The 112,760-nt window shown below is 41.1% G+C and overlaps 2 protein-coding genes across 24 annotated transcripts; both read left to right on the top strand.

The window, feature by feature from the left end:
* The first annotated feature begins 513 nt into the window (after positions 1-513).
* PPIP5K2 (diphosphoinositol pentakisphosphate kinase 2) lies at positions 514-62,031 on the top strand. 22 transcript variants are annotated; one of them, XM_081880333.1, is made up of 34 exons: positions 514-732; positions 6,881-7,002; positions 12,742-13,141; positions 17,890-18,085; positions 19,608-19,698; positions 20,415-20,500; positions 20,695-20,849; positions 21,763-21,864; positions 23,114-23,275; positions 24,597-24,718; positions 25,571-25,672; positions 25,931-26,017; positions 27,157-27,232; positions 27,319-27,428; positions 28,660-28,745; positions 29,833-29,958; positions 30,071-30,192; positions 31,462-31,644; positions 32,924-33,065; positions 33,759-33,982; positions 34,933-35,060; positions 35,787-35,901; positions 36,909-37,016; positions 37,097-37,213; positions 38,457-38,630; positions 48,015-48,188; positions 49,268-49,291; positions 49,583-49,652; positions 51,809-51,928; positions 52,733-52,795; positions 54,784-54,843; positions 56,762-56,911; positions 58,719-58,838; positions 59,359-59,424. In XM_081880333.1, the coding sequence occupies exons 3-34, from the start codon at positions 13,001-13,003 to the stop codon at positions 59,385-59,387; spliced, it is 3,765 nt and encodes a 1,254-aa protein (XP_081736459.1). In that variant the 5' UTR covers positions 514-732; positions 6,881-7,002; positions 12,742-13,000; the 3' UTR covers positions 59,388-59,424. The 22 variants fall into 22 exon arrangements, 18 of the variants coding, with proteins under 18 accessions (XP_081736459.1, XP_081736449.1, XP_081736457.1 ...); XR_014161102.1 differs by lacking the exons at positions 514-732; positions 6,881-7,002; positions 12,742-13,141 and having other exon boundaries at positions 17,852-18,085; positions 56,762-56,835; positions 59,359-62,031; XM_081880323.1 differs by lacking the exons at positions 514-732; positions 6,881-7,002; positions 12,742-13,141 and having other exon boundaries at positions 17,853-18,085; positions 59,359-62,031.
* Positions 62,032-69,407: 7,376 nt separating this feature from the next.
* MACIR (macrophage immunometabolism regulator) lies at positions 69,408-83,915 on the top strand. Of its 2 annotated transcripts, none has more exons than XM_081880863.1 (2): positions 69,408-69,498; positions 81,650-83,915. In XM_081880863.1, exon 2 carries the CDS (start codon positions 81,671-81,673, stop codon positions 82,295-82,297), a length of 627 nt encoding a protein of 208 aa, XP_081736989.1. In that variant the 5' UTR covers positions 69,408-69,498; positions 81,650-81,670; the 3' UTR covers positions 82,298-83,915. The 2 variants fall into 2 exon arrangements, with proteins under 2 accessions (XP_081736989.1, XP_081736990.1); XM_081880864.1 differs by having other exon boundaries at positions 69,416-69,494.
* The last annotated feature ends 28,845 nt before the right edge of the window (positions 83,916-112,760 follow it).

Raw genomic sequence — 112,760 nt, 5'->3', positions numbered from 1 at the left:
GAGCACCCTTAGAAGGGAGCAAGCCCCGTTGGAAACCCTGGGACTAACTTCCAAGCAAATGTCTATGCTATAGGATTAGCGAGCGAGTCACGTTCGCTTTTTAACTGCGATGTAAAGAGTAATTATAGTGACCTATATAATCCACACTCCTTTCTCAATTGACAGCGCAGTGCAAAGACCTGGCTGGCGACTCTGCTGGGCTTTCGTCAGCAGCTCTCTCCCAACCACATCCTCTTCAGCTTGCAGCACGGGAATAAAAATGTAAGTTGCATTTGTCATTTGCAACACGTTGCTTTTGTTCAAGAGCATTAAGGAGCGTGGTTTAAAGGGGTGGGCTTCCTCTCTTGCTTCTGCAGGGAAGGGGTGGGCGGGGAGAGAGAGAGAGAGACGATGCTCTGCTACCCAATCATAGCTGCGCTGAAAGCCCTGGATGTATCACGTTTGCCCCGCAGCGGGGGTGGGAAAGGAAAAGAGCATCCAAGGAAACCCGGAAGTTCTTTCTCTAGACAATGAAATTCCCTGTCTAGCCCTTTATCTCTCTACGGAGCCTACAATAGGTGTACTGTGAGGCAAAGCAGCGTAGGCGGGGAAGAGGCTTGAGGGGGTCAAGGGTGGCGGAGGGGGCGTGGCCGCGGCTGCAGCGCCCCCTGCTCCTTTCTCAATGGGAAGGAAGTAAAGCAATAACAGCGGCGGAGGAGGCGGAGGCAGCAGAAGCAGCGGCGGCTGGCTCAGGTGAGGACATCGGGGTGGCGGCGGGAGGGATATTCCAAACAACCCCCCCGCCAAACCGCGTCACATCGCACAGCCCCCAAACTGCTAGTCTGTCTCCAAGGCTGCCCCGAAGGGCACCAATGGAAAAAGGGGGGCGGGCCCAGAATGGAAAGAGCGTGTTGCTGAGGGTGGACGGCACGCGGGGGCCAGTTTCTCTGTGTGTGTGTTGCGCGCGCGCGTGCCTCCGTTAGTTCCCCTCCCCTCCCCCTCCCTCAAGCCCAACTGCCGTTTTTCTCCTCACGCCGCCTTCGCCTTCCCTGAGTTGCCCACGCGGAGGCGCGAGGGGAAGGGGAAGGGAGCCCTGGCGTCCTCCGTCCCCCCGCGTCCCGGTTCTGTATGCAGGGCTCCCTCAAGTAAATAATAATAAATGCATATAAATAAATAATAAATGCAGGGCTCCCTCAAATAATAATAAATAAAAAAATTAAAAAGGAGCGGGGGAAAAAAGAGAAGGCGCTTTGTTCTCTCCTCCGGGTTCTTTCGCGTTATTTGCTCAGGTAGAAGAAACTCCGCCTCAGGCCACCTCGACGAACCTATTTTCGCGCGGCTTCACAGACGACGCCTGTCTTCTCTTTAATTCAGCCCGTGTTTTTTAAAAAAATTAACATGGTCTATCTATCTATGTCTTCTCCTGAATTCATATGTGGACCATGTTTATTTTTTTTAAACACGGGCTGAGTTAAAGAGAAGACAGGCATATATATATGCGCAGCCGCCCAGAGTGGTTGGAGCAACCCAGTCAAATAATGAAATAATGGTCGACGTTGTGCTCATTAACATAGAAGCCGGGGGAGGTTTTTTTATGCCGCGCATCGCACAAGTCCATGTGGCTCCTGCTGCGTAACTGGTCCCAGCGGGCGATGGAACTTTTCCCCTCAGCCCCGCTTGGGCTGCTATGCTGCAGCCAGCGCCGACGAGGCTCTGGGAGCCAAGGTCGTCAGGCTCCGCATTTCCCGCCTCCTCCTCCTCCAGTCCTTGGCGGGCGCTTCTTTCTCTCGCCTCTGCAGCAGCGGGGGCGTCGGCACGTGGAGGCGCAGTGCAGCTGACCTTCGCCTTGCTTTTTTCCTGGCAAAATATGTACCAGGGCAGGACAGTTGGGGGACTTTTCTTCTTTTTTTAATCTGGTGCTGAAGTGACTCCAAAGCAATCCCTTACAATCTATTGCAGCCTAACAGGATGGCCCATCTGGAATTTGTCACAGGGGCACTCACATGCACACAAACACACAAAGTTGTACATCTGCCTGCGCTTGGGTACCCAGAGTTTAAATGCATGCCCTTTCGCGCACCCTTTCAAACGCATGCATTTGGAGAGGACCCCTAACTTGGCAGAGAGGAGCTGGACCTGGAGTACATGACAAGACTGAGTCAATACAGGACATATCGTTTGACATTGAAATGCAGGGCAATCCTGTATTAAAAAGGACAGGTGGCAACCCTAGGGTTGGGGGGACGGTGGGATGGTGGGGTGTGTCTCTCCGCCACCCGCTACAAGCACATAAGTATGTATTTGCAGCATAAATTAACGTTGCCACAATAGCTGGGGCAAGCTGCCTTGGGAGTCTGTCTGTTGCACATACAGACCATTGGCTTGATGTTATCCACTCAATTCTTAACTTGCTGCACATTCATTGATGTCTGATACACAGTGTTATTCTTCTAGGGGTGGGTGGGAAAGGTGTCAGTGCTCAGCAGGAAGTTTTCACAGTAAACGGCGCATTTTTACAGGCAGCCCTGTATCTAGAGGTTTTTAATGTTTGACATTTTATTATGTTTTTATATCTGCTGGAAGCCACCCGGAGTGGCATGAGGTAACAACAATGAAATTATTATTATTATTATTATTATTATTATTATTATTATTATTATTATTATATTTTACTAGCCCTTTTCATCTAGAAAAAAGTGACTTTAACTGTGTACCCAGAATAAAATGATACATAGAATTATAAAAGTGTAGAGTTGGAAGGGACTCTGAGGATCACCTAGTCAAACCCCCTCAAATGCAGGAATCTTTTGTCCAATGTGGGGCTCAATTTCACGACTCCGAGATTAAGAGTCTCATGCTCTACCAACTGAAGGGGGTGGGGAAGCAACACTGCTGATATGTGTCTTTCTGCAGTCCACTATAAGCTGCTTTCTAACTGTTATGGCAAGGACATTTTAGAGACATCAAGTGACATGGAGAGGGTACCTGGTATACTTGAGCATTAAAGTAAATAAATTTTACTAGAACTCATTAATGGCATTGAAGTGTAATAAGTCTGAGAGAGCCGTTGACTCAGGTATATTTAGGCTGGTTGTTAAGAGATGATGAAGGAAGGCTGTTCGCACAACAAATGGAGATCAAATTAACAGCCTGATAAGTTACAGAGTTAGGTGACCCTAAGCTATTTTAAATAGATGTGAGTTTAAGCACACCTAATTCTGCATTGGATCAAGCTATAAAAGGGAGGTATTGCAGTTTCATCCCTACTATGTTGGCTTAAAAGTAAGCCCCGTCTTTTTCAGGATTTACTGGCAAGTTAAAGGTGCAAAACTTAAACCCACTTACCTGGGAGAAAGCCACAAGGAATTCAATAGAATTTGCTTCTGAATGGAGATGATTAGGGTTGTACCATAAATATATTTAGGATTGTAACCATAGGTAGCAGAAATATTAGACCATATGATGACTAGTCTAGAAGCAAAGGATAAACATGAAAGTATGACAGTGACAAAAAGAATGCAATAGATGTGAAACCTTGTTTCTACTTGGATTATGTAGAAATTCTTTGGGAATAGTGTTACAGAGTTACTTCTCATGCTTCCGAGTTTCAAATAGATTAAGTCCTTGTTGCCATCTGTCTTCTTCTAAAGTCTATCCAGTGTTAGCCCTACTCAAAGCAGACTCACTGAAACTCATGGATGTGACATATTTAGCTCCATACTTTCCATGAGTCCCTTCTGGGTATAATTTAGTTTTATGCAATGTGTGTTTATGTTCCAAGAAAACTCCTTGTGAAACAAACTTACATAGCCATTTTAAAAATTGAAACATGTAGCAAAGAAATAGTTACATAAAAACAGGTACAAATAACATCTTTAAAAACAATGGGATTAACATATTTTAAAAAATGAAGATTTCTGCTGCATATCTAGAGTTCAGATAACTATTGCATGTGCTCCTCCTGCAAGCTTCCTTAAACAGAACCAAATGACCTTGAGCAGGCTGCATTTCAGACTTAAGTTTTTTGTAAAGTGTGCAAACCATGAAAATAGTTTCGATACTTACTAACAATGCCTTTTGAGCTATTAACAAAGCCAGCAGGATTACTCTGTTTCTTCTTTATTATAATAACATTCATTTAGATTTGCTCTTGAAGTAACTAAAGGTTTATGTTCTTTTTATATTAAATTGCCTAATTCTGCAAAAAGGAGAACAAATGTATCTACAGTTGCAGTTTCGTTGTGGTGTCAAGGTAATGTGAAACTAGAATGATACAAGTTTGTTTTACAAATAAAGTCATATAGATCACTGCAACATGTTATGCATGAAGACAGTTCAGAAACTTCTGCTGGTGCAGAATTTTAGTGGCTAGGTTGCTCACCACAGCAAGACGGTTTGAGCATATTACACTGATCCTGGCTCGACTGCACTGGCTGCCAATTTAGGTTTCCAGGACCAATTCAAAGTGCTGGTTTTGACCTATAAAGCCTTAAACTGCTCAGGACCGCAATACCTCAAGGACCGCCTCACTCCATCTGAACCTAACCAGACCTTGCAAACTTCATCTGAACCCCTTCTTCGTGTATCTCCTCCATGAGAAGTCTGGAGGGTGGCAACACAAGAACAGGCCTTTTCTGCAATGCCCCCTGTTTGTGGAATGCTGACCCCTGGGAGGCTCACCTGGTACCTTTATTACATATATTTAGGCTCCAGGCAAAAAAGTTTCTCTCTAAGCAGTTCTTTGGCTGATTAGCATTCTGTGGCCTGTCAAATACGTTTGTAGAAGGGGTAAAGGTAAAGGGACCCCTGACCATTAGGTCCAGTCGTGACCGACTCTGGGGTTGCGGCGCTCATCTCGCTTTATTGGCCGAGGGAGCCGGCGTACAGCATCCGGGTCATGTGGCCAGCATGACTAAGCCACTTCTGGCGAACCAGAGCAGCGCACGAAAACACCGTTTACCTTCCCGCCAGAGCAGTTCCTATTTATCTACTTGCACTTTGACGTGCTTTCGAACTGCTAGGTTGGCAGGAGCAGGGACCGAGCAATGGGAGCTCACCCCGTTGTGGGGATTTGAACTGCTGACCTTCTGATTGGCAAGTGCTAGGCTCTGTGGTTTAACCCACAGCATGTGTGGTTAACCCACAGTGTAGAAGGGGTACTATTGGTTTATTTTTGTTTTATTGCATACTTTGTGTTCTGTTTTTGTTTTATTATGTATTTTGCATTCTCATTTTGTATTTTTATGTTGTGAACAGTCCTGTGATCTTCGGACGAAGGGTGGTATACAATATATGCTGCTAATCCAATTAAAGAGGTTCGTTAGGTTTGAGCGAGAGTAGAATAAATAAAACATGGTAATTTCATCAGACCTAATTAATCCAAAATATGTTTAGGATCTCATTAAAGCTAAAAGAGAAAATAATTGAAGGGTGGCAGGCATGTAACAATTTTGCTCCCCAGCACCACCTGCTTTTGTTACCATGTCTGGGACTAGACGAGTAATAAACAGCAACCACCCAGTGTGGAAGTCCTGGCCTGGCTGGAACTAACATCTAGAGGCTTAAGCAGTCAGTTCTAGGCCAGTAGATTCAGCTGCAGAAATACATATTATTATTATTTTGGAAAGTTGGAGAACAAGAAGAGGGACTTAAATATACCTTTGTCTTCCTGTGGTGACTATTGTAGCAACGTCTATTTTATTATGTTTTAAATATACTGTAAGCCACCTCAAGAACTTTGGTTAGAATGTTGGGTATAAATACTTCTAAATAATAAATTGTTTGTTTGTTTATCTGAAGATGTGAAGGGTTTTTAAATTTTAAAAGAAAACAAAAAAAAATAGTTGAATTTACTATCATGTCAACAAACAGAAAGAAGGGGGATGCAGTTCTCATGGAGCAAGGGCAGATTATTTTTAAAAAAACTGGAGTTGACAAATGGCAATATTATTTACTTTGTGTTTATGGTAGCCTTAACAGCTTTTGTGTTTGGCCGTTCAGGTGCAAATATTTATTATTTAGTTATATTCTTGGTTCTGGCATTTTGATATGTGATCTGAGAGTGAGGCGGCAGATATTTGTAAGGAACCATTTCTGGGAAATTATTTTCCAGCATTAACCACATGTATAGCTGAATTGTATGCACTTGACAGTAAATCTCATTCAATTTAGTGGAATTTATCAGAAAACATGCTTCAATTGGGTTGGAGCAGAGCAGTGGAATTTGTGGCAGAAGAATGGAAAAATCCAGAGCGGTGGCTGCAGGACTGGTGTATATTTCCATTGTTGTGGAAATGGACAACTACAGGGCTTGCTTGGTTTACCCTCTATTGTGTAAGAGATGGTTTCAGGTGTTCCTGTGGCTGCAATGAAGAGGTCTCCAGGATGGACCTCATTCTCTACCAGCAGAGAGAGAGGCCACAATATCCTAAGACCCCTTGGATGCCTTGCAGATACCTTATTTTTATCCTGTTTAAGATAGAATGCATTGAAAAGCAATAAACATACAATGCTTTGTAAGACATGACCTTTAGTTCTGTGCATGTAGTATGTCACTATAAATAATAAATCCTTCTTTGGACGTGTTTATATAGACCTTGAAATTAATATGTTTTCCAGCTTTGATTCATATTCAGTCTCCAGCTTCAGTTTCAAACTCCAATTAATGTTTCTTCCTTACAAGCCAATCACATGTACGATTACTCAGAACAATATTACTAAGGGTACTTATCTGAGACTTAGTCCTGAGTAATTGTGTGTAGGATTAAGCTGCTTTTTTAAAAAATCGCTACTGTATCTTACAATATTGTATCTTCCCATAATCTACTTTTGCATATATGTGCTGTCTTGTCCTTGATCACAACAGAAACCTATTCATGTCTGAATCTTTCTTTTATCCTAGGAGGTGAACTGATGATGAGCACTGTCCAGTGCTAGAACTAACTGAAGAGGGAACTCTTTAGCAAATATGCTGTTTTGTGGTTTTTGGTTTCTACATAGTTCAGCTTTCCACTTTAACTCTCGGTAAGAGAATAACATGTTCTGGGCAATTGTATAATATAAATTTCTGAAGTTGTAAAATTTTCTGCATCATTTGTTTTGGTGGGATTATTTAAACGAATATTGTTTTGAAATGTTTGTTAAGTAGTGATCCTTCTAACTAGCAGTGCTTCTCATCTGTGGCAGTATCAACACTATCAGAACAATAAAGGTCCCTTACATGGACATCTGTGGAGAGGAAGAGCTACAATCTCTTGATTCCCAGCTTTCATTTTTTAAAAAGTAAATTTCTAGCATTTGTGGGACCAAACAAGCAGCCACTATTCTCATTGGTTTTGTGAGAAACAAACCTGCTCCTACCATTCACTGTTTTTAGACGATGAAGTCATAGTCATTACTTACATTTAGGAAAGCATATCTAACTAATAAGGAGAAAAAAGGCTAGAATGAAACACCCATTGTCTAAAATCAAGAAACATAACTCCTTGGTCCATTTTAAAGTCTTTTATGCTGGTCTTCTCTTGTGAAGTGTTGGAGCCTCATAGAAAACTAAAATTCAAGGTTTTAATATAGCTGAGATTGGGGATTTGTGGCTTAAAGTCAAAACAATAGATAGTAGCAAAGACAAGCTTTCACTGCTCTTATCTCATACCAAAATGTGATTTTTCAGAGTTTGTAAACATTTTAAAAATAATTAATACCAGTTCAGATAAGTCACATCATTATTGCATTCATTTTGCAGAGGGTAAGAAAACCTTGTGTTACACCAGATCTTCAACGCGGGGTTGATAATACTATTTTTGTTGGGGAGAGGGGGTTAAAGTAGTGTGTGAAAACAGTGAATCGTCGTCCAGTGTTGTTGTTGGGACTTTCTTGTTGATTTATTTAGTACTTTACAGTGAAAAGAGGGCTGTGAAGTTGATTGTAGCAGAAGTACAATTAAAGTTTGGAGGAGGTGAAGGTAGTCAGGGAAAGAACGGAGATTCAGCACTGCATGTAAAGCCATTGTAGGGAAGTGGTGTCCAGTCTATCCATAGATGCACAGCAGGTCTTTTCCACTGAAAGGAAGTTCTGATATTTCAAACCTAGATTCTTATGAGGTTGGTTTTAATTATGGTTGGCACCCAGAGAATGATTTGTGTGAACAGAAGGCAGTTCTCCATGAATACAGCTTCCCATCTGATTTCTGCCAATTTTACCCTACTACAACTAACTGTGCCAGATCATTTAATGTTCCAGAATGTCCCCCAAACCTCTGGAGAAACCTTTGTGGGGAGGGGTTGCAAGGAGTTGCGAGAGGAAGGTCAAAGCAGTGCACGTGAAGTTCTACTTGTATATCTCATCACTTTGGTTTAAAAGGAAGAGTTTTCCTTACCATGATGGACTGAGTGCATTTTAGCTACTCACCCCATTTTCCTTGTCTCAGAGGTCCTTAGTGGGAGCTGTTGCTGCCAACTACAAGAAAGGAAAAGTATGCCTCCATCATCGCCCAATGCCTCAGAGGTCATCAGTTTACTCTGTTGCGTAATAGGTAGAGGCTGAAAGTTGATGCTGGGGCAGGGGGAAGGAAGAGAGGAAAAAATGCCATATGAATAATTCTGATGTCATAGGAACACGATGTTATTTTTATACCTGATCTCAGGCTTGAATGTGATTTTTATTCTGAGAATCTTTTGTTTTCTGGTTTGAGGGCTATAAAGTGGGCTGAAGTACGTTTTCGAGCACAATTCAAAGTGTTGGTGCTGACCTTTAAAGCCCTAAACGGTATACCTGAAGGAGCATCTCCACCCCCATTGTTCTGCCCAGACACTGAGGTCCAGCACCAAGGGCCTTCTGGTGGTTCCTTCGCTGCAAGAAGCCAAGTTACAGGGAACCAGGCAGAGGGCCTTCTCGGTAGTGGCATCCGCCCTGTGGAACACGCTCCCACCAGATGTCAAAGAGAAAAACAACTACCAGACTTTTAGAAGACATCTGGGGGCAGCCCTGTTTAGGGAAGCTTTTAATGTTTGACAGACTATTGTATTTTAATATTTTGTTGGAAGCCGCCCAGAGTAGCTGGGGAAAGCCATCCAGATGGGTGGGGTATAAATAATATAGTAGTAGTAGTATAGTAGTAGTAGGAGTAGTAGTAGTAGAAGAAGAAGAAGAAGAAGTTGTTATTTCAAATCATTGACTGATCTATAATACATTTTTATTAAATAGGATGTTTACTTTAAAAATATTGCAAAAGTGCCAATTTTAGTGAGTTGGTCAGAAAAATACAGATTTTCTCCCCCCAACTCCAGTTCCTTAATTTACATCCCTCGTCACTGATAATGCCTAACACTACTAGAAAATGTTAAAAGGTAAGAAGAAGAAGAAGAAGAGGAGGAGTTACTACCTTGGGCACTTGCATTAATTGACAGTATTTGGACCCTAGATATTTAATTATTCCTTCCTTCAATCCATATCAATATCAGATTTTATTGTCTGTTTTATTATATTTCTTTTAATTACTCCTACATAAATCCTTTCTTGTAGTGTTTCCCTCTGTTGGTTAGGCATTATCAGTGACCTAATAAATATTGTCCTTGGAGCTTTATTGACCTCATCCTTTATGCTGCTAAACTATGTATCTACACTCAGTAAAATTCCTTGGCACCAGTTGTCCAATGATGGACTTAAAAGGCGGTAGGGGAAAAAAAAACATTGTACTGTTGTACTACTAGAAGCAAATAAATATAGTACATAACTTTTGAACTGTACAAGTAGCTGGATTTCAAATACCGAAATAATAGATTCTGATAAATAACACTGAAAGCATTTCTAACCACATGTTTTTGTTTCCTTTGCCATCACGTTTCAGACCAAGCTGTGGATCTGTTATGTATTTGTTGCCCCAATCTACAGATATTTTCCCATGCCATGGAATATTTAGAAATTGGAAAGAAGCATAACATCTTACAGAAATAACTTAGTTCAGATATCATGTTTCTGATCCTACAAGCCATAACTGGAAGATTGGGAGCATCCTGTGGCCCTCCCTCTTCTCTTCTTGCATTCTTCAATTCCTTCATTTCCCCCCTAGTTTGAGTGAGTTTGGCATTATGTTACATATGCATGAGTTCCTTCCCCTATATTCCGTTGGCTTAGTTTCTGAATATCCCAGAGTATTTTATGAACATTCTTAAGTGCAGAGGAGGAAAAGGCAGTTGTGGAATGTTGACGAGCAGTTCATGATGTTTTGTGAAAGAGGTGGGAGATAGCTTTGGCTGGAAGAAAAACATTTTTCATGGCTCAACAAGGGCAGTTCCATGGACTGTAAATACAAGTCTGTCATATTTCCTTAGGAAAAGGTGAGGAAACTAAGGGCAGTATGAAGTGTGGGCAGCAAATCCCTTATGTGATCCTGTTGCACACAACTTAAATCAGTGTGACCTATTTTTCAGTAAATATTCATAATAATTGTAACATGATCATGTGTGTGTGTGTGTTGAAATAGGTGCTCTTCAAATGTTTCCAGAAATTTTGGGTTGGACCATGTTAGCCTGTCAAAATACTACTTTATACCCTACTGAAACTGGTACAAGATTTGGTTGTCATCAGAAACTATACCACTGCTTTCTGTCGTGTTAAGAACAAGCGATGAAACATATGAAGTTCTGGTTTAAAAAACATGCAAGGTTTATGCATGTGAGGAAATGCATGGACATTGGCCCCTAGAAAAAACTTTATCCTCACCAGGCTATAAATAACTCAACAGAAGAGCTGTCAGAGCCAGTTGTTCTGTAGTGATGCATTCATTTATGACTGGGATGTTCTATTTTCTTGGATTATAAAATCCTTTTACCTTTTGGAAAATGATGTTTATTCAAGATTTCAAAAAAAATACAAGAAAAAACAAAAATACAAAGATACAACAGCAGAACAAAAAAAAAAAAACAGAAAAAGAGTAACAAAGAAAAATACAAATCCAAATTACATCCTTTCATTAACTTATTTCTTGGACCTCCTCACACCTCCCTTTTTGCATTCTAACTTCATTCATTATTTCAGCAAATTCTTCCCATACTTCTCAATTTTTATTTAAATAATTTATCTTTACAATCAGTCTCAATTTACCGTTAATTTCTTTAACTTTATCTTACCTTCAAAACAATAAAATTTCAAAATTTAAACCATGTTTATACTTAACTCCTTCAAACCTTTCTGCTAAAGCCAATTAATTCCTTTCCAGCACATTTTAGTATTTCATTAGTATTACACTAATTCCAAAAATAAAAAGATATATAAAAAGAAATTCTCATTCTAGTTTTATCCAACGTCCCTTCTTCCTGGTTTCGGGTAATGTCAGTCCTTTCACCATTATATCCTGTCCATCAATCTGGTGTTCTAATGTCTGAGGCTCTCAGGTCCCTTCTATGCCCCCTCTGCAGGTTTTCTTGTTCCTGTTTGTACTTGCACACATCCTTGTCCCTTGTTGGGTTCTTTCGTAGTTTCTTCCCTTTCTCCTTGGGGAGTGAGTCTCCGGGGAATTCCATACAGTAGTCTTCTCCATTTTCTTTCATCAGGTTGTCCCATTCCCCGCTAACCCACTCCCCTATGTTTATTTTATAATCCAAAAGGTAGTTGTTCCAGAAATAATCCTCAACTTGTTTCTCAGTCCCACCAGAGCTAAGAACTTCCTTAACTCCAGAGTCTTGCAGACACTCTCCAAATTCAATCTTCCAATGTTGCAGCTTTTGGTCGTGCGGGATTTTGAGTCTCTATCTTTTGAGGTGCATTCGCGACCTCCTATAAAATCCTTTTACCTTTTGAAGGATATTAAATCCCTTCTCATTAAATTCACGTTACACTTTATTGCCTTCTCCCAGCTGCATTGGACTGAGTCATGCATGGAAACCATAGGGCTGTTAGTCTCCTCCCTGCTTGAGCTGGAAATTGACTGCAATTTAGTTTTATTTCCTTTGCTTTTCTCCCTGCACCCCACTTTGAATCATTTTTTATTGCCTTGGATGTTGTAGGTTCCCTAAGTCCTGAGAATTTGTTTAGCAACTTGGTAACATTTTGGAGCATATCTTCAGGCTCCTAGCCACAGTGCATTTTCCTTCAGAGGAACTATGAAGCTACAATCCATATTCCATTTGCTAGATCCCCAGTGGATTAAGCTTGTTGTATCATGTAAGGGATTCAGTTGGTGGATATAGCTATAGCAACATGGGGAGTAGTAAGAGCAGAACTGTGCCTTATCTCAGAGACTACTTCTAGTTAGTCAGCCATGACGCTTCTAGATATGCAAATGTTGTGACTTTAAATTTGTTAAACTTTTAGCCCCTAGTTTTACTGTTGCATAGTGTTTGTATTTGTTGGAGTACAAGGGGGAAAGCCTAGCGCACAAATGACTCAATTTGCAATTTAGGTTTACTCACAAATGCTGTTACCACTTTGTTACTGAACATAGTAAAATACGACATTATGTTTCTACATTGCTTTTTCTCTTTGTCTACCATTCCCAGATGACTCTTGTTTTTCTACTTCCATAGTTCTCAGGAGCAATAAGTGGATATGATTCAGCCTGTTAAATGACACTTCCACTTTGTTTACATGTTTATCTTTCAGTATAAATTTTATTTTTGGTGCTTTGTATTGCTTGGCTATTGTGAATAATAGCTTTAAATTTTGCAGTAAGTTAAGTATTTCTGGGTAGGTTATCTTGAATATCTCTCAGTAACTCATTACAGTAAGGAATATTTTCAATCTTTTTACTTTTCTCTCTTTTACCAGGGTAGAAATTTGCCAAAGTATCTCAGGGAAGCGGTAACCTGCATGCTTCTTCTTCACGAATGTAACAACACGAAACAATGGACAGATGATATCAATTAAACTGCACTTGGCAGCTGACTTTATCAGAGTAACAAGCAACTGCGTAAGCAGTGCCAGACGGCAAGGATTTTTATTACCCTAGCCACTGGGAATTATGTACAGTGTCTCAGTTCTCAGAGTGACTGCCGTTTCTACGTAGATCTTTTTAGGATTTGTAATCATGTCTGTTACTGCAACAGAAGGCGAAATTCCTAGATTTTTTGTGGGTGGTGAAGATCCAGATGAGTTTTTGAATCCATCCAGGTCTGCAGAATTTGAAGCCTTTTATGATCATGAAGATGAAGACGATGAGTATGATTCTGTATGTACTTTGTTTCATTGTTTGGGGGCAAGTAATTGTTTGAGTTGATAAGATACTAAAGCGTTGTTAACAGAGAAGATAGGAAATGAGCATAAAAAGCAATAAGCACTATGGCCCCATTTCAGCAAAGTGTTTAAATATTTAGTTAGGTATAGTTGTAAGGAAACACATTGACATTTGCTAAATTAAAACCAAATTGATCAAGACCAGTTTCAGCAGTTTATACAATATGTAGAAATCAAAATTGATAGCTTTTAGAAGAGTACCAAAGTTTCATAATTGCAATATTAAGAAACAGGTTCAAAGTATTTAGAAGAGCCCCAAAGTTTCATAATTGCAATATTAAGAAACAGTTATGGTTAAACTAACATCTTAGATTCTAAAATTTGGAAAGATTTATGGAACAAACTATTTATTTATTAAAAATAGCTTTTAGTTAAGGTTGTTGAATGGTCATTTTGAAGAAGGACGGTTAAAGTAAAAATCATATAGTACTAATATCCTAGTTTCATTCTAGTTTCACTCTTGTTGACTAAAATTTCATTTGTTGGATCGAAAGTTAAGTCTCTCACCTGTTTAAATAATAAATATAGAATGTATTTATTTCTTTTTCTAGCTGTGAAATGTTTTGTTGCTTCAAGTATCATCACAGTCACGTACTATTGTAGACACATTCCAACACACTGTTGTCATACAGCTTCTTACCACAGCTTCATGGGGATCCTTCACAAGTGACATTGAAATTAATGGGGTTTCTGAAGCTGTTGCTTTGTAAATTTATTCCAGTCAGAAGAATATTTTTAAATGCAAGTGGTACTCTTAGATTTACATGGTTAAGTTTGTTGGAAGGTTGTAGATGGGACATAGCTAATGCCTTTGTGAACAATTTCACATTTAAGAAAACTTTCAGCATGGGCTTACTATGTTTTATGTTTTATATATTATCATTGTTTCTGCAGCCCTGCTTGTCAAGACTGTATTCTTCACAAAGCGTATAAAGGCATATTGTTTCCTTCATAAATATGAAGAATTTTTTACTGCATATTGCTTAGAGAATGAAACTCTGATATCAGGTTACATTCCCTGCCCCTTAAGCATAATAAATGTTTGTGAAATGAGCCTGTTGTTTAATACTTAGTAAGAATATTGCATGGTCATTGTTCAGTTAGCATATGGTGAAAAGCTTTGAAACCCAAATTTATGTTACTGACCTTTTTAAAATTATTATTACTAGCCACCAGAAAGACAGATCATGGTTGGAATATGTTCTATGGCAAAGAAATCAAAATCAAAACCAATGAATGAAATCCTTGAACGCCTTTCCATGTTTAAATATAATAATAAATAGAGAGGTGGAATGGAACATTAAAAAACTAAGGCAAAAAAATTTTGAATTTGCGAATAAATCAGGCAAATGGCTTGCCTGGCAAATCAAAAAAAGGAAGGAGCAAGGTGTAATTAATAAAATAACAGTGGAGGGAGTAGAAAGAACCGACCCCAAAGGAATTAAGAGCAAATTCCTCAGCTATTATAGGAATTTGTATAAAGATCAAGAGAAAGTTGGTTTAAGGAGGATAGAGAGATTCTTGAAGGATAAAAGGGTGCAAAAAATCTCAATAGAAGAAAAGCAACGTTTGAATACACCAATTGGAAATGAGGAAATAGAGGAGGCAATTAAAGATTTAAAGAGGGGTAAGGCACCAGGCCCTGACGGATTTACAGCCGGCTACTACAAAGAAATGAAATCTATTTTGGTGGGACCTCTAAAAACGATTATGAACAATATCTTAAAGAAAGGAGAAACCCCAGAGACCTGGAAAGAGGCATATATTACGTTTATCCCCAAACAGGATGCAGATCCAACCCAGGTTAAAAATTACAGACCAATTTCACTCCTAAACACAGATTATAAGATATTTGCAGGAATTCTGGCAAGAAGGCTGAAGATTTTGCTATCAGAAATTATTCACAGGGACCAGGCGGGATTCCTGCCAGGTCAGCAGATGAGAGACAACACAAGAAATATAATTAATATGCTAGAATACCTGTCTGTTAGGATTGACAAACAAGCTATAATGGTGTTTGTAGATGCCGAGAAGGCATTTGATAACGTGATATGGAACTTTATGTTGAAGAACTTAGAACACATGGATGTGGGTAACGATTTCTTTAATGGGGTAAAAGCAATATACACAGAGCAGAAGGCCAAATTGATCATAAACAATATGGTGACGGAGGAGATAAGGATACAGAAGGGAACAAGACAAGGATGTCCGCTTTCTCCATTACTATTTATAACTGTGTTAGAGGTCCTTATGAACTCAATAAGACAAAACGAGAATATAAAAGGAGTATCAGTAGGACAGAATGTTTATAAGACCAAAGCCTTTGCCGACGACTTAGTAATAATGACAGAAGAACCAGCAACGGCAATAGGGGAAATATTAAAGGAAATAGAACAATTTGGAGAAGTGGCAGGCTTCAAATTAAACAAGACAAAAACGAAAATGATAGGAAAAAACGTGGACCCAAAGATAATTGAAACAATCCAACAACAATCGCAGATAGAGATGGTCAAAAAAGTCAAATATCTCGGCATCTGGTTAACACCCAAAAACATAGACTTATTCAAAAATAATTATGAGCCGATGTGGAAGGAAATAAAGAAAGATTTAGAGAAATGGGGAGGGCTAAAATTGTCATTCTGGGGAAGGATTAATGTAATCAAGATGAATGTCTTATCAAGGTTGATGTTTCTATTCCAGACCATCCCTATAATCAAAGGGAGTCAAATCTTTAAGGAATGGCAAAGGATAGTCTCAAGATTTATATGGCAGGGCAAAAAAACCAGAATTCAGTTCAAATTACTGACAGACGTAAAGGAAAGAGGGGGCTTTGCCCTGCCGGATCTGAAACTGTACTATGAGGCATCATGCTTATGTTGGATAAAAGAATGGGTAAAATTGGTGAATACGGAGCTGCTCGACTTAGAGGGCTTCAATAATAGATTCGGGTGGCACGCGTATTTATGGAAGAACAAAAGGAAAGTACACAAGGGGTTTGCAAATCACATTTTTAGAGGGCCGCTAATCGAAGTTTTGGAAAGATATCAAAATCTGTTAGAGCCGAAAACACCACATTGGCTTTCACCTCTCGAAGTAATGAGTATAAAAACCACTAATATGAGAAGCAATTGGGCAACTTATGATCAGCTACTAACTAAGGTTGAAGGGAAATGGAAGCTAAAACCATATGAGCAAACAAAGGAACATGTTTACGATTGGCTACATCACCATCAGGTGAATCAGATGTTTAGTAAAGATATCAAAGAAAGAGGTTATGCAGATAAAGACTCAAAATTCCAGACAGAAATAATAAATAATAAAGTGAAAATTATATCTAAGATATATAGGATGCTGTTGGACTGGAATTTAGGCGACGAGGAAGTCAAATCGGTGATGATCCATTGGTCAAGGGATATAGGTCATAGTATACAGTTTGAGGATTGGGAGAAACTTTGGAAGGAGGGGGTAAACTTTACGGCGTGTACTTCGATAAGGGAAAACATTATGAAGATGTTTTATAGGTGGTACTTGACACCCATGAAATTATCAAAAATGTATAAGGTGGATAATAAGTGCTGGAGATGTAAATAAAGATATAGAGGGCTCCTTCTACCATATGTGGTGGGAGTGCAGAAGGGTGAAACAATTTTGGGAGAAAGTACACACTGAATTGAAGAAGATATTAAAGTACACGTTCATAAAGAAACCAGAAATCTTTCTTCTAGGGATATTAGGACAAGAGATAAAAAAGGAAGATCGCAGATTGGTATACTATGCGGTTATGGCAGCAAGGGTAGTATTAGCCCAGAAGTGGAAACTACGGGAAACCCCAACGGTGGAGGAGTGGAGATCTAAGTTGTCGGACTACGCAGAGTTGGATAGATTAACAGGAAAAGTTAGATACATAAGAGACCAAGTGTTCACCAAAGATTGGGAAAAGTATGTAGATTATCTGGAATGTATTAGTGAAGGGCAAATAACGCTAAAGGGATTTAGAGACGCACTGTGAAAGACTAAGAGTTATTGTGCAAAGCAAACAGGAATTAGGAATCGGTATAATGACAATATAAGTAATGAAACGTGTAATTTTATTTATTGCTTCGAATGATTTACGGACAGGCTGAAGGAAGTCCCATAAGAGACGACTATGTTATATGGATGATATGGAAATGATAATTGCTGTTTATTATTTTTAATTTTTCTTTTCTGTGTATTTTCTTTGTATTTGTGTGTTACCTTGTGTGGTTTTTTGGAAATAACTAATAAAAAAGAATAAGAGGAAAAAAGTTTGTTGGAAGGTTGTAGATGGGACATAGCTAATGCCTTTGTGAACAATTTCACATTTAAGAAAACTTTCAGCATGGGCTTACTATGTTTCATGTTTTATATATTATCATTGTTTCTGCAGCCCTGCTTGTCAAGACTGTATTCTTCACAAAGCGTATAAAGGCATATTGTTTCCTTCATAAATATGAAGAATTTTTTACTGCATATTGCTTAGAGAATGAAACTCTGATATCAGGTTACATTCCCTGCCCCTTAAGCATAATAAATGTTTGTGAAATGAGCCTGTTGTTTAATACTTAGTAAGAATATTGCATGGTCATTGTTCAGTTAGCATATGGTGAAAAGCTTTGAAACCCAAATTTATGTTACTGACCTTTTTAAAATTATTATTACTAGCCACCAGAAAGACAGATCATGGTTGGAATATGTTCTATGGCAAAGAAATCAAAATCAAAACCAATGAATGAAATCCTTGAACGCCTTTCCATGTTTAAATATATCACAGTAGTAATATTTGAAGAAGATGTGATTTTGAATGAACCTGTGGAAAACTGGCCTTTATGTGACTGTCTCATTTCTTTTCATTCTAAAGGTAATTACTCTCTTGTTTATTATTTATTTGTTTGTTTGTTTGTTTATTTATTTAATATCCTTCCCTTCCTTCCAAAAGAAGTCAGGGTGGCAAATATATCAATAATAAAACACATGAATAATCACAATAATGTAAAATGTCTTCATATTGCATGTATTAAGTTTGAATCTTTTTGCCTTTTTGGAAAAAAATGTAATTTTAATATTAGAAAATAAATTGCCTTAAGCAACACTACTTTAAAATGTATATATGTGTGCATATATTAATTCAGTAGTTTGTTGTAATAGAAGAGACATAATGTTTCAATTAACTTGATATTTCACTGTGGTCTAAACCACTGAGTCTCTTGGGCTTGCCGATCGGAAGGTCGGTGGTTCAAATACACACAACCGTGGTGAGCTGCCATTGCTCTGTCCCAGCTTCTGTCAGCCTAGCAGTTCAAAAGCATACCAATGCAAGTATATAAATAGGTACAGCTACAGTGTGAAGGTAAACAGTATTTCTGTGTGCTCTGGCACTCGTCACGGTCCTCCGTGTGCCAGTAGCAGTTTAGTCATGCTGGCCACATGACCCAGAAAGCTGTCTGTGGACAAAAGCTGGCTCCCTCAGCCTGAAAAACGAGAGGAGCGCCATACCCCATAATCAACTTTGATTGGAGTTAACCGTCCAGGGGTCCTTTACCTTTACCTTACCTATATGCTACAAAGCAGTGTCAATCTGTTTCACACTGCAATAAAAAAAACACTTCCTTGGAAGAAAATCCCTTTATTTATATGGAATTTACTTGGGCATTGGCATGTTAAGAATATTACACTCGGGGTAAAGTACATATAATGGAAACCCCTATTTATATTTTAAATGCAATGTCTATTCAGGGGGAGGAGAATTTAGAGCTTTTACCCCCCTTGGGCTTCCCTGCTCAAAACTAGGATTTCCAGCTCTAGTTTGCAAAGGGTTCATGCTTTCTGTGATGGTAACAGAAAGTGGGTGTACTATTTATTTATTTTTTTAAACCAATCGGTCAGCCACTTACTGTTTTGTCAGCAGGCAATAATAACCTTGGGCTAGTACCCTTTTTGGAGCAAGGGCAAAAACTACATACGATATACATCCACATTCCTTAACTCACTTGTTAGTGAGCAAGTCTCACTGAAATAAAAAATATATATTTCTAAGCAAACATGCTGATAATTGTACTGCAATTGGTGCATCAATGCCTTCTTTTAAAAGCAATGCCACTTTGGGATGGGAGAAGTCCAATGTAGTGAAGTAATGGGAACTTATCCTTTCTTAGCTGACTAAAACAAGGAATAAAAACTAAGGAAAATTTCTAAGCCAGTTGGATCAATATGAATATGACTCACTTGAAACCAGATACTATTCACAGTTGAAGGGATTACAGATCATTTACACAGCCTCTTCACATAGGTCAATTTGGAAAGTAAGAATTCCAATCCATCACCAAGATTTATACAAATTTATACAAGTTGTGAACTAATATTCTGTAATATTTTTTATTTAGGATTTCCATTAGACAAAGCAGTTGCCTATTCAAAGCTGAGGAATCCTTTTGTTATTAATGACTTGAATATGCAATATCACATACAAGACAGGTAAGTAAATAGCCATAAATAAATATCCCACACTCTAGTTGTTGAAGAACAAGTGCTTAGTACGATATTTAAAAGGCCTCAATGAAATGCTGTCTCATCAGGTTGATTATTATGGAGGTAAAGTAGTTAACATAAAGAAAAGAAAGCTAGTAAAAAGCTGTAATGTAACTAAAATGGAATAATATTCAGCTGAGAAATGTATATAGAGTGTTCACCTTAAAACAGTAAATAATATTAAGTTTATGAAAGGTACAGTAAACAGAACAGGATACAGTTTAGTGTCTGTTCCAATTATGTGTTCCTGCGCAGATTATAATCATAAATTATAGTCATGAAAGCAATAGAATGTAAAAAAGAATATGCCCCATGGGTAAATTGTGCATATTCGTCAAAGCTAGACACTCAACAGATACAAGAAATGCTCTAGGCTATACTTCCATTCCCAATTAATGAATGAATGTGTCCTCCTTATCTTCCTTGAGGAGAGGTAGTGTACACTTCTGTTCTCCTTGTCTGGGCAGATTTAAGCTACTTCCCTGAAGAGTGGTATGTTCACGTGTACCCACTTTATACCAGAACCAGGGTAGTGGAAGTAAAATCCAGATCTTACTACTTTGATACCATCCTTATATTGTAATTATGTAACTTTTTAGAGAAATGTTTTGAATGCATAATTCATTGATAATATTCATTTTGTGAAAAAAATATTCTTTTAGGAGAGAGGTTTATGGCATTCTCGAAGCTGAAGGTATTTTACTCCCTCGTTACGCAGTTCTAATCCGTGATCCAAACAATCCACAAGGTAATGGCTATTATAATGGAATTTTCAAAGGGCTCTGTTCTAAACATTTTTTTTTTCTGATTAGTAATCTTGCTTGCTTGATGCAGTGCTATATTAGAGGTTCAAGCCATTCTCCTCCTCCTCCAGGTTTGATGAAATTTTGATCTTTTAATTGTATCTCCAGCCTAAAGTCTGCACTTCATGTTGTTTTCCAGAATGCAATTTGATTGAAGGCGAAGATCATGTGGAGGTGAATGGAGAAGTTTTCCAAAAACCATTTGTGGAGAAGCCTGTCAGTGCTGAGGACCACAATGTTTATATTTACTATCCAACATCTGCTGGTGGTGGAAGTCAGAGGCTCTTTCGAAAAGTGAGAATATGTTAAACTGAAGAATAGTAAAAAAATGGTTTTTTTAGCACTGAAATGTATTTATAGGATGGAAAGAACTAGCTTACTCAGTTCTTAGGAGAATGTTGGAAATAGCATTAGCTGGAAGCCATAAGGAAGAGTGAAAAGGGAATGGGGAAGAGAATATCTCCATTAATAGAAATGGTTATCCACTGAATAACATGACAGAGGATGGCTCTGTAATATGGAAATGTATAATGAGCAAATGATGTAGTTTTCATTCAGTTAGTCTTTCATTTGTGTGTCACCTTTCCACAAAAAATTGTGTTCAAAATAGCTCACAACTTGTCTTACACCCAGTTTATCTCCCCATCTCTCATTTGGAGCAATCTCACACACTGTGTATCATCACCACCAGAAGTTTTCTGAGAGTTTATTTTGTGTCAGTCCATTAGTCCACCTCAGTAGCTCTCCAGGGCTTCTAACAAGGCTTTCCCAGCCCTACCAGAAATGCCAGGGATTAAACCACTGGATCTTTAACATGCAAAGTTTATGCGTTACAGAGGCAAGGTTGGACTGAGTGATAGTGTTTTGGAATGGGCAGAGTAGCGTGGGTGTGGAGAATGTTTGCCCCTTTCTATTTCCATGCTCTGTGAACTTAAGAGACCTCAGGTTACCTGCCTAGAGAATCTTCTGGGTCTGCTTATGTCATGGGAGAGTCAGCCTATCTAGGTTTTTCTCTTTCCTCCTTACACATTTCTGCCCTTTTTACACCACACTAAACTTTTATAACATAAGGTTTTTGGTTTTACTTTTGAAGTGCTTGGGGAAAAATAGGCTAGGGAGGGATGACAAAAGAAGTACAGGGTTTTATGGATCTGAGAAGGCTTTGTCTTTGTATGAAATAATATTTATGGGAAGGTTTGTGTTTCAGATCGGTAGCAGAAGCAGTGTTTATTCCCCTGAAAGCAATGTGCGGAAAACTGGTTCATATATCTACGAGGAGTTCATGCCTACAGATGGCACTGATGTGAAGGTATGACAACTGCATATTCTGGTTTATATTTAGAACAATCAAGTACTTAATGAACTCAGCAACTTTAGATGTGAGGCATTTATCTCTGCCTGAAGCACTGCTATTATTAAACTTAAAATAGTTTACATATGTTTTGTTTTCTCCAAGTAAAAGGAACACTTCATGTTTTAGTTTGTCTCTCTCTTTAGATACTCTTGTGATTACAGTTTACCATTCAAAAAGAACATAAACGTGCTGCCATACTGTTTTCTGAATGTGTATTCAGACAAATACACTTGTCCTGAAATGAAATTATTCTAACATTTCATTCCTAAGCATACTTTCTTGAAAATAAAGTACATTGTGTTAGACCAAAATTCCAAGAAAGTGTATAGGAATGGACCTGCATTCCTAAATCATAAAACTATGCTTCAAATACTGAGATGCTTTTGACTGATCTGTACAGTCTGGAAACAGTTGTCTTCAGCAATCATGGAGCATTTCTGTGAGCAGTTGATGTAGCTCTTGGGGGTCTGCAAAGCTGCCTAAACATTCATTATCAGTTAATCATACAGCAGCTGGATTTTCTTGTATTTTTTTTTTATTTGTCAAAATTCTTTGAAAACTAAGACAAAATATTTCTACATAGGAAAATTACAACTTGTAGCTACAGATTGGCATGAGGCTCTTCAAAATTAAGTGTTTGGAAGTTTGATAATTATAGATATAATATAATCCTAACAAATCAATTGTGCCTACTTTAATTCTTTGTTGGTTCATCCTGTACAAAGGGTTGGATTCAGAGAGCTATTTTAGGCAAGACGAGGGAAATCTCTTACTTTTTTATTTGAAGAAACATACCACTGCTTTTGAAACTCCCATAGTACATTATCTGGCTGCCATGTGATGTGGGCAGGGAGCAGTTTAAAGAAAAACAAATCTAAATCCCTTTGGGTATGCAGAGCTGATTGCACATTCTTTGAATCCTGGCCAAAGATTGTAAGCTATCTGATTAGGAGTCATGTTAAATAAATTGGTAGTAGCAGAAGCTGTAATATGAAACTTTCAGCAAGATTAGGTTGCCAGTTGGGACATGGATACAGTATAGCATTGGAACTTGTAGCGCTTTTCAGTTAGTCACTAATCTCCCCATGATGTGAAAGTAATGAGTATGACTCTAGAGGCCCAGGAGCTGACTATGAAATAAAAAAGTAATGAACCAAAAAAAAAAGTTTTTTATTCTGTTGTAATTTTTTATTTCCAAATAAAGGTATACACAGTAGGACCAGATTATGCACATGCAGAAGCTCGTAAATCCCCTGCACTGGATGGAAAAGTGGAGCGGGACAGTGAAGGGAAAGAAGTACGGTATCCAGTCATCCTTAATGCAAGGGAGAAGCTTATAGCTTGGAAAGTATGCCTAGCTTTTAAGGTAAAATGAATGAAGGCTGGAGAAAGTGGTCTTTGTTTATACCCCAGAGGGCATCTCCTTAGCTTTGAGTTGTTATAGAATTGTTATCTGCAAGCCCAAGCACAGTGAGGCAGTGGTGGAGCACACAAGGATGAAACAGGAGACAGGTGTTGGATTCAAGTTAGACCACATCTTTATTGATTATGGATGCAACAGGTTTGGCATAGGCATCAGGCATGGCATTACAAGGCTCCAGCAGCCTGCTTGCTGGTTGATGAAGCATTGGGGTTGACCAAAATTCAGGGAGGGGGGTAGCACAGATGAGGAACCCCCAATGATCAGCAGCAGGGGGTGTTTTGGCATCTGGATAAAAAGTGCAGCCCTCCAAAATCCTTTAAGGAGATCCTCCTATGGGACAACTTGAGAGGGGTCTCTCCCTCTGCCCATCCTCAGTAGTGATCCAGCCTAATGGCTTTTCTACCGTAAAGTTGTGATGATGGCTCTGAAGTAGGCGAAACCTGCAGACCTGGCCAAACAGTGTGATAAAATGATCCATAGACTGTCACTCTCCAGCAGATAACCCATAAACCAGTGTATTAAAGGGAGGATGGGAGGGCAATCCTGATGCCCACTGTGGTGACTCCACTCTCCACAGCTCACCTTAAGTACTCCCAGAGTGATTCTGGATGAGTGAAGTCTTCACCCAGGTCTGCCCTGGGAGCCCCACTTCCCACTCTCCTAGCCTCCCATGTGGGTGAGAAGAGCAGAAATACTACATTGCCAGCCACACCAAGGTTGGCAGCCAGCTATGCACTCCCTTGCCACTGTGCCTAGGCAACAAATGCTGTTCCCTGTTAGGCAGCAGAGGAGGAACAAGACCTTCTTTCTCTTCTTCTGACTAGGAGAGAAAGTATGGTAAGACAAATATGTAAATAAAACCTACATTACACAAACTTGGGAGCCCGATAAAATGTGTGTGCTTTTTGCATCATTTGTGACTGACCTATATTTTTGGCTGTTTGAACTGAGTCCTTTGCTAATATTTATGCTACTTTATAAGATTGAAATACATTTACATGGTACTATGTATTGTAAATTATTTTATTAATATATCTCACTGCTTGAAGGGATAAGATAAGGGTTAGACTTTGGAAGGGCGTAAAATCCAAAGCTTTTTAAAAATGCAGTAGTGAGACCTTCTGTGAGGAGAAGCTATTCATTAAATACATTTGAAGTTGAACCTGATCCTTGAAGAAGAGGATTTTGTGCATTTATTTTTTACTGTAGATAATTATCTGAAGTTTTATAAATTTATAAACCTTGAGATTTCTTGTCTTGACAGCAAACAGTTTGTGGCTTTGATCTGTTGCGTGCAAATGGACAATCTTACGTCTGTGATGTCAATGGCTTTAGTTTCGTGAAGAATTCTATGAAATATTATGATGATTGTGCTAAAATCCTTGGGTAAGATTTTATGCTATTTGTCAGACCATTTCCTTTCCATAATTTATTTAAAGTAAATAGAATGTCCGTGGTGCTAATCCTATTCACAGTAGACCCATTGAAGTTAATGGACCTGACTAATTCAGGTTCATTAATTTCAGTAGGTCTCTTCTGAGTAGGACTTAGCTGAATACTGTCCTCTGTGTGGTTGACCTGTTGGAAACTGTATCTTGCAAAATAGAGCTTTTAGATAACACAATTAATTCAGATAAAATAACAGCTATTTAGGATGCCCATAATGAGCATGCATATCCAGTATAGTTTCTGTGCAACTTTGGGGAAAGGCAAAATGTGCAGTACTTAATAAAACACAAGGAGACAAACCATCCCTGGTTGTTCTCCTCCCCATTCCCAAGCTTACCATGCAGCAGCATGAGTCCTTTCTCCTTTTAAAAAGGGATTTTTTTTTTTTCATGGGTGTTAGGCATGCTGGAAAGCGAAGAATTCCTCAGAGGCATTCTAAGGAAAGGAAGAGGGCAGACAGCTAGAAGCCATGGCTTCACTAGCACAGCCGGCTGCTCAAAGTAAAACACTGGCATACCCACACACAAAGGCAGAGGGCCTCCACTAGCATAAAGGAAGTGTTCGGGGCACTGAGATCCACTTTAGGAACTTCAGGATTAGGGAAAAATATTTTAGAAGCAGCATGATTGGTTATTAAAGAATGGCACGTTATTTATGGAACATAACATACGTGGGTATGGTTCATTAAGGGGTTAATGCATTTTCAACTTGTTTTTATTAGACAAATTATTAATTGTTATTAATGTAGACTTATTAATTTCAGCAAACACTTATTTCTATTCCATTTAGAAATATCGTAATGCGAGAACTTGCTCCACAGTTTCAGATCCCATGGTCCATACCTTTAGAAGCAGAGGATATTCCTATTGTGCCAACTACATCTGGAACAATGTAAGAGAATGTTTTTTTTCTCTGTCTAAATTATGCGACTTGACTATGTAACATTTCCTATTTTTCTTATCTCTCAGTATTCGCTCACTTTCAGTTTAGAATAATTCTTTGTTTAGAATAATTCAACAACATCTTTTTTGAAATGTTTTGTTAATGTTTATATGAGAAATCATATTTACATGTCCTCTTTTTCATATTTTTGTTGTTGCTGTTATTGACAATCAAACGTTGTGCTTTTAAATCTTTGTATGCTTGCAGGATGGAACTTAGATGTGTTATTGCTGTTATACGGCATGGAGATCGAACACCAAAACAAAAAATGAAAATGGAAGTTAAACATCAGAAGTAAGTAATTGGCTGGGGAGATGTAATGAACAAATTTGATATTTTCCCCATTACATGTAGTAAGATAATTTAAACCGAGGGGGGCATAGATGTGCATCTGTGTTGCGTTTATTGACATTTAATTTGATTTTTTTCATCTGTATTTATGTTTTAAGAGGCTGTAGCATCAAATGTTTTGTTTTCTTTGCTTTTAAAGTTTAATTTTACTTCTGTATTTTGTAAACTGCCCTGGAAGTTCCACTGAAGTAATTACAGTATATATAATTTTTAAAACAAATAAAACAGAACTCTTTGGGGCAGTCCTATGGCAAGATTCACTGGTATGAGCCATTTAGGATGCAGTGGATCTCCAGTTCAGCTTGCTGATTTCTGGCTCAGATGGCTCAGCCAAAGATACACTGGTATTATAACTTGCTCAGATGGCTGAGGAGAAGCTGGCTGAGTCAAGGCTGGTGTAAATCCCAGAAAAGGGTTTTCAGCTTGGTCTTGTAACCTTGCAATCCAGTGCGGAACACTATTTTAAGGGCTTGTTTTCTGGCGCCAAGGCTTAGGCAAAGCAGCAACCCTGGTTGAACTTTACAGCAGCTTAACTTTGACTTGCTCGCTTTACACCAGCTTCATTACTTTCTAAGTGTGTATTATTAGTTATTTCAAAACTGGCTTGAGAATGGCTTATAAACATTAGCCTTGGGAGCAAAAGCCACAGAATGGTGACTTGAGATACTATTCCGTAGAGACTGCATATGCAACGTGGTGCAAAGTCTTTTCAACACCATCAGTTAATATATGGAAAGTTCATAACTGAATACATTGTTTTGCGTTAACATCCACATATTTCCCAAACAGTCATTTGCTAGATGTGAAGACATGAATAATCTGGTTTGGGGTTGATAATAATAATAATAATAGTAATAATTTATATCCCGCCCATCTGGCTGGGCTTCCCCAGCCACTCTGGGTGGCTTCCAACAAAATAATAAAATACAGTAATCCATCAAACATTAAAAGCTTCCCTGAACAATGAGCAATTCTTTTCCCTATTATAAAAATCTAAAACCAGAAAACAATACTAGTTTGGCCTAGTGACTTCTAGCAAAGTAATTCACTGCCTTTCTAATCATTCCTTGCTTATTTTAAAGGTTTTTTGATCTTTTTGAAAAATGCAATGGATACAAGTCTGGGAAGCTAAAATTAAAAAAGCCGAAGCAATTGCAGGCAAGTTGGGTTTTTTAAAAAATCTTTTCTTTTTTACACTCACACCTTTCTTCATAAACTGCTAATACAATTTGCCACTCTTTTAGGAAGTACTTGACATTGCAAGACACCTCTTAATAGAGCTAGGACAAAATAATGACTCTGAGATTGAAGAAAACAAATCTAAACTTGAACAGCTGAAAACTGTGTTAGAGATGTAAGTATTTAATTTGGAGATCTTACTGCTGACATGGGTATCCTTCTCATGTATTTATATATATATATAGATTTCTTTAAGGAACAAAGAGAGTTCAACCACATTGTTAATCTGAAATATGGGAACTAATCCGTGTTATTAGTCGGTTTCTGACTCTTTCACACTATTACTGCATCTTCAGAATTTTAGGTAGCATGAAATCTATTTCTAATGAACCACTGAATGCCATTTTGTGCATGTATATTCCTTGCAGAGACATATAAATGATAAATAAGGCCTGCAGGAGAATGGCAGAGGGAATTTTGGGGAGAGTGCCTTTTATCCTGCTTCTGCTGATCTTTTAACTCTGGTTTAAGACAAGAGTTGCCAATGAGCCTTTCCCAGTGTCCATAGGCACTGGCGAAGGAAGAGGGGTGCAGGGGGAGCACACCACCCCTGGCAGCACAATCCTAGTGGGGTGCCATCGCAGGTGCCCCCCCACCCGTGCTGAGTGCCATGCCCCCGCCTGCTCTCTGCCACTGTCCACAGGGCCATCCTTCCCATTGAATTAGGCTTGAAAGAAGCATTCTACTGCAGCCAATAGAATAGGTTGTAGCATGTGCTTGGTTTAAATGTGTGTGGTGTCCATGACAGTTTTTTTCTGCTTTGCAAATATGCCCACAGACTGCTGCTTTAAGAGATTGAGAAACCTATAACTATACTTACGTCTATAACCCTGTCAGCACCAGCCAGCATGTTCTAATGGTAATAGTTGATGGGAATTGTAGTCCAAGATATCTGGAGGACACCCAAGTTTGGGAAGACTGGCCTACACTAACTTGCTGTGTGAATTTCTGCTTTGTTAAGCTGTTCAAGGGTTACTATCAGAGAATCAAGTGATAGAGCTTTTCCTGCACACTACTTCAGACTGTAGGTGGAAGTTGGGTGCTTGAATGCTCTACTATGAAAACAAACACCCTTTACAGTGAAAATTGCCAGTTAAGTAAGAATGTTAAGTAAATTCATTTTGCCTAACATGCTAGCTGTGTATATGCAGGAAGTACTGAAACCTGCAGGATGAAGTGGTACAGTAGAGGAAAGGCATTCTTCATCATGACAGCAATGCAATAGTTACACACACACACACACACACACACACACACACACACACTTACAAGGCTGCATGATATATATCAAGTTCCTTTTTAATGTGTGCTCCTTGCCTCCCCCATTCTCCATTTGTTGTTCTTAGGTATGGACATTTTTCTGGCATAAACCGCAAAGTTCAGCTGACGTATCTTCCTCATGGTTGTCCCAAAACATCTAGTGAAGAAGAAGGTATGGATGCTAATTAATTCTAGAAGTTGGTCCCTCTCTTAGCTCAGTGTAACTGAATTTTGCTTTTTAACACTTTTATTGTCAAAAAAGCTGAAGTTGGAAACATGTAAGGTTTTTTAAAGTTTATTAATTACATTTTGTTCCTCGCTCACTCTGGCCATCAGCAAAATATCAACTTTTAAGGCTTATGTGCATCCTAAACACACTTGCTATGCAGTAAGTGCACAGTACACAGTGATACTTATGAATAAACATGAATAGGGTTGTGCTGTAAGTACAATGTTTGACTTCTTAATTGAACATCAAACCCTCTCCTTCCAGTGCTTTATTGCAAGCAGCTTTTGATATTCCCCTGAATTGCAGAAGCAATTTGCCATACAGCATGAGCAGCTGCTGTTTCAGAATCTACAAATCCAATCCGAAACTCATCCCTGGTGCTCTGAATACTATCACTGTTCTTTGGATCCTCACATTTTTATATATTAGAAAAAGTAATATTTCTTTAACTTAGCCAGTCTTGGTCCCTGACAGGAATGTGCTTGATTAGCCCACCATTCATCATATTAAAACGTTTATTCAACTGAATAATGTCTATTCTCTCTTCCATTTTTTCAGTGTTGCAAACATACTGTATTTGAATCAGACAAATACTGTTGGAAGTGGGTGAGCAAACTGTGACTTTCTTACCGCTTCATTTCAAGCAGCCTTTCCAAGGGCCCTGGGCTCTGTTGAATAGTGTGGACTGTGGTGTAGGGGGTTGAGAGAGAAGAGGGGATCACCAAAAAATAGGGAGATGTACTTTCCCCCTACCCAGGTGCCATAGCCTACCCCATTCAGCAGGGTTTCCACACTTTTAGGAGAGGCTGCTGGGATGAGGAGTGGACAAGAAAGTTATATTCCACCCACTCATTTCTGTTGCTGCTTCTTTAGATCCACCCCTCTGTTTTTCAAGTTCCTTCAGCTCAGAAATGGAAAATGATCTGCTAAAAAATTGTTCTAGCATATGAAACTTGATGTAAATTAGTTGTTCTTCCTCAGTTTTTATTTACCTATTATTTTGCATTGTGGTATTTTTGTATGCATTTAGATAGCCACAAACGTGAGCCATCTCTACTCTTAGTTCTAAAATGGGGAGGAGAATTAACACCTGCAGGCAGAGTTCAGGCAGAGGAACTAGGAAGAGCTTTCCGATGCATGTACCCAGGTGGACAAGGTAACTCATTTCATTTATTGGTGGCAAAGGAAACCATTTCTTTAGACCGAGAACTTGGGGGGGTGGGGAGAGAAACAGAAGCAAGATTATAAGGTGGTTTTTCTTTTGGTAGGTGACTATGCTGGATTTCCAGGATGTGGTTTACTTAGACTGCATAGTACCTATCGGCATGATCTGAAAATTTATGCTTCGGATGAAGGCAGAGTTCAAATGACTGCGGCAGCTTTTGCAAAGGTACTATGAAAATTATAATTTCAACTGAAAGATGGGAAAGGAATACAGGCTGTTTATAAGAAAATTTTGGAGATTGTACAATGAACTTCTTTTTTAAAAAAATGTTTTAAATATTAAAGACATGCAAAATTTGCTACTTGGCCTACTTTTATATCATACATGCTTTCCTCTCACTTATGATTAGTAGTTCAATGCTCAGGTGCCAGGTATGGCGCGTGCATCCTGCAGCCGGGGCGGGGCACGCTGCGTTGAGCCTCTCCACTGCCTCCCCCTCAGTTGTAGGGCGGCTGAGGGAGAGGCAGAGGGCAGATGTAAGTCACACGCCGTTTCAGGCAGCGTGGAGCCTGCAGGCACCCAAGCCACCATGTTACTCCCAGGAGTGACAGCCCCCGCAGTGTGGTGCCCAGTGCCAGCTGCATTTGTTGACTGAACGAAAATGTTTCATGAGCCCAATTTTTTTATTTTTTATTTTTAAAACTCATATTTCCTCCCCCCTTAAAACTCATATTTTGGTCATTTTGTCACCCCTCTCAGTGATGACGCCCGGGGTGGACCGCACCCCTTTCCTCCGCTACTGCTTGGCACATGAGCGCTCATGTGGGGGTGGGGGGTGGCAGTCATCTCAATATTGGGGAGGGCTCAGCCTCCTTCCCACCACTAGTGAGGGAGCCAAAGCCCCTTCTGCCCCCTATAGTTGGGGCCCTTGCACCAGTCATTCTGTGTGTGAAATTTATAAATTGCTTCTTTCTTGATGTGGTAAAACAGGATGGATGGAGACTAACTTTTCTTTCAATTGAAAGCTCAAAGTCTGGGGCCTCTACTCAAGGGCACCACTGAAAGACTTCATGGGTGCCATGGTGCCTGTGGGCACTGGGTTGATGACCCCTGTTCCAAGCCATATGCTCTAATCAGAAGTGGACACCACAATCATAGTTTTTCTTGTATTACCTGCCTGCGCGTAAACCATAGTGTAATAAACACTAAAAAGCAATAACTATTAACAACAGGTAGAAAGTTACTAGCATATATGCATGATAGGTATACAGTTATTTGCTTAAGCATGAATTGAACTGGTGAGGGGATACACCAGGTGTACCTTCTTGAAAGTTTGACTTCCTGCCAGTGGAGAGGTGAGTGGTGACAACCCACACATGACCCCCTTTCTCCCTACAGAAAAGGAACTTATCCCGTTAAGTACCAATGTTCACTTTTGTGCTTTAGACTATTTGCCACATTTCCCCTCATCACTCAGTTATTTTGTTTACCCAGGGACTCCTGGCATTGGAGGGAGAGCTTACTCCTATACTTGTCCAGATGGTCAAAAGTGCTAATATGAATGGGCTACTCGACAGTGACAGTGACTCTCTTAGCAGCTGCCAACATCGTGCGAAGGCACGCCTTAATGAAATACTCCAAAGAGACAGAGACTTTACTGATGAAGACTATGAAAAGGTTAGAAGATAACAAAGTACTATACTGTGCTCTAAATACTGAATGTGGGAAAATGTTGAAAATCAGTGGATTCTCTTCTAGCCATCTTCTGAAACTCTCCTGAATGGAGCACAAGGAGAATTGGGGGGGGAAACACACACATTATAACTGGAAAAGTGTTTTGATGATAATTGAAAGATCAATTAAAATAACAAAAGCAGTAATAAACTGACACTTAATATAATTGTTATAATGAATGTGTACTGAGCAGTGATATGGTTATTTTTCTGGTATGTTGCTGTCCATGTCAAAGCCCCACTCTTTAAAAGGCAGGAGAGTAGTACTAAAGGCATCTAAAACTGGAAATAGCCCTATGCTTCCTGTCCTTCCTTAAAAGGTTGGTCTTTCAAGACCACAGGGAAAATATTGCATGAGAATGGTTGGATGATGGCATCATGTGGATGCCTTGGAGAAAGTAGGTGAGTGAAGCATGGCAAATCCACACTAAATGTCTAGTGCAGAGGCACTTTGGTTTTAACAGTCTTAGATGTATTAAGTGGTATTCAACTAAGTTTTATTAAAATAGACCTATTGAAATTAATGGGCGAAACTTAGTCATCTTGATTTATTTCAATGGATCAGCTCAGAGTAAAACTTGGTTGAATACCACCCACTGGGTAAAAAGTAATTTTGGTGCGTTAAAGAAGGGTTTACGGGGCTGGGTAATAATCATGAGCTATGACAAAGGCAAGAGAGCAGAACTGCGGAAAATGGAGTGATTCTCCCCAATTTTTTCTCGAGCCTTGGCGAAAGCAGTTCAGCTTTCCTGGCTCTCTCTATTCCTTGTCAGTTAAGTGTTTTTACTTCTTATTCTTTCACTATTGTCCTTCTGTTGTCACTGTGTGTTTTTTCCACCACGCTGTGTTTTTTCCACCACGCTGTGTTTTTTCCACTACGCTGTGTTTTTTCCTCCACTTCCCACAATTCTGCTGTCCTACCTTCATCATAGCTCATGATGAACGCTTCCTAACCCACCAAATCTGTGCTTCAGATAAGACCAAACATCTCTTTTAGTGCCACTAGCACCATTTATGTCATTGGGACTTAATTTCTTTGTTTTATAACATTTATACACCACTTGATTGTAAAAAACAAACAAAAACCCTGAAAGCGATCATTAATTGAAAATCAAATTATGATTCTTAAGATTACCTGTTTTGAGGTTATAGTATCCTATTATCCTTCAGCCAAAAATAAAAATGAATAGAGCTAATGAATTTCCTTTTTATTTGATATTCAGCTCACACCATCCGGCAGTGTTTCTTTGATAAAATCAATGCAAGTCATTAAAAACCCTGTTAAGACGTGTGATAAGGTATATTCCTTGATCCAGAGTTTGACATCTCAGATCAGAAGACGTATGGAAGATCCTAAGTCTGCAGGTAAGCAATGATTTTAAGCAGACTGTAATGTTAATGCTAGCCATGAAGGCTTAGGCAGTTTTAAGAATTTTGAGTAGACAGTATTTCTGTCAGTGAAATTTAGCTACTAAAATATATACTAATAGTGAGTTATTAGTGAAGAAAAGATAGGGTGCCAAGAGATTTATGGTGACCCAAAAGAAGAGTGGGCGGTGTGGCATGCAGTGGTAAAAAGGGCCAGTTGAGAAATGTGGGTGCAAAGAGAAGAGAGTATGCTATGAGACGAAGACAAAAAAGGAGGGGCAGAGTTAACTAGATTGGAGAAAACCCATGGTGCAGAGAGAGTTTGCACTGAGGTGCAGGGGGAGGAAATGATTTTAACAAAAATAGTTTGAGAAGAAAACAACTAAAATTGAAAAAAAAATGTTCTTTCTGTGGCCAATGTAACAATCTATCCCTCTTTAGTTAATAACCTACCCATCAGAACAATATGAACTGTGCAGTCCTTTACTAGAGCTTGTTTAGGTCATGACTTTTGTCATGTAAGTGGGTTGCATTCTTTAATCTGGAAAAGGATATATTTGATGTGAAAGCAAATATACATGAGATAATTCTAACTAGAATATACTAGATCATAAATTTTCTTAATGTTTCATTTGATTTTACTTCATGTTACCTGATTTGATTATTCTTCACTAATAATTGTCCACCTAGATATTCAGCTTTACCACAGTGAAACGCTGGAGCTAATGTTGCGTAGGTGGTCCAAGCTTGAAAAAGACTTTAAAACAAAGAATGGAAGATATGACATCAGTAAAATTCCAGATATCTATGACTGTATTAAGTATGATGTCCAGCATAATGTCTCTTTAAAACTAGAAAACACAATGGAACTATATAGACTGTCAAAGGCGTTAGCTGACATTGTTATACCACAGGTATGTACTCTACAATAGTATTCTGCAACAACTAGATGTTTCATACTGGTTATGCTTGCTAATCAATATGACAATCTATAACTATTTCCAAACGATTTGTGGTCCACTAACCAGTTTTTATAAATAGTATATATTGAAAAAAATATTGTTTGCTTCTGTTCCTTATTAAATTAAATAAGGAAAAATCTAGAGGATATGTAATCTAATAATTACATAGACGTATCTTTTCTATATATTGGCTAAATCCAGTGCAATCCTGTACATGTCTACTCACAAGTAAGTGCCATTGAGTACAATGAGACTTACTCCCTGGTTAAGCAGGCAGAAGATTACAGCCTAAGTTACTTTTACTTTGGTCCTAGTAAAATAAATGGGGCAGGTTAGTCATTGCTTAGCTCCTATTGAAATTAGTAGGACCTAATCAGTGAATAACTTACACCATTTATTTTAATGGAGCCAAAGTGCAACAAACTCCCAAGCCATAATAAGCGAGTGACAAGTAGGTTCCTGCAACCAGTCAATGCAAGACATTAAAAACCTATTGTGACACATGATCTAGATTTTGACATCAGATCATGAGGAATGGAAGTTTGCAAGCAAACAGAGTTGCGACCACTGTATTCCATTCCCCTCCCATCTTGGTTTTACCCCCTCCCTTTCAACAGTCAGTATTGTGTGGGCACTTGATATACTCAGTCCTCCGCGGGTTCTTTTGAGTGTCTCCCCACCCCTTAGGATTTTTCCAAGTGATGTTTTTTGCTTCTGCAAACCTCAGGATTACCCTGACTGCACATGAATGGTGCATATTTAGCTGCATAAGTGATTGCGCTCAGAGAATTGAATCTGAAATAGAAAGAATAAATGGGGTCCTATAGCAAAATACTGTAGCATGCCATGCATATATTCAGTGCACATTGTAGCTTATTTTTAATTATGCTCTTCTCATCCAGGAATATGGTATTACTGCAGCTGAGAAAATAGAAATAGCTAAAGGGTACTGCAATCCACTACTGAGGAAAATCCGGTCCGATCTTCAAAGAACTCAAGATGATGATACAGTTAACAAGCTCCACCCTTTGTAAGTTCCTTTTTGCTTGGAAAACTTGGTAGTGGTACTTTCTTGTTACTTTTATAGTGACATGAATTTAGCCATTTGTTGAGTAAAAGTATGATAACCAAATCCTGCTTGCTGCCTCCTCGCCCCCAAGGCTGCTTGCCTGCCAGGGCTGATCCCCACCAACCGTCCTGTTCTGCTGCTGCTGCTTTCTCATCAGCCTCCAATGCTGCTGAGGCCAAAACAGAAGCAGCAGCAGAACAAGACTGCTGCTGGGGAACTGCCCTTTTCCCCATCCTCACGGTTCCTTCATAGCACGTCTTGGCCAGCCACCACCCGTGCTGCTTGCCTGCCTGCCTGCTGTTCTGTCATTAAACTGCAGTAACCACCACCATATTCTTGTAAGATAAAGAGTCTTCATAATACTCCCAGCCACGCCAACTGCAGCATGACTACATTTTGCTTTTAAAAAAGACTATTATAGTAAGAAATACAAGATATATATTTTTCCGGGGGGGGGTTTGATCTTATGAAACAAAAGGGGGGAAATGTGAAATTTGTTCACCACATGGTCATTACACAGGTACTCTTTCACCAATTTAAGAGAGTTTGGGAAATTATTCTGGATTTTTTTTTATCTTTAGAAATTTTGATGATGGGGAGATGCACTTTAAGCTCTCTTGCTTTCTCTACAGGTATTCACGAGCCTGTATAATACTTGTTTACTGTCTCAGATTATTTTGCTCTTAGGTATTCCAGTGGGGTTATGTCTCCTGAACGTCATGTCCGAACTAGGCTATACTTCACCAGTGAGAGCCATGTCCATTCCTTACTATCAACTCTTCGCTTCGGTTCTTTATGTGATGTAAGTGATATCCTCTTCTGGTTGTTTTAGTTGAGTTGTGTATGCTCATCACTTTTGGAAATGTGCAGCATACTTTATTATTATTATTTAGGTAGAAGTATTATGTGGCAACTCAAAATGCCACTCCCATGGGAATAAACTTTGCATTACAGAAAATCTACTGGGAGAGCTCTGGGTGGATTTGGAGAGCCATGTCCTAAAAACATTTTGAATAATGCAAACTTTATACTACTATGTGTAGTTGGGGGTTTTCCCCATAGGCAGAAATAGTTCTGTTACCTTTCATTGACTTTCCTTTGTTCTGAAACGTGTGGAAAAGGCTACTGTGAGTTATTTTATCTGTTCCATGTTTTGAAATATCTGCCACTTGACCTTTTAAAATCTATATGATATTCTCAGACACAGTCTAGCACATTTCTCTGACTGATGTTCTGTAAATTGATCATTATGAAGAGAGGTGCAAGCTATTTGTAGAAGGGGTTGCTGCTAAATTGCTATAGAAATGACAGAATTTCAGTTGTGGGCATGCTGGTAAACCTAAACTCTGTAATCCTTCTTCTTGCCTGTAACCACATGCACAGCATGTGTACTGCACTTTTCCATCATCACCACTTGTTATCTTCCCCTTCCCCAACCCATTGTTATCATTTTTAAATGATATGCTCCTTGAAGTATTTTTGCCTGTACAGTTATGAAAATGCTTTGTATTTCAGTTTTGCTTTGCAAATAATAATAATAATATTTAAATTATGATAGGTTTTGGGAAAGGATGTAAAAGTGATGTAACATTGGCCTGTATAAGAATGCATTTTATTATAGTGCCATGCAATCCTGTGTAGGCTTGCTTAGAAGTAATCAGTTGTGCTTAATGTTTTGTCCTTGGTGTTTCAAATTGCAGCCCTTGAGTTAGAAGCTAACAATTAGAAGTTAAGAGAATGTAGAGATTAGAAAGAAATTGTCACCCATATGCTTGCAGTACTAAACCTGTGAATTTCTTTTGATCTAAGCCATCAAAAGACGAACAGTGGAAACGAGCTATGGATTATCTAAATGCTGTCAGTGAACTCAATTACATGACTCAGATTGTGATCATGCTGTATGAGGATCCAAACAAGGTAAAGAAATGCTAAGCACATAGGCAAACCAGTATTATATACTTGGAAACATTTTTTAACTCCTTGTCCATTTTCTTTAGGAGCTTTCATCAGAGGAGCGTTTCCATGTGGAATTGCACTTCAGTCCAGGAGCTAAAGGCTGTGAAGAAGATAAAAATTTACCGTCAGGCTTCGGATACAGACCTGCTTCACGGGAGGTAAACACTCTTTAAAATGTTTCTTACGTACATGAAATTTGAGCAGGACTTTTCACAGTAGCTGAATGCTTAATATTGTACCATGATATAACACAGCTTGTGTTGTTGTACCTTTCCCACTTATTTGTAGAAAATAGCACATTTTGAATTTTGAGGAAAAGCTGTGGCCATCAGTCACAACATGGCTGCCATGGGGATGTGGCATGTCACAAAATTAGAGGGTATACTGTCATTGCTGCTACCCTGGACAACATTATGTTGTGGAGGTTACACCATGTCACCTGCACAAAACAATGCTGTCGCTGTCTTAACAAGAAGCATTCCCCAGTACCAGGAAAAATGTACAAGGTGGCCATATCGCACTCTTTCCCCCCTCTCCCTCACATTGCATATGCCACACACATGCAGACCAAGGACACACTTGTATTTCTCTCGCAGACACGTCACGTGCACACAGTCACACACACAAATGCCTCCATTTAACTCTCACTATCGTGCACGTGTGCGCACACCATACATACCTACATCTTTCTTTCTCTGCCCAAGTACATTTCTCTCAATCACACACAGAGCATACTTGAGCACCCCACCTCACACCCAGACCCACACATGTTCAGAAAAGCCCTTACATGGGTGAAGGAAGTGTTGGGAATAAGGTCTTCTTCCACCCAGCCAAGAACAGCTCCACTGGCCTCTGCCTGCGACAGAGCCCCCAGTTTCACCCAACAAAAGGCCTTCCCATCAGCAGTTGTCTGCAAAAAAGCACCAAAACAGGGTGCTGCTTGGAGGGACTTGGCCAGCCTGTGATCTGCTGAATCCCTAGCTGGTTCCACTTGGTGGCATTGGGCTCAATCTGGGTCTGGTCATGATGCCAGCTCCAGACTGAGGTAGGCAAGAGCAGACTTTTGCCTGTCCACTGTCCTCTGCCCCAGATGGTGTGAACAGCTCCCTTGTTGGGGCATGGATTGCCCCCCCAGATACTAAGAAAATTTTGTTTTCTTTAAAGTAACATTCATAATGGACAAATCATTGTCTTCAGAATTGGAGACAGTTGCTAGGGTCTGACCGAATGTGCTTTCATGTACATTTCCATAGCTCCATAGGAAGTTGCTTTATCCAAACGCATGTGGTACGTGGTTTGTTGCTATTGGTATCCAAGGGCCATAATCCTTAATATTTGAAGGAATTATGTTTTCCACCTGCCAAATGTTTTGTGTCACATGAAACATCCATTTTCTTCCAGAATGATGGCTCAAGGAAAAACTCCCCGAAAAATGAAAGTGATGAGGAATCACATGCTTGTAGAAGGGATGAAACAGATCGATCTGTAATGATCTTCAAGCCATTGGTGTCAGATCCAATTCATATACACAGAAAGTCGCCTCTTCCAAGACCCAGGAAAATTGGTTCATCAGAAGTAAGTTTGCTGTTCCCATGCTTAACTACTGTAGAAACAGGCTCCTGTTTTAGAGAGATTTTCACATTTCTTTTTCTCTTTTTTAATGCATGGCAAATACATAGCTGTAGTTCTCTTAGGACTTTAACATTGCTTCAGACACTTCCATAAATTAATAACCAAAAGATACCACTATTCAGAGGAGTTTGGATCACTTAACAAGGTCTAAGTTAGTCTTCAGGCTGACTAATCTACATTGCTTGCATATACAATCTTACAAAATGTATTATTCTACAATAAAGAATTAAAGACATTTTTTGCCCTTTGCAAGAATGTTAGGGTTCATCCCAATATATATATTTCCTAATATAACTGTCAGAGTCACCCGTGGTCCCAGCTCACAAGAGACCAAAGTCCAGTCCGGCTTATGTACAAAAGCTTTTATTGAAGAACATTCTTAGCTTCGCATCCGAGCTCCGTGACTCTACGTCTGTTACGCTTAGACCGCTGAAGTCCCCTCTGAGTCAGTCCCGCCTCTACACCAGTTTAAGAGGCTTGTACTGGTCCACCTCTTCCTCTCTTTCCTTTTCCGCAGGGTCTTTCTGCCCCCCTGTGTTCTCTCCCTTCGGGACTCCCCAGAGGCTGAATCCTCTGGCGCCTCCTCCCCCCTCCTTCGGGCTTTGGGACCAGGCTCCTCCCCAGGACTCTCTTCACTTCCGCGCGCCTCCCATTTTGAACTTGGCACGCGTACGTTGCTCCTGACCTTCCCTTCGACAGTTACACTGCTCTCGATACTACTTTCCTCCCCTTCCGGCAGGACGTCTTGCCCTGATCTCCTTCCCCTCTCTGCTTCCTGTTCTGCTCCTCCTGACACACTGGTCACTCCACCCCCTTCACTCCGTTCCGGCGGAGCAGCCGGTCCCGATCTCCAACTCCCCCTGGGGGTTCCCCCTTCGTTTCCCTGCTCCTGACTGCTTCCCCCTCTAGCTCCCCTTGGCTTGACCAGAGGGGCTCCCTTTTGGGAGTCCTCCGATTCACTGGACGGACTCATGGACAATCTTGGGTCATTGTCGTCCTCTTCCTCGTCACCCTGGAATCCTTCCCCCTCGCTCTCTGTCTCCTCCCTCATCTGCGCCTCTCTCCCTGAACCCCTGACATCCATCCCCCCCTCGAAGCCCCCCCTTCCCCCCTCCCGGCCATCGGAGGCAGGTCGTGGGAGCCGCAGCTCCTCGGAGGTAGATGCAGGATACAGTTCGTTTGCTTCAATGTCCTCTGCTAGCAGCTCGGTGTATGTGTGTTCGAATTCGGGTTCTTCACCCAAGGTGTTCTCGGCTCCCTCTTCCATTGCTACTTCGTCTGGTGCTGCCTGCCAAGGCCCTGTCAGCCATTTCTTGCGCCAGTCTTCCTCTGGTTGCTCGTCCCACCAATAAGAGGGTTCTGTGTCTACCCCCGAACACGATCCCCTGGGCGGACTAGAGTCTGGCGTTCTCTCCTCGGCGGAAGAAAAGCCCCTGAAAGTACTGTCTGAAAGTGTGGGCGTAAAGAGCCAGTCATCAAAGTACTCGGCTGGCATGGGTCTATGCGGGAAAAGTGCATGGAACTCGTCTTTCAGAAGAGGTTCGTCTAAAGCGTAGTCCGGCACCCAAATATTGGCACTGGCCGGGGTACCCTCTCTGGCTAGAAAGTATTCTACTCCCTCTTCCCCCCATCTCGAGTCCAGGATCTCAGTGACCTCGTTGAGTGGTTCGGCCCTGGGCGCCCCCTCCCTCTCGGGTGACTTTGTGCGTGGGTGCGGTACTGTTTCAGACTCCTGAAACCTGTGCGGGGTCTTGTAGGGAGTGAGCACCGACCTATGAAAGACCGGGTGCACTCTGGAACCTTCGGGGAGGGCCAGTCGAAAAGCTACAGGGTTGATCCTAGCCTCCACCTGGTATGGCCCTAGCTGCCTGTGTCCCAGCTTCTTCTTAGCCAACGACCTGGCTGGCATCGCTTGGGCCGCTAACCATACCCAGTCCCCCACCTGGATGTCCTCTCCCACTCTCCTGTTTTTGTCTGCCTGCACCTTATATGCTTGTTTGGCTAGCTCCAAATGTCTCCGCAGCTCCTCGTGCACCTCTTGCAGTTCTGCTGCGAACTGGTCGGCCTCTTGCGTCACCCCCTCTCCCGGTGTTACGAACCCCGGGAAGGTTCTGGGATGACGACCATTGTTCGCGAAGAACGGCGTCACCCCCGTCGACGCGTGCTTCGTGTTGTTGTAGGCAAACTCCGCCATCGGCAGGTAGTCCACCCACGCCGCCGGGCGCTGATTGGCGTAACATCTCAGGTACTGCTGCATGATCGCGTTGACTCTCTCTGCTTGGCCGTTGGTCTGCGGATGCCTTGCCGACGTTAGGTTGATCTTGACGTGCAGGATACCTAGAAGCTTCCGCCAAAAAGTAGAAACAAATTGGCGCCCCCTGTCGGACAGGATGGATTGTGGCAGCCCATGCACCTTGAACACGTGATCGACGAAGAGTTTGGCGGTCTGTTCCGCCGTCGCCACCTTCGCGCAAGGAATGAAGTGCGCCATCTTGGTGAACAGGTCCACCACCACCAGCACCGCTGTCTTGCCTCTGGAGCTGGGCAGGTCAGTGACGAAGTCCAGCGCCACCCTCTCCCACGGTTGCTGTGGCGTCTCCAGCGGTTCCAGTAACCCCGCTGGCTTCTGGTGCACTGGCTTGGACCTCTGACAAGTGTCACACCTGGCGACGTAATCCGCTATCTCTCCCCGCATCTGGGGCCACCAAAAGTCCCTGGCCACCAGTTCTATTGTCTTCTCCTTGCCGAAGTGGCCCGCACTGGGGGCGTCGTGCAACTGCTGCAGAACCCTTGCGCGGAGCTCTTCGCCCGGTACGTAGAGGGCACCTTTGCGAGTTAACAGCCCGTCGCGTAATTGGAACTCATCGTCTCTCTGCGAATCCCTGCACAGCGCCTCCATCTTGGATTGTGCAAATCGATCCACTTGCAACGCACGTCGCACCGCGTCCAGGTCGACTGCGATGGTAGCGCACGTCCACGCCTGCGGTGCGAAAATGTGCTTGGCTGCCACTGGCGCTGCTTCCTCGAGATATTGCAGTTTCCTGGAGAGCGCGTCGGCTATAACGTTGGAATCTCCCGGGATGTATTCTATCCTGAAGTCGAAATCCGCGAAGAATTCAGCCCAACGCATGTGTCTCTGGCTCTGGAGCTTCGCCGTGCGCCAATACTCTAAATTCTTGTGATCCGTACGGACCTGCACCGTGTGCTTGGCTCCTATGAGGAAGTGTCGCCACGCTTTGAAGGCAGCGTGAATGGCCAACAGCTCCCTGTTCCATATGGTGTAGTTTTGCTCCGCCTTGCTGAGCTTTCGGGAGTAAAAGGCACCGGGTCTCAAATTTCCTTGCGAATCTTCTTGCAGGAGCACGGCTCCCACCGCTCTGTCTGAGGCGTCGGTCTCTACTCGCATGGGTCTGCCCGGATTCACGTGCAGCAGCTGCTCCTCGGAAGCGAAGAGGCTTTTAAGCTTCCTAAAAGAGCGTTCTGCCTGTTCCGTCCAAGCGAACTTCTTCTTCTTGGAACTGAGAGTGTCCGTGATTGCTGCCGTCTCCTTTGCAAAACCCCTGATGAATTTGCGGTAGAAATTGGCGAACCCGACAAATCTCTGGACCTCCTTCCGATTGCGTGGGCTCTTCCAGTCCAACACCGCGCGGACCTTGACGCTGTCCATGGCCAGCCCCTTGTCAGACAGCTTGTAGCCGAGGAAATCCACCTCCGTCACATCAAACTGGCATTTCTCTAACTTGGCGTAGAGCCTGTGTTCTCGTAGTCTCTGCAAGACCTCCTTCACGTCTCTTTCATGAGCTTCCTGCGATTCCGAAAAGATCAGGATGTCGTCGAGGAAACACACACACTTCTTGTAGAGGAGCCCCGCCAGCACGTGATGCATAAAGGCTTGGAAGACGTGAGATCCATTTTGGAGACCAAACGGCATAACTCTGTATTCATACGTGCCCAGAGGTGTGAACATGGCCGTCTTCCACTCATCGCCCTCCCGGATACGGATGAGGTTATACGCTCCACGCAGATCCAACTTGGTGAAGATCTTCCCCTTCCGCACGGTCACTAGGAGGTCATCAATCTTGGGCATGGGGAAGGCCTTGGGCTTGGTCATGGAATTGACGGCCCGGTAATCCACAATGAGTCTCTTCTGGGGCGTGTCCTTCTTCTTTACAAAAAACACAGGACTGCCCCCCACTGCTTTGGACTCCCGGATGAATCCACGCTTCAAATTATGCTCTATGAACTCCCTGAGTTCTTGCATCTCGTCCTCAGACATGGAATACAGCTTCGCAGTCGGCAGCTGCGCCCCCGGCAACAGGTCGATCGCGCAATCGTAAGGTCTGTGGGGCGGCAACTGGTCAGCTTCCTTCTCGCAGAAAACCTCCAGGAAACTCTCGTACTTGCGAGGAACTGCCTGCACCATGCCAAGTTGCAGCTGCTGCTCCGCCCCCTCCTCCTGGCTGGACTGGATGCAATGTTGAGCACAGTACGATGAGCAAAAGGTGATCTGCCGTTGGTACCACGCTATCGCAGGACTGTGCCTCTCCAGCCAACTCATGCCTAGTACTATAGGCGTGTCCGACAGGCGGGTGACATTGAAGCTAATGACTTCTCTATGATGTCCAATCCGCATCTCCATGGGAGGCGTCTGTTGCACAACTTGTCCTCCCAGCAATTTCCTGCCATCAACCGTGACTACGTTTAGAGGCGTTGTCGCGGGCAGAAGCGCTATGCGATGCTGCTTGACGAAATGCACCCCCACAAAGTCCGCGTTGCTCCCAGAATCGATCGTGATGGGGACTTCCAGGGTGGTTCCGTTCGGCAACTGGAGTGTTGCAGTGAGCTGCACCGTTGGCTTGGGTGGTAAAGGGTCTGTACGTTGCAAAGGCACTGGGAACTGCTCTACAGATTCGCCTGGCTGAGCCCCAGCAGCTCTGCTTCCAGCCAGGCACTGTCATTTCCCTGAGGTTGCTCTTCTTGCATCACTTCTGCTGCCACTGTTGCTAAGGCTGCAGTGTGCTTCTGGGGCCTCTGGGGGCACTCTTTCGCCATGTGCTGTGCACTGTCACAGATGTAACATTTCCTGTTCCCTCTAGGAGGCTTCGCCTTTACTGCACTGGATGCTGGGACTCTGGCTGTTGCTTGAGCCTTAGCACCACCAATTTCCATCGGTTCCTCCCCCTGCCGCGCCAGAGGCGAGGGATGTGCCTGGCTGAAGTCTCTGGGGAGAAAAGGAGGCGTCCTTGCCGGTGCACGCGCCTGGCGTCCCTCCTCATTGTGCCAAGGACGTTCTTCGTGCCGTACCCCTATCGCAAGAGCCCTCTGCACGACGTCCTCCAGGGTCTGAGGTCTGTCTCCCCTGGCAAGTTCATCTTTTATGGGGCCGCTGAGACCCTCCCAGAACAAATCTCTCACTGGTTTGCAGTCCTTCTCCCAGCCTAATACAGTCAGTAACGCGAAAAATTGTGAATGATACTGACGCACAGTGGCTCTGCCTTGCCACAGCCCGTGCATTTCCCTGCGCGCAAGATCAAGATCCACGGTTGACTGGAAACAAGCATCCATCGCTTTAATAAATTCATCAGAATCGCGGCGGGCAGGGCCGTCTTCGCGCCACAAATTGCGCAACCAAGCTCTTGCCTCCCCATGCAAATGAGACACAATAAACCCCACTTTCTCCTCTTCATCTTTAAAGTCATTACGAAGCAAATGCAGTGCATACAAGACGTCTGCTCTGAAACTTGGGTAGTGCTTCAGGTTCCCATCGAAGTGGGTGACTAGACTGCCCCCCTGCCTTCCAAGTCCAATTCCCTCCGATCTGGACCCTGGGAACCCTTCCCTGGCTGCACGCTCCCACCTTGTTTGCAGGTCCTGGCAGCGCTTCTCCGCTTCATCACTCTTCTTCTGAGATGCAATGACTGCAGCGGTGAGGTCTGTAACTGCGTTTCGCAGCGTCGTCAGCTGCTCCTCCGCACTCATGGCCGCTACCGTTCGTGAGCTTTGCAAAAAAAAAATTTGCGTTCTTTGAGAGGGGACTTACTGTCAGAGTCACCCGTGGTCCCAGCTCACAAGAGACCAAAGTCCAGTCCGGCTTATGTACAAAAGCTTTTATTGAAGAACATTCTTAGCTTCGCATCCGAGCTCCGTGACTCTACGTCTGTTACGCTTAGACCGCTGAAGTCCCCTCTGAGTCAGTCCCGCCTCTACACCAGTTTAAGAGGCTTGTACTGGTCCACCTCTTCCTCTCTTTCCTTTTCCGCAGGGTCTTTCTGCCCCCCTGTGTTCTCTCCCTTCGGGACTCCCCAGAGGCTGAATCCTCTGGCGCCTCCTCCCCCCTCCTTCGGGCTTTGGGACCAGGCTCCTCCCCAGGACTCTCTTCACTTCCGCGCGCCTCCCATTTTGAACTTGGCGCGCGTACGTTGCTCCTGACCTTCCCTTCGACAGTTACACTGCTCTCGATACTACTTTCCTCCCCTTCCGGCAGGACGTCTTGCCCTGATCTCCTTCCCCTCTCTGCTTCCTGTTCTGCTCCTCCTGACACACTGGTCACTCCACCCCCTTCACTCCGTTCCGGCGGAGCAGCCGGTCCCGATCTCCAACTCCCACTGGGGGTTCCCCCTTCGTTTCCCTGCTCCTGACTGCTTCCCCCTCTAGCTCCCCTTGGCTTGACCAGAGGGGCTCCCTTTTGGGAGTCCTCCGATTCACTGGACGGACTCATGGACAATCTTGGGTCATTGTCGTCCTCTTCCTCGTCACCCTGGAATCCTTCCCCCTCGCTCTCTGTCTCCTCCCTCATCTGTGCCTCTCTCCCTGAACCCCTGACAATAACTGATTGTTGTAGTGTACCCTGAAAGTAAGACATTATCTTATCAATATGAAAGATATGTCTTCTGTCCCAAAATCTTAAATATTCTGAATCAAGGTTGATGCGGAGGTTTGTCATATTTACAAGGGCTACTTCAGAATAGTGAAGTAGGTGAGGAGAGAGTTTCTCTTTTTACCAGTCATTTTTCAGTAACAGAATAAAATTGCAAGAAACAGTATGGCCCAGTTCACACAACACAGTAAACTGTAACTGATGGTTTACCATGAATGCAGAGATCACTCCACTTTTGCTTTTCTTGTACAGCCAGCAGGAGCAATAAACCACAATCCCTGGTTTAGTGTTGCATCTGAACCTAGGAATCATGGTTTGTTCTATTCCAAACAAATCATGACATTAAGCCAAAAACAAACCATATTCCTAGTTTGGATGGAATGCTAAGCCAGGGAGTGTGGTTTGCTGCTATCACTAGCTAGAGGTAAGGAGCGTTCTGCACATTCATGATAAACCATCAATTGCTATATACTGTGATATGTGAATGTTGTATATGTTACAATTTATTTCTGGCATCATGCGTGCACTAGTTTGTGTAACAGCCCTTGTCCCTTGACAAGTCAGGAGCAAAGACTTATGGGGAGTGAGTTGTACTATCTCCAGACTTACATGCTACAAAATGAATAATTCCAAATAATTTGGCCATTTGATATTATTGATTGAATTCTATACTATTATTTGGCTGTCTTGAGCTGTGATAAATATGAAGGCTAAAAAAACTCATTTTGTATCCAAGATCTTGTATATATCCTATGGGATTTTTATTTTTATTTTATTTTATTTTATTTTATTTACCTTTTTCCTCTGAAGCAAAGATCCCATGTTGTATCTCAGTTTTTCAAAAACTCCTCTCCGTTTCATAAGTGCCATGTGTTGTTCAGGACCCAACATCTAAAATTTCAAGTACTGAGCCTCTGTGTGTGTGCAGAATTATTTATGCTGTTATTTGAATCTTAACCTAATTGTACTAAGAGATGCCTTCACAAATTGTGCATCAGCTCACTACCAGTCACTGGCATCATACCTGTACTCTGGTAGGTGGTTGCTCAAGGCTACAGATGATCCTGCCACCTTTTGACCATCCCACTTTTCAGCAGGCAGCCTGGACTCTTCTAACAGCAGGCAGGTCACTTGACTTCTTAGTTCTACCCTTGTGTTTCCAATTCATCAAACCTGTAGTGAATAAAGTTTATAACCTATTTAAACCAAGTTCTTTTCCCTCCTCACCCCTCCCATCCAGCCCACTCTCTCCCCCAATGTGGGCACATGTGTTTGTTACTGATCATGACAGTCTTTATCAGAGAGAAATTATATATATTTCTTAGGGATCCAAAAATATTTTAATTATTATGATGTTCCAGGTTTTTTATGTGATGATACAGGAATATCCCAATAAATGCTGTGGGTTTTTCCAGCAGGCAAACATTAATGTTGAGCAGTATTCTACCTATCCTTTGTAATTTTTCACACGTAGTTGTAAATTCTGCTTTTCCTTTCAATAAACACTGTTTTTATTTTGCTGACTATCCTGAAACTTTAATATAGAAAGATTTGGAAATCATGGCTTCATTTTTACATTATATTTTTCTTTCTTCTTGGGACATTCTGTGTTATTCATTGATAGGAACATGGAGAGATTCTTTTTAGCTGAATTTAGAATTCTTTCCCACTTCAATAAAATACCATTTTAAAAAGATTAATTTGTAAATGGTGTGTAAAGCAACGTGAAGCTGATTCTCTTCTATTTGGAGAAAGTGAACAAAAATCAAATAACTTAACCTTGAAGATCAAGGCTCCCTAAATATATATTGAACATAAATGTGCCTGTTATGTTCTTTCAGTGTGGTCCTGACTCTGTTTCTTGTGAATGTCTTGATCGAGACCTAAATTATTGTTGGTGTGCCAGCCTGTCACTGGTGTTTGGTTTAGTTCTTAGAGTTGGTCCTGGAGCTTAGGCAGGATGTATAATGCTTATGCAGAGGATAGATGTGGCATGTGGATACAGAATGAAGATTAAATTTTACTGGCGTGTTTTGTTAGGGGGAAAACCGAGACACTGAAATTAAGAAAATGTTGTTAGTGTCATCAGAGGTCAGTTACATGTTTTTGTGAAATATGTGCTTTATTAATAGTGAACGCAGCACAGACAGAGAATTTGCTATGCTTAGCGAGAGGAACACAATTAACGGTGACAGTTTTTAAATATGTACATATTGAGTTTCCTTGTCACTAGTACTGTTTAAGTGTCTTTAATGAAAATAGTAGCTGAGTAATTCCAGTTGTTTGTATTGTGTGATTTTATTATAGGAAACACGGCTCATTACTGTATAATGCTGTTAAAGTTATTTAGAAAAGGGTGCAGACAAAACTGTATTTCATTTTCTTATCATTTGGCTATGAATCTAACGTTGCATGCTTTGCTGTTTTTTTGCCCCCTTTCTCACTTCCAGGAAGAGAGCCCCCTGAGTGTGTCTAGCCCAGAGTGTATTGGTACCTGGCTGCATTACACCAGTGGTGTGGGTACTGGGCGTCGAAGACGCAGATCAGGGGAACAAATCACTTCTTCCCCTGTCTCCCCTAAATCATTGGCTTTCACATCCAGTATTTTTGGCTCATGGCAACAGGTTTTTAAACTTTACTTCATTAAACATTACTATGCATTCCAAGCAGAAAACAGCTGTCTTTAAGGACATCTAATCCCTTGTTCTGGATTTTATTCAAAGAAAATTATTTCACCTGTCATTAAAATGTGATTAAAAAAACACTAGTTACTTTCAAGAATGCTCGGGGGGGAAAAAAGCAAGTGCATGGTTTTTTTTTTCCCTACACAAGTTTCACTGAATGTAGTTGATTGTTTGGTTTTCAGTTGGTTTCTTTTCAGCACTGTAGAGATGGAAATAGTTAGTTCCTCATGAAATAGACATCAGCTTTGGCTTAGTTGTCCTTTAAGACTTTTTTTTTTTTTACTTACAAAGCAAAACAAAAACAGCATTGAGTAATTTGGTGGCAGGTGCATTAAAATGATTAGCTAATAAATGAAACAAAATGTGATTTGAAGTAATTGGATTGGGGTCCAATATTGGTATTCCACAGTTGGGATTAGCATAGATTATCTTTTCAATGGCCTATTAACTGTTCAAGAAAAAAATTGTTAGTACTAATCATTATTTTCTCTACTTGTGAATTGGAGGTGTCCTTTCTCTCTCTCTTTGTTTTGAGGACAGTTCTTCATCCATTGTAATGTATAACATTGTGAAATTTGACATATTGTGGGAATTAAGTAAAATAGTACATGTACTGAACAGTAAAATAGAATAGTGTACCGCTTTTATCCAACTCTGATATACCCAAAGTAGACCCATTGAAATTAATGAAACCAAATTAGTCATATCTGTTCATTTCAGTGGGTCTGTTCTGAGTAGGACTAATGTTGGATATAAAACAAAATACTTACAAATGGTTGTACTAAACAATGGATGGTGCCCTGTTACCGGAACCCCCCCCCCCCTCAAAAGAATGCTATTTTGATGTCCTATTGAAACTAAAAATTGCTTGGATATAGAAAAAAAGAGTTTTAGGTTAAAGGTTGTGAACATCAGACGTTTACCCTGATAAGAGCCTGTGCATGGATCAGTGACTGTAAGGTGACCTCATCAGCCTGTCTGTGTTTCCTTTTTCCCCCTGCCTCTCCCTTCCAATACAGGCGCAGTTTAGGAGTGTTCATTTGGTAAACTAAAATAACACAGTTGTCTGTGTTTTCATATCTTTCTTGGTGTCTGTCCTGTTTTTGTCATCATGAATGCCTGCTTGCACCACTTCATTGCAAGGATCTCATGAGTGAACTGGATTCCCTTCAGCAATATTGCATGACCTTTCATATTGTTTTGGTATCTCTACTAATGCATCATATGGCTTATTAATACTTGTCTGTCATGAACAGGCTGCTGTTTCAAGCTTAATGGATTCTACAATCCCACTAGTCTGTTTTTGTTCTTACTTATCCATTTCCCATGTCTAGGTCCCAACAGAAACCAACAGTTATTTCCGACCACCAAGAACTATTGTGGAGCAAAAGGCAAGCGGTATAGGTACGTATATATTTCCTAAAGTCCTGCTCCTTTAAAGTAGACCTACTCAGTTTTCAGTATTCAAGCTTGTAGATATTTTAAAAGTTAACTCCGTTGTTTGGATAATGTATCTTGAATATTTTAATACAAATAAGTCATTTGGTCATTGAATATAGAATATCAGTTGTCATTGTTGGCATGAATTTTTCACTTGAACCCAAACCATATTGTTGTTTTGACAAGTTAATAGAGACCATTTTAAGAGGATTCATCTCTAGGCTTTTGAGGGCTTGCTCCTTAGTCAGATGGGAACAGTTGAAGAGATTCTCCTGGTAATCAAAAACTTTTATTTTTCTCATTTTTTGTTTTCCATATACATTTAAGAACAACACAAGAGTAATGTTCTTTGCACTACCCCAAATTCCATCAACTACAGCTTTCAGAATACAGGCTTGGCTATTGTAACTGTTTTATTACAGCAAGCATCAGATTTATATTTCAGCAGCATTTTAGTACTGCAGAATGAATACTATTTTCATTCTGTAGTGTATTATACTACATTTGGTAGTGTATACTACCGGTACTTTTTTGCTCTGCAAATGTTTTAATATTATGGGTAACACTTTCATAGCATGTCAAACAAAACAAACACAGCATTAAATGCAGTCTAAGATAAAAATTTCTCCAGTTGTCTACTTAACTCTATATTCTTTCTATATGCACAATCTTTTTTTGTTTCTTCGTGTTTCAAAATTTTACCTAGCAAAATGCATACATCAGATGCTCTTGATTACTGGAGTTTAATTTTTCTAATGTTCTTCAATCATTGCACAATCTTGTTCTCTGTGATATTCCACATAAATATACCGTGTTGGCCCGAATATAAGCTGCACCCAAATATAAGCCACACCTTTAAAATTGGAGAGGGAAAAGAGGAAAAAAAATCTGAATATAAGCCGCTCCATTCCTTGCTGCTCCGTTGCTAGCCACCTTTCCCCTTCCTCGCTCTCTCCCTTCCCGGCCTTGCGGGAGAGGATGAGGGACTATGCATAGGACGGACGCGGCTTTGCCACACTCCTGCCTGCATATCATAAGGTCGCGAATATGAGCCACACTTTAACTTCTCACAGTCAGAATTTGGGCAAAAAGTGAGACTTATATTCATGCCAATACAGTACATGTTGATGAAAACTGATCTAAATGCAGGTATTTCTTAAGTTCCAAAGCTTCTCCACAGATTAGACATTTATATTGATATGTTTCATCAGATGTGCTGCTAATGCTTTCCTCACCGTTTGGTTGTCAGTGGTAATAACAGAAATTTTGAATCAGTGGTTCATGATTAGAAAGCAAATAGATCAGGTTTCAAAGGGCAAGGATAGGAGAAACCTCTCCTGAGCAAGTGCCATTGAGATGAATTTTATATTGGTAAGGTATTGTCCAAAATACATTACACCCAAAGTAGCCCTTTTCTTAGGTTTTTAAATGTAAAGTAAAATATTATTATGAGAGGATACCAATTTTGTAATATGTAGAGAATTATTCTTTATAAACAAGGTTTTTAATATCAGACAGCAAAACTCAGTACACCAGGGTTTGTTTGTTTTTAGATCAGCCATTAACTTTTAAAAATACATTGAGAAACTCAACACATTTAATGGGATATGTCTGCACAAGCCACAAGTGGAACGTGTGCAAGAAAACTTGATCACATCCCATGAATTTAAGTGGAATTTCCACATGAAAACATGCTGATCTCTGTGTTTTGCAGAGTTCAGTGCTCATTTTAACAGATTCAGTTATAAACTGCAAATATTCAATCTTGTGTTTCTTCCTCAACCATCCCTTTTTATTTTACATTGACCTATCAGGCAGTGTTTTTTTTTTCTTTATCAAGTCTAGCAACAGGAAACAAAAGGAAGTTCCCTTCATTAGAGTTCAGCCTTCTCTTTGTATATAATTAGTAAGGGGATTGTGATAAATAGAAGCACAGTAATTTGTGGTAGTTACATCCTGAAAGTACCACTGACTTTATAAGCATATTGTGAACCTGTTCAAGGCAATGCCAGAGGCAGCCTCTTGTGTGGTAAGAGCGATATGCTTGCATGCTGCATGCATCCCCGATGTGAACAGAAGAACACCTGGTTGCTGTATGTATTTTCTCTAACTCCCATCAGGGTCTCACTGTGCGAGCCTGTTTAGCACTTCGGTGCTCGGGGGTTCTTCAAGTGCACCTAACCTACAGGATTATGCTCGTATTCATCGTAAAAAGCTGACTTCTTCTGGCTGCATAGATGGTATGTGCACACCTTCGCACATGCACTTACACCCACCCACTCATATGCACATATTAAACCTTGAAAGAAAGTCCTAGGCCTGTTTACAGAGTAGAAGCCTATAATACCGATCACTAATATTAATTTGTAGAGCTTTGTAGTGTCCCTTTATTTCTCAGAGATTAATTGTGTTTAACGGCACACCGATGGAAGGAGGGCTTTTTCCCTTCCATAACAAACCAACTTAAAAAAAGTTTATGTTCAACCTATGTTTAAAACCATTTAATTTGGTATTTTTTTCCTGAAATGGAACAAAAAGCCATTTATTGAGAACTAGAGAAATCAAAGGAGATTCATTAATATTTGTAAAGTCCTAAAAAGAGGTACGTTTGTTAAATTATTTTTAAAATTAACCTGAAAGTGTTTGGCTTGGGGCTTCAGAGTAACAAGCAGAATAGATATGTCAGCACCAGATTTCCACCATTTTACAATGTTTGTTAACTTTCTTGAGGGTAAGAAACATTCAGCTTTCTCCTACTGTCACATCCATTATATTCAATTCTAACCATGTATGTCTGTATGCCAAAATCACAAGCTCACCCGTATTTGTCTTCCATACACTCCATTAAACCTCTAGTAGTAACAACCAGCAAAGTTTTACCTGCTTTTAAACCTGTTTTGGCCTTTGCACCTCTCCCAATCCCTTCTGCATGCCACTCAGTTCTAACCTCCTCTTCATTGTTTTCCCCTCTTCTGTCCTTTCTTGAATTATCCCTCTTTTGGTAGCTGTTTTGAATTTCAGGTACCTGTTTTTCTCTTTCTCAGACACCACACGTGGTTCTGCTGTTAAAAGGTTTTCTATCTCATTTGCTCGACACCCAACCAATGGTATGTTTTGCTTTTATTTAAAAAAAAAAGTATTCCCTTGCTTCATCCCTTCCAAACTTTAGGGTGTATAGTACTGTCCACCATCATCCTCCCTGATTCCAGCTGATCACATGGCCATATTGTCAATTATTAGAAATTCTGATAATTTAAATCCCTTTCCCCTTTTTAATTCCATAATCTAGTCTTTTAAAATTCACACATTCAAAATCCTTTTTGGGATGGGGTGGGGAATTAAATGAATTCCATGTCTATTTTTACGCAGTCTTCTTAATGACACCAATTAGTACACATAGTGTATGGTTTAAAAGCTTTCTGATCCTAAACAGCTCCTATTCCTTTCCCCTTCATATTCTTTGGCATCCTGCTGTGTTGGATATCTCTGTTCTGAACTTTTGGAACTCAGCGTAAGAACTGCCTTACTAAACCAAACCAAAAGGTCCACTTTCTCTAGCCCACTATTTCCAACAGCAACCACCAGATGGCACTGGGAAACTCATTAAGTTGGGCATGAAAGTGGTGGTCTGTCCTCTATTTGTCCCCCAGTGACTGGGATTCAGAGGTATTCAGCCTTTGAACATGAAGATTCTGATTATCTAGCATAGCTAACAACCACTGCTAAGCCTATTCTCTGTGAACTCAGGATTTCATTATAAATAACAACTGGAACTTGCTATCATCTTCTTGAAATCACATTAGACAAAATAAAAGTTAACTGAAAACAAAGTTCCCTACATTTCTGTCAGTAACCAAATGATTTGCTTCACCTTCCTTTCATACAGACAGCTTAAGTGCTTTCTGTAATGAGTTACTTGCTGCTATGTTTTCCTCCTGAGGTCTAAACGGCCTCAGTCCAGTATACCTGTATCTCCATCCCCATCGTTCTTCCCGGACACTGAGGTCCAGTGCCGAGGGCCTTCTGGCCATTCCCTCGCTGCGAAAAGCCAAGTTACAGGGGACCAGGCAGAGGGCCTTCTCGGTAGTGGCACCCGCCCTGTGGAACACCCTCCCACCAGATGTCAAAGAGAAAAACAACTACCAGACTTTTAGAAGACATCTGAAGGCAGCCCTGCTTAGGGAAGCTTTTAATGTTTAACAGACTATTATAGTTTAATATTTTGTTGGAAGCCGCCCCCATCCTGCCTCAACATATAACACATTTTGCAAAGCTTTGCCACTGAATTGGTCCTTTCATCACAGAAATTCAGCTGGCCACTCCTCCACCATAGATCAAACAGTAGCTCTCAGTTTCTTTATCCTTATTCAAAAGTTTCCAAAGCTGTTTATTAACTGAGTTCAGTGGTAAGGTAATATAATGTCTTCATGAAGCTGTAGTTTTGTGTCTATTCCCAAATCATCATAATAAAATGATAGGTTTGCTTCAGTAGCAAATAATCTTTACTAATATTACTACAGTATTTCATACCTACACATGGAATTAGTTGTGAAAATGAAAAAAAAAGTGCACATAGACTCTAAAATTAAGTCATCTAAAGAGAGATATGCTCAACTTAGTATGCAAAACAGCTGAAAGTTGAGGTATGAGAGCTAAAAAATAAAATTTACAAATAAAGGGGGGAAATATATCATGAATAGCTGGCAGAGCACATTTTATCCAAATAGTATGTGCTTAAAATTTGTATATTTTTATCACAGCTGTGTTGATACAGATTGCTGTGATCTGATTAATATGTATCCTCACAACTTTCACAATTTACTGCATGGTTATATGTATTACTCAGAAGCCGAAATGTACTTCCTCAGGTAACTTGGGATCACTCCAGCTGCTTTGAAAATGAGGCGTGGCATACTGTTTGTTCTTAACCTTTCATTGAGGGCCTCCTCTTTTCTTTGACTTCCATAACTTTAAGATAACAATGCAACTTCTAAACCATTTCAGTCTTCCCCTTCCTTTCATCTTGAGTTCAAGATACATGGTGAAACAAGTATCTACTGACAGTGCTTTACTTATTTTCTGGGCCTCTGTGCAGAACATCCAGACCTCTTTAGGTGCTGGTCGGTTTCTTCTGAGGAATTTCTAGGCGCCAGTGGTATGTCTTTATAGCTTTCGAATGTAAGACAGCAGGGTGGCTTTCTAAGTTGCTGCGCTAACCCTTTCATTGTCTTTCATTTTGATGAAAACTGGTATGTTAAGAGGTCAGCTCACGTTAGCAGATCAGACATTTGAAGGCATACTGTCCAATACGTAGGTGTCTTTTTAAAAATAAAAGAACACAAATGAATAGGTTTTTACCATTTTCAATTTCAATCCAGTGGAAATGGCCTCTCGGCACATATCTCAGGGTATTTCTCCAATGCTTGATAATCCAGTAATGAAGCTGCTAAAAGATGGGTGTGTGCACAAGTGAATAGTTGGTTTTTATTGCCTAGGTAAATAAAGCTAAAAGAAGTATGCAGAAATATAAATGACACTATTGAGCTTCAGATTTAACTGTTTCAAAGGATATTTATTGGACATGAGGTAATTATAAGCACCAAAATAGACATGAGCACTTAAAGAAAATAGCCTGCCATAGTCCCATGAAATTGTTCCTTACATAGATACTCATACACATTTGTGGATTTTCTCCAGTCAGGGAAAGCTGCAGTTCTCGTGGAATTTACTGTAATGCAAAGAAAGGGTTCGCGCTTGCCTGCATGCGTAGTGTTGTATTCTTAGAAGAATTATTATGCATTAAACACAATTAACTTGAAGCACACATAGAGGCTTAACTGCTACAATTCAATAAGATACCAAAATGTTCATTTGCAAAGTTTCCTTCTCTAGAAATTTAAGGAGAGAAAAGTGATTTCAGATAACAAGAATTTGAATTCTTTAGTTTTGGAGTTCACTATAGTTTACTTCATATTACATTTAAATGTACCTTGCACTAAAAACATGAATACTTTTTCATTAGCAAACCCATGTCATTGAAAAAAAAGGTCTTGAGAGAAATTTAGCAACTTAAGTAAAATTACAGTTTTTGTTTTCGGAATTATAATAGTGAAACTTTATACGGACAATTTTTTTGTGGGGAGCTGTCTGAATCAGTTCACAAGTGCTTTTTAAAGCTTATGTACGCATATGGAGTTTTAAATTAACATTAGTTCAGGTATGCATGGTTGATTATGTTTTTACTTATGATGCCTAACCCTGGATTTCAGATTTATTTGTGGCTTGACAGTAACTGTTATAAAAGTAATGAAGCTGGATGTAAATAATATTAAGGAAACTTGTCATAATCCTGGAAGAGGGTTGTCCTTGCTTTCTTCTCAGAAAACAGTACTTTCAGACTTAGATGACCAGGAGTTTTGACTTGAAGAGCCAGCTCTGATGCCTATGGAAGTAACATAGGGACATGCTGAGCCTTTACTTGATTTCTTAAGTCTGTTTTATATAGAAATTTATGAATTGAATGAAAACCTAGATTAGAGTTATTGGAGAGTACAATGGATAAGTAGGTCTACATCTGTGTAAGTGGTGGTTAAATTGCTGCCTTAGACTTATTTAAATAAAAATGTTTTTATATTATGTATATGCAGAACCATGAGCTTCATATATAAGAAATTCTGACACCCTTTAGTCCAGCTCCATATTGTTTCAGTATCTGAAGTGTTACTGTATGATTGCATGTGTTTGGATGGAACCAGAATCATGTTTGAGGCTTTTTGGTTCCATCTTTCTCACTGCAGGCCTGCATGTGCCATGTGTCTACCTGAGAAAACTCCCTTCAGAAAGTCCAGCGATCATTCTGGAGCTGCTTCTGATGCAGTGCAAAAGGAGCAGAAATCTGGAGAGTTGCACTGGGTTCAGAAGTGCTTTGGTGCACATGGCATGCACGGGTCTCTTTGTATTCTGGCCTGTTAAGCATACTTCTGCAGAACATACCTTTGCCATTATAATTGCTCAGTTGCTTCCTTTTATGTTGGAAATATGTGGTGTGTGTGTGTCTGTGTTTTCTTTTTCAGGCTTTGAATTGTATTCCATGGTGCCTTCAATCTGCCCTCTAGAAACCCTCCATAACTCCTTGTCATTAAAGCAGGTGGATGAATTTCTTGCTTCCATTGCTGCCTCTCCTTTGTACGACAGATTTCAAGCCGCATCCACATTTTCTCTGCGTAATTACCTTTTATGTCTTTTATTTCGCAAACTGCAAAACGCTGCTGGCCATAGGCAATCCATTGAATACTAGGATTTAGTGTTTCCTGGTGTGGGACTGATAAACTGTTTCAGATTTAATCAAATAAGTATTTCCTCATTTTCCCCATGAATTGGCATATAACCACACCACCCACACTGCAGCTGTCTTCTTGGCTGTCCTTGGAAGTGTAAGAGAATGCAATTTTACTCAAATTAGTCACACAATATGACTGTAACACATACCCTGCATGTATGCTGTGCAAAATTTCTGTATAATGACAACACTTATTTGTGCAATTAAAAACTGCTAAGCTCCAAAGAAGTGGGGCTTCCATTCTACCCCTCCACTCCACACATATGTCCCATAGCTAAGCTAGAAACTTTGTTTCAAAAACTTAGACAACTTCAGATAGAGTTGCTGAGGTGGGGGAAATGAAGATCCTGCTTGGCACATACAGTGGTACCTCGGGTTACATACGCTTCAGGTTACAGACTCTGCTAACCCAGAAATAGTGCTTCAGGTTAAGAACTTTGCTTCAGGATAAGAACAGAAATTGGGCTCTGGCGGCGCGGCGGCAGCGGGAGGCCCCATTAGCTAAAGTGGTGCTTCAGGTTAAGAACAGTTTCAGATTAAGTACGGACCTCCGGAACGAATTAAGTACTTAACCCGAGGTACCACTGTACCTCTCTGTATACTTGAAGTAGCTTATTGGACCCTGAACACTATGATGCCTATAGCACATTATTCTCTTTCCGCTGGAACACTGCCATGCAGATTTCTTGATATTTTTGTAACTAACTGTAAATGATAAATTCCCAAATTCCATAGTAGGGCAATACCTTTATTAGGGCATCCAAACTCGTACAAAATAGTGAGAAAGCTTTTGAGCTGTCCAGAATTCTTTGTCAGGCTAGGTTTTAAGCAGAGCGAGAAGTGAGGGGATCAAAAAATGGGCCTAGTGTTGAAACCATGAAGCCTGCATTGTGCTTGGTCTCAAGATGGAGCATGGGAAGAGGTAACAGACTTAATATATTTCACATTCCAAGGTGCAATGCGGGTTTCAAGTTACACCTGCTAGGATGAAGGAACACAAAATGTCTGATTTTGTAAATTTAAAATTCTCCAGACCTGCCTCTAACTTTAAGCAAAATTCTCAAGTTCCTTGTGGTAGAAAACAGCAGTAAAGAGAAGCATAACAGTTTTTAAATTAGCAAATCTTGGTGCACTAAGTCAAAAAAGTGAGTAGAAGCTGAGTTAGGTATCTTTACCTAGTACTCAGAGATAATATGCTCTGAGGAAAAAGTTATTTATTCAGGCAGTATAAGACCCTCTTACTCTAGTTTATTATCCTACTCTTCAATAGCTAAATTTAGTAGTCTGCAAGCCATACACAAAGAAGAAGTACATAAGAAAAATATCAAAATACATATTTGGCCAGATACCTATTTTCTGTGCATGCATGCCAACTTCAGTTAGTAAACAGCTTTCAGGTTCGTCTAAATAGGTTTCTTGGAAGTAAAAAAGATGACTGTTTAATAGTTTAAACATGACCTTGACAGAAACCTATAGATCCATGTTGATGAAGAGAAATATTGGAGCATAATATGTTCACTGTACTATTCACATAAAAACAATGTACACACTTTTCAGAGGCAATTGTTCAAAGAATAATACAGCCTTTGTTGATACTTTATATAATCTTTGCTTCTTCGGCATTGACAACATCAAGTTACTTGAGAAAGAATAAGATAAAATATCTTTGTAAATTTTATTAACCCTTTTAGCTTCGCCATCATTTCTGGATGCAAGAAAAAACTCTTTAAATACATACACCCCTGCAAAAATCCAACCAACGCCACAAGAAGACCCTTTGAGTCGGCGAGAATGTTCCTCGACTATGTCAAGTAAGTAATACTTGAAAAAAACCTTTTCACATCCATCTTAATTATTAACAAGAACCGTCTGAGATTGTTCAGAATCATTTTGCTTTATACTTTAAGAAATTTGAGAGCATTTTGGTGTGGATTGGTCTTATTTTTCTGTCTCATTATGATGCATTAGACAATAAGTGGTTTTGAGGCTCCAGCGAGATCTCATGGATCTCTCACAAGATCTCACTGGAACCTGCAACCACATGATTTCAGTAAGTGAGGCTTCGGCAGAGGGGAGGCAGCAGCTTCCCATTCACCTCAGACAGTAACCAGGGAAAGGCTGCCCCTGGCTCCCATCCTTCTAATTTTATTTTTGTCAAGTTTCAGAGATATCGTAATATTGGGCATGACATAGCCAAAGTTGTATTGGTTTCTGTGTTTTAAGTTTCTCCTCCTGAAAGCTAACAGACACTAAAATGCTTGTTTGTCTTGATCATGTGTTTATTATTATTATTCACCATAAGAAACATGATCCTGTTTTGCTTGTGTGCAGGTACCAGTGTTTTTTCGCCTCCTGTTTGATACATCATAAAATGCCAAAAAAAGAGTTAAAACAATACTTGTTTAGCACTGGTGGTTAAACTGTCTCAGAAGAAATGAAGCAGTTCAAGGAAAACTGGAAGGTGCTGCCAATGCCATCTTTAGCAGTGTATATTTCTTTGTAGACAAATAAGTTAGCTTTAAAAGGCTATTCATTTCTCTCTGTGTAAGTATGTCTTTCCCTGTATATAAAATAATTACTGAAGTGCATATATAGTATATATTCAGGAAAGGTGATTTCTTTGTTTCTAAAGTATGAAAAGCAAAGATGTTTACACCATTGTTTTAAGGAAATGGTTATCTTTTAGCAGAGAAACTGCACATGACATTTACCATCTTTGTTGTCCTAAATTAACGCACAAACCAAAACAGCCTAACATACTGATTTGCATTATAAAGTAGCAGCTAATAGGGAGATAGGAGAGGGGTAGAAAAAGCCACCATTTCCTTTTTGCCCTACAGTAGACCTTAAAGCCCGGACATGAAAACTTATTCATCACCAAAGCACATTAATAGGACTCTGCTTAACAGATGCTTTTATGAATGTCAATCTTTGACAGCATCTCAGTGGTTGGTTCTTTCCCCTCTGGTAGAAATGCATAATGGAGCTGGATGATAAATGAAAAGCACTTAAGCCCTCATACTTTGAAGGTACACACACCATTACCTGAAAAATAAAAGGTCAGATTACTTTGAGCCACTTAAGTGCTAATATAATAATTGTAATATTAGAAAGGTTCATTGTAAGAAAGAAAGCTGTGTTATTTTATGAGGAAGAAACAGCTTAAACTCATTTCACAGAGAGTTTTTATTGGAGCCTGGCTCCAGTTTTTGAAAAACAGCAGAAAACTGCAATTTGAAGTGGCTGAACAGCTATACCTTCTTTGGAACTTCTCAAGGCTCCAAGTAACTTAAAGGCAGATGAAATAGTAAACATTAGAACAAAAAACACCTGCAACACGAGAGACCATTGTTTTATAGGGAAATATTTTGCTTCCAATTCTGAAGGGCCTGGCATATGCCCACTACCAAACTTAAGGAACTCACTGTCAGTGGTGATCTGTGTCACATCTTTTCTCCTTCATCAGCAGCTGTGCAGGGGGGAAAAGACATAGGTCTTGACTCCTCTCCATGGTAGTCCTGCTTAAATGGGCTAAAGTCAGGGATAGTATTTCAATCTTACACCTGAGTGCAAAATATTGTTTTTTTGATCCCTCCCCCAGCTTAAATGTGGCTTCTGCAAATATCTCTGCCTTCCTGTTGCTTTCAGCCATATGGAGGTACAGGTTAACAATTCTGGTACTGCTTAGGTGATTAAAGGTCTCTATTGTATTGTATTTGCGAATTAAGAGCTAATTACTAGTATGTTGCCTAAACTGACACCTGGCACACACAGTCTTTACCTGGGAGCATCTCTTTTTAAAATACATTTCCAAAAAGAGCAATTTTTGTTTGGGTATAGGTATGCTGGGTGCAGATGACATGCCCTTTAATTTCCTTGTTCTTTGCATGTTTACACCAGACCCTTGACATTCAAATGTACTTTGGTTGTTAGTGTCTGTGCTTTATGAGCTCCTCTCCTAAAAGTAATTTCCTGTTTACACTTTTCCTAAATGCTCTTCTATTTTGTTGCAAAGATGACTTTCTTCAAGAGATTTCTGCAGAATACTGCTTAAAGCATAGTTCACGTGTGGATAACAGGGCTTCATCAAAGCAGAAACAGCTGGTCTGTTAATATTCCATGCTGGGAACTTTCTATATGTGCAGATTATATTGTCAAGTTTTGAAATTAAAAGAAATTGTAGCATTACCAAATCTACATAATTACTGTTTCAGCACTGAACACTTGAACATAAACCAATACAACTAATGTTCCCATCATTGTCCTTCTCATCTCTGCTGTTAGTTAAAGACAGCTGAAGATTTTATTAGTGCTATGAAAATCTTGAGAAATCTTGGTGTTCTTTCAAAACATATTCAGGTTTGTCAATTGTCCTAAGATTTCCTTTGTGACATGATTAATTGAATGCATTTTATTTTCATTATAAAATATAATGGATTGGGTCCAGGCTTAGTAAGTTTGGACCCACTGAAATCAATGAGGCTTAACTAACTTGTCCTATATCTCTCAGTGAGTGTACTCTAAGTGTTAATTATTCTGAGTCCAACCCAGGGATTAATATTAATGTGATTCTCATCAACAGCAATATTTTCCTGTTAACTACCAGGAGACCTACCTTCAAATATAATTGTTGTTGTTTTCTGTGTTTTTTAAAAAGGCTTTGATTCTCATCCTGGCAATTGTCCATGAAAGTGGATTTGCTAATTATACTTGCCATTGCATTGCCGTGCATATTTCATATGAGGTCATATGATAAATTCTTAAGTATGGTTTAAGATACCAAATATATAATAGATTCGTAACTACTCATTGCAAACATTTCATTATCTATAATGTAAGTTTATAATATGGACAATGTTTGTCTTGCTCACCTCTGAATGTATAAGTTATGTTTACTGTTTTTCTATAAGAAAATGTTATAATTTAAGTGTGCATATCATTCCAGACAACCAAAGCTTTGGCATATTTTTGATCTGCTCATAAATAAAAGAGTCAATAGCAACAGATAGTGTCTGTTCTGTGTATTCTATAATAAATTCTTAACTCTCACTTTACTTTTCTGTTCTAATAAACTACAAGTGTTTAAAATAAATTGTGGTAGACATGCACCACTTTATATTGGAAAACACTTAGGCCTGACACATTAATATTTTGCATGAGAAAGGTGAGTTGGAAATGTCCTTGTGTTCTGTGCCCCAGTAACCACCTGTTAGATTGCTATGATTGGTTGTATCCAATGGTGTCCATGTGTAAGCAGAATGGATTTCCACATGCACTTTGACTTCATTTTCTTCTCCACACCCCCGCTTTACCCCAACCCTACTCTGTAACCCCAAAAAATCTATTTCAGAGATTTGGAAAACTTGGGAGATTCAAAGGGAGGCATGAAGACTACAGGAGGGAGGTGAGGAAGAAGAACTCCACTTGTACAGTACTGAGTTTCACCCAATAACGTGTTGCGCACTGAGCTTTGAAAATGTACTGAATATGGCAGCAAAGTCTACTGACTGGGAATGTTGATGCAAGCATATTATGCCAGTACTCTTATCACCTTCTCTAGCTTCCAGTACATTTCCTAGCCCAATTCAAAGTACTGACTTTGGCATTTAAAGTCCTTCATGGCTTGGGGCCTCAGTATTTGAAGGATCACTTCTTCTTGTATGTTCCTGGCCATGCTTTGAGATCCTTGAGGGAAGCCCTCTTCTGATTGCCCCTGCCAGATGCTGAGAAATGACCTTCTTAGTGGTGGCCCCTTGTTTATGGAACACCCTGCTGAAGAAAAATTCATCAGGTAGGGATGCAGGTGGCACTGTGGGTCAAACCACAGAGCCTAGGGCTTGCCGATCAGAAGGTTGCCGGTTCAAATCCCCGCGACGGGGTGAGCTCCCATTGCTTGGTCCCAGCTCTTGCCAACCTAGCAGTTCGAAAGCACATCAAAGTGCAAGTAGATAAATAGGTACCGCTCCAGCGGGAAGGTATACAGTGTTTCCGTGCACTGCTCTGGTTCACCAGAAGCGGCTTAGTCATGCTGGCCACATGACCAGGAAGCTGTACGCCAGCTCCGTTGGCCAGTAAAGCGAGATGAGCGCTGCAACCCCAGAGTCATCCGCGACTAGACCTAATTGTCAGGGGCCCCTTTACCTTTATTACTAGCAAGGACTTTTTGCAAGTTCCACTGATGTGGTTTTGTGTCCAAAATACTAATTCTAAGATCAATGCTGATTTACTCTTTTTTCTTTATTATTTCTTGTAAGAAAGGGCCCATAAAATGTACTTAAAGCTTGCAATCAATTGGCAAACCACTGCTGCAAAAAAAAGGTGATTGTTATATGTATATATTTTAATTGTACTGCATTCATTTACACACATGGGTGTAACTGCAAAAGCACACTAACAAAGAAAAGTAGTGATAGGTAAGCAAACCTGCAATTTACATGTCTGGTTATATTTCATCTGTAGCTGTTATACTGATAGTAGGAACCCAGATGTCCCCCCCCCCCCGCAAAAAAAAGCATTTACTCAAAAAAATGGTCAGTATGGTGTAGCATTTGAGCAGTACTCCACAAAGGCAATATAGCCCTTGATATGGTTACTAAGGGATATGTAGAATACATTACTTTTTCCACTAACATCAGTACAGGTAAAGTGTATGTGTCAATGCATGTATGTGAAGTTAATGTACGTGTCTGTTTTGCCTTGTTCAGATATAATGTTAACAATCTAACCAAAGTGGTTTCCTCATGCACAAATAACAAGAGGTCACCCCCCCCCCAAAAAAACCCTCATGTTGGAAAAGATGTTTCGTGTGATACAGGCTATGCTTCTAATGATTCTGAACCACTTCTTGTTGACAGATTCTGACCGACCTCCTGTACTTTTTCGTTCTGTGAGTTTTGAGATGTTTTTCTTATAGGCTTAAAATTCTAGTGACCCAAAGTGCTGGAAGAAGCCTTTTCTCACTCATCTCCCATTCCCTCCTTGCTTTCACACCCACTAAAACATGTTCATGTTTTTCCTGCCTTTTTAGTTTTGGGAAACTTTCCATCTAAATTATTTGGAGAAAGCTAAGGCCTTCAGTGCATATGTTTGAAGATCTCTCTTTTTCCTTTTCTCTTTCTCTTTTTTATTCTATTGCCAGATGTTTTATGCCTTGCATATATCTCTAAATTGTTCTCTGGCTATTTTGAAATACAAAAGTCTAAGACATTTATGTATGTGTGTGTGTGTGTATGCATGCGCATGACATTTCTGGTAGCATATTTTAGTCAAAATAATTCAGTATTTGAATTTCTTAACCAGCTGATTGAAATCAAGTAGCATATGGTGTGTTTTTTTCTCCCCACTGTGTAGCTCCTAATAGCAGTGAGATGGTACAGACCAAGTGGAACTTTTCTCAGAGAAAGATGTACATTTTAATTTACTACCATTTCATACAGCAACCATTCATTACTGCAACAACCGTTAATGCTTTATGCCAACTTTACACCATGCTTCACTTGCATTGTTTGTATTATATGGTGGTAAGGAAAATGCAGATTGCTAGTTAAAATAAAGGTGAAAACTTTCTTGGAAAACTGTGCCTCAATATCCAGTGGCAAAGTTGTTCAGTCCCCACAGCGGTTTCATTCATTGTTATTACCAATATGTATTATATGGTAGATGGATACATACTGGTTTAGATATGTTTTACAGCTTTTCTAATATTCTCCCTGCATTGCATAATAGTGTTTGTGTTGTCCTATTTCCTTTGTGGCAATGGATCTTTAAAGTGTGCACACTGATTTTGATTAGTTTCTATGCTAGGGTAAAATGAGCTCACTATCTTTTTTTAGGTTTCTGCCAAACAATTTTTTTAAAGTAAGCTGTTTCATGCTGTTTGTTCTCTTGTCTTGCTCAGATTTGCACAGGTAGAGCTGTAATTGTTAAACAAAAATCTAAATCTTCATCTTCCATTTGACAGAATCCACATATCAAAACCATGCCTATTTAATTCACTGCTCATAATGAACATATAACGCCCCACACATTCAGCACTATTTCTTTTATATTAGAAAACAAACTTTCATGCATTCAGTGGCAAATGGAATAAATGGGTAACTGGAGAAGCCTTTGAACCCTGGAATGTAGTCGTCATGCTTCTTCAATATTGCAGAGGCCAAAATACTCTTTATGTTACACTTTCTACCTTTACCACAAGGTAGGAGTTGGTTTCAGACTGGCCATTCTGCCACTTGGGAAAGGCAGCAATCACCCCAATGCTATATCACTGTTTTAAAAAAAAGTTGGTCAGGTGTACAGGCAGGTCACTTATGTTTTTAGTCTCTGAATTACCAACGTGACAAGCAAAAATTCAGCAGGTACAATGTCCAGCATGTTGAACTTCTGACTGCTATACAGCTGAACACTTCATGCATGAAAACAGGAGGAAAAGTAGGGTCTGACGCCCACTGGTGAGTGTTGCATATGGAAATATTTACTAAATAAAACTACATCACATTTGTATCTCCAAAGTCACATTTCAAGTAGAGAACACTAAGACTCATAAAAGGGGGGTGGGTGGGTTAGATAATTAACCCTACACAGGACATATTAATATCTAAATACAGCTTTGTCTGCTAATTCAGGACGGTGCTACATCGGGGGGGGGGATGGAAATTACTGCCCAATTGTAAACAGCAAAACATGTTATCCTGACTGATAGCATTATTAAATCCAGGGGCTTTTGTGTAAGATGTGTAACAAGCAAAAATTCACCTGGTTCAGTATCCCCTAGCATGTTAACTCTCCGCCTGCTAATACAACTGTTATATACACTGGACTTTCATCTGAGTAGATATGGGAACAAAGTTTGTATCTGGATTTGTTGCAAGGCCTGCTCCCTGTCTTCCTGCTATGTGACCCATTAATGCTGTAGAGTAGCTATTCTAGGTTGGGGGCCTTTTCTGCTAGAAAGAACAACCCCCCCAGGGCACATGACAGGTAAGCAGCATTGTACAGTGTGGGCTGTAGATCATTAATGACACGTTTGAGTGGTTTCACCTAGGAGTGATAGGCAATAAGAAGTGGTGTTCTGTTATTTTTTTTCTTCTAGATTAGCCCTATGGTAGATTATTTCTCAGTATGAGAGCGTGTGTGCATGTGTGTGCTTGCCAATTTAGGATTGCACTTGAAGCAACTGTTGAACAAGTCTGGTCCACGAAAACCAACCCCATAATAAATTTGTTAAGTCTTTAAGATGCCACAATAGTGTTTTTGCTGTGGCAAACAAGAACTGCTGCTCCTCTAGAAATTGTTTTCTGCTATCAGCTAATTTTTAAAATAAAGCAGAATGAATTTGCTAAGGATTCTTTAGATAAACAAGGTTGCAATATAACATTGCAAGTATTTCTAAATTCCTATAATTTATACTAAGTTCTATAAGGTTCATAGCTGCCAGTTTTCAATACCCCAGCAATGAAAAGCAATATTTTAAAATGTGCAGGTCCTTGTTCATTGCCAAGAGTTGCCATAGGCGTGATGATAGTGTAAACGGTAACATAGTTCCCTAATGTTAATCCTTATTCTTAGTTTAGCATGACCTGTTTTTCTTCAAATCAGGCCAGGGCTAAGGAGTGAATTAGACTTAGCATGCTAATGCACAAAGTACCTGAACACATCATAATTCTTAAAGAGGTAACTGTGGTGCATAAGTCGTCTCTTTAAAAAGGCGATGGTAGGCATAAATCTTGACTAAGCACACATGGAATAGCAAATGGCTATTAGCAAACTGGATATTGCAATGTGTTTTCCTGTTGTTTTAAAAAAATAAAATTAAATTTAAAGGAAAGAGGGGAAACCTCCTTAATTTTGTCTATAGGCTGCAATAGTGCACGCGCGCGCGCGCGCACACACACACACACACACACACACACACCACTGCCACCAAATATGCAGATATGTAATTGAGTGTGGCTGAAAAAAAGTGAGTTGGAAGGGCCTGTCTGATACCACCTGCTGACAGTGTCATAAGAGCCCCTTGCAAAAGCAAAAGTGGAGAACTAATAGGAAAGGAGGTACTGCCATATCATAACCGTCTTAAGTTGAATGACTAGTATCTTGAAGGGTGCTGAAGCACGACTCGAGTCCACACTCACCCTTGAATCTCACTGGCTGACTTTGAACCAGTCTTTGCTTATCAGCCTAGCTGACCTCACAAGTTTGTTGTGAGAATGAAAATGAGGAGTCCTGCATATTGGCTTGAGGTCCTTCAAAGAAAGGTGGTTTGCAGATGTAATAAATAAAGCTGTGCATCTCCTCTGAAAGCCGCTCCCTTAATTCCAGATGTTTGAGGCAGAATGCCCTTTTATTTTGTGAAGACAACGTCCTGCGGAGTTCAGCCATATCAGCAAGAGAGTTGTTGGCGGGGGGGGGGGGGTAACCCAAGGCCCAGCTATGTTGCAACAGCCCCCTGGATCTCCTTGTGGTAAAGGCCATAACATCTGCTTTGAATGTAGAAGATCTCAGGTTCCGTCACCTGCATTTTAAGGTAGTACTGACTCATGGAGAGCATCTGCCAGTCTGTGTAAAAAATGTTGATCTAGACCATAGGTAAGCAAACTAAGGCCCGGGGGCCGAATCCTGTCCAATCGCCTTCTAAATCCGGCCCGCGGATGGTCCGGGAATCAGTGTGTTTTTACATGAGTAGAATGTGTCCTTTTATTTAAAATGCATCTCTGGGTTATTTGTGGAGCATAGGAATTTGTTCTCCCCCCCCCTTCAAAATATAGTCCAGATCTCCACAAGGACTGAGGGATAGTAGACCGGCCTCCTGCTGAAAAAGTTTGCTGGCCCCTGATCTAAATGAATCAATGGTCTGATAAAGCTTCCTGTATTGTTCCCACCCCAATAAATTTAGCATATAGAGCCCCCGGGTCTATTGTATTGTACAGCGCTTGTGAGCCTGCAGCCACCTCACATCTGAATGTACCAGAGGCATCCGTACACATCAGGGGTGGCTCATCTTGTTTTGCTGCCCGAGGCAAAATGGGAACTGCCACTGCCGCCCTGTCCTGAAGCCTCACTTACCAGGGTTGCACAGCTGCCGTTTCCTGCAAGATCACCTTAGACTTCTACAACATCTCACCGGAAGCCAACACTTGTCTTGCGATAGGGACGAGTGGGGCACCCATGGGGGCAAGAGCCCTGTGGGATTCTGCCGCCTGAGGTGGCTGCCTCAGTCTGCCTCACGGACGTGCTGGCCCTGCTGCATATGTGCATTCACATCTCTAAATTATCACCCCCGCTCCCAATCCTGATTAAGTACTTAGCAATGCCCCTGCATAGCAGTTAGCCAAGGTACATAAAAAAAAGAACCTGATGGGAATCTTTCTGGCACCTTGAGGCTTTACTGTTACCTAACTTTTCGCAGGCTAAAGGAAAAAGTTACACTGCAATAAGGCTGCAATTCTCAATGCTTGCACTGAGAGTCTGTGCACCACGGAAATAGTGTGGTTTACTTCGGGGAAAGCATGGCCAGGCTCATGCTGCCAACCTGCTAGACTTTTAAGGTACAGAGGCTAGCCAGAGCCCCCCAACCATCAAGTAAATAAAAAAATATATATTTAAAAGTAGGAATGGGCTATGCTTCCTGAATATGCACAAGAAAACTGCATTGGAAAAAGGAGGAATTTGAGAAGGAAGTGCCGAAAAGGTTTTCAGCAAACCCAAGAAAGCTTGTTTTAGCACTTTGAAAAAGAAGATGAAAACAGGTGTGTTCTTTGTAGTTTTGCAAGACTCATTTACCGCATGAAAGGAACTCCCCGGTGTTGTTGTTGTTGTTGTTGTTGTTGTTGTTGTTTAACTTCCTCGTTTTCGAATGACTGAAGATTTGGGGCAGCCTTTTTCTCTGCGTCCTTGGGGTCCAAAGGAAGTAATTTAAAGGTGGAGCCCTTTCATCCCGAATCTGCAGTTAGACAGAGCCATGCAGAGGAGGAGGACCAGGCGGGTGTCCTGCTCCCCCCTGTAAATAAATGCTGATCACGCCCCTATTTTAAGGCGCCCCAAGACTTGCCCTTTCCCCCTTGGGGACGTCGCCACCTGCTCCTTCTGGGGGCTCGAGCGCAAAGGCGCGCGCAGGGACCCCGCAACGGCCGCCTCGCAGGGCGGCTCCATGCAAGGCCCCCGCGAGCCTGAGAAGGTTCAAGGACTCGCCAATCCCTGCGCCGCCTGCAGGCCGGAGTCCGTCCCTCCAGCCCGGCCAGGCAGGAAGGCAGGAAGGCGGCGGTGGGCGGGCCAGAAGCAGCGAACGGGCGGACGGGGAGGCAGGCGCTGGAGCGGCTCCTCCGCCTCGCCAGCCACACAATCCCCGCCCCGGGCCCGCGGAATAAGAGCGCGGGGCGGGGCGGCCGGCCTCTCCTCTCTGGCTCGCTCGCCGCCGCAGCGTCGCCGGCGGCCGGGACGCGGCCCCTCAGGCCCCGGCACCCTGGAAGGCAGGTAGGCGAGCAAGCGAGGGGGAGAGGAAGGTCGGGGCGGGCTGGGCTGAGGAGAGGCCGGCGGCGGCTGCGGATGCGCCAAGAAGGCGCGCCCTTGGCACCTCGGGAGAGCCCCGTGGGCAGAGCCGGGGAGAAACGAAGGGCTGGGCGAGGCTCCGACGAGAGCCGTGCCCGCGAGGCGAGGAGGTCTAGCGGCCGAGGAGGCGCGCGCGCCCGGCGACCGAGGTGCAGCGCACCGCCTGTGGGTGTATCTGCGGGCGCGCGCGCGCTTGTAAACATTTGGGTTGTGTGTACGTTTGTCTCCCTTCGTTACACGCCGCGGGATTCTGGCGGTCCGCTTCGTTGGTGCGATGTAGCCCAAGTCTGAAAGGCAAACTGCCTTCGTGCTTTCATGAATATTCTTTCCAGTGGTGCTTGTGTGCGCCCATAAGTAGATAATACATTTGCATTTATAAAGTGTGTGTGTGTGTTGTTGTTTTTTCCCCTCAAGTGCCGGTCTGAAAAATCCTATTCCAGCTTGTGTAGGTTATATACATTTATGTTAAGTGTGTCTTAAGTGTGTCTGTACGGACTGAGCATAAATCATGTGCATATGGTTTTTTTATATGGCATGTGCTCAGAAATGCCTGCCTTGCAACACATGCGCCAGGCTTTAGAACACACACTCTTCTCTAGCTTCTGGATAGTAGGTTTTTTTTTTTAAAAAAAAAACTGCTAGAGTACACCAATAGTTATGTAGTATTGTGTGGCCTCTCTTAAGACTGTTGTACTTAGATGGGCGCAGTATTTTGCAATTGTATATGCAGTAAGGTGTTGTCTAGGTTGTGCAATATATGCTACATACAATATGAAGTCCAGACTTACAGATGCAATCCATGTGTGTTTGTTTATTTCAGTGTGGCATGAGGGTCTTTGATCTTGCGCTGCTCTCTGTGCTTTGCGTAGGGAGGCGTCATGTACTATTTTTTTCCCTTGCAAGAAAATGCCAAACACTTCTACACAATGGCAGGCCTTTGTAGGTAGCAACGTTGTTTAGCTACACCACACTCTGTGTTTCCCAAGGTCTTGCAGAAAGAAATGGCAAAGCATTAAAACAAAGCAGGTGCCGCCCCACTGCAAGTTTAATTTCAGCGAATAAGGTGAGCGAAATTAGTTGCCTGCTGCTGTGCAGCCTCTGCCTCTCAGTCTGCTGAAATGCATCTCTGTCATTGCTGAGCTAGAGTACTGAAGCTGTGCCAAGGAATAGTGCTGAAGCGTAGTTTGTGTGCTGTCTCCCTCTCTCTGAGCGTGCTTCAATGACTCTCCTTGGTGCTGCTGCTTTGACTCATTGTCCATAAAAGGAAGTAGCACTATGGAGAGCTCTTGGCAGCCATGGATTCCTCTGCATGACAGACTGGAATCTTTTTGACCCTGTTCTCATGGAGCCTGATCTTCACCACTGCATACTGTATTCACTGCATCTCTTTTCTGCAGAAGCTCCTTCATGTTGGCGACCAGGAGCCACGCATGGCAAAAGAGAGGTTGTAGCTTCAAAGGAAGTTAAAGGTTAACACCTTTATTCAACAGCAATGATAAACCATGGTGGTTGCCCAAGTACAAAACATTTTCAGATTATACAACTATTATATATTTCTAGCAAAGGTCCCCTTTGCTGCCACCTTATATTACCCATATTTATGCATATTTTGAAATTCCAGAAACCTCTGTTCTAAAGCATTGTCAGCAATGTATACCTACAACTAAGACTAGAAATGTGAATGCCTGGGAAATTCCATGGGAAAGCTGATCCCCTCCCCCAAAGCCTTTTGTTTGGCTTTGTTTTTTTCTGAAAAAAAATATGAGTTATGAAATATTTTATTTTAGAATTATGAACAAAATATTTCATAACAACAGCTTTTAATATATTTAGTACTCTGCCCAAAAAAGAATTCTAAAACTGTGTAACCAGAAGACTTATGTAAGACTGTGTACCGTATCATATCCTTACAATTCCAGTATACTAAGAACAGGCAAGTCCTGAGTTGTACTTAGAGAGTTCAACTATCAAATGCAAAATGAAGATGCATTTCTGTCTCTTGAAGGGCACAGCCATTGTCACAGCAGAGGGGAGAAAGATCCAGTACCTTATTTGCTTGTGGACTTGGCATTGCTGGCATAGTTAGTGAATCATTTTCTTTCCTTCTGACTAGGCCTCAAAAGTACTGGGAGTGGCAGAAAGTACAGAGCAAAATAATTTTGTTGCAACTCAATTCATGCTGCTACAGATCCTTTGGATCCAAGATTTAAAGGCAGAATGTTAAGTGATGATGGCTTCCTCATTTGACTGGATTACAAAACAGGCAGTACACCTGGGGCTTAGTGTCGGAAAGGTGCTTTGAAATGTTGCAGAGCACAGAACATCTTCAGGTGTTTGGTCAAGGAGTCTGGGTTTCTGCCAAGCAATATTCCTCCTGCAACATAGAGACAAGGCCTTTGCACAACCCAGCCTCTGAGTCTTCATGTTTATTACCTACTTCAGATCCCTCCATTTTTTGCAGCATGTAAAATAAGCTGGCCTATGTTTGAAAATGCACCAAATCAAGGAATAAACTAACATGTTGAAAGAGTAGAAGCATGTTTCAATCTAGGCAAATCTTCAATTGTTGGAAGCCCATGATTAATACAATAACAAATAAGAAGAAAGAGAAATGATAGTGATAGCTTAGAAAAAGAGACTGATTAAATTTCATATAGTACTCATTTCGTTTTGTCCTCCATCCCCTTTTTCTCAGCTTTTTATATGGAAATGGATGGTTTATGTCTGCTTGACACAGTGGAGAACTGGAGGTGATATAATAATTTCCCGATAAATAAGAATTTGTTTTGGTTGTGTTTGGATGTTGATGGTTTCTGTTTTTGCCTGTTCCTCATAAACAGGCAAAACCAAAGAGATGTTAGGTTCCTTACAGTTTGGCAGTAGCTTGTAGCTACATTTCTAACAAAAACTTTAAAAACAAATTCAATTTGCAATTATTGTCTAAATAAGCTATACTGCTAATTTATCAGACATGAGAATTACATGGTAAACCGAGTTATGTATAATACATTTTATGTTACCAAAGTAACAAATTGACTTTCAATATGTAAAGAGTGCTTTAAAAAAAAAGGAATATTTCATGTTTTCATCCCCCCCCCCAAAAAAAGTTCATTTTCCCACAGCTACAAAGTTTCCAGAAATTTTGCATCTCAAATCATAACCCACTTGGATGCAAAAATCCTGAGTTCTCTTTAGGCCCAGAAGCTCTGTATACAACTAGCAAAATCCAAAGACTGCCTTGAGCATTATGTTTATGGGGAGTGTAGTGTATTGTGTCATCTTCACTATCTCACTTGCAATACATTTGTGCACATTTCTGGAGCACCAATGAAGCAAAAGTTTTATCATAGAATCATAGAGTTGGAAGGGTCATCTAGCTGAACCCCGTGGAATGCAGGAAACTCAGCTAAATCATCCATGACAGATGGTCATCAGTGTACAAATGCAATTTGATTTGCAAGTTGCATTAGGCCTCTTCTGGTAACTAATGTGTGAAGGGGCTTCTGAGTACATGCTGGCTGACCTTTCATACTAGACACTGGCACCAATCCAGAGGTGACCCAATGAGGGGGATATAGGGCTCCACTGTTGTATATTTACTGGGTTTTTATCCCAGCCTTCCTCCAGAAGGAGCCCAGGGCAGCCATACAACATTAAGTTAAATAATACACAAACTAAAACACAAACCAGCAACCTCAAAGGCTTCTAAAAACTTCAGGTACTCAATACCTGGGTGAATTAAAACATTTTGAGATTCACTAGAAAGGGAGTTCCATAATCAGGTTGCTGCAGAAAAGCCAATCTGTAGGTCTCATCACCTGCTTTTCTGGGTACTGTCCATTTGTGGCACCACTATATGAATCTACTGTGTTAATGGGTGAGTGTTTCTATCTCAGTGAAGGGAGCCCTGCGCATATAGCACCCATATCCACACCCAGACCCTGCTTCAGAATGACACTGTAGAAGTCTGCATCTATGGAGTGGGGCTAGCTGGTGCCATCTTGGAAGCCCCTCTGTGGAGTTTTAATGCTCGGGTGCTAAATGACTCAAGAGGTTTAATCTGTGTGATTACGGTGGTTAAGTGTGCATTTCATCAAAAGAAGCACTGCAAGCCCCGGTTGTGAAAAACTATCACAGTTAAAAGAAACAGCCAGAGTTGTTATGCTGCAGGTCTGATTTGAAAAAGCTATTTATAGTCTTTTGTTATATGTGCCAGAGTTTGTGTCTGGGGTGCTTAATGCAGCCGGAATTATATATCCTGTGTATACAGATCCATGCAGAACTGTCTAATCAAATACAGCCAAGTGGTTCTGCTTGGCAAATCCCACAAAACGCAAGCATGCGCATTTATGACGTAAAAAGCTTTCAGTCATTTGGTTTGAATGTAACTACACGCTACAAGCATTAGGAAACATCTGTTGCTTAGGGATTGTAGTGGCGAGGGACTAAGGCTAGCCAAAATGATCCCATTTTTCACAATGAACCAGTTTAAATAATCACCTGTGTGAGAAACATAATTGTTCCATGTATATTTTTCGTGGCAAATAAAATGAGGGAAAATGTTTCTGTTGCTTTTCTCACCAGTATTGATATCTTATATAGGCCTAAGAGATCTGTGCTTTTCTTAGGACAGTATGGACAAGTTGCAGTATTTAGAGGAGATAATTCCATCATCACTTGAGAGTATGTAAACAAGGAATTCCATGACGTTTTCAACCACATCCTCATGTCTGACAGTCTTGGGTCATTCACAAGTTACTGTGCTTCTTGATAGAACTGTGGACCAGTGGTGCTGACTACCTTCCTATTCTTAACAACATTGGCTATCACACTGTGTTCCATGGAATGATACGTTATCCTGGATTCTCCTCTAAGGAGATGGGCAGTGACAGAAAACTGACTGCCCATGCAACAGTTTGGGGGGACTTCAGTGACTGCTATCCCTTTCAAAGCCAAAACATGACTGCCCTAGATATGTATGTTGTGTGTCCTGGAAGCTTCTGGAGCAGTTGATGGCATGTGAAATCCCAGCCCGTTTCTTGTCCTGGCTGACGCTTCCTTTTCAATCTTTTGGGAGAGAGCTCGTAGTCAAGAAAGTTGTTTTCAGTTGTATGGGCTACAGGAGAGTAACAAAATGCTATTTGTCTGTAGTGAATAGTGCCAAGGTGAGAACAAGGTTATCAATAATAATCTGTCTTCTCCCCCATCCTCAACACTTCCTCAGTCACCTGCCAACATGAAGTTCTCTTTGTTTATACACATCTCTGGGCTCACAAGTGTTTCTCTGTGTGTATATGTGTGCATTATTTTGCTGTCATATATAGTTATGCAAAACTTCATCCTGTCTACCTATTAGATATGCCACATACATACTTTGTACACTTTGTACCTGCATGTGCAATACATGTAGAACTGAATGCACACAACCACAGTCTTAGTGTCAGCTGTCATGCCAAATACCAAAGATCTCTATATAAAAAAAGCACGTCGCACATCAACACATGGAAAGCAAGTGTCCTTCCAATATTATTTGTACAGTAAAGCAGGAGAAAATGAGCAAATATTACAAAAGCTTGTAAGTATGGGTGGGAGTTCTGCAGCAGTAGTGATGTAAAAAACTTCCCTAATACCTAATAGCCATACCACACCTTTCCATTGTTGGGAACCATGCTCAAGGCCAGATTGAAAGCAAAAGTTGCAGTGTCTTAAAACATCACTGGAATGTAGGAGACAATTGCAGCAGGTAACAGTCACTATAAACAACAGAATTAACAGGTAATCAGTTTCTGAACAGGTAAATTAAAATCCTGTCTCAATACAAGTAACTTAAGTTTGGCTTTTCCTCTGCCTGTAGTCGGGCTTCCATGAAAGACTTTTAACAGAATGCATCCTCTGTGATACAAATCATGGGGGAAGTGTGGGTGTTCTACATGTTTTCTGTCATATGTAACGCACTATGTGTGGCCCATGGATGTGTAATATTGGCATGTCAGTGACCCACAGACTGGACAGGTGTGCTGCCGTCGTGCCAACGCTATATGTGTGTGGATCAGCACTCATGGCAGCTACGTTCAGCATTAGAAATTCACTAATAATAATAATAATAATAAATTTTATTTATATCCCGCCCTCCCCAGCCGAAGCCGGGCTCAGGGCGGCTAACAACACTAAAACAGTACAACATTATAAAACATTATAAAAATGGATTAAAATGAATTAAAATCAAAATAGGCACCAGGTGCATTTTGCACTTGGCTATCAGACACTTGCAACCTAGTGAAGATGCCTGACTTCTCCACCATCTGGAGGTGTGTGCCTGGGGATCCTTGAATCTTGACTGTTTTCACACACTAGCAACATACCCTGGAGAATTCTATCCATCATATTTTATCTGAACAATCAGAATGAATTTCAAGAACCAAAAAGTTGTATGGAAAAAATAGGACTTCCAAGGCATCTGGCCCAAAAACTGAAAATAGGCATTCCATTTTGGTGACTGTAACCCTGGTTGAAGGAGCCATTTGGCACCTAGCTTATATATCTTAGTTTCTAACACTGGAAGTTTAAATGTGACTGGGCATGTGGGATGTTTGCATGGGTATGCTTTTGCATGCAGCACGGGGCACGGAGGGCAATGCCATGAAATGCCATGCTTCCATGAATGACTTCTGCTTACACAACATAATTTCCTTCCCCCACCCACCCCCATCCCACAGGGGGAGGCAGAGGGAAGGGATGTTCAGTTGCACAAATGAAAGTCCTTGTGCTGATGGGATGGCCTTGTTGTATACAGCACAGAGTAAGTCGGGACTTAGTAAGAAGTCTGAAGAACTGTTGCTCTGAATGAGAACATAATTCTGGTGCAGAAAGTGAGCCAAGTTGATCTTGCTAGGCACCGTTGCCTGTATCTGTACTCAGGGTATTTATTTTTATCCCTCCATTTAAGGCACCTTACAATAACAATGTTAAAAACAAAACAATTGAACCAAAAAAATAAGAGAAAAATAGCATCATATGAAATCATATTTAGGAGTCCAGCCATAAAATCAGTAAAATGTCTGATTTGTCATTTGAACGTGCAGGTGCATTATATTGAGAATCCTGCCTCGTTAAGATATCAGGTGATTTTTAGACTACAGCTTTCTCAATTAATCTAAATCCTATGGATGTGAAAGCATGTGCAGTATAGATTTGAATATTTTATGGGTGTGTTTGGCGTTATGGAATATGTTCTCATTTTCAGCATTTATTTGTACTTGCCTTTCAGAGGACTTCAAGCTTTTTGAGGTGTTGAGGTGTAACTGGAATAGAGATTTAACATCTGGTTAGTTTACTACCTTTCACTTTCAGATTGACCGTTGGAGATAAATGTTAACCTCTAATTTTGTGCCTATAGTCGACCAGTATATTCTGCAATCTTTCTTTGCCCTTCAGTAGTAAACTAACACAACTTCAGTCACTCTTATTTAGTAGCAATCTATTTATTTATTTGTGTGTGTGTGTGTGTGTGTGTGTGTGTGTGTGTGTAAAAGCATACCTAATCTGTGTTGTGATCTTGAGAATGTTTCAGTACCATTCCTCAAGGTTCTTAGTTTTGCCATTATAGTCAGAAACTGAATCTCCATTGTGATGTAAAATGCTTATGATACCATTGTTTCCAGAGATGCCTTTTCCTGCATTCATCTCATGGGCTGCTAGCTCATCAGACTGACACGAGGGAACTATTTTAGGATGAATGTAGTTGGAGTCAGTCTGAGGCCATACTGGACAAGACACCATTCACATAATTGCTTTTTAAAAAGCAAGTGTGTGTGTCTGTAAATGCATGTGTGATCCAGATCAAGACCTGGTGGAGTAAGGAGGGCTTTAATCCTTTTACCCTCTTGTATACCTGGCCCAGATTGGGCCCTTTGCACCACCTATTTGTATTAAACTGTACTAATGAAAGCTTTTCTTCAAATGTTAATAGAAGCTGTGGCCCCCACAGTTCATATTGGGACTGTAGTTGTGGGGCAGGCAGTGTAGAGGCTAAAGCCTCCCTAACCATTATCAAGGTCTGCTGTTAAGTTACTCTTTTTTTTTTTTTTTAAGCCATTCACATAATTCAGTGGTTGTCAATCGTTCTGGACCAGTGGCATATTTAGAATTTTGGAGGCCAGTTACGAAATGGCTGGAGGTGTGGCATTACCAAAATTTAGATTGAATGCAGTTTCCCCATCACACCCCATCCCTGGACAAAACGATGATGTTAGGTTTTGTGCAGTTTACTAACCTTCTAGTTTACATTGGGGCGGTGAGTCTGTGTCCTTCCAGATGCTGCTTGACTCCAGCTCCCATCATTCTTGTCCACTGATGATTCCAGCTGGGGCTGATGGGAGTTGGAGTCCAGCAGCGTCCGAAAGGCTGCCCTGGTTTGTATGAAATGCAGCACAGTTCTGTGCTCACTTACTCAGAAGTCGTTCCTGCTATGTTCAGTGGGACTTAGTCCTAGATAAATGTTTATATAAAATTGTGGCTTACATTTTTTAAAATCTGGAAACTATTTCTGTCTTAACATTTCCCCGAGGTTCAGGGCAATCTTCTATAGCAGGGGTGGCCAACTCTCAAGAGACTGCGATCTACTTTCAGAATTAAAAACTGGCAGTGATCTATCTCCATTTTGGGGGTTTTAGGGGTTACAAAAAATGCTTTTTGGGAGGGCAGTTCCATTTGGGGGGGGGTTAAAGGCAAGGGACAAAGGGGTAAAGTCACTCACAAAAAGATCACTGTGGATCAAAACAGCAGCACAGAGAAATCTCCGTCTAGAGATCATACAACAATGGAGGGTGGGGTGAGAGGGCATGGTAGGAGTCAGAGATCCACCATGGGGATCTACCAGTAGATCGCAATTGACTTGTTGGACATCCCTGTTCTATAGTGTCTCCTTCATGAAAGCACTTTTTGTATAGGAAGTGTGTATCTTCCTAGTCAGTATGCTTACTCTCATGTAACTGTGCTATAAAACAAAATGCTGCCTGTTCGTTTTGACCCTAGAGTCTGCTTGCTCCTAAACAACCCAGAAGAAACACACACCATAAAAATCCTTCCCAAACTGGCCAAGGCCCTTGAGAGTGGCACAGTTATGTCCTTGTTCTCCTGACACAGGGCATTGATGGTTATAATCAATGGACAATTCTCTGCTGACATTTGAAATTGCAGTGGAACAGAGGGGAGGAGCAGAAGGTATTTTCAGTATATACGACCCAAGCTTCAGTTTTCCTGGAATATATTAGGAAGAGAGTACAAAATCTAGGAAGGGGCTTTTTTTCTATTCAATACCTGCAGTGGATTTGTTTTCATCCATGCTGTGCACATGTTCTGTGTTCCCAGTCATATTATTTTATTTATTTCATTTGAATAGGAAAAAACAACAACCCGTGAAACATTAAAACCAAATATAACAACAGCAATAAAGCAAAAGCCTAAAATGTTAGTCTAGATATTTATATGTGTATATAAATGTTGAATTATACCCATCCCACTTAAAAGGATGAGCACAACAAGAGGCCATAGACAAAATGAGTTAACTCTCAAAATTTAAGGGCCAAAGACTTGGGTAAATAAGTGTTTTTGCCTGGCACCTAAAGACAGACAATGATGGTGCCTGGGGAGAGCATATTCCATAAGTGGAGGCCACCACTGAAAAGTCCATTCAGTTGCAGTATTACTACAACATTTGCAGCTTCCATAACAATACAGTCATATATCCGCTTACGTATCCCCCTGGATGCATAAACTTCGGGATGCGAACGTGGCAAACCCAGAAGTATTTCCCTGAGTTTCGCCACGCGTGCATGCGCAGAAGCACTCTACACATGTGCAGAAGTGCTCCTCCGGTTGCAAATTCCTCGGGATGCGGCCGGACCTCCGGTATGGACCCCTTTCGCAACCAGAGGTACCACTGTATTTGAAACTCGCTTTCAAGGTTTCCCCCTTTCTGTTTTGACAATATATTACGTATTCTATAATAATGTTTATGAGCATATGTTTAGATGAGATGTGCCTTTCTTTACAGCTTGAAAAAAGATAAACCAGATGGCTAAAATGTGTATTTTGTTGGTATGAAATTCTACATTTTGAAATTTACTTAAAGCTATAAAAGTTGTAGGTTTTAGTTCTAGAAATTGATATCTTGCTTCCTTTTCTTGGAATCTTAGACCTAAATACATTTACTTAAAGTAAAAATGAGTCCATGAAAGATCAACAGAATATGTTTCCAAGTAACTGTGAGTAGGATTGAGAAAGAAGTCACAAATATAGATCTTTCGGAGTATATTTTCTTTTGATTGAGTTACAGATAGGTAGCCGTGTTGGTCTGCCATAGTCAAAACAAAATAAAAAAATGCCTTCCAGTAGCACCTTAAAGACCAACTAAGTTAGTTCTAGGTATGAGCTTTTGTGTGCATGCACACTTCTTCAGATGGAAGTGTACATGCACACGAAAGCTCATACCTAGAACTAACTTAGTTGGTCTTTAAGGTGCTACTGGAAGGCATTTTTTTATTTTGATTGGTGTGTGTATAAAGCAAGCTGCTAAATGACCGAAAAATGTTTGGAAGACTCTATCATTGTTTGCCACTTGATTTGACATCCATATAGCAGATTTAGTGCAAATAACTTTCAAAGACGCCTTCCCATTCACCTGAAGCTTTTGTCATGTCAAGTACTAGATAGATGCAATCAAGGTTGCCGATTCTCTTGGGGTCAGGCAGCTAGCTGTCTGTGAGCATTTCACAGTGAACAGAGATTATGGATCACGTACTCTTAATCTACTTTTGGAAGGTTTGTGTGAGGACATGCTGACTTTCCTCCCTTTCTAAACCAGATGTTAAAAAGGTAATGTTCACTGAGAGGTGGAAACAGACTTTTTACATAAATAGGCAGTCCCACTGAAAGTAATGAGAAATGTATATGATTGTAGTTAGATTACTTTTGTAGCTTTTCACTTGGCATGCACTAGTTGCTTCAGTGGTTCTTGAATAGGAGGTGTACAAGGTCAGACCAGCTTCAGAGGAAGCTGTTCTCACTGAGGTCTACATAGGAGGAAGCTCAAGATACCTTCTGGGAAAATAGCTGCTTTTTAATGTGTGTGTATGTCTTCAAATTAGTGATATTTTGACCTTCACATCCACCAGTTCAGCTTCTGAACTGGGAGCATGTGAAAACTTAAGATCTACTATTTTGCTAGTAGTCTCTGGTACTACATCTTTCAGACGTCCAAGTTGGGCTTAGTCAAAATGCCTTCAGCTGATCTGTTGTGTAGCTTCAGTACCAGGCAAGACCTGGGAATTGTGTTCAGTGAAATCTTATTTATTGTACACAGTATATAATGTTTGCATATCCATGGGGTTCTGCAGTGGTTATTGTGTCTGGCTTCACATTGTAGACAGGCCACAGTTCCCAGTTTGGGAACAGAACCTGAGAGCTAAACAAGGTATTTAAGGCTACAGGGCAGGTTCATGACAAAAGTGGGACTTGAATCCAAGTCCAACTCTCTTACAATGCATGGCCTTACTCTGGCCCATGAAAATCTAAAGCATGGAACTTTTCCTTTCCTTTGGGGACTGGATGCTGGAAGTGGGCAGGACCAATGACAAAAGTGGGCAGGGCAGGCCACCCCTTCTTTCTCTCTCTGCCACCCCTTTCTCACTTTCTCCCTCTTCCTCGCTCGCTTAGGGGAGGGATGGATTGCTCTTGCCTCACACGTTCCTTTTACCACTTAGCCCATTGGGGCTCTCTTTTCCCTCCACCCACACCACCTGGTTTCCCTTTTCCTTGCCAGACGTCTAAACTCACCGCCTTGTTCCATTGCTCTGCCTGTTTTGGCTTCCTCTCCCCCCCCCCCACTGTCCTCTTCCCCCCCTCCTCCTGGGTTTCCCCCACCAACATGAAGCTGCAGGTTTTCCACCCCAGCCTAGTCTTTGGAACTTGGGATCACTTGAGAAATGGCAGCCCCAAAGAAACGAATCTCTATGTCGCTCTGTGCGTTGCAACACACTAATCAAACTGCTTTTTTGTTTTGTTTTTGTATTTCCAGGCTAGCCGATTCATATTTAAAATGGAAGTTGACATTAATGGGGAGTCCAGGTCTATCTTAGCTACTCTCCCGTTGCCTATTGCTGATGTGAGTGCCACCGGCAAGGCCGAGTCCGAGAAACCTCGCTGCTCCAGCACCCCATGTTCTCCGATGCGCCAGACTGTTTCAGGCTACCAGATCCTCCACATGGATTCTAACTATTTGGTTGGCTTCACGACAGGGGAGGAGTTGCTGAAATTAGCTCAGAAGTGCACTGTAGGGGAGGAGAACAAAGTCGAAGCGGTAGTGCCTACTTTGCGTTCCAAACAGCTCGATTCAGGACTTTCCCGCTCCTCCCGGGTGTGTAAAGCCAGAAGCAGGTACTACCAGCCTTACGAGATCCCAGCGATCAATGGCCGGAGAAGGCGGCGGATGCCCAGCTCAGGGGATAAATGCACCAAGCCACTACCTTATGAACCCTACAAGGCTTTTCATGGTCCTTTGCCTCTTTGCCTTTTCAAGGGTAAAAGGGCTCACTCTAAATCCCTAGACTACCTCAATCTGGACAGAATGAACATCAAGGAACCAGCCGACACAGACGTACTTCAGTATCAGCTCCAACACCTCACCCTAAGAGGGGACCGTATGTTTGCTCAGAACAACACATGAAGATATATTGCCCTTGGCTCATCTTCGCATCAAAAAGCTCTTTACAAGGTGGACAAGCCATGCACGGGGTTCTTGGCTGCAGCAGCCAAGTGTTACCAGACCGCTGTTTGTATGAGTAAGATTATGAAGATAGCATGGGGTGGAAATCACGTGGAAGGAAATACTTGGAAATTCTGTCTGCAGATATCTTTAGAACAGTATAACAAAACAGGGGGGTTTGCACATGGATACCTGGACTTGTGACGATATAAATTCGGAAATCGGTGTACTATGACTTCTGTTTCTAACTGGACTTGCTGTAAGAAATTACTCATGGATAAGCACTGAACTACACTCTTACTTAATACTAAGCATATGTGTGTAAATGTAATGACTTTTGCATCATAGGAAAAATACGTTTGAGTAATCCCATGTGCTCTTTAAAAGAATCCAGTTTACATTTGCCGTAACTGGTTTTGCACTGGGGAAAAAGCAAAACGAAAAACAAAACAAAAAACAAAAAACAATGATGAAATTAAGCCTGAGTACTTAAGTTACTACAACTTTTTTAAAAATGTAATTGAATTACTTTTCAATTTCAAATTGATTTCATTGTAATTAAAACAAAAACAAACTTCAACTGTTTTGGAGAAAAATAGAATATTGGAAGGCAAACATTAACAGATTTTAATTTAGTTTTGTAGGTTTCTTTAAAAAAAAGTTGTCTTAACACCTACATGAGGATCTTTATGTTGTGTATATACATCGTGAACATCTGCATCTGCAGTATACAAATACTAGTTTAGATTCTAGAACTACCATATTACATTATTATTGTTGCGGGGAGGGTCTTGCTAGACCACATTTTAGCACTGCACCTGAACATTCCAGTTTATTTACAGCACTGAATACTACTTTTTCAACCTGGATTTGGGATTGTTTGTTTGTTTTAAAAAAAGCCTTGAAGGCTTTTACTGGATTATGAATCATGTCGAATGCACTGATTTAAAATGTTTCTTTGAAAAATCATGTCAAAAAAAATATCCTAATTTATCTTGGCTTAACCATAGCATTTTAAAATAATGGATAATTTTGTTTGTTAGTCTCTTTAGGATGTGCAGTTTATTACTGAAGCAGTGTACAACCATTTAATGTTTTTGATCTGTAAGTTATTTAGAAGTTGAAGCTTCAATTTTGAAGAAATTGACTGTGAAACAAAATCATTTAATAATAATAATAATAATAATTCCTGGCACAGTTCTAACTTTTCTGAGTAGAAAGACAGGGTTATTTGTCTCTTGGGAAGAATTGGAGAAGGGAGCACATGCTTTGGAAAACTAGGCTTTGTCTCATCTTTGACACCTTTCCCCCAGAGTTATGTCGAACCTGCAGAATCTGTCAAAAGATTTTGTTTAACTTTGAGGGAGCGCTAGTAATTATTACAACTTGCACCATTATATTGTAGTGAAGAATGATTTCTTAAGGAACTATTCCTACATAGCTTTTAGTTTGACCAGAAGAATACCGTCCAATGCCAAAGAGGGTTTTTACACTTATTGATTAAACATTATTTATTGATTTTACCCTGTGGAACGACATTGTTGACTATGAAATAAAAAGGATGATGTCCATACTTTTATATGGTCCTGACGTGTGTTGTTGCTTTGAGAGTTAGACACTGTGGTGATGTGCCTAAACTGTGTGGCAACACTCCTCCCCTCCCCCCAACATTGTAATAACAAGAAATGCTGCAAGCTGTGTTTGTGTACAGCTCAGTTCACTCTGCTGTTTCCCTCTCTTGGTGATATTGTACATGGGAGGGTTTTTATGAAGAAGATGAGCTGCAAACTTTCTTGTCTTCACCTCACCTTGTTACTGTGTAAAATGGATAACTCCCAAAGCAGCCCCTTGCGGTCATGTGCAAAATGGTCTTCTTTTTGGCAAAGAAACAGACAATTCTAGCTTACCCTGCAAGAGATAGGAAGGTTTGTGCTGTCCCAGCTGACTTCACTTTCAGTCTCCACTGAAGGTGCTGGTTCCCCCTTCAGACCTTCATGAAACATATGGAGGTCAGAAAGCTGGGCCAAGGTAGATGGAGGGGTGATGGATGGAGTGTAGCTGTAGGACCCGGAAACATGGTCCTTCTCCATTTATTAGCTCTCTGCACAGGAGGACTAACATGCGAGTGGAGCTTCAGTCCTGTTCCTATTGGCAAAACCCGAGCATTGCTAGACTCTGAAGTAATTTTAACTACCACATAATATCTTCGCCCAATTTTAAATCGGTCCGTCATTTCCAAATTCACCTATTCTAGATATCCTGCAAGAAACATTTGTTAGGAGAGAAATGCTCTCGGGGATTTGTTAGGAGAGAAATGCTCTCGGGGATTTGACAGAACCCTGATTCAAAGCAATCTATTATTATATGAGCTATTGTAATTATTTGCAGCAGTCAAGTTAAATCGGGAATTGCTATTCAGGCTCACACTAGGAATTCCTCTACAGCTGCCACACTGTTCCCGTTCTTTTTATTGTTTGTTTAATTCTAATACAATTAAAGGCTTGTATCACTGGTGAAAGAAAAACGTGCAGATATTTGGGTCCTTGAAACAATGTCTCAATATAGAAGGAATGCTTCTTCCATCTGGTTGAGCGTTTCCCCCCTTTTTGTACGTCATGTGCAACACAGTTCTTCCTGTGTTTATTGGGAAGTCAGTCCCACTGAGTTCAGCGAAGTTTATTCCCCATCCAAGTGTGTACAGGGCAGGGATAACCTTCCAGATGTGTTGGACCCCCCATCATCTCGGATCATCTGCCCTGCCAGCTGGGGCTAGTAGAAAGGCACCACTGGGATAGGGTTTTTGACTTCACTGTAGCAAAGAGTTTAATACGCCCTGTATACTTTATGGACTCATGCATCCCAATCCAGTGAAAGAAACCTTCAAGTGCAAACAGGTTTTCCACCACTGATCTTCCATATTAAGGAGTTCAAAGGATGCTGGAGGGAAATCCCTCCATGTAAATTCTGTGGGGAGGGTGGCATGTGTGCTAGAAGATAGTTGTGCTGTTACCTGGCGGTGACAATCAACTGTTACATGGGGAAGGGAGAGGAAGTAGGTGGTTCATCTCCCTCCTGACCACCCACAGGTGATCAGTGCTGCTGTAGTGCTTTCATCACTTGTTGGGTGAAGAACAAATAGGTTCAATAGCCTCAGCTGTAGATCTCATAACAGGCAAATAGGCTGCAGTTGTAGCTGCATATGACAATCTGCAGCCGTTAAATGTTGACACATGTGCTCAAATTATTTTAGGACTGGGTAGAAACCTTTTTAAGTTTTCACAGCCATCTCTGCATATTTTTGGATCTTGACGCTACCCAAAGAAAAGAAGTCACTTCCTTAATTCATTTGAAGGCTTTCTGTTCCCTCCAAGCCTGCTTTTGTTCTTTGCAATCCATAACTTAAATATGTTAATGCATGTTTATTCTCCTTTGAGATTCCGTATATCATCTTAGCAGCAGCTAGGAATTTGTGCAAGAGATCCACTGCTAGATGAAAGCGTGGCAGGCTGCCAAATCTCAGCTCCTCTACAATTTATGCAAAGCCTGCAATCCTAAGCTCATTTACTGGGAAGTTTGTTCCATTGACATGAGAGACTTCCATGGAAATGTAGGGAGAGACTGTGGTGTAAGATATGCTCCTCAAAGACTATTGCAAAGCCAATTCAGTTCAGAATTTCCAATCGGAGAAGAAAAACTTTAATCCAGTGTTCAGGCCTTTGAATTTAATATAAATCTGGAAACGGTCAGTTTTGTATATGTTTATTCTTATATCTGTTATGTCCCATTTCCACATTAATTTGATTAAAAAAACAACCCACAAAGCTCTGCTTTACTTTAATTTAGTTTAAATATGTTTTTGTATGTCAGTGTAAACTTTTGTAACAGTATTTTCTAAAATACCCATTTTTTGTTGTTGTTTAATTGCATTTGGGCGTGTTTATTGAGCTAAGAACTATACTGCAAATTTTGGAGAGGTATAGAATCCAAACCCTATTGGTCTTCCAATCCCTGTACGAGTCCTGGAGGTAAGAATTAGGTCAGCTTGTTTGTGGAATGGACTGAATTCTCCTCAATTCTTATACTGAATGCAAATAATGAAACCTGCATCTATGTCTCTTGGATTAGATTTCAGCATGGATTTGAGGATGTGGATAAACAATTATATGTGGAGCGTGGATATCAGGAGACGGAGCCTTTATCAAATGTTAGGTATGAAAAAGAAGATGTGCAAAATATTAAGGGTCACCGGGTGCTCAGTCAAAGAACAAGCGTAGCCAACATCCTCAATCTCTATTTATTCTCTGTGAAAGTAAACCTTTCGCTAACCGTTTGAGCACTTCTATAGTTAATAGTTACCAGCTCAGTAATGTGCTTGGCAATCTGACATATATGAGTAATTATCTCCCCCTACCCCTCTGTTTTCTGTTGAATCTTGACTACTGGATTCTGACTCCATGAAGCTTTTGGTAACTAGCAGAGTTATTTAAGAAGGTGATACGCAGTTTTCTTGTTGGGCTCAAAACACAGGCCTGCAGCAGGCTTTATTTAATTCACTGATCATAAATACAAGCTTCTTCGTGTAACTTTTGTTTCCTTTCCCCTTCCAGCAGCAATGCCCCCTTTTAAAAATCTTTGTTTTGTGTTGGGAATTCTTCTGCATTTATATCTAGGTGGTTATTAAGTTTTACAGGAATCTGTAGGAAGGAAGCATGAGGCACCTTTTTAGAGTACACGTTTGAGCAAAGGAAAGACAGCTTTGGCATCTAGGAACATCCTTCCAGCCTCCCAATGCTTCAGGATATAATTTTGTATGGTTTCCTGACAACTGAACCTAAGGCGGTGGCGGTTGTTTTTAAATCTTGATCCCTATAAAATACTATGTGAAAGAAGATAATAGCTTATTGTTGCAACCTAGAACTTGCACACTCCTAATGATTCATCCACAACTGTTATACCCTGTTTTGTGTACTCTGGGTCGGTGATGTTACCTAATCCACGATGTTTAGTCATTTTCTATTGTTGTCGAAGATAGTGAACTTTCTTTCTCTGAAGGACAAAGAGATATGAGCAAGGGTTACCTGTAAGAACTCCAGCTACCCATTAGTGGTTTGAACACCTAATGAAAAGTGGGAGAAAGCCACAGTTTTCTGCAGGACTGCACATTATCTTGTTTCTCCCTCTGCCTCTTACACATACACAGTTTCCATAAGTGCGTTCCGAGTGCTTTTAGCATTCTATTTTTGGAGCAAATTGCTGGAGTAGTTTTTTCAGAGGCACTGTGCGATGTGGCGTCTGCAAATGGATTAAGCTTTAAAGCAAGAATGGGAGAGAACAGTACAGTACAGGGATGTACAAGGCTGAGGTGAAGAGTAAATGCCGTGTTGAGGAGGAAAGAAGGAAATACTGGGGCTTCAAATAGATTAACATCAATTAAGCAAGGCCAGTTTTACCCTGAAAGAGGGGTGGTGGTAACGTCTCCCATGGAAAAACGTCCTTACCACTTTCACGTGAAAAAAAAATATGCTTCTGTGTTGCACTATCCTGTTGCAAGATATTTTGTAGTGAGCCAGTGTCACTGTAAACTATGAATAATCTATAAAAGCAGTGTTTATTAAAATATTTTTAATAGATTTGTTTTTACAGTGGTACCTCTGGTTATGAACTTAATTTGTTCCGGATGTCTGTTCTTAATCTGAAACCGTTCTTAACCTGAGGTACCACTTTAGCTAATGGGGCCTCCCATTGCCGCCACACAATTTCTGTGCTCATCCTGAGGTAAAGTTCTTAACCTTAGGTACTACTTCCGGGTTAGCGGAGTCTGTAACCCAAAGTATTTGTAACCTGGGATGTTTGTAATCCGAGGTACCACTGTATAGCACTAAAAAGGGGGCTAAATGATTGTTTAATTATCCCATTGTTTTTCTACCTAATGGTCAGAACACTGGAAAATGGTAGCAAATTCTACATACTACTTGAGGAATTGGTTAGAATGCTGCCTGCATATTTCAGCTGATATCTGCATGGATAAAAGGATTTTAAAAGGCAGAATATTCCAGAGCAGAAATGTGGTGAAACAAGCCTATTTCTGGGGTATGACCCTAACAAGTCAAATTGTGGGTTAGATGCTATTAAACCTAGTCATTCTGTTACTACTTCCAGGGAGATAATTGGAGTACCCATTTCTCCAGAAAGCTTGGTGTAGCCCATACTTTGATTTCTTGAATGTGCTGAGTTAAGAAATGTGATATGGGAAACCTTTCAGTCACACCACAGTGTTGCTTCTTTGAATTTACTATATTTCCTCTTGCTTGTCGTGCAGCATTGCTGAGTGTTGTGAGCTGATACTCTTTCCTCTTAAAGGAACAGCAGTGATAGATCATGAAAACTGCAACCTACACATCAGCATTTTAGTCAGATACCCATTTACTGGATCACTGAATACTTGTGTGCATAGTAAAGTGCCTGGACCCAGAATGAAAAGCATGATAGATGTTTGTCATTGTCTGTAAACTTCTATTTTTGGCTTTTCTTCAAAGGAAATGCTATGTGGGGTGTTCGCTTGCTTTTGAAAAAATATATCCGTGCACATTGCCATCTTCTTCCCCTCCACCCTCCCAAAGCTTGTTGAAGTACAGATCTATCTCTCAAAACAGCTGTAGGTTTCCACATCCAATCCAGTGTGGTGGCTTCCATGATTAAATGAGCTGAACCTGAGCCAGAAGGCAAAATGTCTGTGGAACAAATGAGAATCTCTTTAGTGAGCAATTTCTACAGGGGAAATTTCAGAGGTGTTTATATAGACTTCAAAAAGTGTGCTTAATTGGATTTTGTTTGTCAAGAGGGAAATAAAAAGATTTAGGTTCTGGGGCATTTTATCTCTCTTAAAACAGTGTAGAGGAAAGGGGAAACTAGACTTAAAGGCCGTTCATGATTAATGCGCAACCTTGAGCATGTGAAATACTGTAGGCTGCTTATATCTGGTTAACAAGCTGAGCTATATTCAGCTACGTTGAACAGAAAAACACGAGTCTCAAATCTTATCAGTAGGTAGAGAGAAAAAGCGGAGGTGAGTGGGGAAACAGAAGTGCCATTTCATAGCATGAGTACGTGTTAGGGTTTGAGACAAGCTAAATTAGATTGTTTAAACAAAATAAAAAAATTCCTTCCAGTAGCACCTTAAAGACCAACTAAGTTAGTTCTAGGTATATTTCACATGCTCAAGGTTGCGCATTAATCATGAACGGCCTTTAAGTCTAGTTTCCCCTTTCCTCTACACTGTTTTAAGAGAGATAAAATGCCCCAGAACCTAAATCTTTTTATTTCCCTCTTGACAAACAAAATTAATTGGTCTTTAAGGTGCTACTGGAAGGAATTTTTTTATTTTGTTTTGAGTATGGCAGACCAACACGGCTACCTATCTGTAATTAGATTGTTTACTCATTATTGCCAAGGACATGTTATCTAAAAGGCAGCATTCGCTGGGTTGATCATGTCCAAGCAGCTATTAACACTCACATTAAGGCAGTTGTCCAGCTGAAAGTCTAAATATGAGAACACTACCAGGATCCTACAAAACATATAAAGCAGGAGTAGAGAAGCAAAAGTTGTTGAGCTCCAACTGCCATCAGCCCCATGGCCGATGGTCAGGAATGATGGAAGTTGTAAGTCAGTAACACCTGGAGGAACACAGGTTCCCCACCATTAATCTAAAGGTTTCATGTAATCTCTTAGGAAATGCAAACTTAACCACAAATTTTGAAAATAAGATCATTGGCTTCCCAAAGTACAGTGGTACCTTGGTTTAAGAACAGCTTAGTTTGTGAACAACTTGGATTAAGAACGCTGCAAACCCGGAAGTAGGTGTTTGCCTTGGAATAAGAACATGTTTCGCTTCCTGTTGAGTGTGTTCCATTTGTAAATTGAGTCCCCTGCTGCTATGGGGAAGCACACCTTGGTTTAAGAACGCTTTGGTTTAAGAATGAACTTCCGGAACGGATTAAGTTCGTAAACCAAGGTACCACTGTTATAACACAGTAGACACTTCTAGTGTACAGAACTCTATTATCAATATGTACAGGTACTCAAATGAGAAGAAAAGTAATGTTTTCCAAATCGTTCCCTAGGTTTTTGAACCCTTAAAATTAGTTTGTTATTCAAATGATAAAGGATGAACCTTTCTGGCTCTTTTCTTTTCTTGACATAGTGAAATCAACTCAAGTTGACTTTATTGATTTCTGAGCCAGCTGTGTATTAGATTTAGCGCATCACCACAACTGATTCAGCACATTGTTGCAAAGCAGCCCAAAATAGGTGCAGCAAAGATGTGCTAAAGCCAATCCTATGACCACCGTCTTTGAAATCAGCTGAAAATGGAGCTCCTGTTATGTTTGTTGGAGTGCTTATTCTGGAAATCCTGTATTGAAATAGCATGAAAATCAATTAAATCACTATAAAATGGTGGGCAAATAAAGGGAGAGGAACAGAAAAGGGGGGACAACATCAGTGGAAATATAGGACAGGATGGTGACAGTCCCATTAATGTTAAGCTATTTTCCAGTTGTTCTTTTTTAAAAAACAAAAACACATGAGCATTGGCTTAAGTTAATAAAATAGCACGGTGTGGCTGTTGGTGAAAAATTGCTTCCATGTGATGGGGGTTTCAGGCTTGCAGCCGTCTCTTGCCGCATGACTTGACCAAACCACATCAGCAGCCATCGGAGCTGTGGTGTTGAGCCCTCAAGATTAAATATGCATTTCATCAAAAACAAGGCAGTGCTTGTCAGTGTCTGAATCAGGCTAAATCAGCGTGCGTAGAAAGCAGAGGAAGTATAATGAAGACACCAGTGGGAGAGAATGTTATAACTAATTTTAATGTCAGAAAGGTGCAACGAATTGTAACTTTGTTTAATAATAGAACCAAAATAAATTGTTAAGGTTAATTTTAATGTCAGAAGACACAATGAATTGTATTTTTAACTGAATTTCAAAAATAAAAGTGTTACTTCTGTAGCGTATTCACTTTGACTTTTGAAGTTCAGTAAAAATATTAAGATAAAGATGCAGTGACTTCTACAGCAGGGGCAAAAATAAAATATTGCTTATTTATTTTAGAAGTTACATTTGTTTCTTTTTATTATTTCATACCTGGGACGCGGGTGGCACTGTGGGTTAAACCAGAAGGTCAGCGGTTTATAATCTAGAAGGATGCTAGATTATAAAAAAATTGGCCACCACTAAATTAGATTTAAATTTGATGATAAGTGAGACTAAAAGAAAATATAAATTTTTTTTTTAGAAGAAGTGCTAGATTATATTTGAATGAGTGGACATGAGATTGTAAACAAGTTGATAATTTGTTTGGAAAAAACTTTTAACGATGTAAATGGGAGCGGGAGACGCGAGGGAGTCCAAAGAAGTGATGAAATTATGTTTGTGACAGAAGTAAGATTGTTTATTGTTTGTGCATTTATATTTAAAAACTTTAATAAATATTTATAAAAAAAAAAAAACAGAAGGTCAGCGGTTTGAATCCCCGCGACAGGGTGAGCTCCCATTGCTCGGTCCCAGCTCCTGCCAACCTAGCAGTTCGAAAGCACGTCAAAGTGCAAGCAGATAAATAGGTACCGCTCCGGTGGGAAGGTAAACGGCGTTTCCGTGTGTTGCTCTTGTTCGCCAGAAGCGGCTGAGTCATGCTCGCCACATGACCCAGAAGCTGTACGCCAGCTCCCTCGGCCAGTAAAGCGAGATGAGCGCTGCAACTCCAGAGTCGGTCGCGACTGGACCTAATGGTCAGGGGTCCCTTTACCTTTACTATCCTGCCTTTCCTCCAAGGATCTCAAGGTGGTGCTCCCCATTTTAGCCTCCCAACTTAGACTGAGAGACAGTGACTGGTCCAAATGAGCTTAATGGTAGAATAAGGATTTGAACTCTGGTTTCAAGCCAACACTCTTAACCATTACACTACACTGCACAAATGCAGCAACATAAAACAAAATGCATTCTAAAAATGCATGCAAAGCAATCCAATTACGAAAACCTAAACCTAAACCAAAAAATTAGCAGTTTAGTAAAATGCAGATTGAAAATAAAATTTGACATTTAACATCGACCGGCGAGCTTTTCTTCTCTACCTGTCTGTGCCTTAACTTCAACAGTTCCCCACACTTGTCATGTGATTGACAGCCTTTAATCCCTGTTTTTCATTAGTGAATCCCGTACATGGTGATAGGTGGTGCGGGAGGGGGAGGATTCTAAAGCCGTTTATCTGCCAAGTGTCAGGAAGCATTATTTATGTTTTCCATTGTGACATTCCACTGCTGACAGTAGGAACTGTGTGTGTCAGTCCACATCATCTAATAGCTGCCGGGCGTGTTAGCCAGCATGCTATAGGGGTCACACAAGGACACTGCGCTTTGTGAACCTGGCTGCTTTTATCTCCTCTTGGTGCCTCTCCTTTGCATTTTCTGTTTGTGAGAACGAGGATGCAGATGTTAAAAAACTGATCAGTCCAGAGTTGCAATGGGGGGAAAGAATTGATTCAGTTGGAATTTATCAAATTTGAACATTCCCGAGAACCGAAACGTAGCCGTCTTGTAAAATTATTCTTAATTCACATTCTGCAATGCAGTTCTCGAAGCTGCCTCAGGCTATTATCCAAATGGTAAAGCCCTCTGGTAGGGCAGTTTGGGTGATCAGCCATACAAATTGCTCATAAACACTCACATGAATATCAACTATTCGGAGACCACCCAAAGATAGGTGGGTGTTTTCATACAAACTCGCACAACTACACCATAGCTTGCTGTATTTTTAACTTGCCTTTCCTTCAAAGACCTCAAGGCAGCATATGTGGTCCTCTTCATTTTTATTTTCAGATACAGTAAGTGGTGAGCCAGTGAGTTTAGTGGCTGAGCAAGGATTAGTCCTAGTCGATAACCATTGCACCATATTGCCTGTATAAAACGTTTATTTGTAACTGTTTCTAGATTGTCACTTCTCCGCTCCAAAGAGAAATGTCTAGTAACATGAAAATTCTGAGCTCTATAAATTGCAAGTGTTATATTCACCCTTTTCAGGTGCATAGACCCATCCACATATTCTCTCCAGAGTTGTGTGATTCCAGAGAAAATCCCCATAATGCATCATGGAGGCTCTTTCTCTCTGTGATAATCCATATAGGGGATGGGGCTAAGAGGTCATGCCCTGTGGAAGTACATCTGAAAAGATAAAGGGTAAAGTGTCCTCTGCGATAATAATTTTTAAGGGAGAAACGAAAGCAGCACGAACTGTCTGGAACAATTATATATTGTGGTTCGAGGACCCGAACCCCGCGAAGTGAAATGAAGACACAGGGACACGTGATATAAGGTTAATGGGCTAGAAAAGGCCACAACTTTATTGATTACAGCAATGAAAAGGTATTGGCTTAGGCATTGGATCGCGAAACAAGTGGGTTTATTCACCAGGGGTTCATCACCTGTTGATGCTAATCCAACTATAGGCTCAACCCTGATGTCACCGAGGGTCGTGCCATGGCCTCCCGCCAAGCAGGCTTCGGACAGAATACACGACCGCCAGATTCCTTTAACGGAATACCCCTAGAAATTGAAGGCATAGGTGATGGCCACACCTAGCACTTCGACACACCACAACACATTATTCCAATGCCTAACCTACCCACCAATACCACAAAAAGTTGTGACGATTGCTACGAGGTAGGCGAAAAAACCAAAAAGCCTAATGCCAAATGGAAAAAATCCTACCAGGCCCCCTGGGCAACCAGGGTGACCAACCTAAGGTCCATAGCAAGGCCAATGACCCAAGCCCTAACTCAAAGGGAGTGGAGGGTGGGTGACTCGCACAGGACGACGAAGAGAAATGAGGCCGTGGAGAGGCTGACGCTGCAGCATCAAGGCTGCTGGACACGCCCCCCCCCCACAGCACCTGGTTGGACGGCCACCGGGGGGGGGCGTGAGCGCCAGCCAGGTGAGCTGGAGGCAGGGGGCTACGCCCCCTGCTAGGGGCGGTGTTCGGGCTCCCACCCACAACCACTCCCCTCTCTTTCAGGGAGGAGAGTCTTTGCCAGAAATGAGTGCTATGAAAACCCAGTAAAGAAAATAATAATGTTGATTTTGGAGCTATGATAGACTGATGCACCCTTAATATCTTAACAGCCTTAATTTACATTTCATGCAAGTGTGATGATCTCATTCATAGCAGGCAGCTGAGGATTAAATCAATATTGCTTTCTGCCTACTCTCAGCCATGGAGAAATTTAATATTTCAGGAAGGCTCGGTAGTTAATTTGGATTTTAGAGCAAGCCTTTTCAAATGTGCTGATACGAAGCACAAGATGGCAAGATTTCAGAAGGCACTCATATATCATTATGGCTCTGTTTCCCCCTGTGTTTTGCCTGACTTTGTCCTCTCTGCCTCAGTGACAGAAAATTGAATTCAGTAAAAAGTGCCAAAATCTCTTCATTGTTTGGAATAATACTGGGGAAAAGTGAATTGTTATTATTGCTTTCCTTGCTTTGTTAAAATTCTTAAGAGATTGTTCAGATCATTAAGCTGAAGAAAGTCCGCATCTGCAGCTAAGTGGTTTTTTTCTGTGCACCCCTTTCAAGAAACAGCAGCTGAGAGTCAGGCTTTAGAAATTATCTGGAGGAGAGGCTGGTAAGACAACAAAAACAATGGAGTTAACAAAAGAGAGAGTGACAATTGAGAATTATTGCGTATCTGTTGCCTTCCACAAGCAGCTACAGATGGGAGGTGTTTGTGTGCATCTTTTCACAATCAGAATTAGGGTGGGGTTGAACGTTTACCCCCACACCCAAACATACATGCATACATTTTGATTGGGATCCATCCATCCATCCGCTAAATGGGGAGGTTTTTAGGGTGGTGACTTACTGTACTGACAGGTTGGCAGAGTCCCCCCACCCTTTCTTCAATAGAGATATTGCTGCCGCTTTTCAAGCACTAGTGAAACAAACCAGTAGCATTTCTGCTTGCTTTTGAATAGAAAAATACAATTAACAATTGTAACATAGCATTGTTCCCGGGGCTGTTTGAGAAAGAGAGGAATGACTGACCCCAATAGACATTAACATGCTCTTCCAACATGTAAGAATCTACATAGATTGGGGGCTTTGAGACAGGATGTCTGCTGTGACCCATTTCTGGGTCCCATCATTCAGCCTGGACACTGAGGTCTAGCTCCAAGGGCCTTCTGGCGGTTCCCTCACTGTGAGAAGTGAGGTTACAGGGAACCAGGCAGAGGGCCTTCTCGGTAGTGGTGCCCCCCCGTGGAATGCCCTCCCATCAGATGTCAAGGAAATAAACAACTATCTGACTTTTAGAAGACCTCTGAAGGCAACCCTGCTTAGGGAAGTTTTTAATGTTTGGTGTTTTATCGTGTTTTTAATATTCTTTTGGGAGCTGCCCAGAGTGGCTGGGGAAACCCAGCCAGATGGGTGGGATATAAATAAATTATCATCACCATCAGGGTTGCTGGGTTGAATCTCATTCTTATTAGAAGACATTGGCACTGTAATGGTCCCTGGCCCAAATATATTCCTTTTATCAAGATCACTAAAGAGTTATGTTCTATAAAGTTTCTGAATTAAGATAGACCATGCAGGTATCTGCAGAAAGCTTTGCATTTCCAAACACTACCAGTATATTCTTTTTCAGTTTGTGTATCATCTTTCTTGGAGCAAAATGCAACTGGCACCCATCAACTGCTTGCATCAGCCCTGTCCATTGTGGATTTATTGGTGGCATAAAGCTATGAGACTTCAGGAAATCATGAACTTTACCTTTGTAAAGGCAGCCTCTCGATTTTGTCCTCAGGACATGGTGGATTAAAGCTGTAGGTTTAGTTATGATGCTGTGAATTTATTTCGCAAATGCTGCATCAACCTAGATAGTTCACCATTCTAAAAATTAAAAATGAATAAATCTCAATTCCATAATGTTAGTTGGAACTTGTCCATGTCATGCGATTATTTGCCCCAAGAATTATATTCAGCTTAATGAAAGATACATTTCTCTTTGTTTAGCCTGAGTCTGGATTCTAAGATCTAATTCAAGCCAGGTTCAGGGTTCTTGTGTTAATTCACAAAGGTCTAAACAACTTGTGCCCAAAGGAACTTAAGAACCATCTGGTTCCTTATGCTCCACCTTGATCACTGAGAATGGACTCCCTCAGGATGTTGTGGACTCTCCTCTCTTGGAGGTTTTTAAGCAGAGGTTGGATGGCCATCTGTCATGGATGCTTTAGCTGAGATTCCTGCGTTGCAGAGGGTTGGACTAGATGGCCCTTGGGGCTCGTTCCAACTCCACAATGCTACGACTCTCTGACTATTTATAGGACACTTTTTGTGGAAAATGACTGCGTAGAACTCCAACTTTTTTCTTTTTTTTCTTTAATTGATTTATGTTGCTTTTTTATTTTTTTAAAAATGTAAAAAATGTTTTAAGCAAATAGTGAAACAAAATAATTTGGCCCTTTCCCCTGGAGCATTCTGTGTTTTAAATGTGCACCTCATACACTTACATGCTCCCCTTTATAGAGAATGGAAAAGATACCATTTGGGTCCCTGCCACCATCATGTCCAGCTCTGCCCCAAATACTTGAGGAGGTGATTAATTTTAATTCAGAAATGTACAGGTTTGATCTAATCACCAGAGCTCCAGGATTTCCATATGCTCTCTGTGATTGCTTGTTTTCTTTTTCTTAAATATTTTAATGCAGCTCTTCCTTTATACTTGAAATCCTCTGAGCTAATTTCCACCCAACCAGTCTGACAGTCTTAATATAGCATTTCTCCTGTTTAAAATTTCACTGTTCTCTTTGGCCTAATTACATCTCAAGATAACAATCCTAATTATAACATCAGGGAGCCCCCTGTTAATTTGTTAATCATTGTATCCTGCTTAGCTAATAAACACCTCAGTTTTGAACCTCAGTGCCTGCACCCCCTCTGGGCGTTACTACTACATCATAACAAGGCTATAGCTTATTTCCCCCCAACTTCATTGTAGATATGGTACTTATCAGCTGAAAGTCACAAGTTAACTACTTTTTATTTTAGTTTTCTGTTAGTCTGCCAACTGGATAGTTTGGGAATCTGAACCTAAATAAATAGTTACAGCCCAGCTCTTAAATTTATGTAAAACTTGTTGGGATCCATTGATTGTTAGACAGAAAAGAGTTTTGCATTTTGTATTATTCATTCATTCATTCATTATTAATTAAATCTATACTATTCCTGTGACTCATTTGTTTTAAGCGTTTCTAATATTGAATTTTAGCTTCTTGTAACCCACACTGGGACCTGCTCAGGAAGGGCAGCTAATACATTTAATAATAGTGATGATGATGATGATGATGATGATGATGATGATGATGATAACAATGATCAATAATAGACGCAATTCTAGGGTGGCCAACAGAAAAGAGCTTAAAACAATACAATTAAAATAAACATATAGATTTCAAACAATTAAAAGCAACTGAAAACAATCATCTACACCTAATAATTTCATGGTTGCCAGGATCTTTCAGGTGTCAACCAGGAATGTTTTCGAATTCTTCTGGAACGTTAATAATAATGGAAACCGATTCACCAGGGAGGGCATCCTGCAAAAGAGGAAGGAGAAAAGTCTGTCATGGGTCAACACCAAGCTGCCAGTGACAGTGCCATGAACAGGTTAGGCAAACTATCCTTCGAAATTAAATCTTCAACCAGCTTGGAAGCTCTCTTTATTTTAGAGTAGTGAAGAATATAACATTTAGGCATATGCTTGGGAGTGGGGAGGGAGCTATGCCTATCGATCATATGAAACAGCCTTATATTTGTCATCGTCGTCGTCGTCGTCTTCTTCTTCGAGTTTATGTACCACCCTATACCCGGAGGTCTCAGGGTGGTTCACAGAAAAGATCACAACATGTACAATCAGAATAAAAACATCAACCCAACAACACGCCTCCCCCCACGAAAAGAGCCACATTTTAAAAGGGTATAGAATGTCAAACATGAACCAAAGGCCTGGTAAAAAAGGAACGTTTTTGCCTGTCACCTGAAGGTGTGCAATGAAGGCTCCAGGCGAACTTCCCTGGGGAGAGCATTCCACAGATGGGGAGCCACTGCAGAGAAGGGCCGTTCTCATGTTGCCACCTTCCGGACATCTCGAGGAGGAGGCACATAAAGGAGGACCTCAGAAGATGATCTCAGGGTCCAGGTGGGTTCATATGGAAAGAGGCGGTCCTTGAGGTATTGCAGTCCTGAGCCATTTAAGGTTTTGTAGGTCAAAACCAGCACTTTGAATTGGGCCCGGAAACTAATCGGTAACCAGTGCAGTCGGAACAGGATCAGAGTAAACTGTCTTGCTCTGGTGAGCAACCTGGCCGCTGAATTCTGCACTAGTTGAAGTTTCTTAACCATCTTCAGAGGTTCTTTAGCTCAGTCTTCTCTACTCCATGGGTTGGGAATGTTTTCAGTCCAACAGCAACATCCCCTTGTGGGAAGGAACGTCACAGGGGCAGAGGCAAAAGGGGGTGCAGCAATGAATACGAGCCCCAACATTTGAGCCGTAGGCTATGTTGCACCCCCACAAAAGTCAACTGTTTCTACATACACGTTATCCTTATCACCCATCCGGGCAAGCAAGAAACATTATTACAGCCAGGCAAAAGCACTCAGAGTCTGTGGAGCAGGGCAGGTGAGGGGTGTGACAAGCGAAGAGTCCTGAGAGCTGGATAATGAGACTTGAGGGGAGGGCAGCAAGGCCATTTTTGCAGAAAAAGTGGTGCCTGAACTCACTCTGAATGCCTCACTTGTTCTCTTGCAATGGTGCCCACCTGAGAGGTGTCTGAACTGAGTTCCAGTGAGTTCTGGCTGCAAAACAGCCCTGCGTACGTCTATCTAAAAAACCCTTCCTTGCCTCCACCACAGGACCACTGTCCACAGTCTAAAATAGCCTAAATGCATGAGTGGTTTTTTTCACATACTGAGATACATGCACCAGCATTTGGTCTGGGTTGTCTGTCCTCGGACTGCCCTTTCTGCCCTCCCTTTTCCGCATGCTCTAATAAGTCAGGAAGTCTTCAATTAACCATAGTTTCCAATTGCATCTGCCCTGGGAAATTATGGTTAGCAGGCTTGCATCAGCTGGGATCTTAAAGCACACCTTCATGTCTCAGTTTATTAAGTGCAAATAATCACCTGAACGCACGGCCAAAGAGTGCAGAGTGCATAACTGCAACGCAAGCGATTTATTTTAAAGAGAAGCTCCAGCTTGGGCTTCTAACCTGCAGAGATCACCACTCAGTTAAACAGGCTGAGACTCTGAAGGCGATAGCTTATCGCAGCAGCCAGCTGATTTTAATGCAGATATATTTAGGGAAAGGCAGCTTTATGATGCGAAACTAGGACATATTAATCAGAATTGTTTCCAACGCATTAAGACTAATTCCAATGCATCTTTTTTATAAATATTTAACACAGGAGTAAATAAATATGCCACTCAGTGTGTGTGTGTGTGTGTGTGTGTGTGTGTGTGTGTGTGTGTTATAAATGAGATGACAAAGGAGGGAGATAGCTAGGCAGGCAGGACCTTATCTATATATGCTCCCCTCTCACTAGGCTGTAAAATATGAGCCTAGATTCATGGTACTGATGCTGCTTGATGAGGCATTTTAATGACTCTCTAATTCAAGCAGAACACAGATACACACAGACCTTCAAATATAGGTCACTCCTCTGCGCAGGCCTTTCCTCGCAGCCTGGCGTAATATGCTCAGAGATGCAGAATCTCCTCTTTGCGAGAGACGAGATGAGCATGAACCTGCTCCCCAGTGCATTGGCAGCTGCTTCTGAACACGTTGTACTGAGAGGAGCGAGAGCTTCTATTTATTCCTATCGGGAATAAATAAAGAAGAAATTCCCTGTGGATTGTGCCCATTGTTGGTTCGGAATTGGTGGCGTGCATAAAAGTAAGGCAGCACTTGATGATTATTTGGTTTTGTGAGAGCTGAGAAAAACATCGTTACGGTTTAACTAATTAAAATGTGGCAGGGGTTTTGGTTTTTGTGTTAGTTGGGCAGAGCCTGTTGAAACCTAGTTCCTTGGCTATGATTGGATGCCAAGCAGGACTAGCATTTCAATAAGCAATTGCTTCTCCCTCGAATTCAGCTGCTCAACCCCCCCCCCCCAAATCCTGGAAATTGTAGTTTCACACTCTTCAACATTTTTCTGATGAAAAGAGGGATGTCCTATTTAACAACAACAACACCCGCCCATCTGACTGAGTTGCCCCTGCCACTCTGGGTGGCTTCCAACATATGAAAAAAACATAATAAAGCATTAAACATTTAAATAACTTCCCTATACAGGGCTGCCTGGGGACGTCTTCTGGAGGTTGTATAGTTACTTATCTCTTTGACTTGTGGGTGGGTGGGAATACATAACTGCATACCCTCCAACATTTCTCTGATGAAAATAGGGATGTCCTAAGGAAAAGTGGGACATTCTGGGATCAAATCAGAAACCAGGATGGCTTCTATAAACCCGGGACTGTCCCTGGAAAACAGGGGCACAGACCCTCCAAGTGCCCCTCACAGAACTACAATTCCCAGCACCTTTAACAAACCTGGGTAGCCTCAGTAGCTGGCTGCAATGGATATGATGGCTGTGACCGTTCTTGGACTAGGAGAGCTTGTCCACAATAGTTCATGATTTGGCTACTTCAGAATTGGGCTGCTGCAGTGTTCTCTCTGTGGGACTTTGCCTGTGTTTGGCCCAGAAGCTGCAGTTAGTGCAGAATGCTGTGACACAATTGCTGGCGGGAATGAGGCCGGGTCAGCATCTAACACCTTTGCTTAGAGACCTGCAAATAGAATCTTATCTGCTACTGGGTCAAGTTCAGGTTGTTACTCTTAGTATATAAAGCCCATAACATCTTGGGACTCATTTGCCCACTCCACTGCTTTGATCTGAGGAACTGTCACCGTTTTACAGGTCAGGTGCCACATAATATTTGCTGTGCAAAAGATAGAAATCTATCCTTTGGTGTGTCAGCGCCTGCACATGCCTTCACTATACTCTTTCTGGTGCCTGTTAAAAACATGTTTGTTTAGGCAAGCCTATGCAGACATTTTGAAACTTTTAACCTGGTTTTGCCTCGTTGCTGATTTTTTTTTTTTGAATGTTTTAAATACTAGTTTTAACTGTTTTCCACCGATACTTTTATCTCCCATTCTTTTGGCAATGCACTCTGTGGTTTTATTGCCATCAGGCAGTGTATTAATACTGCAAAATAAATAAACGTTGCGTGGAGGGATGCATTTTATTCAGACCTAATTATTATTTGTGATAGCAGTGGTGCTAAAACTGGTGCACTCTTCTTGACAATTCACAGGAAGCTTTTGAGGGTTTTTTTTGGGGGGGGCTGTTCAGTCATTGCCTTTGTAACTCTTCTGCCTCCTTTACATGCAAAGAATTATGGGATAGCTTCCTAACAGCCTGGCTTGTTTTTATCAGCTGATCGTTTTGAAGTTCACTAGTGAGCAAGTTATACATGACGCACAGCAATCTGTTTTGAAACAACTTGCCCATCTGCTGCAAAAGTAGTCTCTGAAACAGCTCCTCAGTTTCCAAAGCTTCAGATTTGTAATGATTAAAGAATTTCCAGGAAGCTTTTTAAAAAATACGTCAAATGTTTATGCAATGTGTTAAAATGCTTATATCCTGGGATAGCTCAGTCAACAGAGCATAAATCTCTTGATCTCAGGGCAATGGGTTGCAGGGGGTTGGACTAAATGACCCTGGTGATTCCTTCCAGCTCTATAACTATATGATTCTACTGCCTATATAAGAGCACTGTAGTGCTTGTGCATATTATGGAAGCTGGCTGACTTCTTTTACACTAGCATGTACTGCTGCCTGCATAAAAAGATAATGCAGCTTTAAGATCACTGACTGCTTTAGGCAAACAAACCCTGTGACCTACTTCATCCCGCTATACAAACTACGAGAGCATGAAGGAAATTCTACTCTAGGGCTCCCCCCTCTCAGTAAGCAAAACCATCTGCTGCATTCAGTGGAAGACATGACCGTAGTCATTCATTTTCTTTTCAGATGCGTCTCATAGACTGACACCGGAACCGGAAGAATAAAGACAATCAAATATGGGACGTTATAGGAATTTAACCATGCCAGGCAGAATTAAAGCAGTCGAAATGATCTTACTCCCTACTATTATTTTGAGATTTTGCCAATTACCGTTCTGCACAGAAAATTGCTCTTTGGCAAGCAATATTTGCAGAATCTATCCACTCAAGTTCCAAACTGAGGTCATGCAAAGGCTTGATGCATAACAACCCAAAACAAGGGGGCTGAGAGGAACAAAGCCTCTTTAAGGTACAATGGGGTGTTTCAACAGAGAAATGCAATAGCGCATGTTCATGAACTGGAGAATAGATTTTGGATGTGAATGGAGGTTACAACAGAGGAGAAAACTAAATTGGAATCACCGATTCTAGGTTGATTGCCCATAGGGAACTTAGATTGGCTCTGTAACCCTTTCACAAAGGCCATTATTTTAGTGTGGAAAGTTGGAGGCACAAACTGATGAAGGAGGTACATCCCCTTTCTCCCATTAGAGATTATACCTTTCTGTAGCTAGATAAAACTATATCAGGGCTGGACTCCCTAGGTTTGTATAAGAATGGACTATCTAATGTAGCTCTTTGCAGAAGGTGTAATATGTGTTATGAAATTGTGACTTTTTTTTACCAATATACTGATATGTCGTACTAAATTTCATTCAACACCAGTGGCCATGGTGTGACATACCAATGAGGAGCATGGATAATTTCATCCCTTCGGCTCACACATGCTTCTGTTTCCCCTATGAAAACAGCAAGAAAGGTAAAAAAAGGTAAAGGTAAAGGACCCCTGGATGGTTAAGTCCCATCAAAGGCAACTATGGGGCTGTGGTGCTCATCTTGCTTTCAGGCCGAGGGAGCCAACGTTTGTCCACAGACAGCTTTCTGGGTCATGTGGCCAGCATGACTAAACCACTTCTGGAGCAACAGAACACTGTGAAGGAAGGAAGCAGAGTGCACGGAAACACCATTTACCTTCCCGCCGCAGCGGTACCTATTTATCTACTTGCACTGGTGTGCTTTTGAACTGCTAGGTTGGCAGGAGCTGGGACTGAGCAACGGGAGCTCACCCCATTGCGGGGATTCGAGCAGCCAACCTTCAGATCGGCAAGCCCAAGAGGCTCAGTGGTTTAGACCACAGCACCACCCGCATCGCAGCAAGAAAGAACAGTGTATAGTACCCCCAAAGTCCACCATTTTACTTGCTTGATTTTCCAGCTTAAGGGGGCTAAAATAGCTCTGTCTTTTTGGAATCAGATGACACAGAAATGAGTGCTAAACATGCACTATATTCTATTCGTTTTGTGGATGCGGCTTTTATATCATGTGAAAGCTCAAATGTAATGTGGAAATTAACAGAGAGGGAAACATTGCGGGAATGGACTAAGTGACCATTAGAATGCAAGCCAAGTCAGACTATGTAACTGAAGATTGTTTTCATGGGCTGGCAGCAGCAGCAGCTGAGGACTTTCAGACCAGAGACCCCTGCCCTGCCCTGCCTAGCCCTATGTTAAGGGACATTTTGCATGCAATGCTAGTGCTTCACCTCTAAGCTACATCTCTTCCTTACAACACAGGGTGATAGTCAACTAAGGAATAGAAAAGGTAAAGGGGCCCCTGACCATTAGGTCCAGTCGTGGCCGACTCTGGGGTTGCGGCGCTCATCTCGCTTTATTGGCCGAGGGAGCCGGCGTACAGCTTCCGGGTCATGTGGCCAGCATGACTAAGCTGCTTCTGGCAAACCAGAGCAACACACGGAAACACCGTTTACCTTCCCGCCAGAAGGTATCTACTTGCACTTTTGACGTGCTTTCGAACTGCTAGGTTGGCAGGAGCAGGGACCGAGCAACGGGAGCTCACCCTGTCATGGGGATTCGAACTGCCAACCTTCTGATCGGCAAGTCCTAGGCTCTGTGGTTTAACCCACAGCACCACCCGCATCCCCCAACTAAGGAATAGTTTCACTGAAATCAAAGAACGTGTCTACTTGGAGTATGACTAATATTGGTTATCACCCATAGTGTTAAATTTCTCCCATTTTGGGGTTCATATTTCCTTACGCGTTGCCTCTGTAAGCACAAAAGCTTCCAAAATGAAAATTGTACCAAAGACAAGCTAAATTATACATATGCAGCTTAAGAAAAGGCCATGATGTGCCACGGCTAATACAGAAACTATGCAATTTGTGTCTGCTTGATTATACTTTGCGATCGCATTTCAGTCCAAAGCACATTGAAATCAAGAGGTATCTTTCTGCTGACTTCTAGGTGCTTCAGGTTGGAAGCATCACATGCCGAACAGGCAATTCGGAGACAACGCATGCTGAATTATCCTCACTTGATTCTCCTTCAGCTAACTCTGTTGGGTGGTGTTCCCTCAAAGTGGCTTGATATTTATGATGATGAAGTGAAGGCCCAAGACAGGTGTTGATCATGATGTGAGCTGCGCACAGGTGGTCTGAAGTGAGCGAGCGAGCGACCACCATTCCTGGGGAGCCTCCTCTTATTGAGACAAATATGCAAGCTAAGCAGGTACATTTTGGGCTGTGACCTTTACACATCTTCTGTCCCGAAATCGTGGGGTGGTACAAAGCTATTTTGGCACCTGTTCCACAGCATCATTTTCCCCTTGCACAGTGTATGACGAATGGAGACAAAAGGTCTCGGGGAAAAGAGGTCACAGACAGGACACCGCTAACTGCTCAGATCGCAAAAGGTCAGACATGGGTGGAACGATGTACAGACAGCTGTGGCTTGTCTGGGGGGGGGGGGATTTTCCCTGCACCCCAAGGTCACACGTGCAGGCAGATTGTGGCTGCCTGCTGGTGAAAAGTGTGCTCCCTCTGGACCCCACTGTCCACTCGGCGATATCCCTACAGATGAGGAAGCAGAAAGTTAAGGTTTTACCTATTGGAATAGTCCAGGATCTCAGTAACCGTCTATGTATACAGTACCCTTCCTCCAATGGGAAAAACGAAATAGTAACCTGTAGGATTTAATATGTTGACCACTTCTACACAGTCTACAAAGATCTTATTTCTAAGCACATTATTAGATTCTCCATGATTGATGATACTACCACAGGGCAGGAGTTTAAACTCATAATCCTTTCCCAATGTGAGACATCTCAAGACTAGTTTTCCGAAAATAAAACAAAATAAACCTCAGGCAGTTGCTAAAGGATAACTTCTTCTGACTGATTTCTGTTTATTCTTCTAAGGTACCCTTCATGATAGAGTGGCAATTGCATGAGGAAGACCCATGCAATCATCCACATGTGTTGCGTAGTGAATTCACAATAGCTCCACAGCCTTCTGCCTATTATCCGTGTATAGATGTTGATACCTTAGATGGAGTAACGTGAACCGAAGTCACTGTCAATCCTGCAGCATAGGAACACAGCTAACTAACAAAAATGTTAATCTTTCAAGGGAGGGTTTGAGAAACAAGAAAAGATTCTTCTCTGTTTAGATTTGGACACAGATTGGGGAAGGATGAAGCTTTCTTTGGTAGGCAGAATTTCAGCCATTAAAATAAATGTATTACCTAAGATGTTGTTTTTATTCCAATCAATCCCAATTGTAAATAATTTAAGTTGCCTCAAAGAATGGAAAAAATTCATTTCCAAATTTATCTGATGGGAGGGGGGGAGCCAGAAATTAAACACAAAATTTTGATAGATTTAAAAGAAAGAGGAGGCTTTGCCCTGCCAGACCTGCAATTGTATTATGAAGCAGCTTGCTTGTATTGGTTAAAAGAATGGATCGTATTGGAAAATGCAGACATTTTAGATCGGGAGGGTCATGACATAAAATTTGGCTGGCATGTTTGTCTTTGGTACAGAAAAGGTAAAATTTCTAAGAGTTTTACGAACCACATTATCAGGAGGAATTTGTATAGAGTCTGGGAGAAGTATAAAAAATTGTTGGAAAGGAAAACACCTCTGTGGTTATCTCCCATTGAAGCAATTACAATTAAAATAGTTAATATGGATAGACAATGGGTGACTTATAGGGAACTATTGGATTTTACAGGGAGGGAACCCAGATTGAAATCTATGGAAGACTTAAGGAGTTGAGTCACAGATTGGTTACAATACCACCAGTTAAATGAGATGTTTAAGTTAAATTTTAAAAAATAAGGTTTGGGACCAAAGCTCACAATTTGAAAGAGAATTATTACAGAGCAAGGATAAACATTTGTCTAAAATGTCTTTTGTTTCCCATTCTAGTATAAAATTATACGAGTTAGTTAAAACTTCAATGACACACTGGGCAATAGATATAGGGCATAATATAGACTTAAACCTCTGGGAGAAACTTTGGAAATACGATTTGAAATTTACTGCATTTTATTCACTGAAAGAGAATTATATGAAAATGATTCATAGATGGTATTTAGCTAAGATGTATAAATCAGAATCAGATATGTGTTGGGAATGTAAAGAAATGGAACATACTTTTTCATATGTGGTGAACATGTAAAAAGGTAAAGGAATATTGGGAAATGATATATAATACACTGGAAAAAAATGTTTAAAATAACCTCCCCCCCCCCAAAAAAAAAAAATATGCAGGAAGAGATGATAAAAATGAACCAAGGAAGGAGAGGGAGGGAAGTCATTGGATATTTAACAGTATGTAAAATGTTTGTTTTGTTTGTAAAATTGAAAATTCATTAAAAATTATTATTAAATATATTTGTACACAGAGGGACTAAGTCTGGGAGCAGCATAGTTTTAATATTTTTGTATTTATGTAGCATTTTGACTATTCTTGGACCAGGCTGGCCCTCCAGATGATGTTGAATCATCATAGTTAGGGTTGATGGGCATTGTAGTCAAACATCTGGAGACCCAGTCCCTGATTTAGACATTCTTAGGCTGTGTAGACACTGTTCCTTCACTGTACGTTCTTTTCCCCCAAGAATCCTGGGAAGTGTAGTTTTTAAGGTTGCTGGGAATGATGCCCCTGTGAAGGATAAGCTAGAATTCCCAGGTGTGTTTTTTTTTTTTTTTTAGGAGAAGCCATGTTCTCTTTTTCCAGGATGCATCCTCTTTTTCATGGGCAGAGTCGTCACTGCGACCCATAGCTAAAAGTAGAAGTCGCCAAATGTGTACCAGAGGGTGATCCACTCTCGCACATGCCTAATGCATGTGGGCGCACATTGCATGGCTGCACTAGATGCTAAACAGGTGCTTGGTATATACAGTGGTACCTCAGGTTACATACGCTTCAGGTTACAGACTCCGCTAACCCAGAAATAGTGCTTCAGGTTAAGCACTAACCTGAAGCACTGCCTCCAGCGGTTCGGTGGCAGCAGGAGGCCCCATTAGCTAAAGTGGTGCTTCAGGTTAAGAACAGTTTCAGATTAAGAACGGACCTCCAGAACAAATTAAGTACTTAACCTGAGGTACCACTGTATGTGCGAATGGAGGCTTGATCTGCACAATTCTCCTTTCCAAAAAGTAGGAGGGGAAAATTGGGTGAATCTGGCAAATGCATCTATGGGCCTTCTTATTCTATACTGCAAATAATTATTTTGGGCATAGGTTATTGTTGTTGTTGTTCTTTTGGAACAAGTTTAATTATTTGCCATATAGAATAGGATGCTGTAGCCTGTGAAAGAAACCATTCAAACCAAATAGCTACAGAGAGAAAGAGAGACATTATAGAGCTAGATCAATACTGCACATTATTTATGCTGCTTTCATACCTGACAGGGATATATGTAACAATATCTGTGACCATGGTATCATATCAAGATCGGTTAAAGAAATCCTTTCATTTGGCTGTGCTCCCAACACTACTAGGTCTTATGACTGTGGTTTGGTGGATGCTGTCTGATACAGAGCCTTTGTTTTAGAGCAGGACCTCAAGGGAATGATATAATGCAACAAATAATCTGTGGATCTCAGAGCTTTCACAGCTAAGCACTTCCAATGAGTCACTGCTGGCAAGGCAAGCAAATGGTTGTGTAGGGAGGGGCATGATTTAATGGTGTGGATGACGGGGGAGATTTCTGTTCTGGAGAACACATTCTCTCTCTCTCTCTCTCTCTCTCTCTCTCTCTCTCTCTCTCTCTCTCTCTCTCATGCCTTTGCCAGTGTCTTTTACAAGTGGCTGATTTCAGCAAATCTTTCATTCTGCAGTGCGTGGTTGGCTGTGATCTTGATGTGTTCATATTACGCAGCATTGACATGAGGTCAAGGTCACATCAAAGCAGAAGCACAGAGACAAACATTTAATCTGTCAGATATTATCTAAGCATGCTAGGGATTTGATGAGTTATGCTCTTGTAAGTAGCATAAACAGGTCCCTGTTATGTAGAGAATCTCTTCATCAAGTTATTGTACAGCAGTGGTGTAGCGTGGGGGTGCAGGGGGGGCCAGCCGCACTGGGCGCAACATCTGGGGGGGTGCGCTCACACTCGCAGCTCTCTGCCCCTACCTGGCTCACTCACTCCAAACAATACATGTGCTTAGGGGGTAAGGGTTTCTTTAACTAATCTAGTGGAAGAGACTCGAGTGCTAAAATCCACGGGTTAGGGGGTGCAAATCCACGGGTTAGGGGGCGCAAATTACTTGCCTTGCCCCGGGTGCTGATAACCCATGCTACGCCACTGTTGTACAGGAACTCATAATGGGGGGGGGACATGTTTTAAGTGTGTAACATCTGTCAAAAAGACATTACACACATAGGTCATTGTACCCAGCCCAGCCCACTGTGTCCTTGATTTTGTCTGAGCACCTGCAGTGGCAGCTGTGGCAGGGCACACACACCTTGAACTGGCAAGGAAGAAGATGAATGGGGAAATCTGGAGTTGAGTTGCACAGCTTGGAGGCAGGATGATACAACACCCCAACACCATCTTCTCGGATGGCAACCTCTTTAGACCAGACGGTACACACCTATCAGCAGCACAGAACAAACTCTGGGTCTGGGATGTGGCAAGGGGCCTTAGGGATTGGTTGCAGATGTGAGTAGTTTGATGGTGTGGTGTCAAGAGTGTCGACTCGGGTGGTGGGTAAGGCATTGGGTCTGGATCTTTAACATCTGGGTACCCCAATAAAGGGGTCTGGGAAGGGACATTGCTGTCTAGGAGCCCACATGGACCACAGCACCCCTTCAAGAGGTGGCCCTAGAGGGAGTGGCACACTCAATGTGTGTCGGGGCGCAACCTCCTTAACAGGGTCAAACCATCTCATTATCAACCAGCAGGCAGGCTGGTTTATCTTGGATACATACTCTATGCCTTCTCCTAATCCGGTTTACGTGTGTTATCAATAAAGTTGATATTTGGTACTTTATATTTGATATAAAGTTGAATTATGGTGCTGGAGGAGACTCTTGAGAGTCCCATGGACTGCAAGAAGATCAAACCTCTCCATCGTTAAGGAAATCAGCCCTGAGTGCTCATTGGAAGGACAGATTCTGAAGCTGAGGCTCCAATACTTTGGCCACCTCATGAGAAGAGAAGACTCCCTGGAAAAGAACCTGATGTTGGGAAAGATGGAGGCCACAAGGAGAAGGGGATGACAAGAGGACGAGATGGTTGGATGGTGTTCTCGAAGCTACCAGCATGAGTTTGACCAAACTGCAGGAGGCAGTGGAGGACAGGAGTGCCTGGCGTGCTCTGGTCCATGGGGTCACGAAGAGTCAGACACGACTAAATGACTAAACAACAACAACAAACAACAACAAATCAATAAAGTTGCGACCTATTTCATCCCAATAATATTGTCCTTTGTCTTTTTTAATATGGTTGACCCCCATCACTGAGCAGCTTCCTCTTCACAATTGGACACACAATTAGAGTAGACCTACCTCTGGGTCCATCCAGTTGTCAAGATACTACACAGAAAGCCCATGGAAAGATAAAGGTGGTTGTTATGGTCCCAAAAGCCCCTTTTACCACAGTGTTTTGTTGACTGTGTATCATGATCACTCTTCACAATGTTTTCCTTATGATTCCCTGCAGAGAGACCTTTTACATCTCTTCTCTGTGTTGTTTTTTTTAATGACGTTTTGTTCTATTAATACCTAAATGAGTAAGAGCTTCCTGATGCCATCGAACTGCCTCTTTAATTTGGCAGGCAAAGGCAATTAGAAATCTGGCAGGAAAAGAGCTGAAGCTGTACATTGTGCAGCAATAGGATAACCTACCAGTAGGTGCTGCAGTACTTAAGCAGCTTGTGGAAGCAGGTCGGGAGTCGGCAGCCCTGGTAGTTGTGCTGAAAGCAGGATCAACTTTGTCCAATATTAGAAGTTAAATTCTGACCAGACCCTGCTGGATTCATGTATATTGGCCAATGCTGCAAATCGTGGGTCTCTTCACTGTGGGGTTGCCATAAGTCTGGGCGAAAATCCCTTCGACGTCCAGGAAAATCCGTATGCATTTTGGAAGTCTAGATTTTGGTGAATGTGCTTTAAAATAGCTCAAAAACATACTTTTGTTGAGATTTTGCAAAAGAAGCTCCACAACGTTGGACAAAACTAAAAACAGCTCAACAGGTTTGCCCCACAACAACGTTGCCAAAAAAGCCTTTTGTGTCCAGATTTTCATTTTGAAATATGGCAACCCTTCTTCACTGTCAACCTCAGCTCTGAGTTCTTCCCTTCCTCTCCACACATCTCTGCTTGGTTTCTCCCTCCCTAACAAAGCTCTGCCCCCAAAGGACAACAGGCAAGTAAAGGAATGTAGCTTTAACCATTGTTCTTTCTATGCAAAGTAAAGATAACCACAATATTGAAATTTATTGCTTATTATGGTCACAGACCAAGAGCTGCATTATAGCTGCATCTCCTTTCTCGTTCCCTCTTTGAAATGTTGCTTTAGACTGTGTGTTCTTTCACCAGGGACCAGTTTGCTTTTTAACAACTGCATCCATATTGGACCTGAAATTGTTTCTATATATGTTTCTGTTAATTATTATTTTTTTGTTAGATCACTTTGGGATGTTTCAGGGGAAGTGGCTCTTAAGCAAAATAAACAAATAACATTTCGTACAGCATTTAGCACATTGTAAAGAAGCAAAGATATAGTGGCTGCCTTGTGAAATAAGGCTATCTTAGAATCACTGGACTCTGTTGCACAACTATTGTGGCATAACTTCCATTATACTGTATTTTGCTGCTGAAAAAGAGTGAGGTCCATTGCCTTTCAAACTACTAGACCCATTCAGGTCCAATATTCTAATACTTAATAAAGCAGTTGCTACATTTAAAATGCTATAGTTACCATCTACTGTGTATTATAATTTCTCTCTCTCTCTCTCTCTCTCTCTCTCTCTCTCTCTCTCTCTCTCTCTCTCTCACACACACACACACACACACACACACTCACACACACAGAGAGAGTGCTTATGGGTGGTTTTAGGTGTAAAATTGAGTAAGAGATATTGGCAGGTTAATTATGCATTTAAGTACAACTGCATTGTACCTCATTCCTCTTTGAAATACTTTGAAATGTGAAGGTGAGCCAGAAGATAGCAACCTACAGCCTGATCTGCGATGTCACGACAGCAGCACAAATCAGCACATGTCTGCTTTGACACCACAGGAGCTCATCTGAATTCAGCTCCTGTCTATTCATGGACCAAACAAATCCAGACAACGTCAGCATTCCAGATTTTCCTTGTAGCCCTTCTAGTGAAAGAGAGCACTCTTTTCTCATTGGTGCTCTATTGAAAAGATGTCAAGGGCAAACAGCTGTACACTGTGAATTGTTTAGCTATTGCTCCTGAGCCTTTGTTCTTTGACCCATAGCGCAACCAGGAGAAAGCAGCAAAAGGCTCGGGAGACAGAGTTTGCCCCCCCCCCATCGCTCTCTTGAAATGTTTCTGAGCTGAGCCCATTTCTGGTCCATTGCTTTTGCAAAAACATCAGGCTAGCATTCTAAGCAATGGAATCAAATGAGGGGAAATTAACCTGTGCTGAAAATTTTCTGTTAGACGCAACCTTCAAATGCTGTTGGTAAATATTTGTATTTAGTGTGCATGCATACTCAATAACCAATACAGAGGCCTGGAAAAAGAAACCTGTCCCCTACAAGAATGTTTCTGGGATGAGACGTCCAGAGAAAAGAATGCCTAAACTCAAAGACATGAAGAAGCAAAGTACCACTAGGCACAGGAAAACCCTGAAAAAAGTACACATTAAAGATAGAAAGGGCAGACCAATCATTCTAGAACAGGCACAGGCACATTAAACAATGAAATCATATGTGTGTTGTTTGTGATCTCTGACCTGAC

Source organism: Podarcis erhardii (genome assembly GCF_964252035.2).
Source record: "Podarcis erhardii genome assembly, chromosome: 11".
In the NCBI taxonomy this organism is placed as follows: Eukaryota; Metazoa; Chordata; class Lepidosauria; order Squamata; family Lacertidae; genus Podarcis; species Podarcis erhardii.
This window is presented reverse-complemented; position numbering and strand designations above follow the sequence as displayed.

Excerpts from the sequence above, each read along its gene's own strand:
- MACIR (XM_081880863.1), top strand. The coding sequence starts at position 81,671 with ATGGAAGTTGACATTAATGGGGAGTCCAGGTCTATCTTAGCTACTCTC.
- PPIP5K2 (XM_081880333.1), top strand. The coding sequence starts at position 13,001 with ATGTCTGTTACTGCAACAGAAGGCGAAATTCCTAGATTTTTTGTGGGT. Across the intron at positions 51,929-52,732 it reads TTCTTCTGGCTGCATAGATG|ACACCACACGTGGTTCTGCT; the intron begins GTATGTGCACAC and ends TCTCTTTCTCAG. Across the intron at positions 56,912-58,718 it reads CGCATCCACATTTTCTCTGC|CTTCGCCATCATTTCTGGAT; the intron begins GTAATTACCTTT and ends TAACCCTTTTAG.